General features: G+C 38.7%; 4 protein-coding genes across 4 annotated transcripts; 3 read left to right on the top strand and 1 right to left on the bottom strand.

Moving 5' to 3' along the window:
- Positions 1-1,084: 1,084 nt before the first annotated feature.
- LOC5568927 (nipped-B protein) lies at positions 1,085-65,401 on the top strand. The gene is made up of 17 exons (XM_021847499.1): positions 1,085-1,834; positions 41,311-41,535; positions 41,605-41,961; positions 42,794-43,551; positions 49,068-52,376; positions 52,442-52,636; positions 52,703-52,795; positions 55,842-56,135; positions 56,195-56,370; positions 56,432-56,607; positions 56,670-56,945; positions 57,010-57,245; positions 57,318-57,469; positions 57,542-57,852; positions 57,915-58,080; positions 63,441-63,618; positions 63,692-65,401. Exons 2-17 carry the CDS (start codon positions 41,469-41,471, stop codon positions 64,109-64,111), a joined length of 7,164 nt encoding a protein of 2,387 aa, XP_021703191.1. The 5' UTR covers positions 1,085-1,834; positions 41,311-41,468; the 3' UTR covers positions 64,112-65,401.
- Positions 65,402-66,681: 1,280 nt separating this feature from the next.
- On the top strand, positions 66,682-68,257 carry LOC5568944 (protein ABHD11). Its single transcript, XM_001658196.2, has 4 exons — positions 66,682-67,034; positions 67,096-67,269; positions 67,335-67,705; positions 68,077-68,257. The coding sequence occupies exons 1-4, from the start codon at positions 66,795-66,797 to the stop codon at positions 68,222-68,224; spliced, it is 933 nt and encodes a 310-aa protein (XP_001658246.1). The 5' UTR covers positions 66,682-66,794; the 3' UTR covers positions 68,225-68,257.
- Positions 68,258-95,729: 27,472 nt separating this feature from the next.
- LOC5568948 (dynein heavy chain 8, axonemal) lies at positions 95,730-109,513 on the top strand. Its single transcript, XM_021847498.1, has 11 exons — positions 95,730-97,683; positions 97,746-98,000; positions 98,061-98,217; positions 98,277-101,288; positions 101,373-101,528; positions 101,589-103,737; positions 103,799-104,471; positions 104,529-104,662; positions 104,724-108,489; positions 108,544-108,722; positions 108,778-109,513. Exons 1-11 carry the CDS (start codon positions 95,754-95,756, stop codon positions 109,447-109,449), a joined length of 13,083 nt encoding a protein of 4,360 aa, XP_021703190.1. The 5' UTR covers positions 95,730-95,753; the 3' UTR covers positions 109,450-109,513.
- Positions 109,514-112,379: 2,866 nt separating this feature from the next.
- On the bottom strand, positions 112,380-115,377 carry LOC5568945 (derlin-1). The gene is made up of 5 exons (XM_001658198.2): positions 115,014-115,377; positions 114,752-114,955; positions 114,536-114,684; positions 114,362-114,472; positions 112,380-113,128 (listed from the first exon to the last, which is right to left on the bottom strand). Exons 1-5 carry the CDS (start codon positions 115,164-115,166, stop codon positions 112,981-112,983), a joined length of 765 nt encoding a protein of 254 aa, XP_001658248.1. The 5' UTR covers positions 115,167-115,377; the 3' UTR covers positions 112,380-112,980.
- Between the last annotated feature and the right edge of the window lie 6,519 nt (positions 115,378-121,896).

Below are 121,896 nucleotides of genomic sequence, written 5' to 3'. Positions count from 1 at the left end.
TTTTACCACAGATTTTTCTCCCGTGTATTTAAATCTGCAACAACTCTATTTGGCACATTCGATTTCTTCTCCACACTTTGATATAATAATGTAGTTTAACATAATAAGATGGTTTCTTACATCAAAGCCAACCAATCAAAACAAAATTCAATTCAAATCCGTAATCAATTCAGATGTAATCCAAATCCATCAGTGTTCAATTCAAATTGTTTCAAATTCAAATCTAAAACCAAATTTGTACAATTCTAATCCAGATTAAATCCTAATTTGATCTGAATCGAATCCAAATCTAATCCAAATGCAATTCAACTCCAATCCAAATCCAATCCAAATCCGATCCAAATCCAATCCAAATCCAATCCAGATCCAATCCAAATTCAATCCAAATCCAATGCAAATCCAATCATGGGGCTCTGCACTGTTTTGATATTGCATGAGATTTTGACGTTTACTGGCCATGTTGATTACTAATTTCATGAAGGAGAAAAGGAGAGACACAGATTTTAGTACAGAGCCCCATTGCATTTGGGCCCTAACATATTTTGAATGGAAATTCTACTTTGTATGAGCTACAACAACACCCACCCACACCCTTCAGCGTTATGACATTTGAGAATGGGCCCTAATCTAAGTTTGTTTACTCTCCTGACTTATGGCTCTTTGAATAATAGGCCTATTTAAATGACGTCTCAAATCAGCTGATCGGGAAGCACTTTGACATTTCTTCTATGAAAATGACAGGCCCGTGTTAGCACCGGTCCTCCACCGATGTAAACAAATGCATAGACGGATCTGTCACATGAAAAGGCCTATAGTCTTACAAAATGCAAGGGGCTGGGTGGGTGTTGAAAATGGTCATTTTTGGCGATATGGAATTTGTGAATAAACCATAAAAAAATCTTGCGCATTTGGTTGCATAAATTTAATTTTTTTTCACTGTACGTGTATAGCCATTTTCAAAGCTTGCTTAGAAATTCTTCAGCGCTTTCGGTTGGTTCGAAAAAAGCTTTCGCGGCCACACCTCGCTTCAGCTCGTGATGGTGGCCGGCCGATCCCCCAGCCATGGGACTGCAGTCCGTGCCGTAACACACGGACACCACCACAAATTTCCCGTTTCTCTTCCTATCCGTACACGCTTTGTCAAACCAGTGTGCGTGACATCCCGGGGTCGCGTTTGTACGTTCGCCATTTTTGTTAAACTCGCACACACAGCATTCTCACGATCTCGTCTCGTTTTCGTCGTCGTCGTCGTCGCGATTTGAAACTCTCTTGCAGTGGACGGAGTGATTATTCGGAAAAATTGTTAATTCCCCGCTGAAAAAAGTGCTCGGACGGATCAAAACTGAACGTATTGACGAGTGGCCACCGCGGGCAAGTGAATTCACGTACGGAGGATATGTTTCCGCCGGGGAATCTGGCCGGAATCGGTGACGAAAGAGTTTGACGATTTTCCTTCATCGTCGTCGTCGGATTGGATCGCAGCAACCTCTTTTCTTTTTTCGTTCGTTTCTTTTCTTTCCTTCGTCGCGTCTCGCCGTGTTCCACTTTTCTCCAAGTCGCGGGTTCAGCCCTCTGAAAGCAATCAGAAAGCAAGTTTAGAGGATCTGCAAAAGTAACCTACGACGAAAAATAGTGGCGGAAGCCTATGCAGACGAAGAAAACCAGCGGAAATTTAGAGGAAAAAATGTGTGAAAAAATTACTATTGGTGTTTATGTGTCAAATCAGCAAGATTTCGCACGCAGTGAAAAGCCCAAACTTCCGACGGATGTCTACTAAGTGCCGTCAAAGAGAGAAGAGTGTTAACATTTTCCCAATCGAGATAAAACTCAAAAGGTTTGTATAATCGAAAGTTTTTTGATCCTAATATGCACTAAAAGTGCCCATAATTAGTAGTTTGATTAAAATTTGATCAACAACAAGTGTAAAGTGCCCCCTATTTTTCGAACAAAGAAAAGAGCTTTAATTTTCTACCTGTGGAAAAGTGGTGGAAGTGTCAAAATTAAATCGCTCAGCAGCGCAGCCCCAACAATGGAAAGTCAAAGTAGCCGTAGAAAGAAGCCAACCAGTGGTACCATTTCAAAACATTGACCCAGCAGCAGCAGCGGGCATAATGATTTTCATACAACGGGAATGTCGGTTGCAGTGGTGCCAGTTTTCGGAAGCTCCTATGTGTGCACGGTGGGAGGATTGGAATCATCCGGATGTCGATTACTTGAAAGATCACTTGTTGATATGAATGGTCATGTAAACCATAATGTACTATCATATGAATAACCTACATCCTTTAGCTCCGCAATATATTCTACAGGTCTGGTAGCAGGTCTCATTTTTGAGATTTGATCTATATATTAATGCAAGCATCTTAAAAGTTTCTATTTTGCAATGCAAGATCTGTAAAGTCCCTTTTCATCCCAAAATGGTATCTAAAGTTACTACAGTCGAATCCACATCTCAATGTTCTTCATCTCGATCCCTATGTCGATATTTTTTTCAGTCACTCTCCATCTCGATATCTCCCTATCGCGATGTGATTTTGATTCCCGATTTTCTCTTTCTGTCAATTATCGAAGACTACTAGTCTAGAGATTCAAAACAATTTGCGAAGACAAAATGACGTCTACTTGTACCCTGGTTACCCTGGTAACGAAGTGATTTTCAATCTAGTATTCATAAAAAAATGTTCTATGTCTACCTCTCCCTATCTCGATGGTCCCTTCGATATCGAGATGTGAGAGTCGACTGTGTTGTTATAGTACTTTACGGAACAAGTTGCAAAATGATGATGAGCAGCCTATAGGCTGATTTTCATCACGCCAATCTGTCATGAAACGGCCTACTTTCCTGCACTGAAGTATGCAGTGCGGGAATAGTCATAACGCAACTAAAACCAGTGCTGTAATGGTTCATTACGCAACGCTTTCTCATTACGCAACTGTTTTTAGTTGCGTAATGAATCATAACTCAACAATTTTTCGGAAATTGTAAAATAATGGTGAATGTAAAATAATTTCTGATGCCCTCAAGTGGTCTTCTACAGAAATGCAAACAATGTTGTACGTAACTCGTTGCAGAACTCGATTATTACAGCACTCGTCATAATTATCCTACTCGGCAAGCCTCGTAGGATAAATTTACGACTCGTGCTGTAAAAATCATCATTCTGCAACTTGTTTCGTAAACTACTATTTCGTGATCATTCCACAGGTTCTTCATAAATTTCTTCTCAAGCAAAAGCTTCAGGAAATCTTCATGTAATTTCTCCAATGATTCCCCCTGAAATACATCTGGAGATTGCCATGGGTATCCCCCTCATAGTTTTTTAACAAGTCCACCGAGGAATACGTCTTAAAATTCTTCCAGCAATTTTTGAAGGAATGCTTAGAGAAATTATTCCTAAATTTGCTCCAGGAAATCCAACGCAACTACTTTCAGCAATTTCCACAGGGACTACTCTGAAAGTTTAACCAGAGACTATCACAGGATTTCTTCCAGAGATTTCACTAATTCTTCTACCAATTTCTTTGATTGTTAATAGGTTAGGGTAATCGAAGTATTTTGGACATACCGTAACGCGCATATAATTTGTTCATTTATGATTAAATACCCAAATTATATACGCGTAACGATTAGTCCAAAATATAACATATCTTTCAAAGTTTGCTTCCGGATTTTTTCCAAATAAGTGCTCGATAATTTATTCCAGAATTGAAGAAAATTCGTTTAAGGATTTTTTTCCATGGTTTTTGCACTAATTCTTTAAGTCATTTTCATCCCTGGGCTTGGGATTATATTTTCCAGGGAGCGATGAATTTTGATAATTGATCGCTGTTGTTAGTAGTTTTGATTAGATGTTGGGTAAATTTCAAAGCAATGGCAACCTTTTTATTACAAAATTTAGATTTCATCTTCTGACCTAAAGATTCTGGTTAAACTACTGTACTATGCAGTTGGGCTGCACTACGCTATCACTCATCAAAATTACTTTCACTTCGGGAAAATATAATTTCAAACTGGCGAGAAGATTACAGACTGAGGGTGGGTTAGGAGCACAATCAGACCCTTGAATGTGCAATGTGGGGTAGTAATTGGGAATGCCATTGACGGTTTGTAATCTTCTACGAGGTTTTCGAAAACCAACAGGGCGCGTGCACCGGGTTGCGGATAGGAGCAAAGGGAGATCAATAGCATCTACCTAAAATAATAGAGCAAAAAGCCGTTCCATGATTAGGTAATGTTTAGCGATCTTCTATGGTGTTCTAGTACTATAAAATTCTTCACTCACTGGGAATTCTGGCCTTGATAATATCAATAGTGATAAAAACATAAAATAATACCTAATACTTAATAAGTACAATGTAGCTTCAATGTAGTAATAAATGAAATAAAATTAATTTTCTATACTTGACAAGGTTTTGAAGACAATCAATGAGTGAAAGAACTACCTATTCGAAAAGCCACACAGCTTAGTCTATACATATACAAATGTTGGTCATAGGGTCATGGCGAGCATTCGGTATGTATGTCTATGACTGATTCTTATCTAATAGGGGCACTAGAAGACCACGCGGACAATTTCGAAACAAATTATTTTTATACATCGGTCTTATGTTCCGAAAGGCTCAGCTACGCTGCAAAGTAATTTTATAAGCTATTCATTACTGCTGTTTAATTGTTTATAATTCTAACAAAACTACATAATTAACTCATTACTAATCACTGTTCCTATATTCTCTTTTTCTCTCCTTCTTATCTGTTGCATGATTATGAGCATCACTGATATAATGCATGAGCATGCACAATAAGAATAATTTCAGGATTGAAAGCAGTACATGGATACCTGGATAGAATAGCTTCGAAAAGGGCGCTCAAAATATAATATTTCTGGTCAGGGAAGTATTTTATCAAGGGTATGTAAATTTTTTCCATTATTAACACCTAGATAACACAAACAAATGAACTAATATCAAATATTTTTAAAATATTTTTATATAAATCAGCATCGTCAATCAGTGTAAAAACAGATAAAGTTTGTAAAGTTATTACCATCGATTAATTTGCGCTCTGTATAGTAATGTTCAATCAGTATCAAAATCTCCTAAAGCGTCGCATTGTGCCATCAGCAGCCCTTAGCATCACTCTCATATTGTTATTATTTTGTTGTTTATAAAATTTCTAGAAAGCGATCAGCATATTCTTTCTTACTTGTAAAATGGCCGATCTATTTAGAATTTTAATAAGTCAAATCAAACTTCAAAACTCAAATTAAATTGCTTTCAGCACATTTACATTTTGCAGCATTAATCGCATTACTGTGCCAAGTCTTCTCCATTCCCTATACCCTACCCCAACCCTTCTTATCCTTTCCGATGGTGTTCAAGTGGTCCGCATAGACTATTACGGCCATTACCTATCCCTTACCCCGGCTTTGGACTGACTTGCGCTCTCATTGCCCCACCAAACGCTGCAAAATGAAAATGAAATTCTTTAAGTCATTTTCATGTTTTATTCATCTACGGTTTCTACAAGGTAATCTATTAGGAATTCATCAATAAATTCGTTCAAGATCCCTCATGAAATTTCAGTAGAATTTTTCCCACCATGTTATCCATGGCATTTCTGTAGTTCTTCCAAACATTTTCTCAAAAAATTTCTCATGTGGAATCTCCATGATTTCTTCAAAATTTTATTGAAGAAACAGGGATGAACCGGCCTTGGGCTGAATTTCCCCATAATAAAGAGTAGCCGTTCGGGAATTATGCAAGAAATTTTAAATAAAATAGTTGATTTCCTCAGCGGAGCAATAACTCGAAGCTTTGGAATGATATATAAAGATCATCTCTAGGACTTTTCTTCATTTTTATAGAAATATTTTTAAACATTGCTTACATCAGTGGATCTACTACTGGACACAACGGCAACTACTGATGCAACGGGGCTAAATTTTCGCGAAAACATAGTTATTTATATTATTTTTTCATATCAGCATAGCATAACTACTGTACATGCCAATGGTTACTACTCCGTGATTGATCGACACTGGTAAGAATTTATTGCACTTCGATCCAAGTTAATAAGGGGTGAGACTTTCCACTTATTCTCATAGTGCACATTTTAGCAGCTCCCATATTGTTGATCATTTACGGCACCGGCCTAGTCCTTACGGTCAGTTGGGCTTGTGAAGGAATGTTACGAGTGTATTGTTGCTTCTAATGACCGAGAATGCCTCTGCGTCTCCACAATCATCACGGGTAGGGTGTATATTAGTGAAGGAGGAGAAAGATCTGGAAGTCACCTTTGGTCGGTGATACGATCTATGGATAAGGTAAAGGTATTTAATTGACATTTTCAATATCTCTATATTTAATCAGTAAAGGATTATCATATCTAGGCCAGGTAGCAGGTTTCTCTTTAGAGGATTGGTCTTTATTTCTATGCAAGTCCCTAAAAAGTCTCAATTTCTATGAAACGTCTCTCAAGTGGGGTACCCCGTTTGGCATAAAGTCATTTGGCATAAAGCCATTTGGCATAATGGTCATTTGGCATAGAAGAAAAGAAATTAGAAATTTAAATAGTGCTACATATAAAGATCTGGTGATCAAAAGAAGGGAAAACCGTCGATGAAAATGTTAGTAGTTATAATGCCAACGCACACACTTAAAAAATCGCAGTATCCTGTGAAATAAATCACCGTATTTGAACTGTAAACAATAAAAATACAGACTTTCCTTTGAAATCTACTATTTTACCGACAAAAATCGTGCAATCAACTATTTTACCGGAGAAAATCGGTAAAATCTACTATTTTACCGGAAAAAATCCGTGTAACAAACAATTTTACTGTAACCCTGTGAAATACTACGAACAATTCAGCATTATTTTCACCGAACTTCTGTGAAATCGTGTGACAGCCGCTCTGGCAGGCATGAGCTTCCTTTTGTTTCAGTTTTTGCACACCACTAACACTAACCAGCAGTGAAAGCTAGCTTAGTGGTAGCAAGCCTGCTTCCTGATCGATAGGTCGGGAGTTCGATTCCCGGTCGACCCATTTTCTTGTTTTTCTTTATGATTTTGTTCGACGATTTTACAGATGGTTCGGTGATTTTTCAACGAGCCTTCAGCTGAAGAGATTACGTAATCCGTATTTTTTTTTTAAGTGTGCAGGAAAGAAGGCAAAATTGTCAATGATAATGTTAGTAGTTACAATGCAAACCACTAGTTTAACGACGTAATGAGAAAGAACAGCCTATGGCCAAAAGAAGGGAAAATCACATATGAGAATGTTAGCGATGGTAACGCCAAAAACATAGCAACTCAGTTTTCATTTTTTTTTTTTTTTTAATTTCTTTATTAGTATCATTCCAAACATTACATTCATTTCTTATATCTAGGTGTTCTGTGTTATTTGACAACACTATCATCCTAATTTGGTAAAACAAATTTAAGATTTAATTAACATTTTGTTAACAACATATTACATTTCATTTGCCGTAGCAGTTCAGTTTTTTTACAGGTGAGTTGATTTCACCTGCTTATAAGAGAAAAAAAATGTTTTTAATATACTTAACCTAACTTAACCTAAACATATAACGCATTAATCGTGGCAATAGAAGATTGTAACGATTTTTGCCTGAAATTATTAATGATTGTATTTGACATTTGTTCCAATGTTTCAACATTGGATATTCTATGTAACTCATTGGTACTATACCAGGGAGGAAGCCTCAGAATCATTTTCAAAATTTTATTTTGAATTCTCTGCAGAGCTTTCTTTCTGGTATTACAACAGCTAGTCCATATTGGTACAGCATACAATATGGCTGGCCTGAAAATTTGTTTGAATATCAAAAGCTTGTTCTTAAGACAAAGTTTTGATTTTCTATTAATAAGGGGATAGAGACATTTTACATATTTGTTACATTTGGCTAGATAATAATTTAACTTTCAAAAATCACATTGAGGGCATTCAATGCCCTCAATGTGATTTTTGAAAGTTAAATTATTATCTAGCATGAGCCCTAGATACTTAACTTCATCTGACCAATTTATTAGAACCCCTCTCATCGTGACAACATGTCTACTTGAAGGTTTCAAATAAAGAGCTTTTGGTTTATGTGGGAATATTATTAGTTGAGTTTTGGAAGCATTAGGAGAAATCTTCCATTTTTGCAAGTATGAAGAAAAAATATCCAAACTTTTTTGCAATCGACTACAGATGACACGCAGGCTTCGTCCTTTGGCGGAGAGGCCTGTGTCATCCGCAAACAGGGATTTTTGACATCCCTGAGGTAACTCAGGTAAGTCAGATGTGAAAATATTGTATAATATTGGTCCCAAAATGCTGCCTTGAGGAACACCAGCTCTTACAGGAAGTCTTTCAGATCTGGAGTTCTGATAATTAACCTGAAGTGTACGATTTGACAGATAACTTTGAATTATTCTAACAATGTATGTTGGAAAATTAAAGTTTTTTAATTTTACAATCAAACCTTCATGCCAAACACTGTCGAATGCTTTTTCTATGTCTAGAAGAGCAAGACCAGTAGAATAGCCTTCAGATTTGTTGGAACGGATCAAATTTGTTACACGTAAAAGTTGATGAGTGGTCGAATGTCCATGGCGGAATCCGAACTGTTCATTGGCAAAAATGGAATTTTCGTTGATGTGGGCCATCATTCTGTTCAAAATAACCTTTTCAAAAAGTTTACTGATGGAGGAAAGCAAACTGATTGGACGGTAGCTAGAAGCTTCTGCAGGATTTTTGTCTGGTTTTAAAATTGGAACAACCTTAGCATTTTTCCATTTGTCAGGAAAATATGCTAATTGAAAACATTTGTTAAATATATCAACTAAAAATGATAAGCTACTTTCTGGAAGTTTCTTGATGAGGATGTAGAAAATTCCATCATCGCCAGGAGCTTTCATGTTTTTGAATTTTTTAATAATAGTTCTCACTTCTTCCAAATCAGTCTCCCAGGCATTTTCGAAAACGTTCTCTTGATTGAGAATATTTTCGAACTCCTGAGTAACTTCATTTTCAATTGGACTAGTAAGTCCTAAATTAAAATTGTACGCACTTTCAAACTGCATAGCAAGTTTTTGAGCTTTTTCGCAATTAGTTAGTAATAATTTGTTTTCCTCTTTCAATGCCGGTATTGGCTTCTGAGGTTTTTTCAAGATTTTAGATAATTTCCAAAAGGGCTTAGAGCCAGGGTCCAATTGAGAAATTTTATTTTCAAAATTTTTGTTTCTTAATTGAGCAAAACGTTTCTTGATTTCTTTCTGCAAATCCTGCCATATAATTTTCATAGCAGGATCGCGAGTGCGTTGAAATTGCCTTCTCCTCACGTTTTTAAGACGGATCAAGAGTTTAAGATCATCGTCTATAATCACGGATTCAAATTTTACTTCACATTTTGGAATTGCAATGCTCCGGGCTTCAACAATGGAATTTGTTAAAGTTTCAAGAGCATTGTCAATATCAAGTTTAGTTTCTAAAGAAATGTTAACATCAAGATTGGAGTCAACATACGTTTTATATATATTCCAGTCGGCTCGTAAATAATTGAAAGTGGAGCTGATAGGATTGAGAATCGCTTCTTGGGATATTTGAAATGTAACAGGGACATGATCAGAATCAAAATCAGCATGAGTAATCAGTTGGCTACAAAGATGACTAGAGTCGGTTAAGACCAAATCAATCGTAGATGGATTTCTAGAAGAGGAAAAACATGTGGGGCTATCAGGGTATTGAATTGAGAAATATCCTGAAGAGCACTCATCAAATAAAATTCTGCCGTTGGAATTACTTTGAGAATTATTTCATGACCGATGTTTGGCATTAAAGTCACCAATGTCAAAAAATTTTGACTTATTGCGAGTCAATTTACGCAAGTCAGTTTGGAGCAAATTAACTTGCTGCCCAGAGCATTGAAAAGGCAAATAGGTAGCTATGAAAGTATATTTACCAAACTGTGTTTCAACAGAAACACCTAAAGTTTCACAAACTTTAGTTTCAAATGATGAAAACAGTTGATGTTTTATACGCCTATGAATGATGATTGCAACTCCCCCACATGCCCCATCAAGTCGATCATTACGATAAACAAAAAAGTTAGGATCTCTTTTGAGTTTAGATCCAGGTTTTAAATACGTTTCGGTAATAACTGCTATATGCACGTTATTAACCGTAAGAAAATTAAACAGCTCGTCCTCTTTACCATTCAGAGAACGAGCATTCCAATTTGAAATATTTAAATTATTATTTGGATCCATTAGAAAAACGTAATCCAATAACAATTTGATTTGTAAATTTTACACCTACTTGGACTGCTTCAGTCATAGTGGTGGCTTTGAACATTGCATCAATCATTAGATTCAATTGTTCAGTTAGAAAATTAAAATCAGAGGCAGACATGTCATGTGATTTCCCATTGGAATTTCCGGTAGACGAAGAAGCGGAGTTACCTGTGGCGGTAGGGTTTTTTCCATTTGATTTGAAACAAGTAGAATGGGTACCCATGGATCGAACAGGGGAGGAGTTCGAATTTCCTGCTACGATATCGGCAAAGGATTTACCGTGGGTAGATACATTCGAAATAGAAAGATTCGAACGGCTACCCGACGGATTAAAATTAGTTTGTGAATGAGCATGATTATGATCTTCCTGATGGGTATGATTCATGATCAAGCGATCGTTAACTGAAAAATGAGCATTCGATACTCTACCAGGCAAATTCCGGAAACGACCGTTATCGTAACGGATATTATCTTTCATCTGCCTGGCACGAGCCTCAATTACCTTTTTGCGTGAAGGACAATTCCAAAAATTGGACTTATGGTTAGCCCCGCAATTACAGACAGACAGACGCAATTGGACAGACGTCTTTGGCGTGAGAAGAACCTCCGCAAATCATGCATTTAGCATCCATGCGACAATTTTTTGTACCACTTTTGGCACCGACGGCACTGAGTGGGGTTCTGGTAATTTCCTCCAGGTTTCTGGAAATGTTCCCATGTCACACGGACATCAAACAAAAGTTTTGCCTTTTCTAAAGCTTTAATATTATTTAGTTCTTTTTTGTTAAAGTGAACTAAATAAAATTCTTGAGAAAGCCCTTTCCGAACAATGCCAGATTGGGTTCTCTTTTTCATAATGATTACTTGGACTGGGGAAAATCCAAGTAGGGGAACTTACGTATTCTCGGCAGCTTAAGCCGATGCCGTGCTTCTTTTGTAATTTTCTCGGACATCAGCAGACAAATTCCGTGTTTGTCTATTTACATTTATGCGTTACTCAATCCTCTATCGATTAACACCGACAGACATGTCAAAATGCTTTTGGAAGCGTTTTTACAACGCTGCGAACATACCTTGTCAGTGTGACTATTGTCGGCAGCCTCAATCTCTTCGGCAACTTTCCCATAACAACTGCTGGTGAATCTCTTCGGCAGCTCCAAATCAGTCCCATTTTGTGGCGTGCTCATTTGAATTGATCACATCTTCGACGATATCGTTTGTTTAGTCTCGGAAATCTCGCCAGCGGGAAGTGGGCAGAGCAAAGAATCATCTGAATGTTTCCACTGATGTGTTTTGACAGAAAAATACTGTATATTTGGCGTTTGAAATTTGGTTGCCGATAATAGTCGAATGGTGCCGAAGCCGTAAGTCTCCCTATATCATTTATTCCATTTTTGATCTCTTCAGGTGATTTATAGTCACTTGAGAGACCTTTCAAGACAACTTTGAACAAACGTTCAGTTTTGTCGTCATAAGTAAAAAAATTGTGCTTCTTCTCTTCAAGATGTTTGAGAAGAAGTTCGCGATCTTTAAGAGTATCCGGCAAAACGCGACAGTCTCCTTTCTTTGCGATTTGGAAGGAAACCTTGATTCCCCTAATGGAGTTCAAGATCTCCTGCCTAAATCCCCCAAATTCGGAACAACTGACCACGATAGGCGGCACTCTTTGCTTCCTCACTTGAATCAAAGAGCCTGGGCTAGAGGCTGCTTCGATTTGGTGTTCGGAAAATTTGTCTAGAGCATCGAACTGATTGCTCATTTCGATACAATTATTCATTTCACCCTTGGAAGAAAATTCGCATTCCGGGGAAGCGTCCTTTCTTCCATTCTTGCCACGTGTAGTGACAGTTTTAAAACCCACTTTTTTGGAAGGAAGTAGTGAATTCAGAGATTCACCCTTCCTTTTGTTTGTTGTTGATACCATGTTTAATTAATAAACGAAAGAAGACGTGACCTTCGAAAGGTTTTTTCCCAAGACGGTGTCCAAGAAGGATTACCACCGCTAGCTTTCGCCAACGGGTCCAACGAAAAATCGAAGGCACGGGTCCAAACAAGGATCGTAAAGGGATCAATAGTAGAAAAATAGTACTGAAAAGTACTGTTTTAGTAGCACTGAAAAGTACCGTTTTTAATTTTAGCACTGAAAAGTACTGTTTTTGTAGCACTGAAAAGTACTTATTGCTTTAGGTAGTTTTTAAGAAAACTTCCAAGAGCAGAGAGAATTCGTGTACGCACAGCACGAAGGTACGATGCGCACTGACTCAGTTTTCAATGATTATGCCAAATGTCTATTATGCCAAACGACCGTTATGCTAAATTATTTTATGCCAAACGGATTTATGCCAAATGGCGTCCCCCTCTCAAGTCTCTATTTTAATCAAATTGGTCTCTGAAGTCTCTTTTTTTCTTGTCTTGCTAGCAGCTAGTTATGATTCAAAATTTCTTCTCATATTTGTCAAGAACAGCTTCAGGAATTATCCTAGTAGTTTCTCCAGGGATTTCATACTACTTCATAATATCAGGAACTAATACAGGGCTCTCTCCAGATTTGTTTTCAAAAAATGTCTCTATTAATTCTTTGAGTCGTTTTTCAAAGGATACTTGAATCAATTTCTCCGGAATTTGCTTCGGGAAATCCTTGAAAACTTCAACGTTACTACCTCCAGTAATTTTCTCAGGGATTACTTTGAATAGTTTTCCAAAGACTATCCCACAGATAACTATCCTGTTACTTTTCAACCGAATATTCCAGTTGTTACTCTAAGAGATCTCCCAAAATTTTCCACAGAATTTTTATCCAAGAAAACCCGCAAAGGATAATTTTATAATTTTCGTCAAAGTTCGATCAAGGATTTTTTTTTTTCAAGTAGCCCGACAAGAATTTCTACGCGATTTCATCTACGGTTGAAGAATTCCTCGAAAAACTTCTCGATGGGTTATTCGAGTGAATTTACTAAGAGCATTTCAAATAATTCCTTACATTCGACCTGTGTTTCATAATTGAGTTTCTCTAGATTTTTTTATAGGAATTTCTCCAGCATTTCATTCAAGGATTACTGGAGTTCTTTCAAACATTTTTCAATAAATTACTCAAAAAATCCCCATGGAATATTCAAAAGTTCATTTAAGGTTCCACATTAGTTAACACTACAGCATTTTTTCTGTTTTTCAAGAAATTCTCCAATCATTCATTTTTTTTAGGTATTTTGTCCTATATTTTTCCAAGAGTTCCTTCACAAAATCCTGCGGGATATTATCCAGAAATTCAATCGTTTGTTTTATCATCTTAGCAATAATCTATAAAATATTCTCAAATTTCCTCAAAAGTGAGTTCATCTAGGAATCCTCATTCATCGAGGGCGATTTAAAAACTTACACAAGTTTTAAGTAGTAGTAGCACCCTAAGATTTGCTAAGAAATGCTACACTGATAGGCAAAATAAAGTGCCCACCTTACCAGTTTTCGAATTTCTCTCATTGATTTGGTTCGAATTATAGTTAACACACTTAAACCTTTTTTGATATTCTTTTAAAGTTGCATTTACGAAAATTTGATAAAAAAAGAGTTTTACTCAAAGAAAAAGAAAATCAATTTGTATCGAAAAAAAAAAATAGTGACAAAAAAAGTGCCCACTTCCTTCTTGGCCCCAGAAAAGATGATTTAAGAAAACCTCCTTTGGCCTTAAGGACTTGTTGGAGGTGCATCGGCATGCTTTTCACCAGGTTTTGTAGGTGTTGTGGATCTTGTTCTTCCTAGGCGCGCTCCAAGGCTTCAAAATAATTATTTTTGTTGGTAACACCAGTTTTGTCAACCCTGGCATCGAGAATCGCCCATAAATTATCGATGGGGTTGAGGTCTGGGCTTTGTGGAGGCCATTCCAGTGGTTTAATCCGACAAGACCGGAAGAAAGACTTGGTCTTCTTGGCAGTATGCTTCGGGTCGTTGTTCTAGAGAAATATGAAATTCTCTTCAAGGCCCGTCTGGGTCAGCGAAACCTCTAGACTTTCCCGCAAGATGTTGATGTAGGAATCTGCGGTCATTATTCCGTCGATTTTCAGGAGGCTTCCTACTCCACTCCATGAAAAACACGCCCAGACCATCTTAAGTTCGTCGAAAATCAATGGAGCTCTAGAGCAACCATGGGAAAGAGAGGGTTAATTCAGTACTCTTAAACATTTTCGAATGAAATGTAACAATTCATCATTTATCTTTACCACATTTAAATGTCATACAGATCGGACGCGATTAACCGATGGCTTAATAATCCGTATTTCTATTATTAAATTTATAAATGGTTCCGGAGATCTAAAAATGTATAAGCAGGGTGTATACGACCTGGAAAACCTGAAGAACTTAGAATTATAAGGGAATTTTATTCATTCTGAAAAAAATTGGCATTTTCAGGGAATTTCGAGTACTCATGATTTTTTTTTGAATTTCTAATACATGGTAGAATATGTTCTTCTTGTGACACAAAATCTTTTCAATCAAAAAAATTTCCAGCTGCGCCGCTATCAAAATAACACTTTTTATGTTCAATTATTTGATACTTTAGTCATTTTCCTTTATTCAGTAAAACCATGTTCAATGTATTTTTTCAGGGTTTCTCGGGTTGTCAAAATAATGGCTTCTTATTCTCTCTGGAGTTACGTCTCAACTGGAATAGAGCTTGCTTCTCAATGTTCTTATAAACATATCCACAATTATTAACGGAGAGTTTTCTTTACCAATTGAACATTTTGCTGTATATCGTGTGACAAGTACGAGAAAACTATGCCCTGGGAAGTCGAAAAAAAATCATTACGAAAAAAATCTCAACCGGTGGGATTCAAACCCACAACCCTCAGCTTGGTCTTGCTGAATAGCAGCGCGTTAACCGGTACGACTGCTATCTGGTCTTAGAACAATGTGTTATGTGCATTGATCATATTGATAACGGAGATTAAAAAATACTCGTTGCCGCTCGATGATGGAAAATCAATTTGGTGAGCTCATTCTATAACAACTTTTTTCGAGAAATCGGTAGTTATCACAATGTTACTCTTATGTATTTGATCAACATAAAGTGAACGGTTCGTCATTATAAGTGTCGACAAAAATTGTATTTCATGCTCTACATAATATTGAAAACACATAATCTTCACGCAGAGAATTCACAACGATTCAAAACAATAATTGTTCTTGTTGTTTGCAATAAGCTTTTTCAATTTGTTGTAAATCAATAAATTGTACTGATTTAACAATGACTTTTATCAGAACAAAACAAAAATATTGTTGAATTTACTGGCAGCATTTCCAATTTAATTTTTGTTGAAACAACAAAATAAAATATTTATTTCAAAATATAGACTGATTTGTTTCCGCCACTTTTATTTTTAATTTAAATGAAAATTTTATTCAGTGTGTATGGCAGCTTACGACCCGCCATTTTATTTGACAGAAACAGAGTTGAAGTAAAAATGTCCGAGTTAGTTCAAGAGTTATTGAAGAACTGTCTGTGGAGGAAATATTCCAGTTAATAAAATTGCGCAACTGATTCGGAATGACCGAAATCGTTATTGGAACTTTTCTTGGTAAGCTGTAGACATTTTTGTAGAATTTGGATTCTCATCAGCTTTTGTAATTGCAGTCAACTCCTGCAGCAATACAGCCGCGAGAAATCGAGCTGCTGATTCCACCCCGTTGTTTGCGGAGCGAACCAAGTTTATTCATTAAGAAGACATTGAGATAGTCGCGCAAGTACTAATGCCATTTTTAATCTCCAATAATTTTGGTAAAATATAAGGGTCTAGCAAAAGTCCAAGAAATTCCAGCAAATAGCGGCAGCTCTGAATCACGCGGGATTCATGAACGGCCTCCTATTTTTTGTAATGTTCTGCAGACAGATTAAATCCTTACGTAAATTGTTGGATATATGATGAAAACGAAAATATAATGTATTCAAAGTTGTATCTGTTTTCTTTATTTTAAAATAAGAGCAAAATAAAATTCGGCGGGAGGGGCAGGAGGAAAAAGTTGGTCTGGGATCAATAAAATCTTTTTTCATTTCAAATATAAGCATTTTAAAATGAAAAACCCAGTTAGATTTATTTTAAAAATATAAATTTTTATTTTAAAGCTGTTATTTTAAAAGAAAAAATATTGAATCAAAAATTAATTTTGTTGGACCCTAATGGACCCAGCTGTCAAATTCAACAATTAATAATTTTGAACTGAACTACTAGTCTACTACTAGAAACAATGAAAGGCTATTATAAGCCGGCAAATAATACAGGAAAATGATTGTAATGATATAGAATATTTTTGATATTAAAAATGTTTTCTTTGCGTGTTTCATTTTACTTTGTAGATATGTATAAAAAAGTGTATAGTGCGACACTAAATGTGTAGACTACAGTATAGATTTACGTTTTCTGATTGACTTTTCTGAGGTGACTTTTGAATTGAGGCTGCATGGATCGCATTACTTGCCAATGTGAATCCAGATCACGTAGCTTTCGAACCGTTTCTCACTAACGAAAACCTTTTCCTGTGACAACCATGGAGATGCATAGGTGATCTCGGTCTCAAGTAACAATGGATGTCAAACTCACAACCCTTCCCTTCTCCGCTTATCGTAAGGACGTGGCCAGCGCCGTTAATGACTTTACAATATAATAGATTCCTTGAAAGTGCACATTGAAGTTGACAAGCTACTCCCAAGCCACATCTAATGGTTCCTTGTGCAACTTAGAATCTTCTGGTCAATCACGGAGTGGCAATTACGAATTGTACGGTCATCAATGCTCATGATCGTGTTGAAATTAGCTTGACAGTACAGTATTCTTGTTTACAAAAGTTGAACCATCTAATATCTCTAATCCCAAATCCCTATCATTCCTCCCAATTCCGCATATTCTTCCACGAGTGCAATTGCAGCCCTCATGAATGGCACCACTTACCGCATAGCTCGGTTTTTTTTCTGCACCTATTACATATTATAGAGGTCGTAAAGGCTCTCACATAGTAACGGAATATGAATGCACACGTAGGAAACCCAAACAGCAGGCGATAGATACAAGTCTACATACAACAGTGAACGGTGAATGAACGACGAAGCAAAACTCGGAAGAGAAAAGAAACGATCCAGAGTAGACAGGCCAGCAAGCAGCAGCAAGTGAATTTACGCGAGTGAGGGAAAAACGTTAGCGCGTATTGTTTTCCTTCGTTTCGGGCTCCTACTTTCTCGTCGTGTCGTGTCTTGTGGAATTATTTTTACGTCGAGTGGCGGAAAATATGAACACCTATTTGCTTGTATTAAACTTGCCCAGAATAGAACGCGTCAGGTCTGAAAATTTGTTTAGAAAACAGTGATGAAAACAGAAATCGAGAGCACGTAGAAGGTTGGCTGTTCTCAGCTTGAAGGAGTTTGTGTTCGTTCAATTCACATGAGATCAGATGACGAGGAAACGAAAATTCAATGGATTTAGTGAAAATGGATGCAGAAATGTGCAGTGAATTGAAAATTGGACACACCACAAATGAGTGTGAATTTTTAACGAGCTATTACTTTGATTAATTACCGTTCGACGATGGTATTCTTCAGCAGTGCGTGTTTTATGTGGTGGTGAACTGTCAATGTAATGGTCGCTATGCTGCTTGGAAGCTGGAAGAAAAATTCGATAGAAAGGCGAATTACGAACGGGTGTACACAGTGAGTGACATCAAGACCAACAATTGAAAAGGCCTCAAGTCCAAAATGTAAACAAATCGGGTTTCTGCTGATTTAAGTGTATAAGAGCCTATTCTTACTGTAACATACAATAGGCATGCAAAAATATGCATGAAAGTTGAAAAATTATCATTTTTCTAAAAGGCCCCATCTCATTTCCCGATAATTAGGATATTAATCGTTAATGCGGCCTTTTTCCAAAAAGGCCCCATTTCTATATTTACTTGAAACCGAGTTGAGGCCTATTAAACAAACATCAAAATTGCAACTAAAATTACGAAAAAATGTTTCAAATTTACTTAGCAGATACAAGTTATACTTCAGCCGCTCCGCTCCCTGTATTATTTTACACAGCGATAGTTTCAACAGCGAACATAATCAAATTTTCTGTCGGGTTCCTGTGAAGTGATGTATTTTGTATCATACTACCTAATAATACCTGTGTCAGCCTGTCTGTACTTCACAAATTATCAACAAAAACACGATTTGGTTTCAATTGCATGAAAAATAACGTTTAATTGCAATATTATATCAATTGAACCAATTTTCCATACATTTTCTCGACGACAAACTCGCGTAGCACATACATAATGTTCATGGATGACGAAGGGTTCAATCAATCACATAATTAATCGACCGCACGAATCTTCTCTTGCTGTAGGGATCTCCATGTACTTTACTTCACCACTTAACACTCTTCTACACTTCAAATTTCTTATTTCATCATCAATTTTGAATGATTTTCAAAAGGCCACATCAGAAGATGATGAAAAAACAAGCCACAACTAGAAGGCCTCAACACATTTTAGAGTAAACAAAGGCGTCAACTCACAGGCCTCATCAGCGTCGGCCGGCGTCTATGGGCACAAATGAAAAGGGCTGCACAGCTTTTGGTGAAATAAAAGTCTCATTTCCTTTGACTCGTTTTTTTAGCAGGATTTTTTGCTAAAATGATAGTAATGAATATTCATAGCTATAAATCAGTTTATCCATCGACTTTCTGGACGATAAAATAACATAAAAAGCTTAAATTCATAATATAAATTTGATTTATTGTTTGACAAAACGAGATTGCATTTTTCTCATTGTTTACTTTTTGGAGATGAGGCCTTTTGAATTGTTAGTCTTGACATGTTTGCTGCTGTTCGGGTCAGGTTGATGAATGGTGCCTTTAATGTTGGTGTTCGTTGGCTGCTGTTGCTTGTATTGATGCAACCATTACTTCATTCTACAACGACAAATAGATGTATCGAATACATCTAGCATGGCAAGTATAATGTCGGTCTTATACATGAGAATGGACACACGTTTTGATAGTGTGGTGATTATGGATATAAACACGGATACGTAAGTCAATTGTCAGTTATTCAAATGATTCATAAAATATATATCAAGCATAATTTTTCAAATCGGCGTATCTAACATTCGGATGGTTTCGAGAAAAATGCGATGCAAAATATTGTAAAGCTTCTTAAATCCTGTTTTAAACGTTTTGCATTTTTTCTACTGCTGTGTCTACTAGAAGTTGAAATAAAGCACACTGTTTCTAACCACTATTAAACAATACTGATTTGTTTTGAATTAGATTGAAAAACTAGTAAAATTATCGAATAAACCCTTTTGCTTTGTGCTGCTCACATACACCATGGATGGTTCGTCGATACCATACCTTGATTGATACATACACCTTGCTTGATGCGTCGGTTTGACAGTTCGTTTTTCACATGCGTCACGTCATATACACCAGTATTGTTTTGAAGTTGCACATACACCGGTTTGAAAATTCCCATGAAACTTGATAAAGTTAGTCAATTCGTCAGTTTCAACTTTCAACGACAACGAATATTGGTTTCCGAATGTTTCCAATTTCAACTCGACCAACAGGAGCACCGGACGGAGCCGTGAGTAATAAAAGTAGAAGGAGAACACTACTTGTGAGAAATTTGGTGAGAAATATTGGCTAAAACCGAATACTGATGATGTTCCACATCAGTTTGCTGACCCGTCAGCTAGCTGCAACTATGGAAATCCGAATCTCTCGATTTCCAACATGTTTACTTATTCGGAAACAGTATGACGTATCTGGTGTTTATAATTTTATGTTTTGATTCTGCATATACGTCGCTTAACTATGAGCATATGTACGGTGTATGTGCTAGCATGAAAAATGTTGACAGTTGAGTCGCTTTGTAGCCAAATTAAAAACTCTGAGTAAAGTACACATAGGGCATAATCTAAATTTATTTTTAAAAATCAAAAAAAATGTTGTAGGAATACTTTTATAGACTCAGTACGTAGAATATGCGTTTGTCAAGCCCACGCAAAGCAAATTTCGATTTGTTTATTTTTGCAGATACGTCGGATTGAAGAATTATGCTTGATATCTTCCTATCAGTTTGCAAGAGTTCTTGGAAAATAATTTTTAAGGGAGATTTTGCGTACCCGATCTTGTACAGGTACTGCCTATAGCAACCATGTCCTGACCAGGACTGGAAAACGTCAACGAAATAGAGAGTGTCGCGCGACTTTTACATAGATGCTTCTCTCACTGTCATCGGACGGCGAGACAATGACAGAGATTTTTTTCAAATTTTCTTTCATTTCTCCGTTGCTACGGCTTGTGACGGAATCGTAAACTTGATAATTTTTAGTTCATTATCTGGTATATCGCTGGAGTCATGGAAGGATATCCACTTAACTTGTCAACCAGATTGACTTTTCGAAATTCTCCAAAATTTTAATAAAAAAAACAATAATATAATTGCTCGTGAGAGCTCCGTCATTGCAACGTGACGAAGTGAGCATATGAAATATGTACCTTACTTCATCACTTTACACTTTTCTACACTTCAATTTTCTTATATCATCATCAATTTTTATTGATTTTCAAAAGGCCACATCTGAAGATGATGAAAAAATAAGCCACAACTAGAAGGTCATGGGTTCGATTCCCAGTCCCTCCACAAAAAACCCGTCCAGCCACCAGAAGACGCCTCACGGAGGACCGTGCTTTGGGGAGCACGTCCATCCTCCGTCAGTATCAGATGGTGACTGAGACAAACTGACCCTCTTCGCAGGCAGCTAGCCTCACTAACAGCAGAGCTCTCTTCCTACCTGCTCGGTGTGAGAGTAAAAGAGTAGGAGAGAGTGAAACTAGATGTAAATATACACGCAAAAAAATTGTGCGGTAAAAACTACCATTTTAGGGGGTTAACTTAAGCGCTCGCACCGGCAATTTTCAGCAGACCAGAAATGCGCTTGATTTTACCATGTCTGTAGTCGAAATCAGATTGTTGTTAATTATTGCTGTCAAATGTACCAGTAATGTGGTGTGATGTACCGTAAACATAGTAAATTGGTCTGAAATTGCATGGTAGTTTCAAGAATGGGCGTAGTCAGCTAAAATAGTATTTTTTACCACAGTATTTTTTCCCGTGTAGATAAGTTGAAAATAGATCTGTATCGGTAAAGAAGCTACAAGATCAACTGAGTCCGGCACAATAGTGGCCACAAGCCTTAATAAAAAAAAAAAAAAAATAGAAGGCCTCCACCAGGCTTGGGAACTGTGATCACAATTTGCCACAGTTCATCGATTCTGCCAGTCAACCAAAACACAAAGCAGCAGCAGCATCAATACCATCAGGTGTTGCGCTGCCAACGGTTCACACACTGTTTGACTGTTTTTGTCTCTTCACTATGACCGTTTTCGGGCAGCTGTGAATGATTAAAAAAAAATGTAAAATCATTCAATCGCTAATATTTCGCTTGTGTTTTCAACTAATCTATTAGCGCTAACAGCAAGAGCACAATCATTCCGTTGCGATACATATAAACAAGTTCAATTTCATGCTGCCTTTAACGAGCAAAAATGCAAAACCCCGAAAACCGGAAAAATCGTGTTACCACTGTGCTCGAGTCATTTCGCATTCGGGTTTGAAAAAACGTTGCGAAGAAGAAGATTGCAGTTTTGAAGAGCCGTGACATATTTTGTTTTGAACGGTCATGGTTTGCTTTGAATTTTGATGGTCGTGTAGAAAAATGTGAATGTCGAGGTGGTAAATGTTTGCTACAGTACATTTCCCATCCCTGGCCTCAACACATGTTAGAGTAAACAAAGGCGTCAACTCACAGGCATCATCAGCGTCGGCCGGCGTCTTTGGGCACAAATCACAGGGTGTCCATCCATCCGGGAAATCTGGGAAAAGCGGGAAAAACCCGGGAATTACAAAAGGCCGGGAAATACCCGGGAAATTGTTGAACACACCGGGAAAAAGCGCTAGATAATTTCGACAAGAGATGCACAACTGAGTTTCCAGATAGATAGTTGAACGTTTCTAGTTTATTTCAAGAAGGGATACTTAGCAGATGTATTTTCACAATTATTATCGATTACTTGTAAAATGTTTTTCTGGCTAGAGATATTATTAAGAACATTCAAAGTTGTTTTTAGTAAATATTATTGAGATCCTTGAAAACTGTATAAGTATTGATGGGTTGTTGGAAGGTTCTTAATGAGATGCTTTATTAATTTCTATTATGATTATTTTCATGCCATTTGGAAGAGCGCTTTGGTGAATTTTTCTTGGAATTTTGAGAAAATTCCTAGCGGTTGGTAGCATTTTTGGGAAATATGTTCGATCAAAATTTGGACACATTCATTAGGAATTGTTTTTTGGAGGATTCCCGGATGAACTGATTCGGATTTTGAAGAAGCTTTATTTGGGATTTTTTCTTGAATCCGTGATCTATGGTCTCTGTCGAGGTTTTGAATGGAGTTCTATAAATTCACAACGAATTATTCCTGTCATTCGCAGCATATTGCTAGTGACATGGGGAGTTTTTTGATGGATGAATACATGGCAAGTTCATTTGAGCATTCTTAGGCAGACTTTTGCTTTTTCTCGACGACATTCTTGGAAAAATCTCTGATGGATCCCTGGGAAGAAACTTATTTGGAGTTATGTCAAATGATTTTGGTGAGATTTCGTTTCTGTCGTAAAGATCTGTACTTGTATTCAACGAGAATTTTACCCGAAGATAGATTGGCTTAGCTATTAGAAACATTGTTATATGACATCTGAATTAAGATAGGTATAATTCAAACATTTCACCGAATTTCTGATGAATTAAAGTGAGTACAAGGCATCCTCCTTATTTCGGCACTTTCCCTTGAAAATAAATATTTATATAATATATTTTCAGTGTTTACTAGAAGGTAGGTTCGATGAATTCTAAAATTAAATGCGATTTTTTGACAAAATAAAATTAATTACTCAACTAGGGTTGTCATGTCTATTACGGCTTAACCAGCCGACGGTGTTTTGAAAAAACCTGAAGGTCGTAGACACAAAAGTCAATTTGGACAAATTGAGATGTAAGATTGTGAAAAATAATAGAATCGTTCTGGTGGGCTTCGATCCCACGACTCCCAATACGCTAGACTGGGCGCGTTAACCAACTACGCCACAGAACGGGTAACGATTCTGCAGCGCAATCGGCCAACCTGAAACCAAAGTCCGTCACGACCCCATTTTCTCCTTCACAACCCTACACCTCCTTCGGCTCTCTGAGATGCCCAATTCGACTCTCCTAAGCGTGCCTACGAACAACAGTGAGAGATTTTATTTTTAGCGTCGCACTGTTGCCTTGTTTGTGCCACACTACTCATTAGCCAACGTTGGCTCAATGAGATGGTTAGTATGGGTCCGGCTTTCGACGTGGTCGTATCTCGTCATATCGACCCCAGAGAGCCGAAGGAGGTGTAGGGTTGTGAAGGAGAAAATGGGGTCGTGACGGACTTTGGTTTCAGGTTGGCCGATTGCGCTGCAGAATCGTTACCCGTTCTGTGGCGTAGTTGGTTAACGCGCCCAGTCTAGCGTATTGGGAGTCGTGGGATCGAAGCCCACCAGAACGATTCTATTATTTTTCACAATCTTACATCTCAATTTGTCCAAATTGACTTTTGTGTCTACGACCTTCAGGTTTTTTCAAAACACCGTCGGCTGGTTAAGCCGTAATAGACATGACAACCCTAGTTGAGTAAAATTGAGCGGCGATCTCTCTATCGCAAAAGGGGTCGATATGACGAGATACGACCACGTCGAAAGCCGGACCCATACTAACCATCTCATTGAGCCAACGTTGGCTAATGAGTAGTGTGGCACAAACAAGGCAACAGTGCGACGCTAAAAATAAAATCTCTCACTGTTGTTCGTAGGCACGCTTAGGAGAGTCGAATTGGGCATCTCAGAGAGCCGAAGGAGGTGTAGGGTTGTGAAGGAGAAAATGGGGTCGTGACGGACTTTGGTTTCAGGTTGGCCGATTGCGCTGCAGAATCGTTACCCGTTCTGTGGCGTAGTTGGTTAACGCGCCCAGTCTAGCGTATTGGGAGTCGTGGGATCGAAGCCCACCAGAACGATTCTATTATTTTTCACAATCTTACATCTCAATTTGTCCAAATTGACTTTTGTGTCTACGACCTTCAGGTTTTTTCATAAAATTAATTGATATATTTAAAATATCAAAAATCTGATCTCAGGGAAACTTTAGCAAACTTGAAGTTCTAACAATCCATGATAGTTTGGGTAGTAAAGCATCTCTAGTGTTGGGCTTTTAGATGTTCCAAACACAAGATTTTAAAAATTTCTTTTTTTCATAGATATTAAGTTTTTAAAAGTTGGTAATTTTGTATGACAAAACGAAAAAAGGCCCCTTTTTGATTAGTTTTGTGTTAGATTATTTTGTTATGGCTGTATCGGTTATGTGACTCAGAAGTAAGGGAGTCTGTAGAAGATTTTTGCTAATGATCAAATTAATAGGCGTCTCAAGGAAAGATTGAAATTTTATTAGGTGGTGAAAATTGAGCAAGCCATCGGGGAACCAGTAAGCCTCTAAGCCTACCCATCTATTAATTTCATCATTTGCAAAAGTCTTCTACAGACTCCCTTTACCTTCGAGTCGCATGGTCTGTATTAGGTTCCGTAATCCGGGGTAACATGGATCAGTTTTTTGAATATTTATATAATTTTCAGTTAAAAATGCAAATGTGACACGTTTTATATTTTTAAAACAAGTACCGGCACTTAATGCTCGTGACTCTAAACCTTGTTTTCTGAAAGTTTTGCGTATGTTTAAAAACAATGTTTTATGTGATTTTTTTTATATTGATCATCCAAGCAAACAGTGATCGATATTATTCAAAAGGTAATTACTTCCTAAAATCATAGCTCCTGAAGCCGAATATGAAAGCCAAACTCTTACAAGTAACTTAGTTTTTAAGTTATTTAGAAATAAAAAGCACCTTATCTCGCTGAATACGCATAAATGTAGGCAATTTCCTAAGTAAATTCTACGTTCTTCATGGTAATTTGTCAATTTTGCCGAATTGAAAATATTATGAGAATTTTTCGGCGATGCCATTTTTAGTAAACAGCACATTTTACTTGCTTCTATAATTTGCAGAATTAAGATGGGACATGAATTTTTATTAGTTTTTTTCATACTCATGGAAATCATTGTTTCGAAGAGTTGAAAAATTTACCCATGAACGAAACTCAATTTTCACAAAAACCTTATTTTTAGTTTGCTCATGAATATAAGAAATGAATATGCAATGAACATATTGTATGGATAATTGTTAATTTGATCTTTTTACTAGGAGTGACATTCCGATCAATGAGCCAACCCTTTTCCAGTAGAGAAGCTAGGCAAAATACAGGACGCTTCGATGCTTACTGACTTTAAAATGGCTTGCTCAACTTTCACCACCTAATTAAATTTCAATCTTGTCGCTCCCTTGCGACGCCTATCCACCTATGCATTTCCATCATATGCTTCTATTGACTCCCTTTAGCTTTGAGTCGCATGACCGCTAAAGCCATAAAACAATGAAAATAAATTCCGATCAATGTTACCTCGCTGATCAATGTTACCCAGTTTTACAGCACCTAAAATTTGACATTCAAAAGCAAGTAGCTTATTTTTTTTTAAATCCTTCTAAGATTAAGTGATTGGATTCAAATAATCCTCTACACTATTTAATTCACTAGTTATGGAACTGCAATGGTGTTTCCGATAGTTCAATATTTGACAATTTATAGGATAAAAATTAAATGATGTTCTGATGTTATCAAGCAAAATAGAGTTTTTGATCGGTGAAAAAAAAAACCATGTTTTTAATACGAATATTTTGAAAGTCAAATCAAATATCAAAACTTTCCATTGAAAAATGACTAAAAATATGAAGGCACTGTACCATGATTTCACCCGGTTTTAAAATTTTTAGGCATCCGGGAAAAATCCGGGAATTGGCAAACTGATTTTGAATGGACACCCTGAAATCAAAAGGGATTGATAGCTTTTGGTTAAATAAAAGCCTCATTTCCTTCAACTCGATATTTTAGCAGAATTTTTGGCTAAAATGATAGTAATGAATATTCATATCAATTTGTTCAGTGACATTCTGGACAATAAAACAACACAATGCTTTAATTTTTAATATAAAATTGTATGCCGAAACAAGATTGCGTTTTTCTCTTTGTTTAGTTTTTGAAGATGAGGCCTTTTCAATTGTTAGTCTTGAAATGTTGTTGAGCTGGCAGCAATCTTCGCTTTGGGACGATCTATAACCTGCCTGCAGACCCCCTTTTCATCCCCTCGGGTAGCCTCTATTCCATTGAGACACTCTGGTCAATGAAACCTATAAAGCATACATCTAACTTTCTTACAAAAATAAGAGCAAATGTGTGACCTGGTCAAAATATCATACATTATCATTGTATGGGTCCTCTCACATTGCTTAATTTATGGTTATGAGAAAGCGTAAGATCTATAGGGGAAGGGGTGGTAAGATTTATATCTTAAGGTTATCATTTTGTTTCTGTTAGAAAAACGATTAATTTGTATAGTTGCATCTTATAACGTCAAAAATAGGGATGCAAACAAGCGACACAAATTTACGAATAGGGTGTTTTATGTATTTTGGACAGACCGTTATGCGTATATGATTTGGCCACCTCCATTTGATTTTGGCGTAAATGGACAAATTATATACGCGTAACGGTCTGTCCAAATTACTTTGATTACCCTAAATAGCTACATTTTTACAATTTGTATCGTTAATGGGCTTCTTAGCCGTACGGTTAGTGTTACCAAGTATTTAGCCGCATCGCGTCATGGAGTGTGGGTTCGATTCCCGCTTCAGTTTTGAAAACTTTTCGTCAGGAATGTATTTCGACTGTGCCACTAGGCTTTGCATACTAGTCTGTTCTCTAGTGTGTTGCTTCCTCCAAAAGGCAAATCGTCCACTGAGAGCATTAATGTGTCAGCGTCTATAAAAAACGATGGAAATGTTAATTTAACCTGCAATATGTAGGTAAAATGGACATCAGTTAGTGGTAAAATGGCCATCATGCCAAATACGTGAGAAAAACAAATATTTTTTGAAAATTTTTATTGCATTTCTGAAAATTATTCCATTTAAAAATAAAATTTGACATCATATCATTACGAAATTTAGCTAACAGTAAAACCTCAAGACCACAGAGCTAAAAGCTACGTCAGTTCTAATTTTCAAACGTGGTTTTCTAAAATCTTAGTTTTTGTCGATGTTTTCACTTAAATCGACCTGCGTATCAATTCGACTAGTCTGATTTATGCTTTAAAACGTACGTGCGTAATAAAAATTAATTGAAACCTGTTTTCCTCGGTAACAGGCACGGTGTTCATTTCACCATCCCCGTTCATTTTTCCACCACTAATAAGAATATTTCTTATTTCAATTGATTATTTTTATTTAGTAAGTGAAAATTCTTTTCACATTCCACAATTCCTAGAGTTTCCTTGCGAGCGTGGTATACAAGTTTGGATTTAACCCGTATAGGCCTGAGTGAAAGCAAAAATACTAAAACTTTTACCACTCAGCAAATACCTCACAGATTCAAATAATTATTTGTCAGTATACTGACCCACATATCTAGTTTCTTAAAGTGGTCGGAGGAACGTGGGAATACTCCTGTAGTCGGAGTTATTACGGTGGGTCACTGGGTCAAGTCGGGTAGAAAAAGGCGTTTTTTGGGACATGCCAAGTTATCTTAATTTATTTCCAATGGCAATAATTTTAATTTGCGTAAATCATTAAAATATCATATTCAACATTATAAATGAAGAGTATTGCACCGTTTAGAATGTTCTGGATGTGACCACTCGGACTCAATGCCCTGAAGAACCGGCTCTAGATTTGTTAGGTACTAAAAACGGTTTCAAATCTCTAAAACTATAGATCGAACATAATAGTTCACTATAATGCGTTCCCATAAGCTTGTCACAGATGTTGAGATACGTTTACGTTGATGCGTTATTCTTAAAACTCCTTGATATAGTGGCAACATTATAGCCAATTCTGGAAATTATCTGTGACTTGAAATTTGCCTACCTCCAGGGGCACGGAAGCACAGAACCCTTATCACCCGACCTGACCCAGTGATCCACCGCAATAACTCCGGCCACAAGAGCATTCCCGAGATCCTATGACAACTTTTAGAAACTAGATATGTGTACCAGTATACTGACAAAAAATAATTGAAATCCGTTAAGTATTCGCTGAGCGGTGACAGTTTTAGTAATTTTTCTTTCACTCAGACCTATACGGGTTAAAGTAAGTAAATGAAACGGACGGAGCACAGTATTTTCATTGATCTGAAGAGATCCATCGTATTTCATTCACTGATAGATATTCCACTAAACAGCTAGAAGATTTATTATAATTGGGTGTAAAGGCTGAGCTACAATCATGGGAGCGATAATCTCAAATTCTCATTTCTTATGCTTGAGATATTCACACTTAAATTGTGGCTTACCCAGCTCAACAGCCAAAAAAAATCATGAATGTGTGGCTCATCCGTTTGACTCATTGGCTTGGATTACCACAGTTTTTCGTGAGTTTTGCGAAGCACATCTCAAATGAGTTTGAGATTGAGTGTGACCAACCAGTGTCTACCAACACTGAGAACATGTATTTGAAAAAATGTCTGGTAATTTTTCAGACACGTATTCTGAATTCTCGTACTAACAAAAATGTCTGTTCAAATTTTCAACTCATTTTACAAATGCTTGCCTATTTTGTACAATTCATTTTCGTAAGATAAATAGTAACTTTAAACGGTATTGAGTTTTAGATAGTCAGTATATTCTAGTTATAAATAATCCGAAGTTTTCATACAGGTATTTTTTTCAGAGATAACACTCTTCGAAAAAAGTGATTTTCACGAACGTTGATGAAGAAACCTAAACAAAACTATGTTAAAACTTACTCCAATCGTAAAATCGTGTTCGGCAAAACTTCACAGAATAAATAAACTACTATGTAGAGCTATTTTGGATAAGTTTTGGTGTTTCGTTCAGTAGTTATACATTTTTAAATGAAATTAACCCAAAAACACATTATTAACCTAATTTTTTCCAACTTGACTGAAATTTTGATCAGAAATTCATTTCAACATGAAAAAAAAAATTCGTTGACTGGGGAACTCCTAGACACTGGAAAATATTAATAGGTCTAATATATTGGCTTTTTCACAAGGCGTTTCAAACCAGCTGATCTCGAAGCAATTTGACAGTTCTTCTATGGCAATGACAGTCGCGTGTATGAACCGGTCCTCCACCGATGTAAACAAATGTATACACAGACCTGTCACATGAGAAGGCCTATGTTTTAACTGTCATCATATGTCATGTTGCATTACCGCTCAAATTATTGAGGTCCAGCCTTAATTCGAGATACCATTTTCTTCGCTACATGGTAATTTTTCGAAAACAATATTTTTTACAATTTTATTTTAATTTTTACTGAAATTAGCCAATGTTTACCTCATTAAAGAGTTATCCACAATCAGCAACTTAAAATCGTTCAGAGTAGTGTTTGGGTCGCTTGCTCCTCCGGGAACGAGCGATGACACCGGAAGCACATTAGTTTGGCCGGCAATGCAATGCGTATTCGAAGATTCTCGGTAATGAATCCTGTTAGGCGTGATTATATCACACAGTTAGAAAAAATCACCAACGTCGGTAATTCGTTTTACCGAAATCTCAACAGCTGAACGGTCGTTAATCCGTTCGGTAAACGAAAAGTTTACCGAAAGGACTGTAATTTGAGCCCAACGGGTGAGCTGTCAAAACTACCGGTAGATCGGTAGTGATTACCAAAGTTCCGCGTCTATTCTGTAATGTTATTTACCGAACCATTGGTTATTTTGGAAGGGGGAAACGAAATTTCAGATGTTTGTGCAAAGTAAAATATCAAATCATGCTCTTATTCTTGATACAATCATTTATTTCTATAGCATAAATAATCACCTCGGATTGAAGAACCTAACCTGCCGGGCGTTTATTTCGTTTATTATTCGTTCGACTTCAAAATGCTAACAAGCCGTTGCAATTTTGCCCCATCGTTGTTCCATAATCGCAGATGTCAGCATTACTCCACACATATGCTACACCATTACGGAATGTTGCTGAATCTAGGCGCATGATTGGAGGGTCCTGTTCCGTCGATATTTGCTCCTTCACATCCTATAGTAAAAAGTAAATATATCCACTACAGGTCTTGGTCTGATGTTAGCCAGAAAAGTAATTACTAACCTGTAACGTTGTCTCCAAATCACTTCTATCGAGCAAAGATTAAAGTTCTTTTTGCAAAAAAACGGGTCTGTTTGTTCGCGGTTTATTTGTAAGAGCCGATTGAAAACATCATTATGGCGGATTTGACGTTTCTTGTTCCAAGTTACCGAATACGGTAATTATTACCTACAGTTCAGCTGAATATTGCACCGAAGTCAGCACTTGAGCTCGTTTATCGATTTATCGGTAAATATCTTCACCGATGTCGTTAATCTTTTAACAATTAAACACCGAAATTCAGTATTTTTTTTTCACAGATTTCAGTAATCAAGCCGAAATATACCGAAACGTCTGTAATTTTTTGAATCACCGATCTGTTTCGGTGATTCCAATTACCAAACTCATAGAGTATGTTTAAGTGTGCACGGATAGCATCATCAAGCAAGATCCTTACCTAATTCAGCTAACCCAATATTCTTTCCATAACAACTGTGGAGTTGCAGAGAGATATTTGGTCTCTAGTAGTAATGGTTATCTAACTAACATTCCTTCCTTTCCCCGATTACCGTGGCATGCGTCGTTATTAACTTTTAAACTTCGAACTCTCGATTTGTGTACTTTGAGAATGGTCTTGAGCTAATCCCAAGCCTTATTCATTAAATCTCTGTGCAACTTCGATTGTTCTGGTCAATCATGCATTATAACAACAAAGCGGTTATCGATGCTCATTCATAATCATCAACTAAAATTCATTCAGTTTGAAAGTTGCCCTATATCGAGCCGATTATCGACAATATCTGGTTGCGGTATAGGGTAACGGTCGTATTTTGGACCCCCTAAGGAAGTGATTTTACATTTTTGTCCCAATTAATTGATTGCACAGCGTAACCAAGTCAAAGAACATACCAAAATGTAGAGGAAAACTTCCTCTTCGAGATAAAAATGCCCATTCGGTCATGTAGGATCCAAAAGACGTCGAAAATCACTGAACTGTGATGCACTGTTTTTCATTATTTTGGACACACCAATACGTTTTGGACCCTCAAAGTATATATTTTGGACCCCCGGCATATTTTTATCGTTTGGCGACAAAGTCCACGGCACTGGTTGTATAATATGCTTGCCCATAGTCTAATCAATCGATTGACAATGGAAAAGCAAAGAAGTTCTACGCTTTTAGTTCAGAAATTAGAAAAAAGTTTTTGTTTACATTTGAAAAATTTCTGACGTCTTCAATTTCCGTCTGTAACGTGTTGTAACGGTTGCATGGATGAACCGATTTAATTAAATTAATTTCAGATAAAATAAACACATTTTCCATGCACAAACGCTTGATGCAAGTGCGGAATAGTCCTATCTTTCCAAATGGCATGCGGATTGTATTGGTTTTTCGATTTAAACTAGAAAATTTGCAAGAAAATGGCCCAGGGGGTCCAAAATATATAGAGGTCCAAAATATATTGGTTACCCTATGTATACGGATTATCATAATTGTGTTTCGAATTTATCAATATTGTCATAGCCCGAATTTTTAATACATATTGCTATTCTCTTCTTTTTGTTTATAATTTGCGAACCATTTACGTTTAATCTTTTGTTATGAAGTCAGCGCGCTGTATTTCCATCAACACATGCTTCTGCACTTGTAAAGGTGCAAGAAATCAGCCAAAATGCTTATGTAGTAATGAGAGAAGAGAACAGAAAGCGCGTCATGTCAAAATGCAATAAAAAAACACCAACAGCAGGCACCACGAAAAGAGACAATAAACTTTTTTTTCGGAGGGTGAAGCTTACCTTATACAGTCATAGCACACATACATATCCATTAAATAGGGTAGGTTCACCAGGTTTTGGCCAATACAAGATTTTTTTAATTTTTTTTTTAAACAAATAAACAAATCTCTAAAAAGTAAACAAAGAGTAAAACGCAATCTTGTTTTTTTTTCAAACAATTAATCAAATTTATATTATAAATTTAAGTATTGCATGTTATTTTATCGTGCAGAATGTCGCTGTACAAATTGACTTACAACAATTAATATTTATTACTATCAATTTTGTTAAAAATCCTACTAGGAAAACGAGTTAAAGGAAATGAGGCTGTTATTTCATCAAAAGCTATTGAGCCCTTTTCATTTGTGCCCATAGACGCCGGCCGACGCTGATGAGGTCAGTGAGTTGACGCCTATGTTTACTCTAACGTGTGCTGAGGCCTTCTAGTTGTGGCTTATTTTTTCACCATCTTCAGATTTGGCCTTTAGAAAATCTTTCAAAGTTGATGATAAAATACGATAATTGAAGTGTAGAATAGTGTTACGTGGTAAAGTAAGGTACATGGGTATCTCTGCATCAAGAGCAGATTCGTGCGATCGATTAAATATGTGATTTATTCAATCATCGTCATCCCTGAACTAAATGTATGTGCTACGCGAGAGCGTCGTCGAGAAATTGTATGGAAATATTAGCTCAATTGAAGTAATACATATTGAAATTGAACGTTATTTTTCATGCAATTGTAGACACATCGTGTTTTTGTTAATAAGTCGTGAAGTACAGACAGGCTGATACAGGTAATGTACATCAACATCATCAACATAATACATCATTCCTCAGGAATCCGACGGAAAACTTGATTATGTTCGCCGTTGAGACAATCGCTGTGTATAATAATACAACGAGCGGAGCGGCTGTAGTATAACTTGTATCTGCTTAGTACATTTGAAACATTTTTCGTCATCTTAGTTGCAACTTTGATTTTTTTTATAGGCCTCAACTCGGTTTCAGGTAAATATAGAAGTGAGGCCTTTTTTCAAAAAAGGCCGCATTTGCGATGAATATCTTAATTAGCGGGAAACGAGATGGGGCATTTTCGAAAAATTTAATTTTTTCAACTTTCATGCATATTTTTGCATGACTATTGTAAGTTTCAATAAGAATAGGCTCTTATACACTAAAATCAGCAGAAACCCGATTTGTTTACATTTTGGACTTGAGGCTTTTTCAATTGTTGGTCTTATAATGTCATGATTATCACATGACTTCTCTGAGAAAAATCTACACGTCAATGTCGTATGTTTTACTTATAGATTTGCGCAATGAGGAAAACCACATGACTTGAGTGTAGTAGCCATATGGATTTCATCATTAACTTCATGGTACAATAACATGTGTATCAACATTAGGTTGTCATGTGAAAAAAACATGAATGTCTAAATATTAAATCATGAAAACCAACTGATTTTCTTGATGATTTCGAAATGTAGTGGATTTAGATAGTCATGTGTGATAGAATATAAATGTCATGAGACTAAAAGAAGAAATTTTATAGAAGAACTCTTGATCCCCAAAATATGGAATCGAGGCTCCTCTGCTTGTCGCAAGCTCACTTGAATGATTTTTTTCAAACAAGTGAGTCAGCAGCAATCGGGGCGCCGCAAATCCATAATTTGGGAAGCCCGGGATTAGCATATTTCTAGCGTAACATTTGAAAAGGGCCTATCTGCAAAACGTAAACATTGAGAAATTCTCAATTGAAGATTCCGTACCATATTTATAATTCCTATTTAAAACCCATTCGCATTTTTACTAGTTTCATACCTGTGTTCGACACCTATTAAAGTCTTTTGCGTGGCCCATTATGTTTCTAATCTCAAATAACACAACAACTCGTAAAAATTGTTGAATTCAAACATCATCGGCAGATAGGCCCTTCTATGAATCTTCAAACCAGTTAGGCCCTTTCAGTTAGGCCCTTTGATTGAACATGGTTTCAGTTAGGCCCTTTTATAATTTGCTAATTTTATTGATTTTTGAATTGGTTTGCACAAATCTTGATAAAATTTAGCGATTATGTGAAAATACACTATATAATAGCTAAATATTGGAAATTTTCGGTTGAAGATTCAGTACCATATTGATTATTCCTATTTCAAACCCATTCGCTTTTTACTAGTTTCATACTTGGGGAAGATCCAAAAATGACGTCCATCATTTTTCGGGATTTCTAGAACCTTTCTACCCCCTCTGTCACGCTTTTCCCAATACCCAATCCATGCACTATCACATTTTCGTACATCCCCCCATTGGAGGAGGCCCCAATTGATGGACTTTTTTTTTGGGATAATCCCTTGTGTTCGACACATATAATGGTCTATTGCGTGGCTCACAACGATTTGAATTTCAAATAGCACAACAACTTGTAAAAATAGTTCAATTCAAACATCATCCGCAGATAGGCCCTTTTACGAATTTTCAAACCAGTTAGGCCCTTTTTGAATTTGCTAATTTTATTGATTATTGAAGTGATTTGCATAATTCTTCAACAACATTTAATGATTATGTGAGAAAACAACACAATATCATACAAGCTAAATATTGGAAACTATTCTATACAAAATCAGCAACATATTGATTATTGATATTTCAAACCCATTCACTTTTTTTACTAGTTTTATACTTGTGTTAGACACTCATTATGGTTTATTACGTGGCCCAGAACGTTAGTAATCTCAAATAGTAAAACGACTCGTGAAAATGGTTGCATTCAAATATCATCAGCAGTTAGGCCCCTTAATGAATCTTCAAACCAGTTAGGCCCTTTCAGTTAGGCCCTTGGATTGGACGTGGTTTCAGTTAGGCCCCTCCAGTTAGGCCCTTTTATTAAACAGAGTTCCAGTTAGGCCCTTTTGGAATTTGTTGATTTTATTGCTTATTGTGATTTTCATAGTTCTTAAATAAAATAAAGCGAGAGAAAAACAATGTAATAGCTAAATGTTGGATATTCTCGATTGAAGGTTCAGTACCTTATTGATTATATCTATTTCAAACCCATTCACTTTTTTACTTGTTTTATACTTGAGGGCCTTCCTCAGCCGAGCAGTTTAAGTCCGCGGCTACAAAGCAAAGCCATTCTAGAGGTATCTGAGTGGGAATGGAATTCAGATACCTTCAGAATGGCTCGGTCCAGGTTTTTTCGTAATGGAAAATTCCTTTACTTTCCTGAATATAGAGTACCTTCGTACTTGTCACACGATATACGAATGCGAAAATGACAACTTGTCAAAGAAAGCTCTCAGTTTATAACGAATTTGTTTTTGTGAAAATCGCAACTTTTGGAAATTACCAAATAAAAATTATTCAATTTTTTTAATGTAATTGATTTTTTTTTTCAGGAAAAAAAATCAGTTTTTCAACTAACTTCGCATTAAGATTATGATAAAACTAGTAAAAAAGAGAATGGGCTTGAAATAGGAATCAATATAGTACTGAATCTTCAATAAAGAATTTTCATTAATCAATGTTGATTTTCTCACATACCTAATTGATTGATTTTGTTCTAAAACTTTGAAAATCACTTCAATAATCAATAAAATTAACAAATTCCAAAAGGGCCTAACTGGAACTAAGTTTAATAAAAGGGCCTAACTGGAGGGGCCTAACTGAAACCATGTTCAAGCAAAGGGCCTAACTGAAAGGGCCTAACTGGTTTGCAGTCTCGTAAAAGGGCCTATCTGCCGATGATGTTTTAATTCAACCATTTTCACGAGTTGTTTTGTTATTTAAGATTTAAATCGTTATGGGCCACCTAGTAGACTATTATTGGTGTCGAACACAAGTATAAAACTAGTAAATAGGAGAAAGGGTTTGAAATATGAATAATCAATATAGTACTGAATCTTCAATAAAGAATTTTCAATATTCAATGTTGATTTTCTCACATAATCGATTGTTTTTGTTCTAAAGCTTTGAAAATCTATTCAATATTCAATAAAATTAACAAATTCCAAGAGGGCCTAACTGGAACTATGTTAAATAAAAGGGCCTAACTGGAGGGGCCTAACTGAAACCATGTCCAATCCAAGGGCCTAACTGAAAGGGCCTAACTGGTTTGAAGATTCATTAAGGGGCCTAACTGCTGATGATATTTGAATGCAACCATTTTCACGAGTCGTTTTGCTATTTGAGATTACTAACGTTCTGGGCCACGTAATAAACCATAATGAGTGTCTAACACAAGTATAAAACTAGTAAAAAAAGTGAATGGGTTTGAAATATCAATAATCAATATGTTGCTGATTTTGTATAGAATAGTTTCCAATATTTAGCTTGTATGATATTGTGTTGTTTTCTCACATAATCATTAAATGTTGTTGAAGAATTATGCAAATCACTTCAATAATCAATAAAATTAGCAAATTCAAAAAGGGCCTAACTGGTTTGAAAATTCGTAAAAGAACCTATCTGCGGATGATGTTTGAATTGAACTATTTTTACAAGTTGTTGTGCTATTTGAAATTGAAATCGTTGTGAGCCACGTAATAGACCATTATAAGTGTCGAACACAAGGGATTATCCCAAAAAAAAAGTCCATCAATTGGGGCCTCCTCTAATGGGAGGATGTACGAAAATGTGATAGTGCATGGATTGGGTATTGGAAAAAGCGTGACAGAGGGGGTAGAAAGGTTCTAGAAATCCCGAAAAACGATGGACGTCATTTTTGGATCTTCCCCAAGTATGAAACTAGTAAAAAGCGAATGGGTTTGAAATAGGAATAATCAATATGGTACTGAATCTTCAACCGAAAATTTCCAATATTTAGCTATTATATAGTGTATTTTCACATAATCGCTAAATTTTATCAAGATTTGTGCAAACCAATTCAAAAATCAATAAAATTAGCAAATTATAAAAGGGCCTAACTGAAACCATGTTCAATCAAAGGGCCTAACTGAAAGGGCCTAACTGGTTTGAAGACTCGTAAAAGGGCCTATCTGCCAATGATGTTTGAATTCAACATTTTTTACTAGTTTTTATGTTATGTTAGATTTAAAACGTTACGTGGCCCAGTAATAGACTATGAGTGTCGAACAAAAGTTTAAAACTATTAGATAGCAATGAGTTTAAAATAGTAACAATCAATATGTTACAGAATCTTCAATCGAGAATTTCTCAATTTTTACGTTATGCTGATAGACCCTTTTCAAATATTTCACTAGGTTCCATTATTCGAGAGAAACACTATACAATGGCTAAATATTGAAAAATATGGAGGAAAATTAAAAACGCATGGAAGGGCCAATCTGATTTTGATGGAAATTTTCAGTTAGGCCCTTTTATGACCAGTTAGGCCCTCTTAGTTTTATCATTTTCAGATAGGCCCTTTAAAATTTGAATAAAATTACCATTAATAATGCATTTTTCATGCCCGTAAGAGTATGTAGGAGTAATTCACGTAAACAATTATACGAATAATGAATAATCAAGTTTGTTTACATTTTGCAGTTAGGCCCTTTTCAAATGTTACGCTAGATTTCATTTCATTCGAAGCAGAAAGCTAGGAAAATCTGTAAGTGGAATCCGATTTTTCTCTAACACCATACATTATATCCAATGTTGGAAGTAATGCATTTTATTTATAGAAAATTAGAATGAACTCCTCATCTTCACTCGGACATCTTAACTAATAGAAAGAAAAACGAATCCGCAATTTTTCCTTTAACACTTTCAGCTTCAGAATTTGCTTCTTCTCTTTGGAATATGATGATGAATGTCGTTTGAGATGAGGTCCGACCGCAATTCAGCTCGGTATGTGTTGATCACTAAAAATTTGAAAATTTTGAACACAGAAATCAACAGCAAGCTCATCGCTTTCAAATCAACCAACTTGAACATGATGATCTTGTCACAAGATAACCATAAGTAAAACACACTGAATCCGTGTTGGGTGATGATCTATGCACCCATAGGTTGACGCATTCGAATTTGAAATGAAAAGCTTCCGGAACTACCCTGGCCACGATCACAGGGTTTGACGGTGCCAAAGTAGAAGGTGCACCATAATAATACCCGTCTGTGAAACATATCACCTTCCCAATACTTTGGCACACCTCCAACGGTTCATGATTTATCATGAAACGGCTGCATTCAGGCGGAGGATCTGTTAATATGTTTCGGCATATTATCAGGTCCTCTTCGAACGGAGGGACCGCCAGGGCTCATTAGTTACTTATAAACCAGTGCTGGTTGTTTGATGTTTCAATTCGTTTACACGAGCTGTAGCATCCTTTGTACTAATCAGCAATGGTGGTTAAGTTTCGAAGCCAACGTGTGATCAATCGTTTTATAATGCAACATAAGAATGGGTGTTTGGTGAAACTGTGCGTTACACTCGTCGTTATTAAATTTAGTGATTGTGAAGTTGCTAATAGTGATTTTATAATTAAATCTATAGCGATGAAAATTTGAAAATTAAGGTGGAAGTGATTCTGATAGTTTTGTTAAAAATATAATAATAATGATGTGAACTCTACTAATTTAATAATGGCCATAATACATTGTGCAATCATTTTTCTGAATATAAACTTAATTGCCTAGTTCTTCAAACGTACATGATAAAAGTGTTAATGTAATGACAGCGAGTGCAGAAGAATGGATCGAAGTGATTTTTTTAATGTAACTTTCTTGCTCATAGTGCTAAATCGTAGTTTGAATAGTAATGACTCTACAGCAACAAAAATAATGATACATTTAAATTGAATATCTTTAAATAACTTAGTAAAGCTAACAGATGGTAATGCTAACAGATTTATATGAAAATGGTGTGATGTGAAAAGTGATATAATAGAAAGTATATCTGAAGTGTATTACGAAAGTTGATGAGTGATAATCGGTGATATACGTGATAGTGTCGAAAATAAAAGTGACGATAGTGAGTGATGAAATGAAATGGGGAATGAGGACCTTTTAATAAAACTATTTCGTTCTTCACTTTAACCACTCTAGTAGCATTTCAGGCCTTATCATAGTTTGATAGCAGTCTGAACTACTAGACTGCAAAACTACGGCAAGGGCTGATTGCTGCTAGCGTACACAGTGACCATTTGAGCAACATTGCTTAGGAACGTCTGTGTGATGAACACAATAGAGGCTTATAAAAGCAAATGCTGGGAAGGAGCTTAGGGCAGATTAAGAGTGCCAGTACTACCCCTATCGCTACCGACAAAAAAAAAAAAAAAGAAATGAAAAGCTTCCGGAACTTATGTGAAAAACTATGGATTTCATATTGTCGATTGATAAATCAGTCCATTAAGCAAAACCAAAGAATTGAATATGTAACACACACGAATTTTGTAAGAAAATCACAACAAATCGATATAGACGTTCATGAATCGATCCATAATTTTAAACACACGGATCAAACGTATGGATTTTTTTAGTGTTTGACATTTGAATATTGCTAATATCATCTTTCCCCGTGGAAAAAAGTCATCGGAAAATGTTTTTCCTGGTGACAGTTTTTGGATTACCTCAGTGCACCAGTATCCGCTCATGCTCCAGTAGCCCGCTCACACTGAAAAAAGATAAGTTTGCACAAAGTAAAGTTGAAAACTATAGCCGCTATACGGTTCAAATCGACAAATTGAATCATACTGTGTACCTTTTTTTGTGTTTTTACTCAAATTACCTGACTTTTTAAGCTCGTGAGCGGGCTACTAGAACATGAGCGGGTGCTGGTAAGTTGACTGTACTATTGGTTGGTCATGTTTGCTGATGCTGGATTCCGCATGGGAGAGTGCTATAGGCATTTCAATTTTTCCAAAATTTTGATATTTGACAGCACTGTGGGAATTACTATAGGAAAAACAAGCAATTTTTTTCAATCGACCATAGTGTTTGTCCATGTGTTCATGAGTAGTCGAGCTGCTGATACTGTTAGATACATTTGTCAGCTATAACTTTGCCGTATTTAAATGGGACCTCTCAGTAATTAGTTATAAATTTACATCAAATTAGAAATTCTTAAACAATGCTCTCATTTATCCTTTGAACAGGGGTTTTTTGAATCATCCTGAGGGATAAGAACTCTCCATCTCCACATTATGATAGTTTTCCCTATGTCGATGATTTCTTCAGTCCCTTCATTATTATAATGTCCCTTCATTATATAATGTCCCTCTCCATATCACGATCTTCTTCTTGGTATTACGTCCTCACTGGGACAAAGCCTGCTTCTCAACTTAGTGTTCAATGAGCACTTCCACGGTATACAATCTAGTATTCATTAAAAGTATGTTCTTTTTTTATATCACCCTATCTCAACGGTCCCTTCGACATCAAGATGTGAAGAGTCGACGGTATTTCAATAAACTTCTACAGAAACGTCAAATAAATCGGTACAACATGAGATTGGTTATTCAGCAACTTTCTTTATAAGAACCGAAGAATATGGCTAAAACATAAACTATACTAACTTTGTTGCACAAGCTTGCACAGAATACTATGGATTAAAAAAAATATAAATTTCGTGATATCTAGTTGTAGTATGCGGTTTCTTCAGCATCGATTTGTATAGAAGATGGCCTAACGAAACCAAAGATTTAACTTCGATTTATGAGAATGGTCAATCCTGTAAAATTATTTTGAGTGAATTAGATTTACGGAACAATTTAAAAATAACAAAATAGAATTAAATGGAATAATTATGGACTTATGGTTACAATCGGCACTTTGACCAAAACAGGTACCTTTACCTTACCTTATTCAATATGCTTGTATGCACAGATAAAACAGCCTGAAACATCAATCATAGGTGTGTGAAATTTTGCATCAGTGCCTACATGTGCACAAATTTTCCCAAAGGGATCACCAGCACTGTTTTCTAATATTTTTGTACTTTTTCTCTTTACAGAAGCATGAAGTTTGCACTAATACAACATTAGCACGTAGCAGTCAACCAGAAATTACTTGGAGGCAGGCGAGTGTCAACGCTGGAGAGAAAAAGCTTTTGCGTTTTCACCTTCTCCAATAACAATACACAATCTTGGAAGCGACTGACAGCAGGCAACCATGGGGGATCGCGACATACCAAGTGTTCCAATCACCACCCTGGCTGGTCTGACCAGTCTCTCGGACAGTAAGTTGGCAATTTGCGTTAAAGTGTTTCGTGACATTTACTAACATTGTGCACCTTACTCTTCCACAGTGCTCAGCGAGCTGCCGATATCGGACTCCCTCTCGACGGTTTCGACCGCCCTGAACCGTTCGTTGCTGTTCCATCCGCGCGTTGCCGAAGAAGCCAATAACCTTTTGGCCACGCGAGATGACAGCCTAATCGGCCAGCTAGTGAATGCCATCGAGCAGACCAACTCGGATCATATCGAACTGAAGGATCAATATGTTCAGCAATCGACTAGCAAATCGTTGCAGGAAGGGCCCCTGCTATTACAGGCCATTCGTTCTTGCCGAGCGGATGTGTTCAATAGGCCCCAGACAGCACATCAGCAGCAGCAAAACCAACAGCAACAACAACAGATGCTTGTGCAGCAACAACAGAAAATAAGTAAGTTCAGAACAATGACAATCTGCAATGGATATCTATGTAGCTACTAACTTCATGCGGTCAGTAACAATAACAAACTATTGACATGCTGCTATGTTGTTGATGTTAATTTTGTATCTAGTATATTCGTTTTTAATGATTTACAAAATAATTGAGGAAAAAATCTTAACGTGGTAGTTCAATAATCGCTTCTGTCATCATGACACTTATTTTTTTTTATTTCTCCCTACTTGTAGTGAATAGGCTGGTATAAAGTCTTGTTTCGAGATACCTTCGCAACTATTCCATAGTTTACTTCCCAAAGAAAAAAAAACTTCATGAACTCTCAAGAAATTAGTTCAGAAATGGATTTCGAGACTCTTCCAGGGTATCGTCCAGAAATTCCTTTAAAGATTCAAACGCCAAATCTCCCATGAATTCGTCCTGTAATTGCTCCAGTAAAAAAAAACAATTACGAAAAAATAAGCATATTTCGGGTCGTCCATTTGACTCATTGTTTTGCATATCCACAGTTTCCTTACACAAAGTAATGATTTTTTGTAGCTATAACAAAACCATCTGTCACAAACAATTAAAAAAGGTTTCAACTAGTACCAGGCGGGTTTTATTCGTGAACATTTTTTGACAGCATGACTTAATCAAATAAAAATAATACTCACTTCTGGGATTTGCACACTCTTCTTTTTGCTTACATTCATCTGCATTTGTCGCTTATGAAAAAAATTATCTGGCTTCTTTCTTGTTATTATGAACCCAGCTTACTTTCTATACCAATTCTAGAATCTTGCATCAGTCCCTATGCCCCTTCATTTTATTTTTCTTTTATTTCTAGTTTTTACATCACAACCCCAAGTTTCAAATTTCCCAAGCGAACACTACTCTTCCCTACAAACACAACACCACCAGCATCAGGATTATTTGAGTCAAAGTCCGCAAATATCCCAACAGCAGCAGCAGCCGCTTCATCAAATAGTGTTTAGCCAATCCCCAGTTGCGACCCAACATCCCAATAACCCATCCGTTGAAACACAGTCTCATCAACTGTCACCATTTCAACCGGAATCAACGGTTAACATTGCTGCTCAGCAGAATCAAAGTAAAATTCCCCATCATCAACAACAACAGCAACATCAACCACCACAGACAACGCCACCTCAAAAAGTCATCATACGGCAGCAAGTTATTAATCTTCCGAATATTGCTTACCCATCTAACTCTGCAGAAAATAGCCAGCAGCAGCAACAAATCTTCCAGCATCAACAGCAGCAGCAACAGCAATTGTTGCATCAGCAGCAGCAACAACAACAGCATCAACAGTATCATAATCAAAACGTCATCGTTACTCATCAATCAGTGATTCAGAACCAGCAGCCCCAGTTCCATCAGCAGCAGCCACAGCTTCCTTCACAACAGCAACAACAACAACAGCAGAAAGCAGTTGATCCACACCGGTCAGTAATCCAGCAGCCGGTTGCAGCAGCTGCTGCTGGATCTTCCTTGAATGCGCTTCCGGAATCGATCGTTTTACAACATCAGCAGCAGCAACAGTTGGTAAATCACGTTGCCCAACAACAGCCTCAACAGCAACAGGTAGGCCTCATGAATGGGACTGGGTAATTTGGCATGAGATCATTTGGAATAACATTGTTTCATCAAGAACAGGCATCTTGGAAGAAGGGATAAAATTCAGTCATATATAAATAACCGTTATGCCCATAACGCGGGTAGATCACCTTTTCGTGGTGCGTTGCGAGATAAAATCTGTCCATAAGATTTTCTAGGGTATTCAAAGTAATTTGGACAGACCGTTACGCATGTATAATTTGGACATTTGCATTTGATGTTATCGTAAATGTCCAAGTTATATACGCGTAACATTCTGTCCAAAATATCGAGGAATAAGTAACCTAAAAGTGAAAAAGAAGTAGTACTTAAGTCCTAAATTTCGATGCATGGTCAAATATCAGTACTACCGGTTTGGTTCTTCAGAAATCAAATCTATTACGTTTGATAAGGGCCACGCATACGCTGAGATATACAGTCAACTCTCCTTGAGTCGATGTTCAAGAGACCATCGACTCATAGAAATCGAGTTATAGAACATGCCGACAAAGGATCATTTTTTAATACTTCAATACAAGCTAGCGATATCGTTTTTGTTGATAATATTTTTTAAAATATTACTTGACAAAAATGGATTCAAGAAAAAAACACATGCTTGAAAAATCATGTAGTTTTTTACAATCAATATTTTAATTGTTATGGTTTCATACTTTCTTTGAAATTTGCAAGTCTTTGTTGGATTCCAAACAAGAAGTGAGGAATTTTCATCATCATTAAACAAGGATCAACATGTGGCAATGGCAAACCCTCAAAAGGATAAAAACCACCAAAATGAATGAGTCTGATACAGAGAAGTACTATCTGAATCATCATATATATATATAAAATCTCAGAGTTGTCTGTCTGTCAGTAACGCTTTGAAATCTTTCGCCGAAAAGTTCCATTGAGATCTACAACAGCAATCTTATATCACTACAACAGTCAATTTTAATATTAGAACATAACAGTTACAAATTGGAGAACTACAATACTGCCCATAACTGCATATTTGTAACATTCGACAAAAGTAGGCATTGAGTAAATGTGATACTAAGTTTGCATTTTATTGCAGTATGGGAAGGAACTGATATTTAAAAAAAATCACTAAGAATTCAAAAGTGCTTATTTGAGGCTGAAATTTTGTACAACTCATATCGCTTATTGGGTGAATAGTCAGAAAAAATTATGATAGAAATTTTTTTGCCACTGCATTATGAGGCTCATGTATAATCTCAATGTGACTGTTATGCGGTTACAATTGCCAATGTGACAAAACAACTTGGTATTTTTTTCGAATTTTCTAGAACAATCCCACAGATTTCAGTAAGTAGATCGAAAGTACTTGTCATTTGATGACTCTCCCCGGTATTAACTCGAAATTGTCAAAAATGTCGAATGTGACTGTTATGCAGTTATGGGCAGAATAGCATTATCTAGAGTTTTCTGGAACATAGTTCTTCCCAATTCGTAAAATGTTCTCGAACATTTCATCATTGTCGTATTTTATAGAACTTGGTCGGTGAACAAACCAACTTCAAGCAGATTGAAATGCGGTCGAACTTAAATCAGGCTGGTGTTGAAAACAAGATTCAAAACGGATTTCGCCAGTTTCAGCTCAGGTTCAGAAACGAATTCAACATCTGCAAAGATAAGATATACATGAATGAGATTTTTTATGTTTCCAGTGAAACCTCCATGAGTCGATGTTTCATAACTTCATAACCATTATGATTCCATAAGACAGCTTTCCAAATTATTCCCGTTCTATGACTCGATACTTCCATGAGTCGATGGTACTTTCATCAGAACTGTGTTTTTGAAAGCTTATAATAAATTATAGAAAATTGCATAATATTCTCTAGAAGTGTCGGCAAGATTCTACTCCATAATATTCACAGAATCTGCTTGAACTTTTGAAATGTTTCACAACAGATGAAACACTACAACAGCACAATACTAATTATTTCAGATTAGAACATTACAACAGCATCCAAACTACATGTCCCATGGGGTATGGTCAAAGCATAAATTAAGGCGATTTTGCGGTCATTAGTGTAATGCGCTTTAAAAGATTATGCATAGCTCTTCGTTATAAAATTTCGTTGGAACGTGGCTAGCCACGCTGGGTAAACTAGTATTATTATATTTTTACATACTATTCGAGGTATCCATTTTCATTAATTCATTTATTTACCTCGTGTACAAGCTATTCACCGTGCATTTAAAAAAATTCTGCACTTTGAAAAATTATATGTTTTTTCCAAATCATTAGAAGCAAACTAGAATAGCACTACGAAGCGTGCAATTATACCACAATTCAGGGAAAAATCTAAAATCAGTGATACATAACAAAAAATTACTCAAAAATTATGTTTACAAATATCATGTTAAGGTCGCCTCGTACCGTTCTATGTCACCATTTACCGTGCGTATAGTTTTCGTCGTGGAGCAAACATAATGCTACACTCAAAATAATCCAAACGTCATTGTTACGTGAAAACATAGGTGATTTTTTTGCATCGCACTTTTCACGTAGCTCCTACGCAAACCATAGGTAGCCAAGAATGAACGCATGAACTTTGGAAGTTCGTCCATTCCACCGTCGCTAAACGTAAGAGCTACGTGGATTTTCCGGTAGCCTTTACGAAGCGTTTCAATAGGACCTAGATGGTTTTGCATTAAATTTAACTGTAATAAAGACCAATCTTATGTCTAATAGGCTTTGGAAGAAAACTAATTCCCAATTGGAAAATGTAAACAAACTTAAAAGATTGTGATATTTTTATTGTCAATCTGAGCATTTTGAATCCTGTTTCCTCAATTTTGTGAGTTTGATCTGTTGTAGCCTTCGCGTGCTATAATTGATAAGAGGTTATAAATCACATGTAAAATATGAAGTAATGCAGGGATTCTTCGATATTCAAAGCATATTTACCTTGAAATCAATCTTACACAGAGATTAAAGCAGCAGCAGCTTCTGAAGTTCTTCACAAATCAAGCGGGCGCCATCTTAGGATTTGAGCTCAACACCGAATGTACGTACAATATGCAGATGTCAAAATAAACTTAGGCACCTACGTGAATTCCACGTAAGTGCGATAGTTAACCTCAGTAAACATTACCGAGTCATTGTTTGGTGGTTATTAATGGTTTAGTGATCTTTATCTTAGTCAGGTGTCAGGTAAAATGAATTTGGAATGATCTACGTGATTTTTCACGTAGCAATGACGTTTGGATTTTTTTTGAGTGTAGTTGTGCGCGCTTTCATGTTTAATGTGATTATAAAACGAAGCCAAACTTTGAATTTTCAAGTGCACAAGACGAGAGTATCTGACAACAGTTCTCGTTGAAAACCAATCAACTTGATTGCTGGTGGTGACCAATGGGAAAGATTTTCAACGCGGAGCGCTGTTTGGTTCTCAAGTCTTGTGCTCTTCAAAATTTGAGATGTGGCTTCGTTCTTTAATCACCTTAAGGGTATTCAAATCATATTTTACAACAAAAGCCATAGAAAGTTTTAAAAATGGCTTAATTATTATTTTTCATTAAAATCGTTATAGGAGGTTTGACTGTATTGTCCAAACCACTTCATATTCGCTCAAAAATCGAATATAAAGTAGTTAAATCACGACATAACAATAAATCCAATATTTCCCAATAATTTCAAGCCTTTTATACTAATGCACGGCAATAGGAACCATAAATATTGAAAAGGGTCCATTCACCGTGCATTTGTGTTTCTGCCTTACCTTTGCCTTTCGTTGGCTGCTTCTGCGGACATTGTGCAGCAAAGTGTCCAGGTTTTCTGCAATTGAAGCATGTTCCTGATTTCTTATCAGTTTTCGCGTGTCTTGATTTATGATTCTGTTTGATGTACAAGGCGCCCTACGCTCCGGAACCTTTTAACGGCCACTTCACATCTTGAAGTATTTTCGCTTTCATAAGGTCAGCCGTCAGCTCGATGCCCGAAGCTTCCATTCCCATTATCATGGGACTGTAATACTCCGGCAAACCCTTCAATAAGATCGATGCTAACCACTGGTCGTTTACCTCGAATCCAATTTCGCTCAGGCTCTGCGCCGTGGTTACCAACCCGTCGACGTAATCTTCAACGGAACCGATTTCCTCCAACTTCACTGATGTCAACTTGTCCAGCAATCCAAAACGTCGAAGAAGTCCGTTATCTTGAAACGCCTTCTGGAGCTTTTCCCATGCTTCTTTTGCGGTTTCAACGTTTTTTACCAAGCTGTAGATGTTCTTCTCTATGCTCAGGCAGATTGCGGCCAATGCTCGTTCAGACGTCTCCGAATCAACTGCCTGCCCCGCCAGGATCCTTCTCTAATCAGCGTCATTTTCATAGCGAAAACCCATGATGCGTAATTTTGAGGATCAGCAGAAGGATACCCTGGAGACGAAAACGGCCACACCAAGCAGCACACCCGGACCTCCGCGGGTTTCCATTATCTCCGTCACTCAGCAGCAATTCAACGTGCTACATAGTGGCGTGAAGGCAATGCGGGCTGAGATAAACTTGGTAATTTCTAAGATGGACATCCTGTTGGAAGCGTATTCCAACACGCAGGCTCTCGCCCGCCAAGCGGTGATGACACAAGATATTGTCGATCACCCAATACGGGTGCACCTGGCACCAACCTGGCACGAACATCTTAAAAACGTGGCGCAGGTGGTGGCAACCGGGCGGATTAAGGAGTTGCTCCCGCCGCAGGTAGACTACGATCTCTATATGGAAATGATCTCCCAAGCTACTCCAAATGATTTCGCCACTTTTACAAGGAACTGCATCATTACATTCCGAAAGCCTTTCTCGTTCCCGAGCATGCCACCGGAACAGCAGGACTGCATCTTCAATATGATTGGGCATTTCTGGGTCCAGACGAGGTCCAATTCTGACGCGACATGGGAAGGAATCCAAATGAGAATAAGGAAGCAATGTTCGGAATTGGGGCGCATGCGGTACCTTCCGCAACGCCGTTTTATCAGAACGGCAGTTGGCGGCGTGGTGAATCCTGTGGACAACCCGGCTCTGCAAGAGTCCTTCGAAGAACGCCCGGCACCGGAAGAACGCTTTGCTCAGGTGAGAGTGCTTAGCTCAGGTGAGAGAGCTGAAGACGTTTTGGATCCTTTGGAGCCAACGGTGTCCCACGATCCTTTGGAGCCAACGGTGTCCCGCGATCCTTCGGAGTTGACAGAAACAGAAGATAGTGAAGATTGATTATGTTCGTTGATATTTCTGAATCGCGTCTACTCTGGTTGACGGTTGCTTAGAAAGTGAAAGAGTGGAACATCGTCGCCTACTAGATACGGTATTACTTAGATCGCAGGTTACTACTCCAACAAAAATGCAATTTACACTTTGACTTGTACTATACACTAAGGATACGAGTAATGCCTCAATGTTATGCCAAATGATCTGCTCCCCTTATACCCTTATGAATTACAACCTGAAATGGTTTATTCCCGATTTAATAAATTCTTCTTTTTAGGCAATATACCATCAACAGCAAGCTGTTACACAGCAGCAACAACCGCACCAGAATGTGATAAACATGAACAACATCTCAAACAGTGCCTCCCCGACAGTCCAGCACCAGCAGCAGATCACGACGAACCACGTTCAGTCGCCTCAACAGCAACGTACACCTTCGGCAGCGTCGAAGCAACAATCTCACCCGGCTGTCAACGATCAATCTCAGTTGAAGAATGGAAGCACACCTACCCTGCAGAACCATCAGCCGTATCCGCGGTCGCAGTTCCCAACCCAGCAAACGCCACAACCACAGCAACACAGCATCAATCACATCATCAAAACCCCAGAAGCTACTCCACGGAACAGCGAATACCTTCAACAGCAGCAAAGCAAAAATCTGGACGCTCGGGGACGTCCTTCACCGGCCCAGGGCACAACGGCTCCGGAAACCGATCCCACTCAAACCAATCTACGGAAGCAACAAGAGCACCAACAAGCACAGGCAGTTACTCCTCCTGTTCAGCGAATAAATCAACCAACGCCAATGGCTACGCCCCCTAATAAGCCCCGTCCACCGGGTGGCGTCCCTCCGGGTGGTACACCAACAAGTACACCGCCAGGACCCCGGCCAATATCCGTTGCAGGGGCATTGCAACGGGCAGGGATGAATGCCGCACCGAAACCGATTCTCACAACACCGGTAACGTCAATCGCTGTTTCAGGAGCCCTGATGAAGACGCCAACAACCACCACAACAGCCCCAACGACGCCATCAAATTCCAGTCAACAGCAAACGCCACAGCCGCAAACACCCCAACAGCCGCCAACCCCCAATAAAACTCCAATGAAAAAGCCCCAACGAGTTAACCTCAAGAAACTGTGTCGGATGATTACCGTGGCTGAAATAGACACTTTAAACCTGAAAAAGTGTTCCGTTCGATTAGAGAAACTTAGTGACGAGCACATGACACTTATGCAGGAGGATCTGAAGAAGTTCTCCCAGGCTGAACCCAAACTGGCGATGCGTTTGGGACTTGTGAAGAAGAGCGCTGAAATGATATTTAGCAAAATGAAGGAAGACGAAAGGAGATACACTGGATTACTGGCGAAGCGAAAGGCCCAGGAAGATGCGATGAATCCCGAGGATATGTTCAGCAAACCGAAGCTCCGGAAGGTAGAGAAGATGGTGGTACCAGTTGTGAAGAAGTTGTCCAAGGAAGAACTAATGAACACGAACACTTACCAGAGGTTTATGTCGATCATGGGTAAGATATTCGATCAGCTAGATGAAACCGAGGCACCCAATTTGGACGATGGAGATGAACAGTTCGAGTGTATTCCAACCAGCATGCTCAGTAGTATTAGTTCGGAGGCGGCGAAACTGAAGGCACGCAATGCCATCGATGCCATTCCGGAAAACAAGCTAACATTGTTGATTACGTACGCTATGCGATCGGTGCATTCGGCAAAGAATCTCAGTGGGACGGAACTTCAGGACGACTTGGTCGGGGACGAGTGCATTGAGAAAATCTTGAATGCTATGGAAGCAGCTTTGCTAATTTGTTCGATCTACACATGCAAAAGCACAAAATTCTTGCAGGAGGATAACGTCGATGCGATCATCAAGTTTGTGCAGTTTCAACTGCGAGAAACAGTATTCCCTTCGTACGATCCAGTTTACTCGGTTGAGACGAAAAAGAAAACAGACGGAAAGAAGTCGAAAAAGATGCCTACTTACCAGCAGAAAGGTCTTTCGGTTTTGTACACCAAAATTGTCGAACTCGGCAAACAGTTGGTGACCATGTTTGAAAAATTCCACTTCGTCGATACCATCGTGATACACGCTTCGGCATTAGGCGTGGAACCATTCTTTGTGGATAATATCGAAACCCTGCAGTTTGTGTGTCTCGATCTGGTGACGTCGATTTTTCAAAACGAAAAGTATTCACACCACCGACGAAACATTGTCGCGGACATTCTTTCGTCGATTGATCGTCTTCCGCACTCGAAACGCAATCTCCGCCCATACAAGCTGGTCAACAATGCCGGAAACATCCAAATGATGACGGCTCTCGTACTTCAGTTAATCCAGTGCGCCGTCGTTCTGCCGGAAGCTTTGGGAGATAGCAACCCCAAGAAAGCAAACAACGAAATCGTTAATAGCAGCAATCCAAAATCGGCTGATCTCTACATCATTGGGAAGTACGATACGGCTTTGAGCATTGGCGGGAACTTCCTAGCAACCTTTCTGGATAAATGTAAAAGTCGATCAAGCGAAACGGATTTCCGTCCCCTATTCGAGAACTTCATACACGATCTTTTGACAACCGTCAATAAACCGGAATGGCCGGCATCGGAACTGCTGCTCAGTCTACTGGGGACAATGCTGGTCAAAAAGATGTCCGACAAGGGTGTAGAGCAGTCAATCCGTGTAGTTTCCCTCGAATATCTTGGTATTGTGGCAGCTCGATTACGGAAAGACACCGTAGAGTCTCGATGTAAGGTCCGAACGATGGATTCGCTGATCAAGTACATTAAAATCGAACAGGAAAAGGAAGGCGACGAGTATCTGAAAGACTCAAAATTTCAGCTGGACGAAGAAGAGGAACGAACGGAGTTCTTGGAGAAGATTCTTCTGGACTTCCTGGCGGCAAACGCTCAGGAGGGAAACATCGTGTGGAATCATGCGAGGCACTTTTACATCACACAATGGTATCGGGACATCATTCAACGTAAGAAAAACATCGCGGCCGGCGAGAAGGGATACGCTTCTAGAAAAAAGCAAGCGAAAAGGCGGAAGAAATATACCAGCGAATCGGAAAACTCCGACGGCGGCGGAATCGATTCCGACATCGAACAAGTCAAGACTGGGGTGGATCAGGAATTGAACAGTGAAATTTTCCGGCTGCTGGACACCCGGAAAGCAACTTACCTGTCGCAGGTCTGTCCCTTCGGTGGCAAAAATGCCGGAATAAGTGAAATCAAAACCTACATCGATTATGGCAACGCGAATCTGATCGCACAGTATTTGGCCAGTAAGCGATCGTTTTCGCAAAGTTTCGACAAATATCTGCAGAAAATCATTCTGGTCGTGCGGGAACCGGTCGTGGCGATACGAACCCGGGCGATGAAATGCTTGGGCAACATCGTCGAGGTGGATCAGATGGTGCTTGCGAGGAAGGACATGCAGATGGGCGTCCACCAAAAACTACTCGATACGGCCATCTCGGTGCGAGAGGCGGCAGTGGATTTGGTGGGAAAATACATCCTCTCCGATCCGGACCTGATCGATCAGTATTACGACATGATTTCCACGCGGATATTGGTACGTTCGGAAGGGCTCTTTTTCTCAAGTGGTGTATTGTTACAGAGTTGCTTGCTTTTTTTTAGGACACGGGTGTTTCGGTTAGAAAACGGGTAATCAAAATTCTACGAGACATTTGCATCGAATATCCAGAGCAAGAAAAGATTCCGGACATTTGCGTCAAAATGATTCGCCGGGTCAACGACGAGGAAGGTATCCAGAAGTTGGTCATGGACGTGTTCATGACGATGTGGTTCAATCCGTGCAATCCTAATGATAAGGTGGGCATTCTTTGGAAAAATATTGAAAGCATGATGTTATTTTAACGATTTTTTTATATTTTTCAGGCGGCAATGGATAGGAAAATTACTCAAATAATCGATGTTGTTTGCTCATCCCATGAGACTGGCACTCAGGGTTTCGACGCACTGCTCAAATCGGTAAGTATCTATCGATGCTTCAGAACGGGTAGCAGGTCTCATTTTAGACAGTGTTGATCACAAATATTTTTTGGTGCTCTAGCATTCTTCGTAGTTCGTACAGAACCTTAGTGGGAAGTTTAGATAAATTCTTCAAAAATTTCTTCCTGAAAATCGTTCAGTAGTTCTGACACCCTGTGTCTCACAATTTTCTAGACATTTTACCGGTAATTTTTCTGATTTCTCCATTCGGTTTCTACAAAAAATCTTTAAGAAAAACCTTGTAAGGAGATCGATAACGTCTACCAAAGTGAGATTCACAAAATAATCGCTGAATTGATGAAAACAAATTCATTGGAATTATTTACTAATCAAATAAGCAGTTTGCAGCTATTTTGAAAGTTGTGCTTTCCGGGCTACATCTGATGAAATCAAACGAACTGATGGTAGAGCTCGAATTAGTTGGGGTTAAACCATCTTAGGCCATTTATGAGCACTTCAAATGAGGATCTCTGTATTTCGCTAATAGAACTGTAAAGCTTCAAGATCTGCAAAAACTAAGGTATGTGTGCAATTTTGTAACGCGAGAACAAATCTGGAAAACCCTATCTACAGTAGCTAGCTAGGACAAAGGCAAAACGTTAAACCACTCATCAAACAGCACCAACCAATCACCAGGATAGGCAACATTATGAACGTGCGAGAGCACTACACCTCCGACTCTTCAACCACCAACGAAACCACCCAATAAACGGAGGAAGGCGTGGGAGGTTACCGTGCTGCACATTCTTTTAAATTGTCGCAAACATGAAACAGAAAAGCTAGAAGCCAAATTGACGCGGATATCAGCACTATTCTCAGCAACAACAAAGCAAACGACGATGATAAATTGATCGAGTTCTTGAAGAAAATGGTCAATTACTAGAAATAATTTAAGTAATCTGTTAAGTTGTATCTTTCTTTCTTAGAGGTATTCGCCACACGATAATCAAGAAGGAGCTGCAGGAAAGGTTCTTGTCTCGTGTCAACTGTATTTTGAAAAGCTTTCTGCCTGCCGGCAACTAGGTGAAGGCAATCAACACGTTTGCTGTGCCCCTGTTAACGTATAGTTTCGGGGTGGTGAAGTGGACACTGACTTTGAGACGTTAGAAAGAGCAGTACGAGTGGCATTCTCTAAGCACCGAATGCGCCACCCAAAATCGTCCAGCCACGTGCAGCTAGAGTCACATATTTCTCAGGATCACATAAATGTACTGACGAGCCTCCAACCAAACCGTCTCTCAGCTCATCGGAATCCTAGTGTGCTGCGCTAGACGGAGGCTCACGAAAATTCTAAAAGCACGCGCTAGGTGGTGTGCTCTCGGGGAGACTCGTCTCATGCGCTGCTCGGCGCTACGGCTCGCTATCGGTATCCAAGTTGTGAAACAACTGCTTAGTAACGAAGAGCCTCTACAACTATTTTCGCCCCAGTATTCAGGTGTCTAGATGGCCTACATGATATGTTTTGTAATCACTTCAATTATTGCGCTGAATTTTAAACAGCACATGCGACGGAGTGCATGAGACCGCAGTGAGACACATCTCAAGAAAAATGAGGTGCACCAAAAAAGGTCTCACAATGTACAGCGCTCCCGTGCGCTTGCAAGCAATGAGGCTCTTGTATCTAAGGCTACAGCACGTGCACCGTAACTCTACGTGCAGCAGAAGAAAGAGGCGTCACCGATATTCAGGCACTATGTGTCTCCCAGATCCAGATCCATATTTCTTAGAAAGCCATAACCGCTACCAAATTTACCGCACCGCGAAGTTGACCACAGTTTCAGCATCTGGCGCAGGAGGATTACCAGCTGAACTGCGACATCAAAACCGTCGATGAGATGATCGCAACGTGGAAGCAGAAGCAGTTGCATGGAACGCACCCCCATCATTTGGAGCTCGAGTACATCGATAAGGTGGCGTCAAACACGTGGCTAGTGCGGGGTGATCTCTTCTCAGAAACAGAATGTTACATGGTAGCCATCCAGGACCGGGCAATTGCGACGAAAAACTATCGGCAGTACATATTGCACGAAGACGTGAAGGACCGCTGTAGGAAGTGCAATTCAGTAGGGGAGACTATCGAGCATGTCGATGCCAGCTGTTCAGTACTAGCTGAATCAGCGTACCTCGATCGTCACAACGAAGTTTCTGAGATTGTACACCAACAGCTTGCACTTAAGCACAACTTGGTGGACCGATTTGTGCCCTACTACAAATACCTGCCTGACCCGGTTCTGGAAAATAGTTGCATGAAGCTGTATTGGGATCGCGAGATCATAACGGACGTCCTCATCCGTGACATCCGCCCCGACATTGTAGTGTACGACGAAAGGATGAAACTAGTTACAATCGTCGACATCGCTGAACCGCTGGACCACAATGTTCAATCAACGTTCTCTAAAAAGATAGCAAGGAACCACGACTTGGCGGAGGAGTTGAAGCAGATGTGGCACCTAGAGGACGTCCGTATAGTTCCGGTAGTCCTCTCAGCGACCGGAATTGTTCCAAAATCTCTCTGAAGGGATACGAGCTGGAGTTGAAGAAGGACCTACACAGCATCCAAAAATCGGTGATTTTTGGAACCTGCAGTATAGTGAGACGGTTCCTGAATCACAACAATTGAGAGGCTCATCCAACAGACTAGGATTATAAAACTGGCGAATGAAATCCCCTTTGACGAAAAAGCCTTATCTCCTTTTTGCATACAGATTGCCTGGCGTACTTAGGTGAAAGTTTCCAGCAATCTTAGCTGAGAAGAGACAAACATCCTATAATAATAGTAGTAATAATAAAAATGATAATATTTCAAGTAGTTTCATCAGAGATTGCTTTAAAGTATTTCCTGGATTATTCAATAATTCCGGTAATTCGGTATTCCGCATTCCGAAATCAGTTGGGTCCCTTTTTTTATTTTTCGATGGTCTTATTTTGATGGTCTTTAAAGTTCTTATTTTTGGACACTCAATCGCTACGATCCATAGAATTCCAAAACTTATCCCGCTTCAATAATCTCAATATTACTCAACAGATTTTTGAACCAAAAGAAAACAAAGAGGACTCGAAGGCCAAGAAGGAGATTCCGAAGACGTTGATCAAAGCCTGCCAGCAGATCGTGGACGGCTTGGTGGACGCAACCATGAAACTGGAGAGCTCGGAAAACAAGAAACTGGTTGGCTGTATAACGGCGCTGCATCTCTTCTCGAAAATTCAACCGCAACTGCTGGTGAACCACGCGATGACACTGGAACCATATCTGAACATACGGTGTCAGAATGCCATCAACTACAAGTTCATCAGTAGTGTGGCGGAGATTTTGGAACAGGTGAGTGATGTTTTTCGTTGTCAGAGATGGAAGATTTCAAGAAATGTCCTATTTTGCAGGTGGTGCCGTTGATGGAGCATCCCAGTGAGATTTTCCTTGCTGATCTCGAATCGCATCTGATGATGCTTATCGTGACGCAAAGTCAAGCAGTGGTGCTGAGTTGTGTGTCGTGTCTGTCGGCGGTTGTAAATAAAATTACCAAGAATTACACATTAATACGAGACTGTTTTTCTAAGTAAGTTTAAAATAACGGGAAGCACTTGTCGAACTGTCAATAATTATGATTCCAATTACAGATTTTACTATAAGGGATTAGTATCTAGTAAAGAGAAGTTAATCTCCGATCCGTCGATCCCCATAGAACAACTGTATAGGCCCCAGTTTAGGCGAAGTATTTATACGGTAGGATTAATCATGCGGTATTTTGACTTCAAGCAGCCAGAAGTTTACGGCGGCGAAGATGATGCACAAGGTAATTGAATAACTTCCAATTTGCTCGAAAAACACTAACATTTAAACTTTTTCATAAACTAGGAGCGTTACCGGCCAATATCTGCGAGGACGTGTACAGCACGCTGGCATTTTTTCTATCGTGTAGTCATAGTGAGATTTGCAAGGAGACGCTGCTTTCGATGGGCAACTTCTGCGTGAAAAACTACGAATATCTGACGAAGCAGGAACTGCGGGACTATTACAACTATCTGCTAACGCAGGACACCGTACTGACAGAGATGAAAATTGTCGTCCTGAAGAACATTTTAATGTATCTAACCGAGGAGGAGAACAAAATGGTTCGAAACGACAAAGAATGTAGGTTTGATGATGCTGTAAACTGGATTCTTTTACTAAACTCTTTTTGCATTATTTTCCACAGGGGCTAAGCAAGCACAAACCGAAGATTTGAAAGAGATGGGCGATGTATCGTCCGGCATGGCGAGTAGGGTGATTCAGATATACCTGAAGGAGATCCTGCGGAGTTTTCTGCACCGGGACACCGGTGTACGAATGTGGGCAATGCGTGTGGTTGAGATTGTGCTGCGGCAGGGTCTGGTACATCCAGTACAAATAGTTCCTTTCCTAATATGTTTAAGTACGGACCCAGAAAGAGAGGTAAGTGGAATAGAAAGCGCTTAGAGGAGATAAAAACCTTTAAATTTGTGTCTGTCGTGTTTTCATCCGTAGGTTGCACATAGTGCAGACCGTCATCTCCAGGAGATTGACAAGCAGTACCCAGGCTTTGTAAATATGAAATCTCACGCCGGTTTGCAGTACTCGTACGAATTGCAAGTCTTGTTACAAAAACTTGACGACAGTAGTATAGTGAGAGGATACAGGTAATACACACCTAATAGAATTTTTAAATTTTCCCTTTGTAACACTAATATATGTATACTTTTTCATGACAGAATCAAAGATCCTCAAGAGCCACCGAGTGCGCTGAACGGTTTCTTGTATACTTTGTTGCGCAATACCAAACCGCAGCGACGAGCGCTCGTTCAATCAATTACAAAACAGTTCGACGACGGTAAGATCTCACTGCAGCAGATGCTCTACCTAGCGGACAATCTGGCCTACTTTCCGTACATGGTGCAGGACGAGCCACTGTATATAATCCATCATATTGATGTACTGATATCCGTTACCGGTACCAACCTTTTGGCGACGTTTCGAGAGGGGTTGAAACCTCCGCCTGGAGCGGAGAATAACCCGGACCAGCGTAAGTTTTTCTAACGATTCGAAGATGTATTGAACCTCCTGACATTTGAATTCTTCCCGTAGAACCGAATCCACTGGAAGATGATGATGACGATGACCAGGATGTAATTCTCAGTCGGCTACCAGAGGACACTACAGAACTACAGAACTGCATAACTTCGGCACAAGGCTGCATGCTTTTACTCATACTCAAGCAGCATTTGAAAGACATCTACGGCATCACAGATTGGTAAGTGTTGAATTTAAATAATAGGGTTTTTAACTTTTGAAGGCTGCCTTAAAGTCAATTGTTGCGGCGCCCGAGGGCCGCTAGAGTTGGGAATCAAAGTAGGTATTCGACAGTGCAAATGGAATTATCAAATTAACGAAAAAGTTGGAACTAGGAATCATTGACTGTGCAGCAAGGTGTTGAGGTGCGTTAAAATCAGCCCTGGCCTTTCGTTTCGAGATGTGGCCAGAAGGTACAACGCTAGCTTTCAAACGGCGCCAAGTTGGATCGCAAAAAATCGGCAGAGCGAACCGGGATCCGCCCAAGGTTCGACCCGATCCAATAAAAAAAAACGTTTTGACAGCTGTTAGAGCGGATCCAGGGCGAAACTAGGTTCGCCCCAGGAATGAACGAAAACGCCATAAGTTGTGTCAAACTGAAGTGTTTTCCTTCACAGGCAACGCGAATATATATGATCATATTATTTGATACGCGATGCGAAAGAGGGGATCTTCCGAGGATGAATAGGTACGTGGCGAAAAGACGTATGGTTGCTAAGGGAAAAGTGACCTACGCGGCCGTCCTCCAGAACGGAAAAGCTGACACAAGTCAAGCTCCGCGATCAAGAGGACATGAAGTGGAGAGGCCAACACCAAGTCTAAGGCTAAGGAAGCCAAGAAAAAAGAGCCACGAGATAGCCCGAACCAGGCAGTGCATCCACAGGAACCACGGGCGCAAGGCAACAGCAACCCGTAGATACGAGTCGGAAAAAAGAAAGAAAGAATAAAACTGAAAACGGAGCCCAAGGAGCATGCTGAACCGAAAACAGCGAAACGTAGGAATTTAGGCGAGGCCTTCGTTATCAAAACGGAGGAAGTGGAATACGCCCAGGTTCTGCAGGCGATGCGAAGCACGGAGAAGTTATCAAAATTGGGCGCAGATGTGCGGCAGACTAGGAATGGTGAAATGATCCTAGTCTTAAAGAAGGACGCGAAGCAAAAGGGTGAAGTCTATAAGCAATTGGCACAAGGAGTACTTGGCGATGAGGTTGATGTAGGATCCCTGACTGTAGAAGCGACTGTCCAGTGTAAAAATCTGGATGAGGTCCCCGATGCAGCGGAGGCCTCGGCTTGCCTCAAAGAGCATTGTGACATCGACGTAGCCAGTAAGGCTATCCACCTTAGAAAGGGCCCGCAGGACACCCAGGTGGCGGTGATCAGGCTGCCGGTTGCAGAGGCTAACAAAGCGAAGAACTAGGGCATACTCAAGGTAGGCTGGTCGGTTTGCCGGTTGAGCATACAGCAGCCTCCTGAAGTTTGCTTCAAGTGTTTCGGGAAGGGTCAAAAGTCGTGGAATTGCAATGGTCCCGACAGCAGTAAGATGTGAAGGAAATGCGGCATCGGAGGCCATAGGGCAAGCGACTTTAAGCAAATAGCTAAGTCCCTGATATGTGTCGACAGAGCAGCAGACAACGGACACTTAACGGGCGGACCTTAATGTCCGGGCACAAGCGGAGTATCAAAGCAGCCAAAACGGAAGTAACACAGTTAAATTTAAACCACTGTGATGCAGCCCAGAAGCTGCTTTAGCAGTCAGTCTCGGAAACGAAGACCGACGTGGTGTTACTATCGGACCTATACAGCATACTAGCCAACAACGGGAACTGGGTAGCGGATAGGTCTCAACAGCTAGCAGCTATAGGGACTACAGGACGATACCCAATCCAAGAAGTAGTCTCTATTTCAAATGACGGTTTTGCGATGGAAATTATCAACGGCGTATTCTGTTGCAGTTGTTACGCGCCCCAAGGTACAGCTAATGCTCGATAACTGGGTGCTATTTAACTGGGCTGCTTTTTAACTGGGTGCTCGCTAACTGGGCTGTAGCCCAGTTAAAAAACAGTTAAACGTCAAAAACTTTCACCATCCCGTAACTGACGAGGGGCGTGCAAATGCAAAATAAGGTTTCGGCATTATTTTTTTAATTGTAAATTTGTCTTTTTTCATTAAGATTTTAAATTTTTTTTTTCAATTCAATGTGCAATATGTCGCAAAGCATCCGACGTGACGATGTTATTTTCTTCCCGCTGCTGGAGGACCCACACATAGAGTGCTTTCTCCACTAAAGGAAACGACTGTTCCTTCATGGTTTTCCTGTTTTCCACGCCATGTTCTCTATAGTGATCCAGTTTTTGTCGTAATTCTTTTCGGTGTTTTAGGAAGCGAGTCACCGAGGAAGATCCTACGCCATATTTTCTGGCGAGCGACTCGTGCGATCCACCTCCTCTTTCGAAATCGTGGATAATTTTAACTTATTCCACCAACGTAAGGGTTTTTTGTTTCCGTTTGCGGTTGGTGCCCAGTGGGATGTCCATTGCAGGAACGAAAACTGTTTAATTCACCTCAAAATTTACAAGACGGTGCGATTAAAACGCGAATTCAATGACGGAATGACACGAACACGACGCGATTCCAAAACCGAATGACGCCAACCAAAACTTTGCATCTAAGTCCCCCTCGATTTTTATTTGAATGTGTGTGTGCGTTGGAATGGCAGTCCAGTTATCGAGCACTGCTCGCTAACTGGAAGGTTCTCTCAGCCCAGTTATCGAGCATAAGCTGTAATCGACTGACGAATTTTCCCACGTGGTCGAAAGCATGATAGCCGAATTAGATAATCGGTAGCCAGTAGTGATAGCTAGTGACGTGACGTTTTGTAACTAGTCCTAACCTTATAGGTACCATGAACTGGCGCGTTCATGACGGTTATACTCAAAGCGATCATCAATCGATTCGCTATAGTATAATACCAGGCGGGCGGAGGGCTGTGCGATGTAACTCGATCCAAGTCCGAGGTTGGAAACCAGCGCGCTTTGACGGCGAAGTATTCATTAAAGCCCTGAGGCGCGAACGGAGCACTCTGGACATAAACGGTGAAGAGCTAGTGGCTGTGATATCACGAGCGTGTGATGCTTCCAAAAGCCTCTCCTAGAGAGAACAGGCCGCCGGTGCAATTGCAAAGCTTCGTGCAATCTGCTCTCGGGCTAAACGAAAATGCAACGCGCACGCATAGAAGCACAAAGAGAAGAACGCGGTGCAGCATTCAGAGAGGCAAAGCTAGCTCTCAAAAAGGAAATCAAGAGTCAAAAACGGTGCCATAGCGCACTAAGAGAAGTCGGGTTTCTGCAATCGAAAATCGATGGCCCATGACCCCCAGCGTTTCATGCGACAGATGAAGGAGAAGTGACGAGGGTGACAAACGAAGAGCTGGCGGAAGTCGTGAAATCATTCTCGTCAAATAAGGCACCGGGAACCAATGGTATCCCGAATGTTGCCCTAATAGCGGCAGTGAGTGCGGTTCCGAACATGTTCAGAACCATGGTGCAACGCTGCATAGATCAAGTAATCTTCCCGGATGTATGGAAGCAACCGAAATTGGTGCTACTACTAAAGGCGGAGAAACCACCAGGTGACCCGTCGGCGTATCTTCTTCTTCTTGGCATCACGTCCTCACTGGGTGTGTTCTTATGAGCACTTCTACAGTTATTAACTGAGAGCTTTCTATGCCAATGTTGCCATTTTCGCATTCGTATATCGTGTGGCAGGTACGATGATACTCTATGCCCAGGGAAGTCAAGGAAATTTCCATTACGAAAAGATCCTGGACCGACCGGGATTCGAACCCAGACACCTTCAGCATGGCTTTGCTTTGCAGCCGCGAACTCTAACCACTCGGCTAAGGAAGGCCCTATAGACCTATCTAATAGCGGAAGTTGGAGAGGTTGATCCTCAACAGACTAGTACCGTACACAGAAGGTGCGGACGGCCTGTCCAACAACCAGTTTGGTTTCAGGAAAGGTAAATCTAGGAAAGGTAAGTATTCGACTTACTGCGGGAGTACCACAAGGGTAAATCTTGGGTCCGATGTTATGGAATGCGATGTACGATGACGTACTGAGGCTGTACCTTCTGGCGGGTGTTAAGATTGTTCGCTTTGCTGACGACATCACCCTAGTGATCTATAGCGAATCGATGGAGGAAGTAGAGTTGACAGCAGCGCACTCTATCTCCATAGTTGAGGAATGGATGGAGTCTAGGAAACTAGGACTGGCCCGTCACAAGACTGAGGTGGTGGTGATCAACAACCGCAAGTCCGAGCAACGGGCGCTGATTTCGGTTTGTGATTGCACCATAGAGTCCAAGTCCTTTAGACATCTTGGGGTAATGATCGATGACAAGCTCAGCTTCGCTATCCACGTTGAATATGCCTGTAAAAGGGCATCTATGGCTACAGTGACACTTTCGAGAATGATGTCTAACAGCTCTGTTGTGACATGGGCTTAAGAGCACCAAGTGCATACCGAACGGTTTCTAAAGAGGCCATGTGCATCTTAGTCGAGATGACGCCCATCGGGCTCATCATCAAGGAAACTTCAATGCTTCAACCAAAGAGGTATCAGAGGAGTCCACAACAAATGTAAAGAGGCAACGCTCAGAGGTTAGCAGCAGGAATGGGATAACTTCACTAAAGGTAGATGGACCCATCGGCTTATACCAAATGTGACAGACTGGTATACAAGAAACCATAGGGAAGCGATCTTCCACCTGACGCTGTTTTTGTCAGGACATGGTAGGCAGTACCTGCATAGATTCGGGCACTCAGAATCTCCCGCGTGCCCAATTGTGCTGGTGTGGAGGAAACAGCGGAGCATGTCGTGTTCAATTGTCCGCGTTTCATTGTCGAGAGATCGTATGCTCGCTACGAGCGTTTCCCGACAATATAATCCAGAGAATGTGTGCGGATGCCGAGTGCTGGAATGCAGCGCCGACCAAGAGTCCGCTACAGAGGATTAGACCTGTCGAGGCTGGTCCCCTGTAACATTGTTTAAGTCGGTTAGAAGAAGTAGTTTGCCTAGGCTACTTCTGCTACATGTGTGAAGTGCTATATGCGCTGCCCCCTTCCCGAAGAAATACCGTAAGTTGGTTCCGGAGAGATAAGGGTCTAAGGTCAAGGGTAATGTCGGTGCACTCTGTACACCACTTGAGCAATTCAACAAGAATTGCTTAAGTACAGTGCATGGGCTTGTCTGTTTGCAGATTTCCCCCTTGTAAAAAAAGAACAAAAACAAAAAGAGGGATGCATATCTCGATATCGAGTTATAGAACTATGGCTACCTCGATGGAAAATTAAACCCAAGGGGCTGGACATTTTTGTGATATTGAATATCATTGCACTGATTTTGTCTTCTAACTCTTTAGTCTCTTCAATATACAGTTGACTGTAGTACAGAAGATTTCCTAAACAAAACGTTTTTGAACATTTTCTGTTCTGCATAAAAAGTTGATTGCATGTTTAACGAATCCGATATTTTTCTATTCTAGCAAAATTTCTCGATACTCACCATCGGAAGCGGGGAAAATCTACGACAAAACAATGCAGAGGAGATCGAACTCATTGTTCGATCCCAAGGCTACCATTACGTTGCTGAAAGAGAACCGCCACATAATGGCAGTCCAGTCAGATGATGACCGAGCAGAGCTTGTGCAACGATATCTGGATGTAAGTTTTACCTAGAACCGTCTTAGAACGATTGGGATGATTGATAACAACTTTTCTTTTTTTTTTCTCGAAGTTCAAACAGTTAATGCTGCGGCTCGATCCGGACGATCCAGACCTCCTGGATGAGGATGATCGTGCCGCCCCGCCAAAGAATTCTGAACCGAACTCAACTGTTACCACCCCGGTGAAGCAAGGTGATGCCAATAGTGCGAATCCCGGTGGAGACAGCGCAGCTGCAACCCCCGTTAGCAACAACGTTGGCAGTAGCGGTGCGCACGTGAACAATGTCAACAGTACTGCTACTTCTGCCAGCAGTAATACGACGGCAGCTGTCGGCACACGGACACCGAAATCTTCCTCGAGGCCATCGGCAACGAACAACGCTGCCTCCAGTCGGAAAACTCTCCCATCGCGAAGTGCTCGGAAAAAACGACGGAAACTATCCAGTTCAGAGGAAGAGGAAAGTGAACCAAGCGATATGGATTACGACTAGACACAAACAAAAAACAAAAACTTCTGCCAGAGACATTATTAATCGTTGAATCAGAGATGTAAAAATTACGTAGGATCGAGATACACGTTTAATATAATTATTTGTGGTGTAAGAAACAATATCAGTGGAGAATGCCAGGAAAGATGATTCGTCATCACTTTACAAAACAAAATAAAAGCGTCTGTGAATGCACATTTAAGTAGATGGTTTAAAAGTGCGCCAATCTTAGCAGTAGCAATAGTGGTAGAACTTGATCAACTCGTAGTATTTTTCTTTTCCTCCATAAACACGCACGAACACTGTTTCAAGCGTACACCGAACCAAACACCGTCACTAGGAATGAAACTTGCGCTTTATTCATACCATTAGGTACGGTCACCCAACCTTCGATTCAGATTTGGAAATGATACGCATTTGAATTAAAAGAGAAACTTTGTTTTAATAATTCCGTATCGGATAGATTGTCCGCAGTACTATCTGTGTTCTACGGTTTCGGACGGAAAACTCCTCCCACAGAAGTGTGCAATAAAAAGGCATGAGGGAGCGAATCGTTTGTGCTGACGGTAAGTCCTGGCAAAACATGCATGTTTCTCAACGTGGAAAACGTGTTTTGAAGTAGGAAGATGTTTTAATTGAAAATATTTAAAGCTAACTGTGAATAGGAAGGATGAGCGGAACAAAATTGATACCGCAGAAAAATTGCGGATAGTTTACCAAGAGGGCAAGGAAAAAATCGCCAGATTCACTGATTAGAGAACTTTGAATTAAAAAATAATATTTAATTTATTGAACCAGATTAGAACAGCAACGAGCATGGCGAGAGAGAGTTATAAAGAGTGCAAGCGCGTAACGATTAACTTAAATTTTGGCAAATAATCTGCAAAAGAGACTGGCGAAAAAATATTATTACTAATAAGAAGGTGAAGCAATTCTTTGCTTGAGAATAATCGAACATTCAAGTTCTGTTACTTTGTGCGTGTGCGAGCGTGCTGGACCCGTGTATGTAATTGTATGTATCGAGTCAACCAATTGTAAATAGTTTGTAAATATAGAGAAAATATGTTCATTTTTCCCTTTCCGAATGTGAAAAGAAAGATAAGACAAACACAGTAGAAACAAAATCGTTTCAAGAAAAAGAAAACCCACTGCAAAATTTCTGCGTGTTTCGGATAAAATAAAGAGACAAAAAAGAACAAAAAATATGCAACCGACAACAAGGAAGAGACTTTATTTAAAGTGTTTTTAGATAAATTATTTATACGAAAAAAGAAGCTGAAAACGATATAGAGAACACAACACACACAAAAAAGTCGAGGAAACTGGAATCCAGATGAATTTGTAATTTAATGTAGCGTCGTAAGGGAAATAAAACAACACAAAAAGATAAGAGGAAAAAATGTATAATCGAAAGATCTTTTTTGTTTTTTTTTTAATAATTTAAATCAAAGTCAAAAAATAATGAAAATACAAAGTGAAACTTGTAGATAATTCAAATCTTTGTTTGTTTGCGTTATGTTGAATCCGAAATTCATACTAAAACAAATGAACTTGAATTTTGAAGAGCACTACGCGAGTCATTTGGGTTTATTCTACGACTGGTGTGAGGTGACAATGGTCGGTCTCGTATAGCGAGGTGACAATTCTCGACTCGAGTGATGTGACTCTCCATTTGATTTACACGGCGAGTCACTTCACTCGAGTCGAGAATTGTCACCTCGCTATACGAGACCGACCATTGTCACCTCACGCCAGTCGTAGAATAAACTCAATTGAATATTCAAGACACTCTTCTTCTTCGCATCACGCCCTTACTGGGACAGATAGCATCTCTCAGCTTAATGTTCTTATAAGCACTACCAATGTCGCTGAAACCAGGCCTATCGGCACACATCATTAGATTTCCAATTTCATGTCACTGATCGCTAGCATATGCTGAAACTAAGGGGTCTATTTTGTAAATCGAGCAGATTCATGTGACTCGTTTGTAGTCACTGTCGATCAAAGTGAGCATGGATATTTCAGATGTCATCGGTCGACTCCCATAGTAATCCAATCACATAGAGCGATAACTGTCGCTAAACTCGAGTAACAGAGCTGAGTCGAATTTTTTTGGTCGACGACAGTGACTCCAGTCGAGTCATTTTGGTCGAATCGACTTATAAAATAGGGCCCTATAAAGGGTGGTCGTTTCGGTTTTCTCAAATTGGTGGACTCCTCGTACGCCAGCTAGCTAAACAATTTGTGAAAAAGCCCAATTTTTGATAAATCTTAGGTGTTTCTTTACGTCATATGTGTTCTATTTCCTTTGGAACACATAGCATCGTATAGAGAAGGATGTAGCTTTCATTTGAAGCAAAAAAAAAATGGCGGATGTTTTAAATTTGGCCGCTACAGTTGACTCTCCACATCTCGGTCGTTCGTTTGGCACCCCTGTAAAAAGTTGGATTTTTGTAGAAATTTCTAAGCGTGTACCAGACGAGCTTGTTGCACGTTGCATATTGATGCAACCTATTGAGGTTGCGTTACAACATTTGGTGCGACACGTGATTTCTACGCAGTTTTGATGTAATTAATTTTCACGTGTAGTTGTTATCAGTGCCCCTTTGTTTAGGTTGCATTTTACAAAACGTTATGTAAATTTTTCAGTTTTAAGGAGAGTTCAAAATTTGCAAACCATTGTAAAATGCATCGAAACTCGCGGTTATATGTTTTCTCAAGTAATTTCCTATCCAAACACAAGTTTTCAACTACCAGCCAGCTAAGAACCGTAGCTCCCGTGGAACTCTCCTATAATGTCTACGACACGGTTCAAAGCAGTTCTCAAGCTGCACCGGTACTAGTCCTGCATGGATTGTTCGGTTCCAAATTTAACTGGAACAGCCTCTCGAAGGCTTTCCACCAGAAAACGAAACCCACGCGGAAGGTGAGTATCGTATGAATTATCCTAGAGTCCAAAAATGTACAAACTTTTCCCAAACTTGTAGATCTTCTCAATCGATGCGCGTAATCATGGAGAAAGTCCTCATTCGGAGGTGCATTCCTACGAGCACATGGTAGCGGATCTGGTGGCGCTCTACAAGAAGCTCAACATTGAAAAGGCCTCCGTGATTGGGCACAGCATGGGTGGACGTGCCATGATGTTGCTAGCGTTGCAATACGTAAGAATACTCATAGCTAGCATTATATTTTATTCCCAATTTGTCTTCACTTGTAACGATTTCAGCCCCATCTTATAGATCGAGCCGTCATCGTGGACATATCTCCTGCGCCCGGTATCGGCACCAACAACACCAACATCCCACTGTTTCTCCACTCGATGAAGTCCATCCGAATCTCGGCGGATCAGACGATCCACCAGGCGCGGAAAGTCGCCGACGAACAGCTGGCCAAGATCATTGCCGAGAAGCCGTTGCGAGATTTTCTCATCACCAATCTGGCCAAGTCGCCGGAAGATGGCTCGTTCCGGTGGAGGATCAACCTGGATGCACTGGAACGGAATTTCAACTCCGGAGTGGCGCAGTTTCCAGCTGTCGGAGGGTTACGCTTTGACGGCCCAACGTTATTCATCGCTGGAGGACGTTCGGATTATATCCAGTAAGTTTTGATAAAACTTATATTGCATATGTCAAACATTAAGTTACAAGTAGATAAAAAACCGAATGTAGTACTACACCATTTAATTCATCTATGGTGGTAAGCTCCATCGAAGTTAATACGCCAATCGCGTATTAACTTCGATGGAGCTTACCACCACTAGAGTTTATATCCTTCGACAGATACGCGTATTTCGACCTCAACTGTAAGACCGTCTTTAGTGTCGTGTACTAGACTCGACTAGTACACGGCACTGAAGACGGACTTACAGTTGAGGTCAAAATACGCGTATATCTGTCAAAAAGGATACAAATCACTTATTCCACTGGAAGATTTATTATCATTAAGTTACACTTTTTTTCTTCTTGCAGACAAAAAGATATTCCTGTGATCAAACAGCTTTTCCCAAATTCGGAAATAAAATTTGTAGAAGGTGCTGGACATTGGGTGCACAGTGAAAAATCGGCGGAATTCGCAAAGGTAGTTCTGAACTTTTTGAACGACAGTAACTTGCACTAAAAGTGCATAGAATAAACCCAATTGTTTATTGAACCGTATTGTTGAGTTTATTACAATGTTGAAGAAAGACCAGACATAAATAAACAAAATTAGTCATTATGTTTTGATTTTATTTGTTTGTGATTTTTTGTGTATCGCTGCACTTCAGTAACGTTTGTAAATTTCAATTTTTACTACGGAATATATTATAAAAAAAGTTCAAGCAGTTGTTCCTTAACAATGAGTTTAGGATTTTCTGGAACTACTGAAGATTTTTTCAAGAAATAGTAAAGAAATTCTAGGAGTCTCACGAACATCGTCTTCAAAATCACCAAGCAAGGATTCTTTCCATAAATTCTTCAGAGACTTTTCCAATTTAGCCGTTAAGATTTTTATTAAAGTTCCTATTCAGTTTCCTTTAAACGGAGATGAACCAGCCATAGGGCTAAAAATCTCCTTAATAAAGATTGTAATAATAATATTAATAATAATAATAATAATAATAATAATAATAATAAGATTCCTTTAACCATTTTTTTACAATTTCTCTCGGAACTTTTTCAAAGACTGCTTGAAAAAATCGCAGCAAAAATTATCTAGGACTTCCTACAAAAACCATAAAATGATTTTTCTAGGTGTTACACTAAGGGTTCCTAATATTCCTCACGTTTTTTTATAAGCAATTGAACAGGATTCAATTGGGATGCTGTTGATAGCAATTTATCAGAGAAATTTTTCGCATCTCTATATAATTTTTTACAGAAAATTATTCATTTATGTTTTTATTAGAAACAATGATGATGCAACACGCATGCATTTAAAACTCTCGTTTTTTTATGCCTGCCTAAGAAAATTTCAAAAATTCTAACATTCCTATAATGTTTTTACGGAAATACGTTCAAGTTACTCTCAAAAACTAGTCACCATGCAGCATGCCCACCGGAGTATAAAAGAATGTTCAGGTTCCTAAACGTATATGTATTTCATAACACTTCGCAACGGAACCACAGAACCTATTGTCGAGATCGGTTGTCGAAAACCTTCAATCAATTGGTGATGTACGAGTGTCCAAGCACACAAATGGATCGCCTATGTGGTGACATCACTCGCATGATAACCATTAGGCCGGTCTCTCAAATTTGACCACCAGCACTCAAGCTTACGAGTAGCGAAGTGTACCAAAACGATCGGATTTGCACTATGGGAGATATTCACTGACCGAACCCTATACTGGTGAGTGATGATCGGTATGAGAGCCCAAGGATTAACCCAAGCAACCACCCGAGATCCAATCAGTTCCGATTGACCCGTCTTGCATGTAACAACCAACAAAAATTCCACAAGTGCAAGTGCATGTACGTTAGAAGAAATCCAATATTAAGATTAATTGTTCATCGGAACATGTGGAGTAGAGTGATGCGAATTTCGAAATTTTGGCTCCCCTATGCTTAAGGCCGCACGGGACGTCATCATAATCACCCTATCCATTTCAAGAAGCAAATCCCAAGAACCACTCCACATATCGATGCGAAAATGTATCACTATGATTCTGTATATGTAGTGCACAGCCCGATAAATTTTCAGCTTCATCGGTTCACTAAAACTCGAGATTTGCTTCCACAAAGTTTTGATGATTATTGTTAGAGTGAGACGAAAGATAGGGAAAATAACACGGTCTCCCGTGTCCCCTTCGATTTCTTTTATGGTAAACAGAATTCTACCAAAGTTTGAAATGATTTGGAAGCAATTTGACTGTGCACAAGCCATTTGAAGTTTACATGGAGATTGTGAGTATGTGAAACGCCAACATTTTGTGTTCAGCCCTCTAGGGTAACCAATATATTTTTGACCCCCATATATTTTGGACCCCCTGGGACGTTTTCCTGCAAATTTCCCAATTTAAATTGAAAAGCCAACTCAATTCGCATGCCATTTGGAAAGATAGGACTATTCCGCACTTGCATCAAGCGTTTGTACATAGCAAATGTGTTTATTCTATCTGAAATTAATTAAATTTAATCGGTTCAACCATGCAACCATGTAACGTGTTGTAACACGTTACACACAGAAATCGAAGCCGTCAGAAATTTTTCAAATGTAAACAAAAACTTTTTTCAAATTTCTGAACTAAAAGCGTAGAATTTCTTCGGTATTCCATTGTCAATCGATTGATTAGACTATGGGCAAGCATATTATACAACCAGTGTCGTGGACTTTGTCGCCAAACGATAAAAAATGCCAGGGGTCCAAAATATATACTTTGAGGGTCCAAAATGTATTGGTGTGTCCAAAAGAATGACAGACAGTGCTTCACAATTCAACTATTTTCGACGTTTTCCGGATCCTACATGACTGTATGGGCATTTTTATCTTGTAAAGGAAGTTTTTCGCTACATTTTGGCATGTTCTTTGACTTAGTTACGCTGTGCAATTAATTAATTGGAACAAAAAACTAAAATCACTTCCTTAGGGGGTCCAAAATACGACCGTTACCCTATCTCTTTATCATAATATTTTACGGAAAAGTAAACAAACTCTTCCTATATGAAATCCTTTTAGCTACAACTTTGCCGAAGGCCACTTTTTGGTTGGACCTCAGGAATCCTGAGTCAGGATAATTTTATTGTTATTTATAATCATAAAGTTGGTTTGCATGTAGTATGCTTCACCAACAACAGTTCGGCAGGCAACAGTGGGGCTCCTGGCGGGAAGAATAGATCAAAGTAATCCAGGCTACTATGTTCTACAGCAAAAAAAGCAGTGTTGTTCTGGAAGTAATTCTCGCATAACTTGTGATCTCGCTCTAAAAGCCATTGGTAACCGAGTGTGTAGCTCCTTGTTTCTAAGCAAATGAATTGCTCAGGATGGATACTATCACCACTGGGAGATAGAGGAGGATCTTCTCTTCATCGTAGCATTGTTGAATACCTTGTAAATCTATTCGTTTGCTCGGTAACAACAAGCTACACAGTCGATTACCAATGGCTTTTAAGACGAGATCACAGGTGATGCGAGAATTGAATGATCATCTAAGCATGATTTAGACTTTGTTATCAATAATAACAAATTATCCTTACGTCCCATCGAAATGTGGTCTTCGGCCTTGTCTTCGGCAAAGTTGTAGCTGGGAAGTTTTCACATTAGATGAGTGTGTTCACTTTTCCATAGATTCTTATGACGATCAGTTAGAGGACTGAACACAAAAGGTTTGCCTTTTCCATAGTAATTTCCATATAAACTTTAAATAGCGTGTGCACAACCAAATTTCTTCCGAATCACTTCAAATTTTGGGAGGATCATTTTCATCATAATTAACATCGCTTAAACATAGGGGAGAAAAACTTCAAAATTTGCATCAGTCTAATGTGGAGCATGTGGTGCATGGAGTAGAGTGAGCCTGAAATGAGATCGGTGAGGATCTGGATTAAGGGGGCTCCGTCAATGATTTCGGAATTTTCAAAAGCAGTTTTTTTTTCGATCAAAATGAAGAAAATTTACAGGAAAATGTGTTCACTGTATTCTATTCTCCAATCGCAATAAAGTGAACATTTTTTCGTCGAATAATTTTCAGTTATGAACAGAAAAACTGCTTTTGAAATTTCGATGATGACGATGATTACGATGACGGAGCGTTGACCGTTAACTGGTGAGCTTTATTTGTGCCTGAAACCATCCTTGATCCCACCCTAATTAGGCCTATTAGTTTACACCAACAATTGTGTCTTCGCGGGAGATGCAGTGTCGTCAACAGACAATTCGCTGCATGTTCGCCCCGCTGTAGAGCCAGGTTGTGCCGCACATTTGAAAAATCATGGCTAAAATTGCGCATTCTCAATATTTCACAATTTTAAGTCTTAACAGGTGTTTTGGAATTTAGGGTGGATGACTCTATTTTGGGCATAGTCACAATTTTTTGGTTGTCATAGGGCAAAATTCTAACAAAAATGCTGTTTTTCAAACGATTTTTGGCTCTCAACTTTTTCAAACAACTATCGTTTAGGCAAGAAGAATCTTCTTCAATCGATTCCTTAGTCTTAAACGCACGTTTGAGCAAGATATCTCCACGGGGAGCGGCGGGGAGCGATTTTTACGGTATAAACAAGCTCTTCTTTAAATATTTGAAGTACCTACGACAATAAGTATTAACTTAATAGGGTTAACGACACTTGAATATAAATTTGCATTCGAAGATGTTGAATTATGAGAATGAGTTATCGACCAGAAAAAAGTATGCTGAAACCAAAATTTGCACGGGTTTTTGTGAAAATTGATTACTTGAGTTTTCAAGCAAAAATATAAGTTTTTCGACATGTGCAGCTATTTAACGACTGAACATGTAGATAAACATGTTTATTTTTGACTTCTCGTACGTATTCTCAACTATCTGAAATAGTAGATGAATGTTTGATTTTGTTTTTCAGCTAAAAACTAAGTTTGGAAATGGGGTTTTTGCCAGCTATTTGAAAATCTGAACCAATGTGTGCCGGCTGCGGCTAACGCTTGTCATCCGGATGGCCGCCGATTGGATACCCCTAAACACATACACCCAGATAGCCGTAGCACACTGGGGCAGAATCGAAAAAACGCGGAAACAACCTGTAGTTCTTCGGAATGAAGAGATAGACATTTGATGTCTTCTGCGAAAATGATCCTACCAATAAGGCCGATGTTTTGACATGAAGTCATATTTTATAGTGTTATTCGCATAAATGACTCAAACGCCATTTCGGTCAAATGGCAGTTTAGGTGTATGGTTTCTTCGGCAAAGTTAATCGTTATTTTATGTTGAATAAAATTGCTGAAGACGTCAAATTTGCAACGCCTACTATTTTTGAAATAATGACATTTCAAAAAAAATGTACCTTAAACCGAAATATTTGTTTTTTGTTTGTATTTTTGTAATTAAAATACCATATATCGCCTATGACTATGTGATTAATTAACATAAAGCAGGTCTGGTAAAAATTTGATGGTAAAAATAAAATTTTGTTTGATTTTTTTAGTAAAATTTCCAAAAAACGGGGATATTGCGTATAGGCCATTATTGCGATCGGGCAAGTTCGGGCAGGTGTTTTCATTGGCATCCACTTACGAAAGGTCAGAACATTCATGTCTAATTTTTTCAATGATATGATATTTGATATATTTGTCCTATGCGATCTGAAAGTATGCTAAGCTTATAAAAAGGTTCAAAATTATTTTACATGACAATGTTACAGTTTTACAGTAAAATCAAAAGTTGAACATAATCATGAACATTCTTGCGGTTTACTAATAGCTAAATGTACTTAACCATTTGATTTTTGAATTGCTTGTATGTTTGCTATTAGCAAACCTCCACTAAGGGACCGTTTGCCCTAATAACCGTAACATACATAAGACCAGTTTAAATACCATTTATCGCCTATGGTCATGTCATTCATTGGCATAAGGCAGAGCTGGTAAGAATTTGATGGTAAAAAACAGAAAAAAAAACTTATTAAAAATAACAATGATATTGCCCATGGGCTATTTTTGCAGCAACCAAACATTTTTTTTTATTTTTACCATCAAATTCTCACCAACATAGCCAATAAATGACATCATCATAGGCGGTAAATGGTACTTAACATGAAAAAACACAATATGTATGTATATTACGGTTTTAGCACAACTTATCAAAACTTTGTTTGTTCTTCAAAAAAAGTAGGCTTTGATAATTTGACATCTTCAGCAATTTTTTCAGCTTAAAATAACGATCGACTTTGTCGAAGAAACTATATACCTAAGTTTCCACTTGACCAAAATGGTTTGATATAATGAGTCTTGCGCATAGGGCGTTTTTGCGAATATCAAACATACAAGCAATGTAAAAATCAAATGGTTAAATACATCTAGCTTTTAGTAAACCGCAAGAATGTTCATGATTATGTTCAACTTTTGTTTTTACTGTAAAACTGTAACATTGCCATGTAAAATAATTTTGATTTTTTATAAGCTTAGCATACTTTCAGATCGCATAGAAAAAATATATTAAATATCATATCATTGAAAAAATTACACATGAATGTTTTGACCTTTCGTAAGCGGATAGCAATGAAAACACCTGCCCGAACTTGCCCGATCGCAATAATGGCCTATACGCAATATCCCCGTTTTTTGGAAATTTTACTAAAAAAATCAAACAAAATTTTATTTTTACCATCAAATTTTTACCAGACCTGCTCTATGGTTATTAATCACATAGTCATGGCGATATATGGTATTTTAATTACAAAAATACAAACAAAAAAAATATTTCGGTTTTAGATACATTTAAAAAAAATGTCATTATTTTAAAAATAGTAGGCGTTGCAAATTTGACGTCTTCAGCAATTATTTTCAGCATAAAATAATGATTAAATTTTGCCAAAGAAACCATACACCTAAACTGCCATTTGACCGAAATGGCGTTTGAGTGATTTATGCGAATAACACTATAAAATATGACTCCATGTCAAAACATCGGCCTTATTGGAAGGATCATTTTCGCAGAAGACATCAAACGTCTATTTCTTCATTCCCAAGAACTACAGGTTGTTTCCGCGTTTTTTCGATTCTGCCCCAGTGTGCGTAGCGGTAAACGCGCAGCTATTCAGCAAGACCAAGCTGAGGGTCGTGGGTTCAAATTCCACCGGTCGAGATCTTTTCGGTTGGAAATTTTCTCGACTTCCCAGGGCATAGAGTATCTTCGTACCTGCCACGCGATATATACACATGCAAAAATGGTCATTGGCATAGTTAGCTCTCAGTTAATAACTGTGAAAGTGCTCATAAGCACACTGCTGAGAAGCAGGCTCTATCCCAGTGGGGACGTAACGCCAAAAAAAAAAACAAACACATACACACATTTACAACAGTAGCAGCTAAGTACAAAATTTAGATTTAACCCGTAGGCTACGGGACTGACATACAAAATTCAAATTACTCGTATTTGAGCATAGCTCAATATTTTTTAAATTAAATTTTGAGGATTGCTGCACTATTAGTTGTAGTTTCATGAGTAATGAGAAAGTATACATTGGGAGTATTGTTGACAAAGTTATTCCAGAACATCTCTGGGTCAGGTTGGGTAAAAATCACATAAACTTCCTTTTAGAACTCATCCATCATTTATTTATAATTATTTAGCAAACTCAGTCTAAAGAATAATAGTTCAAGCGTTTTTGGATGACTTGGCCACATACTGGGTTGTTCCGAATACCCGGTTCCTTGGTGGAAATGACCATTATATAGGCGATTCTGAAACCTAGCTTGCGACATATCAATCTTCATAAATTTGCAAATCAAGTCTAAAGATGGTTCATGGATGACTTGACCGCATGTAGGGTTGTTCCGGATAGCCGGTTTCCTGAGGGAAATGGCCACTAAATTGGCGGTTCTGAAACCAAGAACCAAGCTGGCGAATTATCAAACCTCATGAATTTCCAAATCAAGGCTAAAGAAGAATGATATGTTTTTGGATGACTTGATCACATGCCATGTTTTTTTTTTTTGATATCCTGTTCCCCGGGGGGAAATGGCCATTATATTGGTGGTTTTGAGGCTTATCTTGTGACAAATCCAACTACATGAATTTTCAAATCAAGGATCAAGCTTAGCTTAGACTGTCTACGCATATCAATAGTTGCTATTCCGTGATTGACCGATGTCAGTGAAAATGCACAAAGAATCAACTAGAAGTTCGGCTGGGATTGGCCATAATCTTTTTCAGAGTGCATCATTCAGTGCCTCTATTTATACAGGGTCAATAACGGCGCCGGCCACTTCCTTGCAGTCAGGTGGGATTGAAGCAGACCATGTTTGCCTCTGCATCTCTACAAAGGTTACTGGGAAGGATTTTTGTTGAAGGGGAGGATCGTTGGATCACAGGATTCACTTTGATAAGCAATTAGACCATGATAAGCAATTATTTGTGAGATATAAACATGCTCATATGTGAATATAATATTTTGATTTGATATGAACAATTTATATGTAGAGGAAAATAATGTCGACACTTGAAGTGACGAACCTTTCAAAGTTTGTTGAACAAATACCTAAATGTAACATTCCTACAGCTGTCAGGACGAAAGCATGTATTATTATGTTTTACTTATGTGAAAAGAAAAAAAAACTCGATTGGCTGGAACATCATAGAACACTCTTATGCCGACACTTACAGTGGCGAACCATTCAAAGTTTGTTGAATGAAGTGAACCTTCCGCAAGTCTACATTTGTGGTGTCGAACCATTCAATTTTTTTTTAATTACAAAAAAAGGTAAAAAGAAAGGGGTGTTTTGAAAAAAATGTAAGAAATAAATAATTATCAGAATCAGAGTTTATGCCGACACTCACAGTGGCGAACCATGCAGTCCTACATAGTTTAAATATTAAAAATAAAAGCATGAAAAGCATTCAAAATAAATAAGCGCACGCGACCCGAGGAAACACAACCTGACATTGCTCGGAATTTCTCCACGCGCTGCTCAGCAGAAAAGAACGCGCAACCTGAGAAGGAAAAAAGTGACGATTGATCGGGCTTTTTCCACGCACTGCCCGGTGGAAAAGAACGCGCAACCCGAGAGGGAAAAAACAAACTGACGATTGCACGGGATTTCTCGACGCACTGCCTATGAATTTTCAAATCAAGTATAAAGAAAAATAATTCAAAAGATTTAGGATGACCTGGCCACATTCTGGATTAATCCGGATAACTGGTTTGCGATCAAATCCAAGGAAAGGTCAGATCATGCGAAGACATGTGTCGAAAATTTGGCGTTACATATTTACTCCGCGGAACAACCTTGAAATAGCAGATGAGCCTGCAGCTGGAGATGTCGATATACCAATTAATCACGTTTACTAAATCTTATTGACTCTCTAACTTACTAATCTACTCTTTCTTTCACTAAACCATTCATGTTCTCATTATCTCACATACAGAAAATTTAGCTTTCCTTCCCAAAGTATAAAATTATATTTTCTTACTTCTCCACATGTCGCTCCATCTGATTTATGTCGCTTGAGCCTTCATTAAGTGCCTCAACATAGTCTTGAGGATATTCATCCTCTATATTGGTTACTATACATACGTAATAACGGTCTGATGCTTAGCACATAATAGATCACTACTATCAGTGGGAAAGTTATGCGTAGAAATTCATCCAAAACCCCGTATTTCTTGGCACAACAGTGCCATGACGCATTTTTCTTGATTGCATATTTTGAAACATGGGACAATTATGCGTTTAACGTCGGTACACTTTCCGAGTCATGTCAAGCTTTATGGATAGGAATAAGAATGTTTCACGAGAATTGGGCGATTATATACTGTATAGATTTGGTAGATCAAAAGGACGATTTGGATGACTTCCAATATCCAATATCTTGTCAAAATTTGTCAACACGTCTGTTAAGGCTTAATGAGTTCTGTAAACCACTAAACGTAAACATCACTTGCATAAATAGTTTATAAACCTATGTAGATTATGGTCAAACATTCAGAATGTTCTGGAGGCCTTGGCGCATCGTAACTTATTACAAATAACTGGTCTGTACACTTTTTGTTTGAAAACATTTCGTTTCCAAATTATGGATGAGTTCTAAAAAGAAGTTTATGTGATTTTTACCCCTACTTGACCCAGAGATGTTCTGGAATAACTTTGTCAACAATACTCCGAATGTACACTTTCTCATTACTCATGAAACTACAACTAATAATGCAGCAATCCTCAAAATTTCATTAAAAAATATTAAGTTATGCTCAAATACGAGCAATTTGAATTTTGTATGTCAGCCCCGTAGCGTACGGGTTAAGTTGATTTGGGGTTGGGGAAATAGATGGGTTTTTGCATGAACATTTTCAACATTCTTTTTTATATCTGGTGAATCCGTGGACTTGTATCGCAAAGTGATTTTTATGCTGAGCCCCGAACCTGTTCAAGCTGTCTTCAATTTTTTGTCTCATGCCAGTAGGATGCAATCCCCGTGTGACAAACTCTTCCGCAAAAATTCTGAAAATTTTCACAAGCAATGTGTTTAGGGATTTCTGGGATGTCGTCCTATGGTTCTTCCGAAAAATTCAGAAGAGAATTATTCGAGTATTTTCCAGAGATTTTTTACTTTAAAGCAAACACAAGCGATTTTTTTGAGGATTTTTTAAATAAATTTTTCAACAGATTTACTGAGAAGATTTTGAAATTCATTGTTTTTTTAGCGACATACTTTTCCTTGCTTGCAATCAAAAAAGGAACTTTGCTGACAACCGTGGAGAAAATCTAACACATCCTTTGTAGTACAATAGAAAATAAAGCCAGAATGTTTGTATCGTCCACCGTTTGTTTTCTTCACGGTCGTTTTAACGAAAATTTTCACGTTCTACAGACCATTTATTCGCGAGCTTGTTCAGGAACTGTAGATTAACGGGGAAATATAGGTATAATACATTGCCAAAATTAGTAATGTTAAAGTCTTACTTTATTTAAAACTTGGAAGACATTTTTGCATCATTTTGAAAATTAGTTGAGGAATTCTTGATGGAATTTCAGAAATCAGGAGCGATACGTATAAGAATCCTGTAATTTTTCAAAACTCCTAGAATTTACTTTTTTTTAGATTCTTTAAGGTGTTTGGAGCATGAAAAGCTTTCAAGCGTGTGCTAGAATACGGGCGTAGGTAACATGATACAATACTCTTAATCGATTCTCTCTTCACTGAATATTGTGCATTCAGATTAACTTTAGACCGAAGTTCATAAGAGAAATGAAATATCACCGAAAGTTCGCCGAAGTTCGGCGTCGGCATTCTACCGAAGTGCTACGCCGACAAAGGCAATCCTTATGCGTCGGCGAAGCACTAAATTAGAATGCCGACGCCGAACTTCGCCGAAGTTTTGACTGCCGAACTTCTAATTGTCACTCGAATTGTCAATAAATGTGACAAGTTGCAAATCGCTTGGTAGCGATGCAATATTGCTTCCTGAAGTAAAAAAAGTTCCAACAAACCTTGTCACCCTTTTTCACTAAAAGGCTGGTTTGCTACTGACAAGAAAAGGAATCGCCTATCTCGATGCGTGGAAAATTTCGTCCCAGAAATGATCCAGAAACTATCATTTTTCTGATCGCAGTACGCAGTTGAGAAGAAATGTCATTTCAAAGGGGCCTCTCTGTAGGAAATTTCTTGACCCATTCAGTCAAGGAATATCTTTACTTTTCTTGAGCGGAACAGCATACTTAGCTAAAGAGAGGAACGATGAAGAGAAATCGATCATGTTACTTACGCCCTTATTCTAGCACAACCTTGATTTTTGTATAAAGTTTCTCAATAAAGTGTGGAAATAATGTGACATAAGTGATTATTTATAATCTTTTCTCTAAATGTGAATGATTGTAGGATAATTAAAACCTTCACTGAAAAACAAATCCAGAAGTTCCTTAAGAATCTTAATTTCATTTAGAGTGTCCATTTCCCGGCCATTTCGCTCGTCCCGGGATTCGAGACAAAAACCTATGCTTGTCCCGGGATCCCGGGATTTATAAAATTTTCAATAAAACTAGCATTTCGGTTGAAATGGAAGTACAAATTTAACAATACATTTCTTTTCAATGAAATTAACAGATAATGAAACTTTTCAAAATAATATGTCAAATAAAGCAAATCACATTTCACATAAGACTTTCTTATTCTGATAAAGTAACCTAACAAAAATCAAAACTTAGCTTGATTTATTACGGGTTTGCTATGATTTTTTTCAAATTCTCTATAACACTTATGAATAGAAGTATGGTAAAAACTTAAGTCAATTTGTTTGATTTTGAAAAGTCATAAAAACTTTAGAACAAAAGAAACGATTAAAGATCAATGAAAAAATTGTAGACAATGTTAAAAGTTAATTTCTGAAAATTATTGACTGAAGTTTATTGCCGTGAAATTGAGTTGATATCAGTTTTCATTATGTCTTCTAATGATCTTTCAGCTGCACTAACCAAAAATCATTTTTGTTCAGCTAAATGAGAAAAAAAAAACACCAAGATGAATTGTCCTATAATGAAAAGTAAACGCATTTCAGTTCCACTGCAGATTTTTGCATCGTGTAACATATAAATTAATCGTTATTTGGTCATCTTAATATTTTGTTGGAAAGGCAACGAAGTGAAAAGCAAATTATTAAAGTTTCATTAAGACCGAAACATGTTCCAATCTCCTGGAATTTTTGAATATGTGTATGGAAAACAAGATTGAGAACTTCTCAGTCATTTTTTTCAATACCTACTTTTTTTAGATGGTACTGACTTGCGATTTGCGGCAGTTTACTTTCAAATTTGTTATCTCTGCATATGATTATAAAATCGGCTAATGTTGAAAAAAAAGCATTAAAATTTTGCAACTAGACAAATAAATATGCGTTTCTTACTTGGTAAATTGATCTTTTCATGAAAATAATTACACGATTATTCTCCTTTTCATTATGCTCTTCTACTTTATCAAATAAGGTTGATAATGAGGAAAAATGTCATTGTGTTTCATTGAAATTTAGTGATTATCATCAAATTCTACGTAAGTTTCGGGAATCCCGGGAATCTCGGGATTCCCGGGATGTCAGAAATAAAATCCCGGAAAACGGGAAATCCCGAAATTTGTCAAATCCCGGGATTTTTTGTCCCGGGATGTCCCGGGATGGACACTCTAATTTCATTCCTTGACTTCTGGATTGCCCAGAACTCTGCCTCAAGGGATTGTGCCATGGAATTGCACAAGAATTGAATCCCAGTATATGGATTCTGCCAATAATCAATAAAACTATTTCCTTCTAAATTCCCTTATATATCTATCTTCTTCTATATAAATAAAAATGGAATGGTGTTTGTATGTCACGAAATGGCTTGAGAACGGGTCAAACGATTTGAATGATTATTTTTCCGTTTATTTCGTCAAGTGTTCCGACGTGTTTGTGTGTATAAAAATCCCAGGATATTCACCGGGAAAGTCGAAAAAACGAGCGTGAACGGAGCTGTCATTTTGTATGGGACGATCCATAGCGTTTTTCAACAGCCTACTTGATGGCAAGACGAAGTTTGCCGGGCCCACCTGGGAGGGAGGCACCGATACTACACACGAAATATAGAACAACGTTTGTTTGAACTGCAAGATAATTCCAGCTTGCCAACAACTATCAAGGCAGGCTTGAGGAAAACCGCTAGTTTTCTTTTGTTGTGTACTTTCGATCTTTCCTGACAAACATGGAAAAAGGGCCACAGTTTTCTATGCACCAAATACTAATTTTCATTGGAAAAAGTAAAACGATGCGTTTTTCAATGCTTTATATTCAATCAGTTGAAAGGTGCTCACGTGACATTACTTGCATTATGTGCATGAATTGATTTTCATTCAATTTTTGTCACTTTTGATGAAATGCGAAAATGTGTTTTGATCAGTTACGCGCTTTTTCCATGTTAGTCCAATGTTTGAGATCTGGGCTCACAGTGACAGTTCGTGACAGCGGAATCCCGGCTCACTATGACGTACAGAAATTTTGTATTGGTTTCTCCCTCCCAGGGGCCCACTAGTATTTTCATAAATTTCTTCTCCTTCCCAGTTATTTTTCTTAATGTTCCTCCACAGTGTAAAAGAAACTGTCATGCAAATTTGAAAAGCAAAAGTGTTTCTGGGGTTTTTGAACAAATTTTCTTCTGCAGATTCGGAGGCAAGATACCGCGGATTAGATGCAGAATTGCCAGAAAAAAACAGAAGAAAATCTGACGCAATTTGTGATGTAAATATGTTGGATATATTTACGATATTACGGATTCTTGAACGTTAACCAATGATGCATTAGGAATGTGGGACCTAATATTCGCGAAGATTCTTGATAATTTATCGTTAGAACGCTATAGTTTCATCTGCTACAGTTGTCGGAAGATGAACTGCGATAACCTTTCGAAGTCACGTGTCCATGTTGACCACAATGTTCTATTGGAACCCCGTCGATCACAGTAGTCATTGCTACTCTTCATAAAGTTGACAAATCGATTTCTGAATCAATTTTAACCGAAAGTCCAACGAGTCCGCCATCTTTGAAAGAACATGGCCGAACCCGATACGGACCGGCATCTGAATGCCCTCTACAAAACGGTGGCCATAACGTCGGTGGTTGGCAATGTTGCTAATCTGGTAAAGCGCCGTCGCGGGAGTCCCCCCAAGATCACCAAGGAACAAGAACTCCAGCAACACCTAGACAAAGCCAGGGATGCTCGGGCTGGTCGATTGAACGTCATTGGTCCGAAGCATCGGTTCATTTTGGAAGGAGCGGCCCACATACTGAATTTGGAACCGGAAGTGCTGATTGACTGCGCGGCGGATAAGGATGAATCGGTGCAGAAGATGGAGCGGATGTTCGAAGCGGATGGTATCAAGGGGCTGCTGGTGTACCACGGAATGTACCCGGCACCGGGTTTGGACTCTGGGCGATACAACCCGAAGCAGAAACGGCAGAAGCTTATGCAGACGTTGATCACCGACGGTATAGACGAGAAAGTTACCGAGGTTTCCGTCGGCGCTTACCGACATAATGAGACCAGGGCCGTGGAAGTGAAGAACTTGGGAGAGGTTGGGTATGAATTGGGTTCAAAAGGGTTTCTAAACTGATAAATGGTTTTATTTCAGGACATGTTTCTGATAGCGATTTCTATTCCGGAAGGATGTTCGATAATTTTTACACTGACATCGATGATGGAAAACGTGAGCAAACCAGCGCTAGAATGTCTGAAGGATTATGGGTTATGCACGGATCTACAGAAAAGTTACTTCTTTCACGGCGTCGATACGTTCATCAAGTTTCTGAAAAGTAGGTATCCTTTGAAAGTGATCGATAACAGGGCTTGTCGTAGAAAGTGGCGCCAATTTTTTTTTTTTAATTTCTTATCGTGAAATTAAGTTTGTCATCGCGCCAATCTCTCATGAAACGGTCTATATTGCTGCACAGAATTATGCAGTTTTGTAATAGTCATTACGGAACTGAAGTCAATTTTAATATACTCATACCTTTCTTTTTTCGTCATTACTAAAACTAACTACAGTCGACTCTCTACAACTCGATATTCTATAACTCGATATACTCTATAACTCGATGGATTTTTCGGTCCCTTCAAATTTCCATACATCGTGCTCTCCATAAGTCGATATTTCTATAACTCGATATCTTTACTAGTCGATGACACGTGAGAGGTTATTTTCCCTCCATAACTGATATCAATTTTTAAATCCTTCTTATTCGGGGAACATAAGATCACTTTTTGTTTGAATGTGAATAGATACTTGCAAGTTGTAATAAAAGTTGAAAACATTAAGGTGATTATAAAACGAAGCCAAACTTTGAATTTTCAAGTGCACAAGACGAGAGTATCTGACATCAGTTCGCCTTGAAAACCAATCAAATTGCTTGCTTGCTGGTAGTGACCAATGGGATAGATTTTCTACGCGGAGCGCTATTTGGTTCTCAAGTCTTGTGCTCTTGAAAATTTGAGGTGTGGCTTCGTTCTATAATCACCTTAAAATAATAAAAATAATGTCAGTAAAAATACCGTGATTTTTCGAGCATTTCGAAAAAAGGTACTAAATAATAGTTAATAAGAAACTATCAACAAAATAATATTGCTTTCTTAGAGAAATGATCATATATGTATTGGAAATACAAAAATTTGTTGTTTCGATTTTTTGCGTCGGTATATTCTATAACTCGATAATTCTATAAGTCGATGGTCCCTTGAATATCGAGTTATGGAGAGTCGACTGTATTGAATAGTTCGACATTATAAATGTCGACGTTCTTTTTTAATCTTCTACCAATTACTACCAATATATTTTTACAGCGAGGCAAAAATGCAAAACTAGTTTTAAGTAAGAGTCTTAATTTACCTCCTTATTCATGAATCGCATCACCCACCAAAGCAGACTCTTAGATCTTTTTCTTCCCTCACTAATAATTACCCTTCTAGTGGTGATTGTGGAGATGTAGAAATATTCTTGGTCTCTAGAAGCAACAATAATTACATTCCTTTCTCATCCCAACTGACTGTAAGGACTTGGCTGGCGCCCTTGGTTGATCAATAATATGAGAGCTGCTAGAATGTGCACTTCGAGAGTAAGCGGAAGTTCCATCCCTTATTCATTTGGATTCAAGTGCAATTCTTAACAGTTCCGACCAATCACGGAGTGGCAACCACTGACCTGTACAGTCAGTCTATGCTATGCTATGCTGCTATGAAATAGAACGTCAATTATGGTCCACCTTTTGCGATATCATTTCAAACTCATATTAAGTTCTCATTGGAGATTTTGAGAAATTTTGAACAGATCTGATATGCTTCATATGCATGTACTAGGAAATGTTAGTATTGATATTTTATGAGGATATTGTTCGAAAAAAGAAGATAAATGCATTATATCCAAATTCATATCGAATAAGAATACCATGAGATATTTAAAAAGGATACTAAAGATTCCTTCCTTAGCGGAGTGTTTAGAGTCCGTGGTTACAAAGCAAAGCCATAATGAAGGTGTCTGGGTTCGATTCACAGTCGGTCCAAGATATTGTCGTAATGGAAACCCTTGACTTCCCTGGACATAGAGTATCATCGTACCTGCCACACGATAAACGAATGCGAAAATGGCAACTTAGGCAAAGAAACCTCTCAGTTAATAACTGTGGAAGTGCTCATTGCATGTAACGACGTAATGTCAAGAAGAAGAATTAAAGCAGGATGTCTACTCATTTACCGAAATGAAATTCCTTGATATTTCCAGGTTTTAAAACATAATACCAGGTCAAAGAAGTTTCCCTCAATGCAAGAATAGTTAATTTTAGACGACTAAAAAAGACTCAATTATGCGAAATATGTTTTTTGATATTCTTGTTTTTCAGTTTTTATGCATACGTATGAGATAATTTAGTATTGCAATATAGGGTCGGTGTTCCCTTAGTGGACAGACCCCTATAGTCGCACTAGTGACTTTTCACGACCGTTTTGCTATAAATCTTTTCAAAACATTTTTTGACATGAAGGTTAGGACCTATTTATCTAAGTACCATTGATTTACATCTTGATTTTGCTCAAAAAATGACCGAAAAAAATATTTTTGCTTAAAATTTGAGCTCCCTTGCGCCTATAGTAAACCTATTGTTCCTATAGTAGCACTACTGAGAGAAACTATTTTTTATTATACGAAATAATTGATGAATTAATAACTTTTTTTACATCAAACGAAAGCTTAAGATCCACACTTTGTAGGAAAAATATGAAAGTTTTGTAAAAATACGGTTTTGATAAGTATTTTGCCGACGCCGTGATACTAGTGCTACTATAGGAACAGAAATTAGAAATAGTGCTACTATAGGCACATGTATTCCTATAGTGGCACACGCGATAATAAATACAAACATTTGAGTTTTCGTAGGTTTTATATTTTTCCCACAAAACCAAGATAAAAAGCTATCAGATGATGTAAAAATAATGACGCTAGCATTATTTTTCGATTTTATACGAATTTTTGTTCTTAGCTATGCGGCTATTGGTACATCGACCCTACAGTATGAATAATTTAGCAGTTTTAGACTTTCCAACGTCTACTGTTTTTTTTGTGTATGCAAAATTTTCTTCTCGAGACCCCTAATGTTCCTAGAAATAATTTCTGGCTACGCCACTGCATCATATACATAAAACAACAAAAAAAAAGGTAAATATTTAAGTTGTTTTATCGCAGAGTTTAATTTTTCTTTTAGTGATTCGATTATCCGGAGAGAAAAAAAAATCGATACTCCGGATAATCGAGTCCGACCTGTATTTGTTTACGTGTGAACATAGCAAAAAAAAAAAAAAACAAAAAATTGTGGTTTTTATTTCCTTGTCACGAAAATCAAAAATGTTTTAATTAATGATCTGAAAGTACTTTTAATCATCAAAGTCAGATATGAAAAAATAGTCTCTTCAATTTTAAGAAAAAATATCCTTCCCCTTAAAATGGTATTTAAATTTATGGATATCAGCGACGTGCCACAATTTTTTTGTGAAGAGTGTTTTGTATTTGTTTTACCTATAGGTATTATAATATCTTTGAGGAATCAGGGCTGGTAGCGAATGGTCGAAACCTAACAGCAACCACAAGATGAGAAATTGATTTCTAAGATGGACAGACATTTTTCTAAGTATTTTTGACCGGTCAGACCGAACCAAGTGGAAAACGTCCCCAAACCCAAAAAGGATAAAAATTGGCATATTTGCTGTTATATTGGAACTTATCTGTTTGATAAAACTTCTCTATCGAAATTGCATCTGAAAAAGAAGAATTGGTGGAGCCGTTGACCTATATTTAAAAGGCCAAAGTATCATCTAGTTCGGTCTGTCTGAACACTGACCATTTCTAAGACTGTATAACAGCTCGTTTAGCTGTAGATTTCTTTCACATATTACTCCGAAGTTTGTTTTTAGATCATTACTCAGAGGTTTACTCAGGAGTTTGTTTTGAAATTTTTCACAAATTTTCTAAGTAATTCTCCCAAGAATTTAATTTTTCAACAACTTAACTGCCGTTATACGCATAATTGTCCCATGTTACTTTTTGTCATTTTTTAGTTTTTGTAGCCAAAAAGTCTGTTTTAACCTATATTATTATAAAACAATTCAAAAACATATACTTTGTTCGAACACTCTATGAAAAGCATACCAAGTCAATTTGTCCCACTGTTGAATTTCTACGCACAACTGTCTCGCTACTGAATTTCTACGCATATCTGTCCCACTATGTATTTTCCAAAATCAGTTGCAAATAAAATACTTATTTTATAGGATTCATTGAGCTGTGTCAAATCGTTTTATATCATCTTTTTTCTTTGGCTTCTTATCCCATGTGGAACACTGCCTGTCTCACAATAGAGTTCTAAGACTGTTGTACAGGGGATAGACTGAATAATTGAGTTAGGCGAAATTTTTCTTAAATACAAATGCTTGAAACTTTTTGAAAATTGAATATAATTGGATGCATCCAGAAGCATTCGACGGAAAATTTTATCTAGTTTCAGCAACTTGCTTGACCATGTATATTGGTTTGATGTTGCTGGTTTTCTGAGTTCATGTCTTAATCACATTTTTTCTGTTGCTTGTATTTTTGTGCGGTGTGAAGTTGTATTCATGTTAACGATTTTTTAAGAAACTACAACGAATTGAAAATTGAATGCCACATTATGGTTCGTTTGGGTGGTAAATACTGGCATGGCGTACCATTGTCAGGGGCTGATCATCGTCCGAGTGCCAGAGTAAAACTCTAAGCTAAACTGTGCTCTATGGCCCTCCAAACATTAGGGGGAATGGTCCTCCTGAAATCTAGGGGGTTTGTGTCAGGCTCTGCAAGTCTCAGCACAGGAACATTTACAATTGGAGGCTATGAACCACTCAAAGGGATCTATTTTGTCCCTTCAGGTACACATGGTACGCCATGCCCAGCATTTACCAACCTGTATAACCACATTGATTCACATACCCATATACGGCTCCACTTTGCTACATGCCACACGAGCATTCGTCTGGACCCTCAATATAGGCTTTACAATACACATTTTCCATTTTCGGTATTAAACTCTCGTCAAACTAACCATCAAGAGCAATGTGATTGATCAAAATCGGTCTGCTACAATTAGTGGGATTCTTATGCGTAGAAATTCCCCCAAAACGCGGTATTTCTAGGCATAACCGTCCCACTTTGAATTTCATAGCAAAATTCAAATTCTTTCGCAAAAACCAATTCTTGACTATGAAAAACACCCATTGCCTCATATTATTATGAAGAAATTATTCAAATTTGTCATAACCTTCACCAATACGGAGCATAAATGTGCGAAAATCTTTAATCGCGTTTTTCTCGGTTTCATATTTTGGAACATGGGACATTTATGCGTATAACGGCAGTTAATCTAGATTTCTTCTAAGGATAACCACATCAGAAATCATCCATCCAAAAATTATTCCATTGATTCCCCTAGAACTTCCACCAGCATTCCCGTTTAGAGCATCTTCAAGAATTCAAAATTCGTGCAGGAATTCATCCAACTTTTTTTTTTAAATTTCTCAATGAAATTTACAACGGGATGGTACACAAATTATGTTACGCTAAATTTCAACTTTTTCGACCCCCTCCCTCCTTTGAGTGTGACGTAATTTGTGCATGACCCAAACATATTTTTCCAGTAATTATTCCAGGGAAATTTCAAGGACATTTTTCAGATTGTTTTGGAGATTTTTTTTAACAATTTGTGTAGACTTTCGGAAGAAATTCCTAGGGTAACCTCTGATGAAACTTGTGTGGATTCTAAGTACTGCCCATACACGCATAACAGTCCCATTTGAATTTTCATCACTTTTGAGATTTCTTCGTGAATCATGTTTATTATTAGTGTACTTCTAGGTATCATACCTAAAATCGTATTTTTGTATGGACGAAATGCGAAAAAAATATCAAATCAGGTGCGTCCCATATTGAAAGTACCCGCATAACAGTCCCACTAGTAGTTTACGATGAAATTCAAGCAAACCTCTTCCTGTTATGATTTCTATAATCTTGGCTCGTACTTTTCATCCCAAAAGAGAAATAAATACTACAAATTACAGTATTTTTAACCATCTTTATTCCATAACAAATATTGTTATTGCTTGAAATAACTTATGGTGCGCTAAGTGATAGAAAGAATATCTAAATATGATAATAAATCTTCGAGCTGTTTAGTAGAATACCTATAAGTAGATGAAAAAACCGAATTTAGTACTATACCATTTAATTCCACTAGAGTTTGTATCCTTTGACAGATACGCGTATTTCGACCTCAACTGTAAGGCCGTCTTCAGTGTCGTGTACTACTCGACTAGTAGTCGAGTCTAGTACACGACACTGAAGACGGCCTTACAGTTGAGGTCGAAATACGCGTATCTGTCAAAGGATACAAATGGGTTTATTCTACGACTGGCGTGAGGTGACGATTGTCGGTGTCGTATAGCGAGGTGACAATTGTCGACTCGAGTGAAGTGACTCTCCATTTGATTTACACGGCGAGTCACTTCACTCGAGTCGAGAATTGTCACCTCGCTATACGAGACCGACAATTGTCACCTCACGCCAGTCGTAGAATAAACCCGAAACTCTAGTGGAATTAAATGGTATAGTACTAAATTCGGGTTTTTCATCTACTAATATCTAAATGTTAAACCTTATAAGAGTCTAAACTAAAAATAAGATAAATAGCTGCCCTCCAAGTCAAACTTACTGCTGTGATTGCCCTCGTCTTCTGACCAATTATCACAAAATCTTTGGTAGGTTCATCTTCCAACGACGAGGGAAAGGCTTTTTGGGCCAACATGGGTATACGCAAATTACCACTGCAGCGCACTGGTATCGTCAACTGGTCAAACTATGCATGAGCCTTATCCAATGATGAAAATGAATAGATCCTATGGTCTGTTCAAATATTACGTAACGCAACAGGGGGAGGGAGGGGGTCTTACATAGTGTTACGGTCCATACAAAAATTTGAAATTTTCCATACAAAAGCTGTTACGTGGGGGAGGGAGGGGGTCTAAAAATGACAAATTTTGCGTTACGTAATATTTGAATGAACCCCTATAAGAAGGCAGCATTATGGGTTTCTAAGAACTGTCGAATAGCTCTGCCGAAATCAAGCTTAATAATACTTGCCTGCCTGAGTACTGTGTTTCAAATCCAATATAAACGTGCTGCAGGTGAATCCAGATTACCTTTCCTATCGGCCCGTCGCAACGCTTTCATCAAATCCAGGAATGTCTTCAGGACTGTCACTGTCACCCTTAAGTCTAATATTTTACAAGAAGTATTGTAACTAGAAGATGGGGATTTTTTTTTATTATCGTACAAATTGGGCCGAAGGGTCTCAGATTTTCATGAAACTTTTTCCACAGGCAGGGCTCATGGATATATGAATAAAAAAAAATTGAGAAAAATTCAGGGTCGCCTATTTTTCCGGAAAACTCAGGTGGAAATTTTTTGTTTTCCCTTGACACTACATACTTTGAAAAATCATAACTCAAGAACAAAGCATCGTAGAAACAAAGTTTTTATATGAAAATTTAAGCAAATTTTCTCAAGAATCCAAAAAAAATATGAACTGGAAAAAGTTTTCCACAAAATTTTCCACCGTTGGGAAAATTCGTAAAGAAAAGCCGGATAAACGATGCCCGAACTCGTGGAAAATTTTCAAAAAAATATTTTCGAGAAGGTAATTTTATAAGCTTTAATCACTGAAATTTTTGGAATGCACTTTTTTTTCGTTTTTGAGTTATGGCCAATTTTGTGAAAAATGTCCAGATGTGCCATATAAGACTTTTCTTTGAAAAATCATAACTCAAGAACGAAACATTGTAGAAACAAAGTTTTTTATGAAAATTTAAGCAAATTTTCTCAGAAATAAAAAAAAAATATGAACTGGAAAAAATTTTCCACAAATTTTTCCACCGTTGGGAAAATTCGTAAAGTAAAGCCGGCAAAACTATGCCCGAACTCGTGGAAAATTTTCAAAAAAATATTTTCGAGAAGGTAATTTTATAAGCTTTAATCACTGAAATTTTTGGAATGCATTTTTTTTCGTTTTTGAGTTATGGCCAATTTTGTGAAAAATGTCCAGATGTGCCATATAAAACTTTTCTCTGAAAAATCATAACTCAAGAACGAAACATTGTAGAAACAAAGTTTTTTATGAAAATTTAAGCATGTACTTTTTTTTTGTTTCTGAGTTATAGTCAATTTTGTAAAAAATGCAAAGATTTGCCATACATGCCTTTTTGTTTAAAAATCATGACTCAAGACTCATCATGACTCGTCGAACCGGTAATGGAGCACTTCACGCAAATTTTCATCGTTTCCGTAATCCACCGAACTCCATTCGAATGAAGCTTACTGATGAGGCCTTGGCTGATCGATCGTAGATTTGTCCTTACTGATTTGTGGCCGTCCAGTCCGAAGGGGTTACAGCATAAAGAATTGTATTCGTAATATTGAACTTTGTCCATTTCAACAGCTTCGGGAAAACTTTTTTCACTTTCCAAAAGTTAATAACGAGGAATATACAGCTGATAGACAACACTTGCACTTTCTCACTGCTCTTTGTTAGTTTTTGGTAAACTTATGATTTTCAAGCCATTTCAACGCTTTAAACTTGAATTGGTAAATACTTATTTGTCATATTGTCTACCCATTTATTTAACTGTCAATTTTGTAGTTACCTAACAGGAAAAAAATGCCTACATTCTGATTGAAAAAAACTTTGTTTCTATGTAGTTTCGTTCTTAGGAATTTTGTTTATGAACTTATAAATTTGTAAATATATGGTTCAAACAGCTCATCCTAGCAATATTTGATCATGTTTTAGGAACGAAAAATGAGCGTATTGAAAAATATTGTAGAATTGGATCTTATTGGTCGCTCTTTTCAAATATACTTTGTTTGAAAGCTGGAATAGCTAATCGGGTTTTCATTATTTGTTTTCATAAACAGTGAAAAATGTCCTGGAAAACTGATTTCATTTCAAAAATTTCATATTTTTGAGATAATTTGAATCCGGTTCGACAAGTCATGATGAGTCTTGAGTCATGATTTTGAACGAAAAGGCATGTATGACAAATCTTTGCATTTTTTACAAAATTGACCATAGATCAGGAACTAAAGAAAAGTACATCCTAAAATTTACTAGAATTGAAGTTTATAAAGTTTCTTTCTTAAAAATATATTATTAAAAAAATTCCGCGAGTTCGGGCATAGATTTTCCAGCTTTTCTTTATGAATTTCAGCAACGGTGGAAAATTTTGTGGAAAACTTTTTCCAGTTCATATTTTTTTTTTTGATTTCTGAGAAAATTTGCTTAAATTTTCATAAAAAACTTTGTTTCTACAATGTTTCGTTCTTGAGTTATGATTTTTCAAAGAAAAGTCTTATATGGCACATCTGGACATTTTTCACAAAAATGGCCATAACTCAAAAACGAAAAAAAAGTGCATTCCAAAAATTTCAGTGATTAAAGCTTATAAAATTACCTTCTCGAAAATATTTTTTTGAAAATTTTCCACGAGTTCGGACATAGTTTTTCCGGCTTTTCTTTACGAATTTTCCCAACGGTGGAAAATTTTGTGGAAAACTTTTTCCAGTTCATATTTTTTTTGGATTCTTGAGAAAATTTGCTTAAATTTTCATATAAAAACTTTGTTTCTACGATGCTTCGTTCTTGAGTTATGATTTTTCAAAGTAAGTAGTGTCAAGGGAAAACAAAAAATTTCCACCTGAGTTTTCCGGAAAAATAGGCGACCCTAAATTTTTCTCAATTTTTTTTTATTCATATATCCATGAGCCCTGCCTGCGGAAAAAGTTTCATGAAAATCTGAGACCCTTCGGCCCAAACCCGTACGGTAATAAAAAAAAAATCCCCAGATGAGAACTCTAATAGTAGCAAAAGTAAAAGTGCCACGGAATCTACAGTAAACTTGGCTTTAAATGTGTCAAGGTGCGCGATAACAAAGTAAGCGAGTCCCAAGCAATGGGACTGGTTTGCGGGTATATTTGAATATGATGAGAAAAGTACTCGGATAACGAGTCCCACTTGCAAGTATCTTGGATTTGTACATAAAAAACAAATGTATTAACAATATTTTGGTTACTGGTCATTTTCTTATACTCTAATGATAATGTTTTGATGGATGGTACTAAAATTTTCTGCTGCGGGCAGCGGCGTTATGATTTTTTTTTTGCAATAATGTTCAGTTGCGTTTTTCTCGACATGATGATTTTCCTAATGGGACTGTATTGCGAGTATGGGCAGAGTACGCCTTGATAAATTCCTACGAGTATCTCTGAAAGAGCTCCTAAATTTTTGATGAAGTATATTCTTTCTAGGAAGATCGAATCCCTAAACCTTGAATAAAGTATTAAACAATCCATGGAGATTATGTATGTAGTTTTGAAAATATATTAGAGAAATGTTTGAACTGCAGCAACTATATTTCCCAGACAACCAGAAGTCACATAACAGTTCACGTAATAAGGGGTCGTTCATAAACCACATAAACATTTATGGGGGGAGGGTGGTTCTGGTCAATGATCACGGCCCATAATTTTTTTAAAATTTTTGTATGGATAATTGATAACGAGGGGGAGGAGAGGGGTCTGAGAATTCAAAAAAAAAAATGACCACTTGGTAAATGGTCAGACCCTAACTCGTTAATTCATACAAATTACATCAAACCCGCAAAGCACGGTCCATGAAATCGTCAGATTTATGAATTTTCTGGCATAAAGCGATATTTACTGGGTTCATTTATACATGTTGTTTCGTTCCGTACACTCGTACAAAGTAAACCGAATCAATCCGTAGCAGCTATCAAATCAACGTTTTTATCATAAGTTGAGTCGAATAAGATCACAATATAGTTCGGTAGAAAATTCATACACTCGCATTATATGCCGTTTTTTATCACATAATATATACACGTATATCGCTTCCACTCTTGTACGTTGAAGGCCTTTTCACAACATCTTATACTTGAAATTTTGCACATGTAAGTCTCGCATAACACAAAAGGTGATTTTATTATACGTACATTTTGGTTGTCTGGGTTGATGAAATTCTGGAGAAATTCCAAGAGAACTTAATTGTAATTTTTGCTCTATTTCTACAAAGTTAATTATTTTTGTAAAAAACATTTTTGTAAAAAAAATGAATGTTTTGAACTTATCAACTGCTCATGAACGACACTCAACTAGAACACTACTTGACTTTACCAATTTGGTAATCTAAATTCTGATTCCTTGTCTAAACATGTTAATGTTGATTCATTAGAAATCTTCAAAAGGACTGAACATGTCAACTAGCGTTTTGATAGCGGCGTAGCCGAATAATTTTCTGATTGAGGAGATATCGGGCACAAAAACGACATATTCTTCCATTACCTCTGTTTTAGAATAATTTCCCTGAGTGTAACCGGAATTCCCTGAGAATTACAGGTTGACAATACTATACAATAATTTCATTAAAAACCGTCTTAAGTTGGGGGAACTTTATTTTTACAAAAACACTTTGAACCTTGCCATGAAATTGTTGTGGGATGACCTAACTTGAAACTTGGCCCAAGAAAAAATAACTGATTCATAGTTGAAAACAGTGACGTATTGTTGAAAAAACGTGACTTTAATTAAAATGACATCAAAAACAGATTTTAAGGCTCAAGAATCCATCATTCATTAATCAGCAATAGCATAGCATTAACGACTGAACAAAACGTGGGTGGCTTTACAATGGTCAACTCTATTTGTTTTTATAAATCTATACACTCCCGTGCAAAAGTTTGGGTTCACCCCCTCAAAAACATACAAAAGTGTTCTGTCCATATCTTTGTGATTACACGTCCAATTGAAACTCTTTAAGCCGCATTCGAAAGGCAAAGAGTTATTCTTACTTCGTATGTATTTTTCAAAAAACATTTTTTGAATTTTGTATACTAATTTTTTACTTAATGTTGTGACATTTTTCAAAAAACACACTGAAAAATCATATTGAATTTCCTCAGCATTGGGTCGACCAAAATTTTAAATCAAAGTGTTATTAGAATCGTAATCTTATATTCTTTGAAGAGACCCCACGAAATTTTGGCGGAAAAATCTGGAAAGTATTCAAAATCAATGAAACAGTCAGTCAAATCATCGTGCAAAAGTTTGGGTTCACCCCTCAGTATGATGCAAATCGTGCAAAAGTTTGGGTTCACCTGAGCCGCACGCACATCATTTTTGTCAATATCTCTGCCATTTTTCAACCGATTTTAATAGTTTAAAGCTTTATTGAGCGCAAACAATGGCGTGTACATGATTGGTTTGAGATTTCACAGATTTAAGTCAGTTAAGGTGAACCCAAACTTTTGCACGATACACCATACTGAGGGGTGAACCCAAACTTTTGCACGATGACTTGACTGACTGTTTCATTGATTTTGAATACTTTTCAGATTTTTCCGCCAAGATTTCGTAGCGTTTCTTAAAATAATATAAGTTTACGATTCTAATGACACTTTGATTGAAAATTTTGGTCGACCCAATCCTGAGGAAATTAAATATGATTTTTCAGTGTGTTTTTTTGAAAAATGTCACAACTTTAAGTAAAAATGTAGTATACAAAGTTCAAATATGTTTTTGGAAAAATACATACGAAGTAAGAATAACTCTTTGCCTTTCGAATGCGACTTAGAGAGTTTCAATTGGACGTGTAATCACAGAGATATGGACAGAACACTTTTGCATGTTTTTTAGGGGGTGAACCCAAATTTATGCACGGGAGTGTATGTAGTGTCGCAAAAAAACGTTTGGGATGAACATCTAAAAACAAATGACTAAGTCACAAACAAGTTTTTCGCAATTAGCTTAACGGTAATGTGATAAACAATTCATAAAGCCAATATCCTCCTTTTTTTCTAAGGTACTGAGAAAGACATTTCCGAACGGATCATGTTTGAGGTGGATCACAATCTCTACAAGGGTTTCCTGTTGACTGCGCCTCAGGTTGAAGAAACATCTCGCGACCGGGAAAAGGTTTACATGGCGGAGCGTGCGTTTGCCTGGTGGATGCGTCAAATACAGTTTGCGTTGACCCAGGGTGACCAGATTCGACGTGACCCGTATGATGTGGGTCCGTTGCATGAGCTAGAATACTGGCGAAGCATGTTGACCAAATACACGTCCATAGCGGAGTTTATCGAGTCGCGACCTTTCGTGGGATATTACACTTGTTTGAAGCTATCGCGATCGAAGCTTTTGAAGAAATGGCGAGAGATGGACAATGAAGTAACGAGCAAACTCAATGAGTCAAGGGATAATGTGCGGTACATTAGTTCAATTGAACGATTCTGGGACCCTCTGTACCGATGTGAACCGGATGAAGTTGCCGGTACAATTTCGAGTTTATTGACGATCATTAGACAAGTTTACAAAACATCAAGCTTCTACAATACGTCAGACAGGATAACTGGGCTGTTGTCCAAGGTGACCAATCAAATAATTATGAATTGTCAGCAATACATGACGTGTCGCAGGAAAAGTACCATATATGAACAGAAGATGGAGGACATTTTGGCGAAAATCCAGGTTTGCAAAAATTTGGATTCAATCTATCGCTTCCATTACTATAAGACGGTAAACGACATGGAAGAGAGCCCAGATGAGACTCCATGGGAGTGTTCCGATATGTACATTTTTGGAAAGATGGATACCTTTAACATTCGATTGGACAAAATCAAGAACATTATGGAGCTCTACCTCAAATATAAGGTTATTGATCGCATAGGGATCGCGGGAACCAGCGCCTTTTCAAACCGTATCAAAAAGGCATACGATGTGATTGCGTCCAAAACCTATGACCCTCTGGTGCATCGTCAGCATGAATTCGATGATGACTACGAAGTTTTTCTCAAGGAGATCAAAGAAGCGGAAACTGGACTGCAACGATTCACGAAAGAAATGCTCTCCGTAGTGCCGACCATCGAGAGCCGTTTGCTGATGCTGAATCGCTTTGAGAAGCTCCAGCTGGAATGTCTATGCCTGGATAGGCGTTATCTGGAAGTCGCCGTCATGCTTGAAAGGCAGATATTTGAAATCAAAGATTATTATAACGAGAACCGTGCTGAGCCACCGATTGTGTGGTGCGTACCTAATAGTGTTGGCCGCATAATGTGGGCAAGGTGTCTGTTTCGTAAGATGGATGACCCTATTAAGGTGCTGAAGACCCGTAGTTGCGTCATTGAGCATAAGAAGGCTCAACTCTGCGTGAAGTATTACAATTACCTCAGCGAAGTTCTTTTGCATTATGAGATGCTGCACCATAGAGCTTGGTGGGATTTTGTAGAACAGGCCAGGGAAAAACTGGAAGCTCCGATCTACCGGAAGAACATTCATACCAACTGGATGGAGATGAACTTCCATCCGTTTTTACGGCAGGTTATCAAGGAGACCGAAACGGTTCTTAAATGGGGTCTGGCAGCTCCTGATTTTGCAGTACTTTTGGTGCTTCAGAAAGACAATCTCTACAACGCTTATGAAAAGGTCAAAGATCTTCTCAAACGTAACAACGCAGTCAGGTTGGCCATTCCAGTGATTTTTCTGCCCTTGATGAGAACAATGCTAATAAAGTTGGAGCAAATCTTTTTACCCGGATTGACCATCGTCACGTGGATGTCGATGAACTTGAACGACTACATGAATCAGGTCGACCAGGTTCTCACACGGATTGAGCAGTTTGTCAAGGAAGTGAACGACATCCGCGAAGCCCGGATCGAAGACATTCTCTATTCATTTGCCAATACGGACTTGATTGTGCTGCCAAAGGATGCCGTTAGCGCAGTGGAATTCGCGGATATGAACGTTAAGTACAGACAAAGCATTGGTGAGTTAAACTTTCCCACTCATTCGAAACTATTTTGTTTAACGAAATGATTCTTTTTCAAGAAAAATACTTGGAGAAGAAATCGCAAGCCATGGAGAAGGCCACGATTGAGCTGATAAATAAATTTGTTGAGAACATCGAAGTGGCCGAATTCGACGATAAAGGAAACCGAAGGTTCCAGCTTCCGCTTGATCAGATCAACAACGAGAACCGAAGGCGTGAGGAGGCTTTGCCAATCGACAAGTACGATTGGATAAGTTTTGATAAAATCTACAAAGCGTTGGCATACCCGGCACCAGAAATGCACCGAAAAGCACGTAAGTTTTACACCAAAGTCATGCTTTGACGATGAAAGCCTAAAATTATCCTTTTTATAGTATTTCAGGACTACACAGGACTGAACTATGACGTGACACTGCTTCACATCGATTGTATGGAGTTGTTTGCCTATTTCAATCACCGAATCATATCCATCTTTGTTAGAATGGTGAAGGCTTCTCTGGAGAAGCTCCGAGCTCGAATAAAGCTGCTCAAGTAAGTATCATCCACTGTCCACTTTGAACACTAAACGACAAAACCTTTTCCTCCATCAGCCTTCAAATTAACAAAGCTGCGGCCTTGCGAGATATCCAGCCACTGCTGATAACCGAGATGGAACTGGAACCGGACGAGTGTGTAATTCAGCCTTCGCTAGAAGAAATACAAGCTTACTTTCAGCGGGTCATCATGAACGTGGTGGAAACGTTCTATGCCGTATCAACATGGGGTCGGCAGGCCAAAACTGAGAAACGGAAACTTCGCCGGCCAGTACTGGACGAGGTCCGTCATGAGCGGTCGTGGTTCAGAATGATATCCGAACACAAAGAGGTATCCCGTTTCATCCACGAATTCGACGGTGGGCTGTTGCTGGTACAACCGGACATTGAACACGAGTTACGGAAAATGTACAATCACTATGATTACATGTGGAAAACCGATCTCTTCGAAGTCCCACTTGAAGAAAAACCTGCTTTGTTCGAACGGATTCAAATCGATTTGGGCAGGATCGAATTTGGCACACATGTTGGACCAATTTTGATCGGGTCCGGACATGTGATCAAGGACGTATTGCTCAAATTGTTGGCATTCTACAACAAGCGTGTATCTGAGATTGATAAGTTCATTACTGAACATGACTCCGTTCTAAGTCGGACGCTCAAAGACTTGGATGACATTAAAATGGCAATGGAGTGCCTACAAATTGTTCAGGATAATTTCACTTTCGTCGATGTGGACCTCGGATTTATAGAAGCCACGTATAATACCCTAGCAGAATTTGATTTGGGAATAACTAAGGAGGACTTGGTTCATGTGTACGAGTTACGAGACAGTTTCAAAACGATGGCGAAGAAAGTTGAAAAAGTCGAAAACGATATCATCGCTCTTCAAGTGCCACTACAGAGAGAACTGGCTGAAGGAGTAGAGTTGTTTGTGGAGGAAATCAATGAATTCGATCAAGAATTTGAAATCAAAGGCCCAATGGAGGAGGGAATATCCGCCAAGGAAGCTAGCGATCGTGTGCTGATGTTCCAGGGCAGATTCGAAGAGCTTTGGCGCAAATTTGAAATGTATGCGAGCGGTGAAGCATTCCTGGGTCTCAAGGTCAATGATTACCCGATTTTGCACAAGCGAAAAAAGGAGTTCAACCTTCTCAACAAACTTTACTCATTGTATCTGCAAGTGATGCGCAGTATCGACGAGTATTATGAAACACCTTGGGCTGATGTAGATATCGAGAAAATTAACACGGAGTTGACCGATTTCCAGAATCGTTGCCGAAAACTTCCTAAGGGTATGAAGGACTGGTTGGCATACATCGACCTCAAGAAGAAGATCGACGACTTTAACGATAGTTGTCCTCTGCTGGAATTGATGTGCAACGAAGCCATGAAGGACCGACACTGGGAAAAGTTGGAAAACTTGTTAGGATGTAAATTTGAAGTTGAATCACCAGATTTCACCGTTGGACAGGTCATGGAAGCACCACTTCTAGCAAACAAGGATGACATTGAAGATATCTGTATTGGAGCGGTCAAGGAGAATGACATCGATACTAAGCTGAGGCAAATAGTTGCGGAATGGTCGGTTGTCAACTTGCAGTTTGCAAACTTCAAGAACCGAGGCGAACTTCTGATCAAACCCACAGAAACGATCGAGATAATCTCTATGCTTGAGGACAGCATCATGATCGTAAACTCACTTGCATCGAATCGGTTTAATGCCCACTTCAAAAAGGAGATTATGCGCTGGCTGCACAAGCTGGTCAATACTGGCGAAATCCTGGAAAAATGGCTTCAAGTGCAGAACTTGTGGATCTATCTAGAAGCGGTCTTCGTTGGAGGGGATATTTCAAAACAACTGCCGCAGGATGCAAAACGATTTGCGGGAATCGATAAAATGTGGGTTCGAATCATGTTCCGAGCCAGAGACAATCCCAACGCCGTAGAATGCTGTACTGGTGAGGAAACGATGGCAAGCACTTTAACTGCTTTGTTGGAACAATTGGAATCTTGTCAGAAGTCGTTGACTGGATATTTGGAATCGAAGCGTCTGATATTCCCACGATTCTTCTTTATTTCGGATCCAGTTCTGTTGGAAATTCTGGGACAAAGTTCAGATCCTACGTCAATTCAGGGTCATTTGTTGAGTATCTTCGATGCCGTTGCCAGAGTAGAGTTTGAAGAAAAAGCTTTTGGAAAGATTGTGTCACTATTTTCGGATAATGGAGAAGCGGTTCCCTTGGGTAGACCCGTATTCTGTACCGGGGGAGTTGAGAACTGGCTCAATCGGTTGCTAGTTGAAATGCAGGACACCATTCGAGATATTCTCGCTAACATGGCACAAAATCTGAATAATCCGGAGTTTGAGTTCATTTCTGGATTTCAAACGTATTGTGGTCAAGCTGGACTGGTTGGAGTACAGCTTCTTTGGACTCGAGATGCGGAATACGCTCTGAGGAAGTGTCGTACAGATAAGAACATTATGCGCAAGACCAACCAACGTTTCTTGGATTTGCTGAATAGCTTGATCGAGTTGACGGTGAAAGACTTGACAAAACTGCAGCGAATTCGGTTTGAAACAATGGTGACCATTCACGTTCATCAGAGAGATATATTCGACGACTTGGTACGATTCAAAATAAGAACTCCTCTTGACTTTGAGTGGCAAAAGCAGGCTCGATTCTACTACATTGAAGAAACAGATGATGTCATTGTGAAGATTACGGATGTGGACTTTATCTACCAGAACGAGTATTTGGGAGTGACCGAGCGTTTGGCAATTACGCCACTGACGGATCGATGTTACATTACTTTGGCACAAGCCATCGGCATGTCCATGGGTGGCGCTCCAGCTGGTCCGGCAGGAACTGGTAAGACCGAAACGACGAAAGATATGGGTCGAGCTCTCGGAAAGCTTGTGGTTGTGTTCAACTGCTCCGATCAGATGGATTTCAGAGGTCTGGGTCGCATCTACAAGGGTTTGGCCCAGTCTGGATCGTGGGGCTGCTTCGACGAGTTCAACAGAATAGAATTGCCGGTATTGTCGGTAGCTGCGCAGCAAATTTAGTAAGTATCTCCCTTACTTGATATTTCTCAACTCGATGTAATCAATAATTTCTGATACAATCACTAACTGGGATATTGTTACAGTATTGTCTTGACTGCTCGCAAAGAAAAGAAAACGGAATTCATTTTCAGCGATGGGGACACGGTATCGTTGAATCCCGAATTTGGTCTGTTCATCACAATGAATCCCGGTTATGCCGGGCGTCAAGAGCTACCAGAAAATTTAAAGATCATGTTTCGGTAAGATCTCATCATCCTTTTGTACAAGATTACCTATCCTAATGGTAAAACTTTCCATAGATCGGTGGCGATGATGGTTCCTGATCGACAGATCATCATGCGCGTGAAACTGGCCAGTTGTGGGTTCAAGGACAACGTAATCCTAGCAAGAAAGTTCTTTACGCTGTACAAGCTTTGTGAGGAGCAATTGTCGAAGCAAGTGCACTACGATTTCGGATTGCGGAATATACTCTCTGTTCTGCGTACTTTAGGGGCACAGAAGCGTGCTAATCCGTCCGATACGGAAGAAACCATCGTGATGCGAGTCTTGCGTGATATGAATGTATCCAAGCTGGTAGATGAAGATGAACCGCTGTTCATTTCGTTGATTGAAGATCTGTTCCCGGGTATCAAGTTGAGCACTTCCAGTTACAAGGATCTACAAAGGGCGATCGCGAATAGTGCGGAGTCACTCGGTTTGATCAATCATCCCGAATGGAACCTTAAAGTGATCCAGCTGTACGAAACATCACTGGTACGACACGGATTGATGACTTTAGGGCCAACGGGAGCTGGAAAGACTCGCTGTATTCATACTTTGTTAAAAAGCTTCACAGAGTTGGGTATGCCGCACAAAGAGATTCGAATGAACCCGAAGGCAATTACGGCTCCGCAAATGTTCGGTCGTTTAGATGTCGCTACTAACGATTGGACTGATGGCATTTTTTCGACTTTGTGGCGTCGAACACTGAAAATCAAGAAGACAGAATTCGTGTGGTTGGTGCTTGATGGACCGGTAGATGCGGTGTGGATTGAGAACTTAAACTCCGTTTTGGATGACAACAAAACTTTGACCTTAGCTAATGGTGATCGTATCACGATGGCGCCCAACGCAAAACTAGTTTTCGAACCGGACAATGTAGATAATGCATCGCCAGCTACGGTCAGTAGAATGGGTATGGTGTTCATGAGTGCATCGGTGTTGAAGTGGGAACCGATATTGAACGGATGGTTGAAAACGAAACCGACAGATGTTGCCGATACGCTACGTAAATTTTTCCACAAGATATACGACGATCTCCATGTATTCGTACAAACGAAACTTGCAGCAAAGATGAAGATCTTGGAAGCCATCTACATCAGGCAATGCTGTGATATCTTGGAAGGTCTGATCGCATCGAAGGAAAGCGTCCCGATTGAGTTTTCGGACAAACACTTGGAACGTCTGTTTCTATTTTCTGTAATGTGGTCCTTGGGAGCCGTACTTGAATTGGAAGATCGTGAGAAGATGGGCGAGTTCATTGCTAAACATCCTTCCAAAATGAAATGGCCAAAGATGCAACCTGGTGAAACCATATTTGAGTACGTTGTGTCGGAGGAAGGTACTTGGGAGCATTGGAACACTCGGGTGGAGGAATATATCTATCCAAGTGATAGTGTTCCGGAGTTCGCAAGTATTCTGGTACCAAACGTTGATAACGTGCGAACTGCCTATTTGATAGACTTGATAGCAAAGCAATCAAAGGCAGTGCTGTTGATAGGTGAGCAAGGAACCGGTAAAACGGTTATGATTCAAGGCTACATGCTCAACTACGATCCGGAAAGCCACCTGTCGAAAAGCTTCAACTTTTCATCCGCAACAACTCCAAACATGTTCCAGAGAATTATCGAATCGTACGTGGAGAAGCGCGTCGGGACAACCTACGGTCCACCAGGCCAGCGAAAGATGTCCATCTTCATCGACGACATCAACATGCCAGTAGTGAACGAATGGGGCGATCAAGTTACTAACGAAATCGTCCGTCAGTTGATGGAAAATGTTGGATTCTATTCCCTGGACAAACCCGGAGACTTCTCGACTATTTTGGACATTCAACTGCTGGCAGCTATGATTCACCCAGGAGGCGGTCGAAATGATATCCCACCTCGGTTGAAGCGTCAGTTTTGTGTGTTCAACTGCGCAATTCCTAGCAACAAGTCCATGGACAAAATATTCGGAGTTTTGGGCGAAGGTTACTTCTGTGAGTCACGATTCAATCCGACAGTTGTAGGATTCATACCAAAGTTGGTTCCATTGACGCGGAAACTGTGGCAAGCCACCAAGACAAAGATGTTGCCAACTCCAGCAAAGTTCCATTATGTGTTCAATCTGCGAGATTTGTCCCGTATTTGGCAGGGTATGCTGACGATACAATCGGAGGAGTGTAAAACGATTCAAACAGCTATAAATGTAAGTCGAAAAACAGTTATACAGAATGCTGTGTGTATGTTATTTTTTTTTACCATTTTAGCTGTGGCGTCACGAATGTACGCGAGTCATTGCTGATCGATGCACCAGCTTCGCCGATCGAGACTGGTTCGTAGCTAAGATGAGACAATTGGCAGAGGAGTTCTTAGGTGAAGATGAAATGCAGTACTACACAGAAGACGAAACCTACTTTGTGGACTTCTTGCGTGATGCACCGGATCCAACAGGCGAAGAAGGCGAAGATGTGAGTTTAGAACCCCCGAAATTGTACGAGGAGATTCCAAGCTTCGATGAGACCACAGCTCGAGTGAAGATGTTCATGGAGCAGTTCAACGAGCAAGTTCGAGGCGCCAAGATGGATTTAGTATTCTTCCGCGACGCCCTTATCCATCTGATGATTATTTCACGTATCATAAGGACACCTAGAGGTAACGCTTTGCTGGTAGGAGTCGGAGGCTCCGGAAAACAGAGTTTGACAAAGTTGGCATCGTTCATCGCCGGTTACAAGTATTATCAGATTACATTGACAAGAGCGTACAATATCAACAATCTGATGGACGATCTACGCTACTTATACCGTGTAGCCGGATTGGAAGGCCAAGGTATTTCGTTCATCTTTACGGACAATGACATCAAAGACGAAGGGTTCTTGGAATACATCAACAACGTGCTGAGTTCCGGTGAAATCGCAAATCTCTTTCCGAAAGATGATTTGGGTAATTTTCCAAAATATTAGACTGGATAATATTACTAATGCGTAATTGTAATTCCAGATCAAATACTGAATGATTTGATACCAATCATGAAGAAATTAGCACCAAAACGCGTACCAACTCAGGATAACTTATACGACTATTTCATATCCCGTGCTCGAGCAAACTTGCATATTGTTCTGTGCTTTTCACCTGTATGTATCGATAGAACTGTATATAATTCCCAATAATCAAACTTAATTCATGTTATTTCAGGTCGGTGAGAAGTTCCGCAATCGATCCCTCAAATTTCCTGGTCTAATATCCGGTTGCACTATCGATTGGTTCCAACGCTGGCCGAAGGATGCGTTGATAGCGGTGTCAAACCACTTCCTCAAAGACTACAGCGTTGTGTGTAAGCCAGAGGTCAAGAAGGACCTGATCGAGATCATGGCTTTTGTGCAGGACAAGGTAGCCGAGATTTGTGTCGACTATTACGAACGTTTCCGACGGCAAGCTCATGTTACGCCCAAATCCTTCTTGTCATTCTTGGAGGGCTACAAAGTTATCTACAAGGAGAAACATGATAACATAGCGGTTTTGGCTAGCAGGATGCAAACCGGTATGGTGAAGTTGATCGAAGCTGCAGAATCGGTGGACATATTGAGAGTCGAATTGGAAGAAAAGGAAAAGGACATCATTATAGCTACGGATGCGGCCGAAATTGTGCTGGCCTCGGTGACCAAGTCACAGCAAGACGCCGAAGTTGTGAAAGCACAAGTCATGGCGGTAAAAGAACAAGCGGATATTTTGGTCGCTCAAATCGCCGTCGATGAAGCAATTGCTAACGAGAGTCTAAAAGCCGCGGAGCCTGCCCTTCTAGCTGCGGCAGCTGCCCTCGATACTATTCAACAGTCGGATATTGCCACAGTCAGAAAACTTGGAAAACCGCCTTACTTGATCACGTTGATCATGGACGCTGTGTTGCTCTTGTTCCAGAAACGAGTTCTACCTGTGAAACCAGATCCTGAACGGCAGTTCCTGACAGCTTCATGGGAGGCATCTTTGAAGTTGATGTCCGAGACAGGTCTTCTGAACAAACTACAAAACTTCAAGAAAGATTTGATCAACGCTGAAATGATAGATCTTCTGGTGCCGTACTACAAGTATCCATTGTACACAATCGAGGCGGCAAGGGCAGCTTGTGGTAATGTTGCCGGTTTACTGCAGTGGACTGTAGCTATGGGTAACTTCTTCGAAATCAACAAAGATGTGCTGCCATTGAAAGCGAACCTGGCAAGACAACAGAAGAAATCTAAAATAGCACAGGCACAACAAGCTCAAGCAGAGGAACAATTGCTGGCAAAGGAAGCTGAGTTGGCGGAAGTTCAAAAGGAGTTCGATTCGGCAATGTCCAAGAAACAAGCTGTGTTAGACGACGCTAAAATGTGCCAGGACAAAATGGATGCAGCAACGGCACTGATCAATGGGCTTGCTGATGAAAGAGTTCGCTGGACGGAACAGCTATCTCAATTCAAGAGTGAAACCGACCGTCTCGTTGGAGATGTGCTGATTCTGACTGGATTCCTCTCGTACACGGGACCTTTCAATCAAGAATATCGAAATATTTTACAAAAGTCCTGGCAGCAGGAAATGCAGAATCGCAAGATACCCGTTTCACTGAACATAAACGTAATGGAAAATTTGACCGATGATGCCACTATCGGTGAGTGGAATCTTCAAGGACTGCCAAATGACGAACTGTCCATTCAAAACGGTATCATTGTAACGAAAGCTGCTCGGTATCCCTTGTTGATCGATCCACAATCTCAGGGGAAAATTTGGATCAAGAACAAGGAAAAGGAGAATGGTCTTATTGTTACTTCGCTAGAGCATCGCTTCTTTAGGAATCACATTGAAGATTGCGTATCGCAAGGTGTACCTTTGCTCATCGAGGATGTTGGTGAAGAGCTGGATCCAATCTTGGACAACGTCCTCGAAAAAAACTTCATCAAAATGGGTAACACATACAAAGTGAAGGTCGGTGACAAGGAAGTGGACGTTCATTCCGCTTTCCGACTTTACATCACTACGAAACTTCCGAATCCGGTTTATACGCCGGAAATTTCAGCGCGTACTTCGATCATCGACTTTACTGTGACGATCAAGGGCTTGGAGGACCAACTGTTGGGTAGAGTAATCCTAACAGAGAAAAGGGAACTGGAATCTGAGAGAACGAACCTTATCAAGGATGTTACAGCTAATAGGAGAAAGATGCAGGAGTTGGAGGCAAATCTGCTGCATAAATTGTCGACTACTGAAGGAAGCTTGGTGGACGACGTGACGGTTATCGTGGTGTTGAACACCAGTAAGACAACATCGATTGAAGTTCGGGAGAAATTGAAGATTGCACGTGAAACTGAAATCAAAATCAATAAAGCTCGAGAGGAGTACCGACCGGTTGCGACCAGAGGAAGCGTATTGTATTTTCTGATTTGTAGTATGTCGATGGTAAATTGTATGTATCAGACATCGCTGGTGCAGTTTCTGGAACGATTCGACATTTCGATGGCTCGGTCGGATAAGCATATCGTCACGTCCCGTAGAATCAACAATATTAATGAATATCTAACGTACGACATCTTCAAATACATCTGCCGGGGATTGTATGAAGTTCACAAGTACCTGTTTGTTTTGCTGATGGCCTTGAATATTGACTTGGAGAAGAAGTCTATTACCCATCAGGAGTTCCAAGCTTTCATCAAAGGAGGTGCTGCATTAGATATCAATACCTGCCCAGAGAAACCGTTCAAATGGATCGCAGACATTGCATGGCTTAATTTGGTACAGCTGTCATCTTTGCATCAATACAGCGAAATTATAGAACACATCGAATTAAATGAAAAGGGATGGAAAAGCTGGTTTTCTAAGGAAGCTCCCGAAGAGGAGATCATCCCAGATGGGTATCAGAGTATGGACGCCTTCAGAAAACTCCTTCTGATACGAGCTTGGTGCCCAGATCGAACACTTTCTCAGAGCAGGAAGTATCTTGCGATGTCATTAGGACAGAAGTTCGCTGATCCGGTTATCATAAACTACGACATTATGTTGGAAGAAAGTCGTCCACTGACTCCTTTGGTGTGTTTCCTATCGATGGGTTCGGATCCAACACCGAGCATTGAAGCGCTGGCCAAGAAGAACGCCGTTAAATGTCGATCGATCTCAATGGGCCAAGGACAGGAAGTGCACGCGAGGAAATTAATTTCTACGTCTTTGGAAGAAGGTTCTTGGGTTCTACTGCAAAACTGTCATCTGGGCTTGGAATATGTCAGCGAACTGATGGTGTTGATAATGGAGTTGGAGAAGACGGGAACAGGATTTCATCAGGATTTCCGGGTTTGGGTAACTACAGAACCACATCCACAGTTTCCAATTACGTTTCTTCAAACATCGGTTAAGTTTACGAATGAGCCGCCGTCGGGTGTGAAGGCCGGTTTGAAGCGAACCTACGGGTCGATGACGGTTGAAATGTTCGAGTACAGTGAGTCACCTTTTTATGTACCTCTGATTTTTGGGATTTCGTTCCTGCACACTGTGGTTCAAGAGCGCAGGAAATTCGGACCGCTCGGGTGGAACATCCCGTATGAGTTCAACTCGGCTGACTGGTTGGCCAGTTGTATGTTTGTACAGAATCACTTGGACGATCTGGATCCGAAGCGCGGTATCAGCTGGAAGACGGTCCGTTACATGTTGGGTGAGGTACAGTACGGCGGTCGCGTAACGGATGACTACGACAAGCGACTGTTGAACACGTTTGCGAAGGTTTGGTTTTCCGATGCCATGTTTATGGAGGAGTTCAGTTTCTTCAGGGAGTATCGAATCATGAAGTTCAAGTCGCTGGAAGAGTACTTGGAAGCGATCGAGTTGATGCCACTGGTGGATCCTCCGCAGGTTTACGGATTACACGCAAATGCAGACATCACGTACCAGAGCAACACCACGAAGGAGATTCTCGATACGATCGTGTCGATTCAACCAAAAGGTAGAGGTTTATTTTTATGAAATTGATGATTATCAACATATTTTTGTTCTGTAGAATCTTCCGGAGGAGGAGGAGAAACCCGCGAGGCCACTGTGGCTCGATTGGTAAACGATATGCTGACCAAGGTTCCCGCTCCTTACGATCCGTACGCTGTGAAAGAACGCCTGAAGATCATGGGACACCTGGGATCAATGAACATTTTCCTTCGGCAGGAGATCGACCGAATTCAAAAGGTTTGGAATTTATTCTGTATATTTCATGCAATATTTCGAATTTTTCCCTTTACAGATTATTCAACTGGTGCGTACAACGCTGAAAGATTTGCTTCTAGCCATCGACGGTATAATCATCATGAATGAACAATTACGAGATGCCTTGGATAACATCTACGATGCCCGCGTACCGGAAATTTGGAAACGTGGCAGTTGGGCGTCGGCTTCGTTAGGATTTTGGTTTACGGAATTGATTGAAAGAAATAATCAATTCTACACCTGGTGCTTCAAGGGTCGCCCGAATATGTTCTGGATGACGGGATTCTTCAATCCGCAAGGTTTCCTGACTGCTATGAGACAAGAAGTGGCCAGAGCTCACAAAGGATGGGCGCTGGATGTCGTGACGTTGCATAACGACGTAACGAAGATGCTAACGGAAGAGTGCAAGCAACATCCCGACGAAGGTGTGTTCGTCTACGGGTTGTATCTGGATGGAGCCGGTTGGGATCGCAGGAACAACCGATTGCAGGAGTCTATCAACAAAGTTCTGTACACTGCCATGCCCGTGATACACATCTACGCGATCAACTCTACTGCGCCGAAAGATCCTAAGCTGTACGAATGTCCCGTTTACAAGAAATCAAATCGTACCGACCTGAACTACATTACGCCTCTCTGGTTGCCAACTCTGAAAGCACCGGATCATTGGATCTTACGGGGAGTTGCATTGTTATGTGATATAAAATAAAGGGGTTTTCGTCATTTGCTTACGAGCTTTCACAATAAATTTATACTTTTTTCAATAATCATAACTTAAGTTGTATCTATCTGCCCAAAAATTGTACAAAATGATTACCGTTTTGATGAAGGGAGTATAAACGTCCATTTGATGTTGCAATTGTTTTAAAGCGGGGATTGTTGTAAGTGAGCGTGGCCCTTAATGGATAAGAAGAATCTTTCAAAGGATTTTTCTGGAATACGGCTAAAATATCAAAAATACATCTTCAAGGATTTGTTCTAAGAAGATTTTTCTAGAAATCGAGTATTTTATCTTAAATTTTTCGAGTATAATAATTATCCCGATTTCAGTATCTTGCTTACAATAGTTTTCAGGAATAAACCTAGGAATTCCTTTAGGAAATTAACAGAATAAATCAAATTACTGGAATTATTTTAGAAAAATATGAAATTTTTTCCAAACATGCTAGTGAATTCTGCTAAAAACTACTCTAGGAATTTATTAGTTTTTTTTAAGTATACACCAAGTTCTTTTTTGAACTCCTTTATAAAACTATCCTCACAGAGATTTTGGCATAACGGTAGGCATCGAAACCAACACGATTTTTTTTTAATTTTCTCGAACAAACTTGCAAATTGTATTCGATACACGAGATTTTGCTCGAGGATTCGAATACGTATATAAAAGAGAGTAATGAGAGTATATTCACAAGCACTAGGGTTATTTACGGCTTCGGCACCAACCGACTATTATCGACAACCAAATTTCAAACGCCATCTATTAAAACACACCTATGCAAACATTCCTGTGATTCTTTGTTCTGGCAACTTCCCACTGACAAGATTTCCAAGACTGATCAAACATTTTTTCCAGAGATGTCATCAATTCAAATGAATACTCCTCAAAAAGCGACTAATGTGTTGCTGCTGAACTGATTTGCCTGCAGTTCTTATGGGAAAGTTGCCGAAGAGAATAAGGCTGCCGACAATAGTCACACTGATAAGCGATGTACGAAGCGCTGTAAAAACGTTTCTAAAGAGCTTTTAACAAATCTGTCGGTGTGAATCGATTAACGATTGAGCAACGCATAAATGTAAACAAACACGTAATTTGTCAGCAAATGTTCTAAAATAATACAAAAATAAAAAAAAAACGCGGCATCGGCACCGAGAACACGTAAATTCCCCTTTATCTTGATTTTCAGCTAGAATTAAAACATTTTTTTTTTTTATTAAAACTACAAATTGAACTTTAACACTTCACTTTTGCAAAAAAAAAAAAATACTAAAATCACTAGTAAGGCGAGCAAATACGTTTAAACTCTAATATGTGTTGCTTATCTTGACAGATAGGCCTATTTCGTCTGCGACTTACAGACTTCTTCAGTGTCGAGTGCTCGACTATCTTGTTTTTAGGATATACATAATTCAGATTTTACATAACTTTAAGAATTTCATTCATGGCTTCACTTTTTGCTACTAACATTTTCTAAGAATACTGTTTCGGATACGCGTGGAAATGGTAGGGGAGAAAATTTCCGTATTAAAAACACGTGCTTTTTCACACGTTGCTGTTTTATTACTCTGATGATGACAGTGTTGGAAGTTCGCAAATAATAATGTGTCTTCTATCAAGGAGGAATAAGTAATGGGTGCTCTGAATTTCAAAACAAATACAGTAAAACTTTCATGAGTCGACATCTAAAGAGAACATCGACTCATAGAAATATCGAGTTCTTCATCTTTCTGGCGTTACGTCCCAGCTGGGACAAAGCCTGCTTCTCAGATTAGTGTTCTTATGAGCACTTCCACAGTTATTAACTGAGAGCTTTCTTTGCCGATTGACCATTTTTGCATGTGTATATCGTGTGGCAGGTACGAAGATACTCTATGCCCTGGGAATCGAGAAAATTTCCTTTACGAAAAGATCCTGGACCAGCGGGTTTCGAATCCACGACCCTCAGCATGATCATGCTGAATAGCTGCGCGTTTACCGCTACGGCTATCTGGGCCCCGTTAAATTTATATTAAATTAAATAAATATATTAAATAAATATATTAATATATCGAGAAAATATCGAGTTATGGAACAGAAATGCTATGGAAAGCTGATTGAAGGGACCATGAAATTTGGCTTTTAGTATGGTTCCATGAGTCGATATCGAATCATGGAACATCGACTCATGATGATTTCACTGTACTTTCAAGAATTCCCCTAGAAAATCTCAAAAAAATCCTCTAGAAAATTTCTCAAAATGCTACATATCTGGAAGCCTGAAAATAATTGCATCAGGAAATTTATTACAGTGATACCTCCATGAGTCGATGTTCCATGACTCGATATCGACTCATGGAACCATACTAAAAACAAAATTTCATGGTTACTATGATGGTCCCATGAAGCAGCTTTCCAAAGGAATGCTGTTCCATGACTCGATATTTCCATGAGTCGATGGTCCCTTCAATATCGACTCATGGAGGTTTCACTGTATACGTAAATATGAACCGATGCACGAGTTCACTATCTGACGTTTGAGCGGTGCCGTGTTATTTACATGATCATGGCAACAAGTGAATTCGGCACCGCTCAAACGTCAAATTCGTGAACTCGTGCACAGGTCCATTGACCATTGCACGAATTTTTAGATTCTAATGCAAATGTTCATTTGCTAGAAAAAAACCACTAAAAGCTCACTAAAACCAGTAGGCGTGTGCTCAAAGAGCTATGACGTTTCAAACCTGATCAAAGTAAACACATTGTTTTGGCAAGTTTTAAAAACAAACTTATTTTTCCCAATCCAGGAGTATTCAATCTACACGTGCGTCAACGCTTCCGAAGCCAAGGCCTGCACGCGCTACATTTACCAGAGAGTATTATTATTCCCTTCTTTTGCATCAAGTTTCATGGCCTTGTGATATAAAATGAATAGCTCGTAAAAATCAGCGGATTGCACATTGATTTTACTTTAGATGATTAATCCAGAATGTCTTCGTCTCCTGAGTTACTCTAGTTTTGTAGCTTAGGGGAGCATTCCATATGACACCAAAAAAAATAGCAAAAAAATGTTTTCGTTCTATTTTGACCAAGTTTTTTCTTCAATATGGATACGAAAATAAGGCTTAACTAACATCGTCGATTGTTTTTTTTCTTTCCTTTTAATTCATGAGGCTATTATCCTCATTTAAGAATCAAAGTGAACAAATGCGATAAGATTTGCTTATAACTGATTTTCTCTAAGGAAAACAATCGACGATGAAATTTAGGTCCTTTTCCTACACTATAAACTACATTCAAATAGTTGAAAATTAACAACCATTGTGCCATCAAATGACCCTATATAAACTTGATACCCAATGTCAACACCAAATGCCATTCAGAATGAACCCCATCGCTTTGATTCACATAAAAAATACATAACTAACACCTACATTCCGACGAGAGAAAAGCTACGTTAAATCTATAGTTCGATTGGATGATGATGGGTAGAAAGCTACTTGTTGGCATTTATTTACAAAATTCGAATGCCCCCAGACTTACCCTTTAATCGCGACCCAAGACATGGCCACGGCCCCATGCATGTCGCAATCCGAAACCATTGCCTTGCTGTTGTTGTTGATTCACTCGTTGGCCCACTGGCGGAACTCCGAAACCGTGCACTCCTCCGGACACATCCGGGAAATAGCGTTTACTGTATGTGAAGAAGATGAAAGTAAGTTTTCATGGATTCGCAAGGTACAGAGATGGACAAAATGTATAGATCACATCACTAAAAATTAATAATCGCTGAATTTCTGTATTTTAGCATGCTATTCTGCCCCTATTCAAATAACTGTCCCATAGTTATAGTTTCAAGTCAAGTCAGTTTTACGAAAAACGCATTTCCAAAGCATATACAGTTACGGACGAAAAAAAAACAACCTCAGTCAAAAAAGTTGACCGCATTGATTTTTTTGGTTTTAAGAAAAATATGTTCCAATGCAGTAGGTTTTTTGATGCTAAAAACCTTCTTGTCAATCCACAAAATTAAAAAAAAATCAATTCACTAGTTACAAATTTAATTAACTTTACCATTCGACCATCTCCATTTTGTATGTAAAATTGTACGCTGATTCCGAAAATGAGGATTTTTAAGTTAAACTGATACACTTGTATTTTGAAATATTAAGTTTTAATCTTCTTGGCATTACGTCCTCACTGGGACAGAGCCTGTTTCTCAGCTCAGTGTTCTTATGAGCACTTCCACAGTTATTAACTGAGAGCTTCCTTTGCCAAAGTGTCCATTTTCGCACGATTATACTCTATGCCCAGGGAATTCATGGAAATTTCCATTACGAAAAGATTTTGGACCGACCGGGAATCGAACCCAGACACCTTCAGCATGGCCTTGCTTTGTAGCCGCGGACTCTAATCACTCGGCTGAGGAAGGCCCTAGGTCCTAAGGAGCTATAAATTCAAAATCTCATTGGCAATATGCTAAAAATACAGAAATTTAACAATTACAGTCGACTCTCCACATCTCGATGTTCTACATCTCGATATCTCTCCCTATGTCGATGGTTGCTTCGGTTCCCTTCTGCATATATTTTTACTCTCCATATCTCGATATCTCCCTATCTCGATGTGATTTTCGTTCCCGACTTTCTCTCTGTATGTCAATATGCCCATTATCAAAGGGTACTAGACCAAATTTTAGGGATTCAAAACAATTTGCGAAGACAAAATGACATCTGTTTGTTTTTTATTTTCCTGGTAACGGAGTGATTTTCAATCTAGTATTCTAAAAAAAATGTTCTGTGTTTCGATCTCTCCCTATCTCGATGGTCCCTTCGATATCGAGATGTGGAGAGGCGACTGTATGAAAATTCTGTATAGTTTTGCAGTTTTGTTTTTCACTTTGTGCTTCATCGCTAAAATTACTTACACGAACATTGGCGTCTCGATCAGGCTGGGACCTCCCAGTTCCTGTGGATAAATGAATTTCAAGAAATAGTAGGCATGCCCCACAAGGATACCAACGATGGAGAAGATGCTTCTGCAATGTAATGAACAATATGATAATTTAGAGTCATTAATCGTCATCAAGACGGGAATTTACCCAGAAGACAGAATCAAATTCATTCCCAGCAGAACCCATGGCAAGTACATTGCCTTAAACCGGGTGCCGAACCAGAAATTCACGATAACGTCCTTGTTCAGTTTGCACCAAACGTACAACACAGATAACACCATGGGATCCATCAAGATCTGTAACAAATATCGAAAAACTATGCAGAAACTGTCCAAGAGACCTAAACCACAAAATGTTCCTTACCGGAAGGTCAATCAACAGACCAATCAACACGCAGAGGAACCAATTGAAGAACAGCATGTAAAAGTAGTCCCCAGGTTTCTGTTTGAACTGTTCCGTCTCCAGCCGGAGCGAGTAGTTGTACAGGAAGAAGCAGTTCAACATAAAATGAAATCCGGTGGCCGGATTCAGCGGGTAGAAGAATACTGCAGTCATCGGTCGCCATAGCTAGAAAGATTGCGATAGTTTAAAATGTAATTCTTTAAACAAGTTTCTTTTAAGTTACCTGCAGCTGCTTGAAGAGCGGGTACGACTGTAGAATCAAATACTGGGGCGGGAGGATTCCGAAGCGGGAAAGTAAACTGATTCCAACCGTGGCCGAAAGCCACAGCCGAGTAAACATCGGTACCTGTTTGTACCAAGTCTGTATGTCGCTCATTTTGAGGCGATTCTGGCTTTTCTTTTCGGTCAAATCACTAGCTAAAAAGAGTTTGCACTTCTAACCGTAAAAACTAATTGAAATAACTTTGCACTTTTCAAGATTTCGTCACCTTTTTGGGGTAATTTCACTTCTACAGACGTTTTTTTTCTGGACCGCTTTTGTTATGATCCCGAGCGAGTACGTGTTCGATTTGCGAGCTGATGCGGTTGACAGTTCGGATCGGGTGACGCCTTAGTGACACTTGAAATGCGATGGATATTCAGTAAATGTACAAGAAGGCATATACCCGCAACAGCAACGTGACAACGAGAGATATTGCATCAGTGAAGCTTGTTGCATATGGTAAGTTGGGGTTTGAACGTTTGGAATTGTTTTCATTATTCTCGACCAACGAGTCTTCATAATTCTTAATATTATATATACTGCTTCGCGTTAGAAAATGGGTTAACCAACGTGCGAAGATTGATTTTTGACCAACTTCACCACGTCGCAACTCGATTCTTAATACTGCGCATAATGCACACGGGGGAGGGGGATAAAAATAAATAAGGAACAAAAAAATAAAAATGAAAAAATGTTATTTTTTCAAATTTTTATTTTTAACGGTAGTTGTTTAACTTTTTTCAATTGTCATCTGCATCATTATTTAACCAGTTTTTCGTTTTCAAATAAAAAAAAACTAACTGATGTCTTAAAAATGATGAATCTTTTTTTTCTCCCTCCTGACATAAAAGAAAATTAATATTGGTATCAGCCTAATTATACTTACAGCACGGTCGATCTGTAAAAGAGACCGATCATGGGGACGTATGGTCTTTTATAGGGTGCAGAACAAAAGGTATTGTTTTACATACTATTGAGCATGGGGAAAGTGTGTGTGGTTTATCTACTTCAAGCTCATGATTACTTATATACACTACTACTATTGTTCAATTACCACCTTACCACAGTATACAGTTGATGGATTCTGCAATGCTAATAGGGTTCACAACAAGTATCAGTTATTTTTCAGGATTTTGTCTAATGCTCCAGGTTTACTATCATATATCTATGAATACTTACCTCTAAGAACACAAAAACATCACCTTAAGAATTAAAAAGATTTTTTCACTAAGTTTTGAAAAATTCTTGGGAAAATTTGTGTAGAAATTTCTGGATCAAATTCCGAAGATTTTTTTTAGTTTAAACAGAGATTCCAAGGCGAGTTCCTACGGAATTAAGTGTATTTATTTAAAAGGTGTTTCTAAAAAGTGTATAGAAATTCGTATTTATAAATCTCTTTAGAATTTTTGGTAATCGGAAAAATTAGATTCTTTATTGTTGGTTGTGGTGTAAATTTTAAAAGAATACTAGAAGATACGCCATAACCAATTTTTGTAGGTTTCTGTCAGTTATATGTCTAAAAAGTAAACTGTGGAAATATGAGACAATGAGTCAAAACGGTGAGCCAACTCATCCATGATTTTTTGACTGCTGAGTTGCGTGATTGACAACTCACGCATGGAAAATCTCAATCGTGAGTTATGAGAAATTGAATTTTTCACATCACTGCTAGATACTTGTAGAAGTTTTTAAGTTATTCCTGGAAGATATGCTGGTGGAATATACAGTACTGACCCGATTTTGTAAGCCTCCGATTTTGTCAGCCCCCGATTTTGTCAGCTTTTTGACCCGATTTTGTCAGCCTATTTTAAATTTGTGAAAAAATTGTTATCGTCATCGTCACCACGTTTACATTAAAATTGATGATGATGTTTGATGTCATGTACGCATGGGAGTAGCCAGAAGGGGCAATGGCAAGGCCTTTTATTAAGTGCTAAAAATCGATATTACCAATATAAAGGAGGGGGCAGCCCCTGATAAAAAACTGGCTACACCCATGTCTATCGCCCTCTTAAAAGTCCATGTAACCATGGGAAACCTCAAAATTTAAAAAACAGGAACAAAATAAAATGACCCGATTTTGTCAGGTTCCCCATTTTGTCAGCCTAAAATTCATCGAGTGGCTGACAAAATCGGTTCCTTACTGTATAAGTCTTTTCATAATTGCATAAAATTCTTATATCCCGTTTCAATATCTGGCTAGGATACTAAGATGATAATTTTGAATTTATTGGCGTCTTGTCGAAAACACTAGAAAGGAGGGTGAAAATTTTAGTGTTAGGGAAATTGTAATTCATTATAGACAAAACTCGGCTTGATCAATAACAAAATGTTGGTATTATCATTAATTTTTTCCACTTCCAAAATACGAAAATGCAACTGAGACTTTTCCTGGCCGAGAACGTTGATCTCAATAATTTGTGGTTACAAATATCATTGGAAACATTTTTGAAGTAAAAAAAATGATAATTCATTACAATCTTCGTTTAGTTTTTTTTCCACAATTTCGGCTATGCAAATCTCGGTTTTCCAATTTCAACCGGAATCCAGCTAACAAAATGCCTTCGTTACGAAGCACGAATCACTGATACTAGGCTTTTGTTTTCTGAGATCTCATGAAGTTTTTTTTTACCGACAACTCTACTGCACAAATCTCGAATAAAATTAGCCGAGATTCAGCATCACAAATAAAGAGTGATTTTTTTTTAAACTGTCTTTTAAATGCTGTCGGAAAAATTGTGTTGCTATATTTTTGAAAAAAAAAAAAAAATCAACGTGTTACCTTTTTACTTCATGTTGTAGTGGAGATGGAGTTGTTTATTAGTTTCTAATTGTTTTTTTTTTTCAATGGATTTTGATCCTAGATGAGTTAACGGATTTTCATACAAAGTAGGCCAAAATCGTATGAATGGATTCGAAATTTAGTGCTGGGTCGAAAATTGGTGCTTGTCTGCTATCAAAAGTTTCTCTTTTTTTTAAGGCGCTCTGTGCTCGTGGCCACTACTGTGCCGGAATCAGTTGATCTGTAGCTTCTTCTTTACCGATACAGATCTATTTTCAACTTATCTATATTTACATCTTACTTTCACTCTCTCCTACTCTTTTACTCTCACACCGAGCAGGTAGGAGAGAGGTCTGCTGTTAGTGAGGCTAGCTGCCTTCGAAGAGGGTCAGTCAGTTTGTCTCAGTCACCATCTGATACTGACGGAGGATGGATGTGCTCTCCAAAGCACGGTCCTCCGTGAGGCGTCTTCTAGTGGCTGGACGGGATTTTGGTGGAGGGGCTGGGAATCATGATCTTCCGCTTATGAAGCGAAAGGGTAACCTCAAGGCTACAGACTCCTATCAAAAGTTTCTGGAACATAATATATTAAGAAATAACAGATAAAAGCATATGAATTCATATTCAACGAACCAAATTATATTAGATTTGAAAAACAGGGAGCGGAGCAACATTGCATCGATAATCGCAGTTTAGTGAAAAACTTTTAAATCACATAGAACTTTTGCTAACGTATTTCGGATAGATTTAGTTTTTTGTTATTTTTTTTTATGTAATGGTACTTCCATGACTCTTTTATAGATATGCGAGTAGAGGACATTTTTTCATCACATTTTTAGTACTACATACACCAATGACCAATTTATGGGACACTCATGTCAAGATAATAATAAAATCACAGACATAGTATAGTGTTTAATTTGAATATTAAAACTACGTATCAGGAGGGCATTTCTTGTATATGTTGGTCTCAAGGGGCAAAAGATAAAAAAGTTTGAGAAACACTGCCTTAGAGAAACATAATCTAATACCAATTATATTACACTGTAAACTCGGCAGTACCCTTTAATGTGTAAAAAGTACCCACTTTTTTCTCATATATGGAGCTGTCAAAATAAGGGGTATTTCAAATATTAGCATAGAGGGTAATATATGCCCATTTTCAAATTCAGATCGCTTACTCATTAATGGGTGAAAATGTTCTTAAGTTTGTGCAGATTGGATGGTGATTTTTACCAAAATTGTCTCAGAACAATTACTGCTAGAAATATAAACGAGGGCTGAAGTCAAAAATGCCGGTAAGTGCCAAAAGTTCTTGTGTGCATTCAGAATATGTTTTGTAATATGTTTGTAGTTGTTTCAGAAACTTCGAATGTGCTGATTTGCCGATTTTGTTGATGGAGAGTTGAAGGGACTCAACATAACCACACCCACACTACATAACATCATTTCCCGTGATGTTCCGGATTGCAACGATGATGGCCATGGATAGAAAATATCGCTTATCTGCAGCCTAATGGAGATTAGATTTTAATCATGGGTTTGCAAAGTAAAATAAAATTTCCTTAAATAAAAAGCTTGTTTTGTGTTGTTCATTTCCATTTAAAATAAAAGGACTGAAAAAAAAATATTTGAAAAAAGAGTAAATTTTACTCTGTTTTTCAAAAGCTATTTCTCCGATAATGGGTAAAATTCACTCGTTCGTTTGACGTACAAGCCGTTTGCTCTTTAAAGAGTAAAGGCCCTTTACTATTTTTATGAGTTAAACTAGTTTCTCTCATAAAGGGTACTTTTTTACCCTTTAAAGAGTACTTTGGTCTTACAGTGTAGTAAATTTTACACACTGCTTCAGCCAGGTTTTGAATATTGCATCAATCATTTGCTGTAATTGTTCGAAAATTGAAATCAGAGAGAGACATATTACTAGAAGTAGGTACATTTCCTGATGATTCTCCGTTGTGATTTTCGGTTAATGATGAGACTGAATGAATGAAAAAAATGTAATAAAAGTATGTTTTGATATCGAGGGGGTTTAATTTTGCATGAAGAATGACAACAAACACGTATTCAGAAATTATTTCTCAGCGGTGTAACAGATTAGCATCAAAAACTCATCGCAAGCTTTCAATCGCGCGTTGTTTGACAGTGTTAGAGTTTGCGATGTTATTTTTCCATTCCAACCCAAGCTTGATGGGCGTGGTTTGGCTCTTCCTCCTTGCATTGGTCTCTCTGCGATAGAATGCTGATGCTTTATCACCATATCGCTTTCCTTTTCACACCAGTGCTTCACTCCACTCCCAGCAGCTGCAATCTTCTAGCAATGCAACACTGTTTCCATTTTTGATTTTCTCGCCTCGTCTGTTCGGACATCTGCCACTACAGTAGTTGAGCGCAAGAGAGTGGAAAATGATTTATGTTCTGTCTCCTGTTCGAATTGGCTGATGATGGCGCACATTTTAGTTAATGCCGTCGGTTGCTATCGCTTGCAGATGTTTTGCGCTCTCCGGGTTTCACTCTCATAATAACCGGGGGACGAAATAGGGTGGGATGAGATTTGGATGGTTGGAAGAATATGCGCGTCTTTTCTCCGGTCCACTGCTTCTCAGTTGTTATTGTGTCCAATTTTGGTATGAGATGCATTGGGAAGGAAGATTAGGGAACCACGGATAGTCGGAGAGTAGTAACATTGTGCAAGCACTATAGTGGCATTACAGCCGGTCTGAGTAGCTTTCTGGCAATCGTAATCATTATCGTATGGTCGAAAAAGTTGAAATTTAGCGTGACATAATTTGTGTACCATCCAATATCTTTATTTTGCTTACAAATAAATGGTTACTGACAAGGGGGAACGCGCCATGTGTGAATATAGAATTGAACATTTTTAGTTCCTTTCCAGGCTATACCTTCACATCGGTTCTGTTGGTTTATTCCTGGTCCGAAGATGCTCCACGAGCCAAACGATTATGTAAAGTGAATAATGGGACACACTGTCTGTTTATAGAAGCAAGCGCTTCAATGTGCGGAAGACTGCAAAACGAACGGGTAAATGTTTGTTTAGACCTTTGAACTGGCCTTTAATTGAGAGATCTTCGGCTTGAGCTTTAAATGGACCAAGGCATGTGTGAGTGAGTGATCAATTTAACAGGGTCCAATTTGCGGGACATAGTTTAAATCGAATTAAAATCTGCAATGAAGTCGTATTTAACGCCTGTGTAATGAAATTGGCTACAATTGAGGCCCAATTGAATGATGAGACTGAAGATGCATATTGCAGAATTTGCAGACGTGAGAGTTGTTTTAAGATGTCAAGTGAAGTAAGATCGAGAATTGAGTGCAATGTAATGTTACTTCAATTATGCAATAATGTTTATCAATTTGAAGCTGAAGCTTTGAAAACTTATACTTGAATCAAAAGCTATTACCGTAAAACGGGGTAACTTTGATAGTTTTTTCGAAGAAAACTTGAATATTTATGCATGCTGTTTCAAAGAATTATAATTTATATTTTTAAAACAAGTACTGGCATCCTACCTATCGATTGCTGTTGATAGATTCTCAAAAGATTTATTTTGAATGGATATATAATTTTTCATATAATCGAAAGTCGGTTTTCTGTTTTGGGGTAACTTTGATAATGGAGTATGCATCGAACAAAATTGAATGAATTACGAACATTTGTAGGGCATTGCATACCTATAGGCGTTTATCGTTATATGGAAATTTCTGACTTAGATTACAAAAATGGTCCCAGTTTGTGAAAATGCTTTTCGCTAAGAGATTTGAGACCGTATTCAAGTTCTATGATAACTAGGCTGCCAAATATAAGTGGCCAACTATTCAAAAGTACATCAAATAGTGATCGTAGAACAGATTGTTTGTAAGCGTTTCAAAAATGCTAAAATTGTGTCAATTTTTAATATTCATGTTAAAAGCCTCAAATGGTCTCGATTCAAATGAAAACAGCTTTTATATGGAGTGTCATACTAATATTCTTCAGTTTTGCATTCGTTTTGCTTAACCGATTAACAAAAATTATGATATTTCGTTTAGTATGTGGTGGAT

The sequence above is a fragment of the Aedes aegypti genome, chromosome 2 (assembly GCF_002204515.2).
Source record: "Aedes aegypti strain LVP_AGWG chromosome 2, AaegL5.0 Primary Assembly, whole genome shotgun sequence".
NCBI lineage: Eukaryota > Metazoa > Arthropoda > Insecta > Diptera > Culicidae > Aedes > Aedes aegypti.
This window is presented reverse-complemented; position numbering and strand designations above follow the sequence as displayed.

Bases quoted from the DNA above. Each gene is read 5' to 3' on its own strand.
- LOC5568927 (XM_021847499.1), top strand. From the start codon at position 41,469: ATGGGGGATCGCGACATACCAAGTGTTCCAATCACCACCCTGGCTGGT. The intron at 52,796-55,841 runs GTAAGTATCTAT...ATTACTCAACAG, and splicing joins TCGACGCACTGCTCAAATCG to ATTTTTGAACCAAAAGAAAA. The intron at 56,136-56,194 runs GTGAGTGATGTT...CCTATTTTGCAG, and splicing joins TGGCGGAGATTTTGGAACAG to GTGGTGCCGTTGATGGAGCA.
- LOC5568944 (XM_001658196.2), top strand. From the start codon at position 66,795: ATGCATCGAAACTCGCGGTTATATGTTTTCTCAAGTAATTTCCTATCC. The intron at 67,270-67,334 runs GTAAGAATACTC...TAACGATTTCAG, and splicing joins TGTTGCTAGCGTTGCAATAC to CCCCATCTTATAGATCGAGC. The intron at 67,706-68,076 runs GTAAGTTTTGAT...TTCTTCTTGCAG, and splicing joins GGACGTTCGGATTATATCCA to ACAAAAAGATATTCCTGTGA.
- LOC5568948 (XM_021847498.1), top strand. From the start codon at position 95,754: ATGTTTGAGGTGGATCACAATCTCTACAAGGGTTTCCTGTTGACTGCG. The intron at 101,289-101,372 runs GTAAGTATCTCC...ATATTGTTACAG, and splicing joins GTAGCTGCGCAGCAAATTTA to TATTGTCTTGACTGCTCGCA. The intron at 104,472-104,528 runs GTAATTTTCCAA...TTGTAATTCCAG, and splicing joins CTTTCCGAAAGATGATTTGG to ATCAAATACTGAATGATTTG.
- LOC5568945 (XM_001658198.2), bottom strand. From the start codon at position 115,166: ATGAGCGACATACAGACTTGGTACAAACAGGTACCGATGTTTACTCGG. The intron at 114,956-115,013 runs GTAACTTAAAAG...CAATCTTTCTAG, and splicing joins CGCTCTTCAAGCAGCTGCAG to CTATGGCGACCGATGACTGC. The intron at 114,685-114,751 runs GTAAGGAACATT...TATTTGTTACAG, and splicing joins GTCTGTTGATTGACCTTCCG to ATCTTGATGGATCCCATGGT.